The sequence below is a fragment of the Lepidochelys kempii genome, chromosome 1 (genome assembly GCF_965140285.1).
Source record: "Lepidochelys kempii isolate rLepKem1 chromosome 1, rLepKem1.hap1, whole genome shotgun sequence".
Classification (NCBI taxonomy): domain Eukaryota; kingdom Metazoa; phylum Chordata; order Testudines; family Cheloniidae; genus Lepidochelys; species Lepidochelys kempii.
Window position 1 is genome coordinate 256,835,146 of NC_136380.1, and position 140,807 is coordinate 256,975,952.

General features: G+C 48.8%; 4 protein-coding genes across 13 annotated transcripts; all 4 read left to right on the plus strand.

Annotated features, from left to right (window-relative positions):
• The first annotated feature begins 16,356 nt into the window (after nt 1–16,356).
• Nucleotides 16,357–35,591, plus strand: HMGXB4 (HMG-box containing 4). Of its 5 annotated transcripts, none has more exons than XM_073324805.1 (11): nt 16,357–16,584; nt 22,592–22,697; nt 23,376–23,524; nt 24,717–24,795; nt 26,087–27,078; nt 28,507–28,588; nt 29,124–29,188; nt 29,500–29,605; nt 30,142–30,311; nt 31,048–31,170; nt 35,017–35,591. In XM_073324805.1, the coding sequence occupies exons 2-11, from the start codon at nt 22,667–22,669 to the stop codon at nt 35,059–35,061; spliced, it is 1,842 nt and encodes a 613-aa protein (XP_073180906.1). In that variant the 5' UTR covers nt 16,357–16,584; nt 22,592–22,666; the 3' UTR covers nt 35,062–35,591. The 5 variants fall into 5 exon arrangements, with proteins under 5 accessions (XP_073180906.1, XP_073180922.1, XP_073180886.1 ...); XM_073324785.2 differs by lacking the exon at nt 35,017–35,591 and adding an exon at nt 31,889–32,908 and having other exon boundaries at nt 16,503–16,584; XM_073324821.1 differs by lacking the exon at nt 22,592–22,697 and having other exon boundaries at nt 16,480–16,584.
• Nucleotides 35,592–40,273: 4,682 nt separating this feature from the next.
• On the plus strand, nt 40,274–69,821 carry TOM1 (target of myb1 membrane trafficking protein). Of its 3 annotated transcripts, none has more exons than XM_073324878.1 (16): nt 40,274–40,394; nt 53,492–53,576; nt 55,068–55,146; nt 55,915–56,064; nt 56,406–56,540; nt 56,908–57,054; nt 58,081–58,197; nt 58,754–58,887; nt 59,733–59,766; nt 60,411–60,519; nt 60,958–61,078; nt 65,266–65,341; nt 65,725–65,787; nt 67,629–67,688; nt 68,497–68,536; nt 68,616–69,821. In XM_073324878.1, exons 1-16 carry the CDS (start codon nt 40,343–40,345, stop codon nt 68,753–68,755), a joined length of 1,542 nt encoding a protein of 513 aa, XP_073180979.1. In that variant the 5' UTR covers nt 40,274–40,342; the 3' UTR covers nt 68,756–69,821. The 3 variants fall into 3 exon arrangements, with proteins under 3 accessions (XP_073180979.1, XP_073180989.1, XP_073180998.1); XM_073324897.2 differs by lacking the exon at nt 40,274–40,394 and adding an exon at nt 40,750–40,886; XM_073324888.1 differs by lacking the exon at nt 65,725–65,787.
• A 27,373-nt stretch (nt 69,822–97,194) lies between these two features.
• HMOX1 (heme oxygenase 1) lies at nt 97,195–104,568 on the plus strand. 3 transcript variants are annotated; one of them, XM_073324834.1, is made up of 5 exons: nt 97,197–97,386; nt 97,719–97,839; nt 100,357–100,848; nt 101,520–101,628; nt 103,864–104,568. In XM_073324834.1, exons 1-5 carry the CDS (start codon nt 97,355–97,357, stop codon nt 103,998–104,000), a joined length of 891 nt encoding a protein of 296 aa, XP_073180935.1. In that variant the 5' UTR covers nt 97,197–97,354; the 3' UTR covers nt 104,001–104,568. The 3 variants fall into 3 exon arrangements, with proteins under 3 accessions (XP_073180944.1, XP_073180935.1, XP_073180953.1); XM_073324843.2 differs by lacking the exon at nt 97,719–97,839 and having other exon boundaries at nt 97,195–97,386; XM_073324852.2 differs by lacking the exons at nt 97,197–97,386; nt 97,719–97,839 and adding an exon at nt 97,856–99,665.
• A 5,725-nt stretch (nt 104,569–110,293) lies between these two features.
• MCM5 (minichromosome maintenance complex component 5) lies at nt 110,294–127,031 on the plus strand. Of its 2 annotated transcripts, XM_073330168.1 has the most exons (17): nt 110,294–110,377; nt 110,681–110,868; nt 112,337–112,463; nt 112,630–112,758; nt 114,038–114,210; nt 116,419–116,574; nt 117,137–117,303; nt 118,077–118,248; nt 118,452–118,563; nt 119,452–119,595; nt 120,013–120,078; nt 121,120–121,296; nt 121,819–121,931; nt 122,451–122,579; nt 123,747–123,889; nt 124,599–124,726; nt 126,610–127,031. In XM_073330168.1, exons 2-17 carry the CDS (start codon nt 110,702–110,704, stop codon nt 126,709–126,711), a joined length of 2,205 nt encoding a protein of 734 aa, XP_073186269.1. In that variant the 5' UTR covers nt 110,294–110,377; nt 110,681–110,701; the 3' UTR covers nt 126,712–127,031. The 2 variants fall into 2 exon arrangements, with proteins under 2 accessions (XP_073186269.1, XP_073186279.1); XM_073330178.1 differs by lacking the exon at nt 120,013–120,078.
• The last annotated feature ends 13,776 nt before the right edge of the window (nt 127,032–140,807 follow it).

Below are 140,807 nucleotides of genomic sequence, written 5' to 3' on the forward strand. Positions count from 1 at the left end.
GTGACATCCATCCATGTTTCTCCCCCACTCCCCCCATAAGTGTTCTGAAAAAACTCATTTAAATCACTCCCTCTTTTCAGAACCAAAATGTTAAGCTAGTTGGCACAGACCATCACCATTTATTGCCTCTATTCAAACAACATTGCATAACCCTCTTTTAGAAAAATCACATGATCCCATTAGGATACACATCTGAGCATACAAATCATGAGGAGAAACAGCATGACAGTAGGAACTGCTGCGGTAGAAAGATGAGGCCACAAAGGGATTTACAGCCTGACACTTTAGATACCCATCCAAAATTTAGAACCTCAAAATCCCTGCTCAGCTGTCGCCTAATTCCATAGGCACCTAAAGACCATAGGACTCAGATTCTAAAAGTTATTTAGGTGCCTAAGTCCCACTGATTGCAATGTGAGTTAGGTGCCTAAATACTGTTGAGGATCTGGACTTAGATGCCTAAGTCCCCTAGGTGCCTGAAATTCTACTGCTGGGCATGCACACAGCTGCCTAAGTCCTGACACCCAGCTTATGCCTAAACCCAAATGGCATCATCAAACTAGGCCTTGCCCCACCTATCTTTCCCACGGGGCCCTGTCTGGTTGGCATTCTCAGGGTACATCTACCAGATCAGGCCTTGCCCAAGACACCAGAGAAGGAGGAGGTGGTGGTGGTGATAGTGGTGGGACTGAGAGCCATGCACCTCAGAATAGCCCCATGGTTAGGGCATTCACCTAGAAGGTGGGAGATTTGGGTTCAAATACTTGTTCCATATTGGGAGGGGGGATTTAAACCTGGGTCTTTCATCTGCTATGTGAGCGCTCTAACAACTGGGCTAAAAGATGGCACCTCCCTCCCCCTGCCTTTCCTCTTGTTAGAAACCAGCTGAGAATCCTAAGCAGATGGAGGCACCTCCCTCCAGCTTGGACTTTGGTGCCTATGTCCCTTTGAGACGTGGGGCTTAGGTCATGCCTCTCTTCTTGGCATTTCCTGTTGGCTATCTTACAGGACTCCTTGCTCACCATGCTGGCTTTTGTGGATCCTATTCTTAAGTGCCTCTCTTCATGCAATTTATAGGCAGCCTGGACATCACACTTGGGGCTGTGGACTTAATTAGGAGGGTGCCTACAAGTAAGGCATTGCAGTGTTGAGACTATGTCCCTTTTATGGATCTGGCCCTCAGCACCTCTCAGAAAATACTCAGCACTGGCAGAATCGGACCATTGTATTGGAGAAATTGTGAAAGATCACAGAGGCAAAGGGAAAAGCCAACTGCAGCAAAATTTCTCACTATTTTGACTGCTTCCTTACCTGAATCCCAGCATCAGTTGATCAAGGACTTTTGGGTGATGTTGCCTTCTTGATTTAGACTGAGAATATATCACTTGTTTCCTTGGGACTCTCATGACAATGAGATGCATATTGCCTAAAGTTAACCCACTGAAATGTAACATTTTGGGAAGCGAGTGAATAATTTCTACTGTTGATGCAAGAAATGCACAGATCCATAACAATGTCAAATGCAACATTAAAGACAGCATAAAGAGCTCTGCAGACATTTTATTGGTTCCCTCTGCCTTGCCTGCAAATTAAAAACCTCATTTCTTTTCTGAGCCAGTTTGGTTTTTCTATTCAGCAAACAAATAATTTCTCTCCCCTCTTCCTAAATTCCAAAAGAACTTGTATTAGACATGAAGCTGAACCAAAACCTCTGATCTCTGGATCTGTCTCCAGATCCCAACAGCTTTTGTTGTTGCTGCTGCTGTTTTGTTTGTATTTTGGACAATGCCACTCTTCTCTATGCCCACTAGAATAGAGATTAGTTAATGTAACGGAGTTCACTCACCTCTGTGGCACATCCTGCTGGCTGTCCTGGGGATTAGCTCGGCTCACTAGTGCGCCCACCTCTGGTGGTGCCTCGCCATCCTCACTCCTGCTCTAGGACCCACATCTCTCCAAAGACTGTGGCATCCTCTTCAGTGACACAGCCCTCCAGCTGTGCCACACACTGTGCTCCCCCCTTCTGGGGGCCCGCAGTCCACTGTTCAGCTACTTCCCTTAGTGGCTACTGCAGCAAATTGTCTGGCCATTTCCTCATGGCCCTAGCATCATCTTTACCCTTGCTTTAGGGCCTCAGCCCTGCAAACCCCAGCAACCAACCAGGAGCAGTCTCTCGCTCCCACAGTCCCTGCTTGTAGCACTGCTCTGTCCAGGGTGCTGGCAGTTCTCTCAGCCTTCCAGAGACACAATCCTTCCTCCCTGGGCCCCCAGCAGAGCACTGCCCTCCTCTGCTCTGCAGCTCCCTTTTTATATGGGCCTGCTTGGTCCTGATTGGCTGCTCCCTTCAGCCCTTCCCTGATTGGCTGCCTCTCTGCAGCCACCCTAAGGCTCTATTAACCCCTTAGAGGCTAGTGTGGGGCAGGGCCCCCATCACAGTTAACTTCTACCATACAGTCCTTAGGGAGCAAACTAATATCTTACATTTCTGTAGGTCCTACAAGAAATAAAATTATTTAAAAATTTCTCAGCAATAGGATTTAGGATATGAAGGTCATTTGCCATGAGGCCATAACAACCTTAGTTAGGTTAGATTTTGGGAGCAAATTGACTTGATAGCACCCTCTTTAATTTCACCAGCATTAGTAAGGTAGCAATTCCAGTTTGAATCCCAAGCCAGGAGTTGGTTAGAGGACAGATGCATCAAAAGAAGAAGAGAGGGAGAGAGAGAGAGAGAATGGGGTGAAGAAAGCCTCCTGAATATCACGTTGATTACAAAATGAAACTGTTTGTCTGATTACAAAATGAAACTGTTTGTCTGATGAACTGGGTGGAGCAGTAAGAGATTGATGAATTTTTTCTTCCTGCTCAGGAAGGCTATAGGTCATCAGGAGGGCAGCTGGGGAGGAGTGAGTCAGAGGCAAGTTGTCTGGGTGACACTGGGAGGAGTGTGGTGGTAGTAGAAGTTGGGAGTTCTATATGGCACCACCGAGCCTTAGCAACCGAAGCACTTACAGACAGGTATCCCAAGCACTCCATGGCCACATAAGGGGATTATAACACAAGACTCCCCGGCTGGATGACAGAATGCCAGAGTCCAGTAAATCTCCCTACAATTATCAGGATTCAAGAAGAGTACTAACCACTAAACAGCTCTCCTCTATAACACTATAGCTAAGCTTAGAAAGTTTAGATTTTTTTTATTGGTAAATGTCGATTTCAGCATATACACACAAACTGATGAAAAAATATTTCCATTGATAATCATCCAGATTTGCAGATAGGCAAATTAAGAAAAATGCTGCTTAAGAATTTATAAGAGTTTGATTTAAAGATAATGGCTTTGTATATTTTGACATGTGATGTTGACAATTTGTGTTTTAACCGTCATAAAGCTTTAACTTTTTGAATCTCAATGTCTGATTTCATTAAATAAATATTATCTGATCCCACTGTTATTGGATCCCACTATAATTTCACCCAATTCTGTAAATGTAAATCAATGAAAATCATTTTTAAAATTATGCTTAAAACCCATTTTGTTGCACGGCTGTGAAAATTTAAATCGATAAACATAGAAAAAATGCTTAAAAACAAACATCAATATTATGTCAAAACTATACCAAATAAATATTGATTTCTGCCAAGCCTACGTCTAAGAGAGACAAGGAGGGTGAGGTAATATCTTTTGTTGGACCAACTTCTGTTGGTGAGGGAGACACGATTTTGAGCTTCCACAGACCTGAAGAAGAGCTCTGTGTAAGCTCAAAAGCTTGTCTCTCTCACCAAACAAAAGTTGGTCCAATAAAAGATAGTACCTTGTCTCAGGCACCTTGTCTCTCTAATATCCTGGAACCAACATGACTTCAGCAACACTGCGTAAGCCTACCTATAGCTCGTTACAAGTCCAAACTGGTAGAAACTGGGCATTGAAAGAAAGAGACACTCCAAAACATGTGTGTGCTCCCTTTGGGTCCAGGTTCCACAGTATATCCAGAACCCAACACCCCACACTTATCTCAACCCCCTTCCCTTTTGCTTCTTCCCTCTGTTCTAGATTTGGTGTGAATCTGTAGCTGGCAAAAGGTACCAGCCTGACAGCCCATGAGAGAAGGTGGGTGGGTCCTCTATTTATCCCCACAACTGTCTATTTAAGGTACTTATATGGCTCCCATTACTGTAGTATCTGAGTGTCATGCCTGCATGCCAAGGAGGCCTGAAGATTATAATTTAAACCCTCCTCAGGGTCCTCATCACCCTAGTGACATCAGTAGAGTAGAGGTTAGTCTGAGGATGTCAGACATACTTATCGTTTCTGAATTTGGCCCAGTGGGTAACGATTAACTTCAGCGGAGGTGCCTCAGGTCATATTAGCCTTCACAGATATTTCAGTAAGTCACCCTCTTTCTCCCTCACCACAGCTTGCAGCCCACACCTGAGCTAACTGCCACTTCCCTGCTAATATCATCTCTAAGACATTATTTGAGCTGATGAAAGTAATAGCATGGCTCACCTCCCCTGTGTCTGGTGCAGTGTTGCCTCAGGCTGGGTGGAATCACACACCACTGTATGACAACAGGAAGTCTCTCCTCCAGGAGTCCGCTTTATTATCATACAAAGCATACCCCAGTACATTTACTGATTGTCCCTCCCTCTGTGTCTTGTCCTTTGAAGGCTTGCAGATTCCTCTATTATCCACTAAACTACTTCACAAGCCAAGTCCCACAAATACCCAGGCAGTCATTGTCCCTTTCCCGGGTTCTTGCCCGACAAGCCCTCTTGCCTTGGATCCCAGGCTTCACATTTCCCCTTCTGTCAGAACTCACCATCAGAGCCCTCGTCCCAGGGACCCATATAGTCTTTCCCTTCTCCCCTCTGCCCTTCCTCTCTAGATGCACATACCCACCTCCACTCCAGGCCCTTCCTTTCCTAGGATCTTCCCCTAGCTCTCTTTCAGTATGGAATCACGGCCCCAGCCAGCTACTGCTCTCACCAGAACCCCTCCTGTACAGAGCATTGGGAGGTATTATATCCTCCTTCTCCACAACGGACCTTGCTCATTCCCAGCTAGGTGCTCCCTCTGGGTACTACAACTGCCCAGGATGTCTGGTCTTAAGGGGCTCAAGATCCCGTAACAGTTGTCCTGGACCACATCTGCCTTTACAGGGCCAGCACACAGCATTACAGGGATATTGTTAAAATTTTTAGGCTTCAAACTTGATGCAAAGTTAAGATTTAGAATCCAAAGGTCACACATGAGTCAGTGGCTGAGCTAGGAATAGAACCTAAATTCCCTGACTCTCTGAGATTCTATCTAAGGAATCCTTATGGTCCCCATCTCTGTAGTATCTGAGTGCTCACACATTACGGTGGATCTCTCTTCCGGCTAGCATATGTACAGTGTTTCTCCTAAAAGACTCCACCTGTGGGTGTGGATCTTCTACTGAATCAATGGACATGGTCTGCACCATAGGCGCCGACTTTTGCTGGCGCCAGTGGGTGCTCAACCCTCCCCTACCCCGACTCCACCCCTGCCCCACCCCCATTCCAACCCCTTCCCCAAATCCCCACCCTGGCCCCACCTCTTCACCACCTCCACCCCGGAGCGTGCCACGTTCCTGCTCCTCTTCTTCCCCCCCCTCCCCAAACTTGTTATGCCACAAAACAGCTGTTTTGTAGCAGCAAGCGCTGGGAGGAGAAGCGCGGACATGGCGCGCTCAGGGGAGGAGGCGGAGACGGAGGTGAGGTGAGCTGGGGCGGGGCAGGGAGCTTTGTTGCCGGTGGGTGCTTTCCCCTGTGGGGGCTCCAGCCCCGGAACACCCACAGAGTCGGCGCCTATGGTCTGCACACACAGAGGACCTGCAGCACAAATCAAGGGTTCTTTCACTGATGACTGTCTGATTATATATTCAGCAGTTCAACAACAGAGTAGGTGGTTCTTTGGGGTCAAATTTGGATGAGCCACAGACATGGCTTGATTCTTGGTGTGATCTCGAGCAAGTCACTTGACTTCCTTGTGGCTCAGGCATCTAGTGAGAATAAACGTTTAAAAAGCAGGGAACTCACTGAAAACTAATCCATGTGCAGGGTCATAGGGCCAGAGTCCATCACCCTTACTATTCTCAATGAGTAGTGCCTTACTCCATGAGTAGACCTATCAATTTCAATGTGAGGAAGGGTGGCAAAATCTAGTCCATAGAGCTTGCAAAAGGCTCTTATGTCATCTAGGCCATTCCCCTGCCACTTTGGGATTGTTCCATGTACCATTGTTACATTGAAAGCTGCTAAGGACTGCCAGCAGGCATATCTTGGATCCAAGACAATCACAGACCTAATTACAGTCAATGGGTGTGCCTGGCACTCTTTCAGACTCAATGGAAGGCACAATTAAGCCCCTTTATGTACAAGAGACAGTTACAAACAATGGAGGGACTACCCAGGGCAAATCAGAGCTAAACTGTGTGGGATTAGGGGTTTCCCTGATTACAAACACAGAGTCTGGGACACTGGTTTTGTAGCTTGTGTGTGTTAGATGAAGAAAGCCAGCAGAAGCAGATGTAAGTGTGGCTCTGACAGCAAGCAGAGGGCAGGGCTTATCGGGCAGAGAGCTCCCTGGAGTGGCAGACATGGGGATTTCTGAGCAAGGAAACAGCCTGTTGTTCGTTTCTACTGTGATCAGGGAAACAGGACTTTGTGTACAGTTTTTGTAAACTAACAAGATTACATTGAAGAATATACACATATTGATTTCTCCTCTTAATGGAGACAACCTGCAAGACCCTGAATACTGGCTAACTGCTTGGGCCAAAGAGGCAGATTTCCTAGTGTTTAGTCCAATGTCCATTTAAATGTCTCAAGTGGTGGGGGCTTCTATCGCTTTGCTTGGGAGACTGTGAGTCTATAGGCTTGTCTACACTGGCAAGTTTTGTCACCAAAAACTGCCCTTTGGCGACAAAACAGCAATAGCATACACACTGCAATGGGACTTTTCTTGAAAAAAAAAGCCCAGGTTTGGCAACAAAAAACTTCCACCCCTGCGAGAGACGTTTGTCTTTTCCCCTCCCTTTATTGTTGACAAACAACCAATGTAGGCACCATGCCTTTTTTTCCGATTTTACTGGACTCCAGAAAGTGTCCCACAATTCCCATGCTGCTGCTCTGGTCAGCGGTTTGAATTCTGCTGCCCTTCAGCCAAGCTGCCCCTCCCCGTTGCAAGCCCGGGAATTTTAAATCTTATTTCCTGCTTGCTGGCTTCCCAGATGAGCTTCCCAGGTGGCTTCCCAGATGAGCATGGCTGGCTATCGCACCAAACGCGCTCCCACTTGGACCACCACTAAGCTGTTGGATCTGATCAATATATGGGGAGAGGAGTCTGTTCAGTCACAGCTGCGAGTTACCCATAGAAATTGGGGCACTTATGGGCACATTTCTCGAGGCTTGTGCAAAAAGGGCTATGATCGGGACACGCAGCAGTACAGAGTGAAGATAAAGGAGCTGAGGCAGGCGTACCAGAAGGCACGGGAGGCGAACCATCGCTCCGGTGGTGCACCTAAGACCTGCCGCTTCTATAAGGAGCTGAATGCTATTCTCGGTGGTGACTCCACCTCCATTGCCGATAGCCCCGTGGATACTTCAGAGGCAGCAGAAAGAGGGGGCAACCTGGAGGCTGAAATTCTGGATGAAGAAGTGGAGCTAGAAGAGGATGTGGAGCTCCCAGCAGGGTCGCCTGGTGGAGCAGGCAGCCAGGAGCTTTTCTCCACTCCAGAAGTGCTCTGTGGGGAGTAGGAAGCAGATGAGATGCCGAGTAAGCTGCTGTGGCTTGTGTAGGGAATTGAAAAGTAGAAGGCAGATAGTGTTTTCTGTGAGCTGGACATTGCCTTGTGTAGCTAATCTGCATGGCCAAGCAGGGTGTCGATGGACATCAAGACCTGCAGGGAATCCTCCAGAGAGAGGCTCTGGAAAATTTCCAAGAGATACTTCTTAATCCCCTGCTGCAGATTCCAAGGGATGGCAGCCTTGTTAGTTCCCCCATTTTGGAAAATGTACCATGCCATTTGGCAATCACTGGAGCTGGGACCAAAGCAGCACATAGCTGAGCTGAATGTAGACCAGGGTGAAAGCTGCAGGCATGCAGTAGTTGTGCCCTGGTTTCCCTGCTCACCAGCAGCAGTGAGATGTCAGCAAGCAGGCTGGCCGCCTGTGAAAAAGTGTGTGATAATTTTAGAATGAGTTCCCTGCAAAGCCGCCCTGCAAGCCGTGACCATTTTGTCCATATGCATGACCATCTTCCCCCCACTCCCGACACTCACCATGATTGGGGTGCTCACGGAGCTGTGTGCCTGCCTAGAGTCAGTGAGAAAGTGATTGCTACTAGGTGCAAAAGGCCCTTGTTACTGAAATGTTTCAATCGTTTTCTGGAATGCAACAATCCCTCTTCTGTGCATAGTCCACAGCAGCTGAAACCTTGAGGAACATACCACGCACCCCTGCCGACCAGCTTCGGCAGATACGGAAGAAGCCGAGATGCAGCAAAGAAGACATGTTCAGGGAGGTGCTGCAGCACAATGAGAGACACATCAGGGAATGCAAAGAGTGCTGGGAAGCCAATGCAGCATTTGCTAGGCAAGCGACAGAGCGGATGATAAAAGTGATGGAGGATCAGACAGGGATGCTCAAGTCTTTGATACAGCTACAGACTGAGCATTTCCGTGGTCGACCTCCACTGCAGCACATGCATATGTACAATTCTTTGCCAACCTCCCCCCTCCATGCCCACACGTTCCTTTTCACTTCACAGCTCTCCTGAGTTTCCCCATCCCTCCGCCCCCGCTCACAGCTTGCACAACGATAGCTGGAGTGACACACTGTTGTGAGGTTTTACCCTTTTTAACAATAAATAAATGCAAAGGTATTTAATGACAGGTTTCAGAGTGGTAGCCGTGTTAGTCTGTATTCGCAAAAAGAAAAGGAGGACTTGTAGCACCTTAGAGACTAACCAATTTATTTGAGCATAAGCTTTCGTGAGCTACAGCTCACTTCATCGGATGCATACTGTGGAAAATACAGAAGATGTTCTTATACATACAAACCATGAAAAAATGGGTGTTTACCACTACAAAAGGTTTTCTCTCCCCCCACCCCACTCTCCTGCTGGTAATAGCTTATCTAAAGTGATCACTCTCCTTACAATGTGTATGATAATCAAGGTGGGCCATTTCCAGCACAAATCCAGGATTTCTCCCCCCCCCTTTTTCACACACACAAACCCACTCTCCTGTTTGTAATAGCTTTTCTAAAGTCATCACTCTCCTTACAGTGTGTATGATAATCAAGGTGGGCCATTTCCAGCACAAATCCAGAGTTTAACAAGAACATCTGAGGAAGGGGGGTGGGGGGTAGGAAAAAACAAGGGGAAATAGGTTACCTTGCATAATGACTTAGCCACTCCCAGTCTCTATTCAAGCCTAAGTTAATTGTATCCAATTTGCAAATGAATTCCAATTCAACAGTCTCTCGCTGGAGTCTGGTTTTGAAGTTTTTCTGTTGTAATATCACAACTTTCATGTCTGTAATTGCGTGACCAGAGAGATTGAAGTGTTCTCCGACTGGTTTATGAATGTTATAATTTTTGACATCTGATTTGTGTCCATTTATTCTTTTACGTAGAGACTGTCCAGTTTGACCAATGTACATGGCAGAGGGGCATTGCTGGCACATGATGGCATATATCACATTGGTAGATGTGCAGGTGAACGAGCCTCTGATAGTGTGGCTGATGTTATTAGGCCCTGTGATGGTGTCCCCTGAATAGATATGTGGGCACAGTTGGCAACGGGTTCAGCGTTTTTATTCTGTGTTCTACAAAAGTGTATAGCGATCCATTCACTCTCGGGAACAGGCTTCTGAAACATTTTGATGTATGGGTCTTGGGCCCCAAAACTGTACATGGATGCACCAGGGAAGCAACTCCAAAGCAGACATGTGTTATTGCCCCTCATTATCAAAGTGGCCCCTCAAAGCCTCTCTGATGTTAATAGCAGCACTCTGGGCTCCTCTGACAGCCCTAGCATCTGGCTATTCAAACTGTGCAGCCAAGCGCTCTGCCTCAGTGCTCCATACCTGAGCAAACATTTCACCCTTAGATTCACACAGATTATGCAAGTGCAGCACACGGCTATGACCATAAGAATATTATCCTCGGTAAGGTCTAGCCTGCCATTGAGACACCTCCAGCGACCTTTCAAACGGCCAAAGGCACATTCGACTACCATGCGGCACCTGCTCAGCCTGTTGTTAAAATGCTCCTTGCTGCTGTCCAGGTGCCCTGTGTAAGGTTTCATGAGCCAGGGCTGTAAGGGGTAAGCCAGGTCTCCCAGGATTACTATGGGCATTTCCACATCCCCCACTGTGATTCTGTGGTCTGGAAAAAAAGTCCCCGCCTGCAGCTTTCTGTACAGGTCACTGTTCCTGAAGATGCATGCATCACGCACCTTTCCATACAAGCCTGCACTGATGTCCATGCCTCTGGTGATCCACAAGCGCCTGCAACACCATGGAGAAGTATCCCTTCCTATCGATGTATTCAAAGGCAAGATGGTCTGGAGCTAAAATTGGAACGTGTGTGCCATCAATCGCCCCGCCACAGTTAGGGAAACCCATGTCTGCAAAGCTATCCACTATGTCATGCACATTTCCCAAAGTCATGGTCCTCCGCAGCCGGATGCAATTTATTGCCCTGCACCCTTGGAGTAATACAGCCCCAACAGTGGACTTCCCTACTCCAAACTGATTTGCAAGTGACTGGTAGCAGTCTGGATTCTCCAGCTTCCACACAGTGATTGCAATACGCTTCTCTACCGAAAGGGCAGCTCTCAATCTGGTGTCCTTGTGCCTCAGGTCGGGGGACAGCTCAGCACATAGCTCCAGGAAGGTTGCTTTACGCATCCTAAAGTTCTGTACCCACTGGTCTTCATCCCACACCTGCATGACAATGTGATCCCACCAATCAGTACTTGTTTCCCTAGCCCGAAAGCTACGGTCTACCGTATGCAGCTGCTCTGTGAATGCACAAAGCACTGATAAGTAGCTGCTGTCCATATCCCACTCAGGTGCCTGTGATTCCTCCTCTGTCAGTAACTCTGTGAGTAACTGTGCTGCCATGCGTGATGTCCTCACAACAGTTAACAGCACATAGGATGGATCCCGCATGTCTCTCCTTTCTCACTGCAGATGCTGGCACGCACTACAAAAGAATGACAGTTGGAAAAACGGCGCGAAAGGAAGCCAGAAACCATTGGAGAGCTGGGACACAAAGCGGTGCATGACGGGACATTTTGCATGTCCCAGGATGCACCACGCTCCGTTTCTGCATTCCCACAATACCTAGCCACAGATGGTGTCGCCAGGCACACCCACAGTCCATTGCTCTCACTGTCGACAATGGTGCCCCGAATGTGGACATGATCTGTCGGCAGAGGAAGCAAATCTAGACACGCTTTGGCAACTTTGCTTTTGTCGATTTTTCCTTGTCAACATTAGTTTCATCGACAAAACTTGCCAGAGTAGACAAGCCCTTAGTCTGGACTCAGCCCTTGCCTTTCCCACATGTCAATTCCTTTGTCTTTTCAGATACTATCAGCAGTCTTTCTTCTTGGGCAGGAGGGCAATGGAGAAGAGCCCTGTTTGCCTTACTTCCCAGCTTTAAATAAGATTTACATAAGGCAGTAATCTTTTGTTTCTCCGTCTTGACCTCCCTCTCCTTTTAGTGGCAAATTACTAGAAGTCCAAGATAGTGTTTAGTACCAGGTGACAGGACCATCTGACCTAGTAGTGTCACAGCTACAGCCCAAGAAGCCTCTCAGGAAGGAGAGAGATTAGTATCTTCAAAGTCTTATTGTTTCTTCCCAATGGCCCACCAAAGCTGATGGCCTGTTGTCTGGTGGGTGTCTCCCAAATGCACACACAGTTGTAATTGTTACATAGTCAATATTCCTAACTTTAGATGCAGAAATGATACATGCATACAAACTGGATAATCACATTCAGTAAATCATAACCTTTCCAATGATACTTTACAAGTCCCATCTTGCATAAAATATATCTCAGTTATGCCATATCCATATCATAAGCATATTTCCATAAAGGCTATGGGATGTAACGTCACAGAGTGCTAGGCGGGTTCTGGGTGTATGGGGTGAGGCTTGGCAGGGCTGTCTGGGTATGGAAGGTCCAGATGCACAGGGTTTGGGAGGATGGGGAAGCAGCTCCCCATACAGTGACCCCTCCCCTCAAAAGCTGAGGTGTGATGGGGCAGGAAGCAGGGGAGGATGTTGAACTTCCTGCAGCTGGGGGAGGTTTCTGGGGGTGGGTCTGACACAGCCCCCGCCACTCCTTGCAGGGAAAGAGGAAGTCCCGTCTTTTCCTGCCTTGAGCCCAGCTGGGACTAGCAGCTGATCCCAGCTCAGGGTAGGACCCACTGCCTGGGGTGTCCCCAGCCCTGGGGTGATTTACCTGCTCCGGATGCCTGAAACAATGTACCTGCACTGGTAGGGAGTGGTGTGTGACTGCTCTTGCGGTTTCCCTTTGCTTCCTTGTCAGAAAGTCATTTTTCTGTGGGGAAGCAAAGAAATCTGCAGGGGACATGAATTCTGTGCACATGCAGTGGTGCAGAATTCCCCCAGTAGTAGCCCTTGGAGAGAAAGCACAACCCAGGTGCTGACCTTTAGGCAGACTGGTTTTCTGAGGAGTTCACAGTGCATGGCAGGAGCTGTGCAGCCTTAAAACCTCCAGTCAGAAGGGAGTGGGACAAGTGTCCCTGCCCAGAGACAGGTGAGGCTGGAATTCTGAGGCATGACTGGGCACTCCTGGAGAGGAACAGAGAGGGAGAATACAGGTGCAGTAACCCTGAAACTGTGACAAAGGCAAAATCTTACGAAGGAATCATAAGCATCTGCTCAAGACACCTAACAGCTTGGACCCTGTAATTGACCATGAGGTTGAACAGTCTGTTGCAGACAAGGATTTGACTAGAGACATTTTGCAATACAGCAGATTGGGAAGATTGCTGAAATGACCTACGATACTGATCAAGACATGGTAGGGTTGTGTTTAAGCAACCTGAAGAGTTGTCAGTTATTGTATTTGCTATAGTAAGTTCTATAGCTTAATATATTGGCATTTTAGTTCAGTATGGAAATTTTAAAAGGGGAATCTAAAAATAGTGGAGAAGTGCTATAGAGTAAGTCCTTGAGGAAGTGTAGAGATGCCACAAATTCCTGTAAACTCTAGATGCAGTCTTTGGCTTCCGATGACACTTCCTGCTGGGGCAGAAATAAAGAACCGCAGGACAGGGCAGTTGCAGACTGCAGTTACACAGGGTAGTAATACATAGTTCTGTTCATAATAAAGCATTTACCTTGACACAGGTTTGCTCATTGGTAAAATACTACCCTGGACCAACTCATCCCCGGGGTGGCTACAAGGGTGGCAATGGGTGCTGGAATTCATCCCCAATGAGAAAGACACTACACTGGTCATGAACGGATGGACAGGAACACCACTGAAGCTGCTTTCACCACATTAGGAGATGTCAATGAGCAAAATCTAAAAAGGTCTTCACCCCTCTCTGTGGTAGGGGTTGGAGGGACTGCAGCATTTTTAGAGAGAGGCCTTCACTTACAGTGGGCTCAGGTCACAATATTCCTGTGTATGAGAACATCTGAATTAATACAGATTAAGGCCCCGATTCTGCAACCACTTCAGTGGGACCACTCAGGTTCAGATGAGGAAAAGTATGTACATGCTTTCCTTCTGATGGAATTCTGTGCCACTGCACAATGCTACAGCTCACTTCATCGGATGCATACTATGGAAAGTGTAGAAGATTTTTTTATACATACAAAGCATGAAAAAATACCTCCCCCCACACCACTCTCCTGCTAGTAATAGCTTATCTAAAGTGATCACTCTCCTTACAATGTGTATGATAATCAAGTTGGGCCATTTCCAGCACAAATCCAGGTTTTCTCTTCCCCACCCCCCCACACACAAACCCACTCTCCTGTTGGTAATAGCTTATCTAAAGTGACCACTCTCCTTACAATGTGTATGATAATCAAGGTGGGCCATTTCCAGCACAAATCCAGGATTTAACAAGAACGTCTGGGGGGGGTAGGAAAAAACAAGGGGAAATAGGTTACCTTGCATAATGACTTAGCCACTCCCAGTCTCTATTCAAGCCTAAGTTAATTGTATCCAATTTGCAAATGAATTCCAATTCAGCAGTCTCTCGCTGGAGTCTGGATTTGAAGTTTTTTTGTTGTAATATTGCAACTTTCCTGTCTGTAATCGCGTGACCAGAGAGATTGAAGTGTTCTCCGACTGGTTTATGAATGTTATAATTCTTGACATCTGATTTGTGTCCATTTATTCTTTTACATAGAGACTGTCCAGTTTGACCAATGTACATGGATACTTTGTGTGTATAAAAAGATCTTCTACACTTCCACAGTATGCATCCGATGAAGTGAGCTGTAGCTCACGAAAGCTTATGCTCAGATAAATTGGTTAGTCGCTAAGGTGCCACAAGTACTCCTTTTCTTTTTGTGAATACAGACTAACAAGGCTGTTACTCTGAAACCTCCTACTATGTGTTTGAATAGTGTAATACAGTAAGACCCCTGATCTCTAGACACTATCGTAATACAAATAAATAATAACGTGCTTAGATTAGAACCTAAAAGGGTGACTAATACAGTGCTGGTCTGTAAATACAGGTACATCCAGCATGTCTATATAGGATATAGCCTCTTTAATCTCAAGGTTTGCTGGGAATTGTAGTCTCTGGACAGAGCACATGATCAAGAAGGTCTCTGAGTAAGTATCATCATGTGACTGCCTGCTGGCAGCTATATAAAGGAAGGCTGCAGGACTGCTTAGAGAAAATGAGGGTGGAGGTAAGAATTAGAGGAAATTGCTATATGAGGCTCTGGTAGGAGAGCCTGGGAGGGTATGCTTTTCCTGCTAGGACAAGTGTCCTGAGTAGGAGATGACTAGTATCATGCACTCATGCAGAGGTTTTGAATGTGAAGCTTGGCCAAGTGTTTGTAGCTTTCTAAGGGGCAAATGAGTATTGATGGGATCCTGGAGGAGCTGTATGTGGGACCTCCTCTCTGCTGTGATTAGAACCATTTTTAAGTAGTGCTGGCTTCTGATCAACATCCTAAGGCAGCGTTAATGTAGCAGGAGCCCCGCCTGGCCAGCAACTAATATGCACTGCACAAAGGAACAACTCTGTGGACACTCACCTGCCTCAAAAGAGGGATGGGTGGAGGCCTTGCAGTCTTGAGTTTGGAGAAAAGGAGGGAATAACAGCAAACAGAGCTGAGGTGGTGCATGTAGACTGGGTGATGGACCGGGACGGGGGGAATGTGTGCGTGTGTGTGAGAGAGAGATGTAAGTAGGTTATGGACCAGGACCCAGGGCTGGGAGAGGTGTGTACACCAGAGAATGGACCAGATAATATTGCGGGGGGGCAGTGTGTGTATGCTAGGTGATGGACCAGGAGCTGTTGGTGGCAGAGTGTGTGTGTACACTAGGTGATGGACCAGGAGCTGTTGGTGGCAGAGTGTGTGTGTACACTAGGTGATGGACCAGGAGCTGGCGGGGGGGGCAGCATGTACACTAGCTAATGAACCAGGAGATATGTGGAGGGGAAGAGTGTGTGTACACTAGGTCAGTGGCTCTCAACCAAAGGTCCGGGGCCCACTGGCAAGCCCTGAGCAGGTTTCAGGGGGTCCACCAAGCAGGGCCAACATTAGACTTACTGTGGCCCAGAGCAGAAAGCCAAAGCCCCACTGCGTGGGGCTGAAGCCTGGGGCTCCAAGCCCCACCACCCAGGTCTGAAGCCGAAGCACCTTCGCTTCACAGGGCCCACTGTGGCGTGGGGCCCCAGGCAATTGCCTTGCTTGCTACCTCCCAATGCTGGCCCTGCCTTTTGTATGCAGAAAAACAGCTGTGGCCCAGCTGGGCCCTAAAGTTTCTATAGCACGGGGGGCTCAGAAAGAAAAAGGTTGAGAAGCCCTGCTCTCGACGATGGACCAGGAGCTGATGGCGGGGGGGGGGGGGGGTGAGTACATCAGGTGAAGCACCAGCCCTGGGCAGGAGAGGGGGGGTTGACACAAGGCGAGGGCCCAGCTGCGCTCCACCCTCTCTCTCTTCGACTGAGCCCGAGGCCTCCAGCCGCGGACCCAGCGCCTGGCGATCGATCGGCTCGGCGTTCCGCTACCGGCCGAGCGCCCTGCCTGCCTCCTGCGTCGGAGGCGCTCGGCGCTCGGCTGGTTCTCCCTGGGCGCCGGGTGGGTGCCTCTTTTCCCATTCGAAGATGGCGGCCGCAGGCAGCGGCGGAGGCGAGGCGGGAAGCGGCGGACCAGAGTGAAGCCTCCGCGGAGCCCCCTCTCCCCTGAGCGGGGCCGCCGCGCGGCAGGCTGCTCCCGCCTCCGGCCTGGGCCGCCGCCGCCGCCGCGGGGGACCCCGGGGCCTGCTCTAGGGGCAGAGCCGCGGGCTGGAGCGAGGCTGGAGCCCGCCGGGGTGAGAGGAGACGCGGGCAGGGGGCGGTGAAGCGGCCGGGCTGGTTCAAATGGAGGAGGCGGGAAAGCGGGCGGGGCGCGCGCGCGAAGCCCCGGAGGGGAGGGCGGGGCGCCGCGCTGGGGGCAAGTGCGAGGGTTGCCGGCAGGGGGCGCGCGCGCGCGCGCGGGCTGGGTGGCCGTGCGCCCCACCGAAATGCAGGGGGCACTGGCTGGGCGGATGGCTGCGCTGATAGCCCCGGGTCTCTGCACCGGGCCACTGAAACCGTGCTAATGGCAGTAATCCTGCAAGGCCATCGGCGCCCTGGAGCACCCACCGCTGCTGGGCCAGCCACAGGGGCGCAGCACGCACACAGCTGCCCGGGAAGGGAGAGACGGTCCCGGGCCCTGCCTAAGGCAGGGTGGTGCCCCGGAGGCTTCTGTTGTCCTCGTTGTTCCTTACACCGTTACCCTCCTTCCCCGTGGGCTGCTGTGAGTTCATTGCGTTGTCTGAGTGAGGGCCTGGTGCTGCAGCCCTTAGGTCCTCGGTCACACAGGTGGGCTTCAGTTGGACTCTTCGCATGGGAAAGGTTTGGAGAATGGGGACCCAAGGCCCCCGTCCTGCTAACGCACCTTCAGCACTACGTGTGCGTGTCCCATCAAAGTGCATAGGACTGCTTGTACATAAAGTTAAGCACGTGCTTTGCAGGGTCAGGGGCTTAGTTTGTGAGCCCTTCTGGGCAGGGACCTTGTCTTCTAAGCTCTACTCTTGTCTCTTCCTTTCTCTAATGGGACTAATAAGGTATGTGCATAACCGTACACAAATCTGTTTCCTCTTGGTGTTCCCCTCATCTTTCCCATCACACCCCACCGACTCTGTTGTCTCTTGACGAGCTGTATCTATGTTAGGTGCTGATCCTATAAACATTTACCATCAAGTATAATGCCTACTATCATGAGTGGTCCCATTGAAGTCAGTGGGACAGATCACAGAAATAAACATGGTGCCTTGTAGTGTTTGCAAGATGTAGCCCTTAACCTTGTAAGCTCATTGTGCGGAAAGGATCTTTTTTATTTTTCTGTAAAGGGCTGTGCTGTGGTGTTCAATAAATTCTTTGTGTGAAATGCCAAGAATATAGCAGTAGGGATATATTACCCACCACCTGACCAGGATGGTGATAGTGACTGTGAAATGCTCAGAGAGATTAGAGAGGCTATTAAAATAAAAAATTCAATAATAATGGGGGATTTCAACCATCCCCATATTGACTGGGTACATGTCACCTCAGGATGGGATGCAGAGATAAAGTTTCTTGACACCTTAAATGACTGCTTCTTGGAGCAGTCCTGGAACCCACAAGGGGAGAAGAAATTCTTGATTTAGTCCTAAGCGGAGCACAGGATCTGGTCCAAGAGGTGTATATAGCTGGACCGCTTGGTAATAGGGACCATGATATAATTAAATTTAACATCCCTGTGGTGGGGAAAACACCACAGCAGCCCAACACTAGCATTTAATTTCAGAAAGGGGGACTACTCAAAAATGAGGAAGTGAGTGAAACAGATTAAAAGGTACTGCGCAAAAAGTGAAATCCCTGCAAGCTGCATGGAAACTTTTTAAAGACACCATAATAGAGGCTCAACTTAAATGTATACCCAACATTAAAAAGTAAGAGAACCAAAAAAGTGCCACTGTGGCTAAACAAAGTAAAAGAAGCAGTGAGAGGCTGTTAGGGTTCCTTCCCCACTCTGAACTCTAGGGTACAGATGTGGGGATCTGCATGAAAGACCCCCTAAGCTTATTTTTACCAGCTTAGGTTAAAATCTTCCCCAAGATACAAACTTTACCTTGTCCATGAACAGTATGCTGCCACCACCAAGCGTTTTAAACAAAGAACAGGGAAAGATACCACTTGGAGACGTCTTCCCCCAAAATATCCCCCCAAGTCCTACACACCCCCTTTCCTGGGGAGGCTTGAGAATAATATCCTAACCAATTTGTTACAAAATCATCAAAGACCCAAACCCCTGGATTTTGGAACAATGGAAAAATCAGTCAGGTTCTTAAAAGAAGGATTTTATTAAAAATAAAGGTAAAAATCATTTCTGTAAAATCAGGCTGAAAAATATTTTACAGGGTATTCAGATTCAAAACACAGAGGATCCCCCTCTGGGCAAAACCTTAAAGATACAGAAAACAGGAATAAACCTTCCTCTTAACACAGGGAAAATTTACATAAAACAAAAGATAAACTAATCCGCCTTGCCTGGCTTACCTATACTGGTTGCAATATTGGAGACTTGGATTGGGATGGGTTAGAGAAGATGGATTTCTGTCTGGCCTCTCTCAGTCCCAAGAGAGAACAGCCAGGCAAACAAAGAGTACAAAAAAGCCTTTCCCCGCCCCCCTCCCCAAGATTTGAAAGTATCTTGTCCCCCTATTGGTCCTTTGGGTCAGGTGCCAGCCAAGTTAGCTGAGCTTCTTAACCCTTTACAAGTAACAGGATGTTGCCTCTGGCCAGGTGGGATTTTATAGCACTGTATACAGAAAGGTGGTTACCCTTCCCTTTATATTTATGACAGAATCAAAAAGGCATCCTTTAAAAAGTGGAAGTTAAATCCTAGTGAGGAAAATAGAAAGGAGCATAAACTCTGGCTAGCTGTTCTTCAAATTCTTTTTTGGTCTACTTAATTATATTTTTACACTTCATTTGCCAAAGACAAAAAATAACAGAAAAAAAACATTTTTAAGTACATCAGAAGCAGGAAGCCTGCTAAAAAATCAGTGGGGCTGCTGGGCGATCGAGGTGCTAAAGGAGTACTCAAGGACGATAAGGCCATTGCGGAGAAACAAAATTAATTCTTTGCATTGGTCTTCACAGCTGAGGATGTGAGGGAGATTCCCAAACCCGAGCCATTTTTTTTAGGTGACAAATCTGAGGAACTGTCCCTGAGTGAGGTGTCATCAGAGGAGGTTTTGAAACAAATTGATAAACTAAACAGTAATAAGTCACCTGGACCAGATGGCATTCACTCAAGAGTTCTAAAGGTATTCAAATGTGAAATTGCAAGACTACTAACTGTAATCTGTAACCTATCATTTAAATCAGCTTCTGTACCAAATGACTGGAGGATAGCTAATGTGACGCCAGTTTTTAAAAAGGCTCCAGAGGTGATCCCAGCAATTACAGGCCGGTAAACCTGACTTCAGTACCGGGCAAATTGGTTGAAACTATTGTAAAGAACAAAATTGTCAGACACATAGATGAACATAATTTGTTGGGGGAAGAGTCAACATGTTTTTTGTAAAGGGAAATCATGCCTCACCAATGTAATAGAATTCTTTGAGGGGGTCAACAAGCATGTGGACAAGGGAAATCCAGTGGATATAGTGTACTTAGATTTTCAGAAATCCTTTGACAAGGTCCCTCACCAATGGCTCTTAAGCTAAGTAAGATGTCATGGGATAAGAGGGAAGGTCCTCTCATGGATTGGCAACTGGTTAAAAGATAGAAAACGAAGGGTAGGAATAAATGGTCGGTTTTCAGAATGGAGAGAAGTAAATAGTGGTGTCCCCCAGGGGTCTGCACTGGGACCAATCCTATTCAACATATTCATAAATGATCCAGAAAAAGGGGTAAACAGTGAGGTGGCAAAATTTGCAGATGATACAAAACTGTCAAGATAGTTAAGTCCCAGGCAGACTGCGAAGAACTACAAAAGGATCTCTTAAAACTAGGTGAGTGGGCAACAAAATGGCAGATGAAATTTAGTGTTGATAAATGCAAAATAATGCACATTGGAAAACATAATCCCAACTATATGTATAAAATGATGGGGTCTGATTTAGCTGTTACCACTCAAGAAAGAGATCTTGGAGTCATTGTGGACAGTTCTCTGAAAACATCCACTCAATGTGCAGCAGCAGTCAAAAAAGTCAACAGAATATTGGGCATCATTAAGAAAGGGATAGATAATAAGATGAAAAAATATCATATTGCCTCTATATAAATCCATGGTATGCCCACATCTTGAATACTGCGTGCAGATCTGGTCACTCCCCTCTTTCAAAAGATACATTGGAATTGGAAAAGGTACAGAAAAGGGCAACAGAAATTATTAGGGGTATGGAATGACTTCTGTATGAGGAGAGATTAATAAGACTGAGACTATTCAGATTGGAAAAGAGACAACTAAGGAGGCATATGATTGAGGTCTATAAAATCATGACTGGTGTGAAGAAAGTAAATAAGGATGTGTTATTTACTCCTTATAACACAAGAACTAGAGGTCACCAAATGAAATTAATAGGCTGTAGGTTTAAAACAAACAAAAAGGAAGTATTTCTTCACACAATGCACAGTCAACCTGTGGAACTCTTGCCAGAGGATGTTGTGAAGACCAAGACTATAACAGGGTTCAAGAAAGAACTAGATAAATTCATGGAGGATAGGTCCATCAATGGCTGTTAGCCAGGATGGGCAGGGATGGTGTCCCTAGTCTCCAGGAGCTGTTAGCCAGATCTGGGAATGAGCGACAGGGAAAGGATCACTTGATGATTGCCTGTTCTGTTCATTCGCTCTGGGGCATCTGGCATTGGCCACTCTTGGAAGACAGGATACTGGGCTAGCTGGACCTTTGGTCTGACACGGTATGGCAGTTCTTTAGTTCTTATGCCATGTCTGCCAATGGCATTGTACACATTTTTGTAATATTGAGGGTTTTTAAAATTTCTGTGGTGGATGATTTTCTTAAAATATTTAAATGAATGCTGATTAACCTCTACCCCATGTGAATTGTAACAAAAATGTTTCCTACTTAGTTGGGGTGGTAGTGGTGGGTGTAGAGTGGTGGTAGGTTTGTTTTTTGTTTGGAAACCAGTAAAGCATGAATACATATTTATATTATAGTGTCAACACTTGTTTCTAAAGGCTGTAGGTATATGGAGAGCTTTACAAAACACACACAAGACAAGTTCCCTACCCCAAAGAGTTTAAACTCTTAACGCCAGTATGGTGTCATGTTTGTGTCTCAGCCAGTCAGAAAACCGGCTGCTTGGTCTCTTACTCACAGATGAAAAAAAAGTAACTTCAGCCAGGTGAGAACTGGATAATCCCTGGAAGGATAACCTGGTTTTAAAAGTTGCACTTCTACCAAGAAGCTGGTCTCTGACTGAAGAACACAAGTTGTTTTCTGTGAGATAATCTGAATTCAGCTATTCCACAATGACAAAAGGTGCAACCTCTTACCTGCACCAGGATCCCTAATAGAATGACTCAGTCAGGAGAGACATGGAACTTCCTGAGCTGCCAGAGGCTGGGAGTGCTGCAGAATCCCTAGGAAAAGGGAGTGCTTTTTCCTTCTACTTCCTCTCCTATCTCCCAAATTGGGCATCAGAATTGCTAAACTAGCCGGATGGGGGAATACAAGAATTTCAGAAAAGATGCACACCTCTACCCCAAAATCTCCAATTAATGTAGTAGATCTAAGGTCATTGAACATTGCACAGGACTGGTATCCAGCTGGGGTCCTCTCTCTCTCCACCCCAAATTCTTCATCCAAGATTCAGGGGTTTAGCATTTGTCTCTTTAAAGACCCCACCCTTTGCTACAATGCTGACAAGAAGGGGTCATAACACCAACTCTATTTTTAATTGTTTGTGTCAACATGGAAGCTAAAACAAGCCATTTGGTCACTCGTTTTACATTTTATTGAAATAAATGACATGATGTTACCAATTTGAGGTTTCATGAGGAAGAGGGGATCCTTGTTATCTCCCTGTAAAATCAAGCAACCCCTCCAAACTTTTAACATGTGAATCAGCTAAAGCAAACTACCCTGAAGTTTGATCTTTTTCTACCAATCTTCCCATCCCTTAGGTGTGAGCAAGAGCAGACAAGGAGGCACACTTCCTTGCTTTCCCTCTGCCACTTTCTTCCTGCGAGTCTCCATTCAGTTCCCCGTGGGAAGTTCCCTTTTCTCCATTATGATTCCACTTTATGGGAGGGTTATTCTCATTCTCTGTTTCTTAGACCTTGTCCTGTAGACGGGAACGGGGGAAGGAGCCCAGACGTGGCAACACATTCTCAGGCTCCTGCAGGACCACCATGGCTTATGATGACTCCAAGAAAAAAGAAGGTATGACTGCTTCATAATCTGTGAGGGTGTTCAAAAAGGGTACCCTCTACAGCCCCTGCAAGCCCATGGAGTTGAGAGAGTGGGAAAGGAAGCCGGTCTCCTGCATGGCAGTACAGAATGCAAAGCCCTAGGGCATCAGGCTGGGTTTCTGCAGCATTCCAAGTCTCTCGTGGCGTCAGGAAGTGAGATACTGGGACTAGAAAATGGGTTTCACAGGTGGCATTTCAGACTTCTGACACCTTCATTACTGAACTCTGCCCTTGCAGCATTTATTGTCCCTGTCAACTCCATAGAACAGGAATGGGGATAGAATTTAAATCTCCTTCACAGCAACATAGTAATCTCTAGACCCTGGTTTTAGTCTCAGCAGCATCCTGAGTTCCTTCTGTCTCTGGGGAGAAAGAAACCAAGACTAGGAATTGAACCTTGATCTCTTGTGGGGTACTGTACAGCACTGAGCCTTTTCCCTGCAGTTGGGGCAGCACAGCACACAAATTCCTAGTCCCCAGTATTCTTTTTTTTTTTTTGCTTGGTTGGTTGTTTTTTTTTTGTACATCAGTCTGCTTCAACTTTGGCCTCTGTGATTGTGTTGCATTTTGTGCAGAATGAATTTGCTTTCATTGTTCCTTAATTGGGTATCTTCATCCTTCCCTTTCTCACCACACTCACAAATGCTAGAGTGCTTAGAGGGTGACCGAAGCATTGACGACGTGGGGCTGGCAGCAGGTAGAACCCAGCGAGAGAAAAAACGCTCTTACAAGGATCTGCTGCGGGAAGAGGAGGAAATAGCAGCTCAGGTCAGAAAGACCTCAAAGAAAAGGTTGAAGGTGAGAAAATGCACTTAAAACAGCGGTTCTCAAACTTTAGCAACCCGAGGACCCCCATTTTGATTTAAAATTTTTCACAGACCCCCAAACCTCACCCAGGCCCTGCCCCCACTTCACCTCTTCCCGCCTCCACTCCACCCCTGCCCCTCCTCTTCCCCGTCTCTTTCCGCCCCTGAGTGCGCCCCGTCCCTGCTCCTCCCCCTTCCTCCCAGCGCCTCCTGCAGGAGGCGCTGGGAGGAGAGGGAGGAGTTGATCAGCATGGCTTGCGGACCCCAGTTTGAGAAACGTTGACTTAAAATCTTCTGCTGGGATTGGGGTGGGTGAATTTGCTATTTTCCTTTTGTAAAAATGGCCAGTGACGGACTATGGAAAGCAGAGGGAGTGCTTCACATCACTCATTGGCAGCACACACTCCTTCAAAAAGTGGTATTGATTAATTCTGAGAAGTAGTCAGGCCCAGTTATTATCTGTGATTTGTGGCCTCAGGATGGATGAGTGGGGAGTTCCTACCCCAGCCCTGAGAGGCGTGGGAGAGCAGGAATTGTAAATTTTCGTATAAAAAACAAAATTCTAGACCTTATGGTTGCATAGATAATTTACAGAATATGAACAGAATATAAAGTGATGCACTGTTGTCCTCTTGATTCTGCAGGCAGCCTGAAATGGTAGCTCTGAGAGGTATGAACTGCCCTATTCATCACCTGGAGGTGTTAATACTGAAACCTGATAGTAACCACTTTGAGCTGAAATTTCTGCTGCCTATTGTCAGTCCAGAGGTGACTAGTTTAAGATTGGGAGGGTTAAGACCTTTGCAAGTGTGGAAAAAATTGTTTTCTACTCTTTTTTTTTAATTTTCCACCACTCAAATGGAATTCCCAAACTTCATTTTAAAACTTCAGAATGGTCAATACACAGAGAATGTATTTCAGTGGTGGGCAATCTGTGGCCCTTCCCACAGCTCCCATTGGCTGGGAATGGCAAACCACGGCCACTGGGAGCTGCAGGCGGCATTGCCTGCAGATGGTCAATGTAAACAAACTGTCTCATGGCCCACCATCGGATTACCCTGACAGGCCGCAGGTTGCCCATTTAGTGACAAGAGTGGTTTCCAGAATTATCTGTATCAAGAGCCAGTATGAATTTGTTTTTGTTTCCTACTGGTTTTTCATCTCCTTTTCTTCTCTGATTTCAGGACAGCGACCTCTTCTTCTTGGGGACAGAATCTCATAAGAAGAAGAGGAAGCATTCCTCTGATGAGTTCTTCTACGGAGGTGAGAATAGGAAATATGTAGGATTGATGCTATGGGGCAGGAAGGCTGATCAGTAGGGCCCTACCAAATTTATTGTCCATTTTGGTCAATTTCGCGGTCATAGTATTTAAAAAATTGTAAATTTCATTATTTCAGATATTTAAATCTGAAATTTCACAGTGTTGTAACTGTAGGGGTCCTGACCCAAAGGGTAGCTGTGGGGGTCTCAAGGTTATTGTAGGAGGATTGCGGTATTGCCACCCTTGCTTCTGCGCTGCTGCTGCTGGCGGTGATGCTGCCTTCAGAGCTGGGCGCCTGGCTGGAAAAAAAAAATCCTGACATTTGAGAGTTTTATCTCCAGATCATGATGGTAGGCTCTGAGCAGATGTGGTGAGTGCTGGGAGGATGAACTGAGTAAGGTGTCACATGGAGTAGGGGGCCTGAAGTGATGGGGTGGTGATGATGGGGACTGGAGGACAGGATTAATTGCTGGGCAGGAGATGAGCAGATGTGGGGATGAGAGTTCCTGCAGCAGGGGCCAAAATCCCCTTATCCAGTACATGTGGGAGAGCGGGCAACACTAATTGTCACATGCACACACCCTGGGGATGGGCAGGCGTGCAAAAATCAAGAGACTGACCTAAAAACTCAATATAATAATTTTTTTAAATCTTGTGATTTTGGGGCCAATCTCATGATTTTTGGAGGTCCGACTCCTGATTTTTTATCTCTTGAAGTTGGCAATACTGCACATCCCTTTAGGTGGCTTTTGTGCTTGTTTTTTCTCTCTGAAAGATCAAGCTATGGATTTTCTTCGATCGTAAGCTCTTTGGGATAGGGACTTTCTTTTTGTTCTGGTTATGCAGTGTCTAGCACAATGGGGTCTGGTCCTTGACTGGGTCTCCTTGGTGCTACCATAGTACAAATAATAAATAATAACAATACTAATAATACTCAAGGTAATACTGGCTCCTCTGAATTTTCAGTCACATATATTCATGCCATGGGATGGTCAAACCAGGCTCTCTGAGTTTAATATGAATACTGAATTATCCTAACAGTTCATACTCGTAACTAAACAGAAGCCCACAGCTTCTGTTTCTCTGTAGCCTTGTTTCTTGTGACCAGCCTAGTGCCAGGCTTCCTTTGCAACAAGATTCAGAGGACTTCTCTCTAAGCCAGAAAGGTTTCCATTTAGCCCTGAGCACCAGGAATATTGTGGAACTCTGAACCCCTCTTCTTCAAGCCGACATAGGAGGAGATATGTCACATACAGTCTCCCCTCAGTTTGATTTATTTTGGTCTTTTTCAGACCTTTCACCTCTGGAGTTGCCATCAAAGAAGAAGAAAAAAGCAGTCTCAAGCCCAACCTCTTCTGACACGGCCATGGATCTTCTTAAGGCTATCACCTCACCCCTTGCCACGGGCTCCAAGCCCTCAAAAAAGACAGCTGAAAAATCATCCTTCTCTTCCTTTGCTGCCACTGGCTATTCAGAGAGCAAGAAGGAGCACCATAAGAAGAAACTGAGTGGTAGCAGTGGAGAGCTCACACTGGATGATGGTAGCTTCCACAAATCCAAAAAGATGAAGCCACTCTATGTAAACACAGAGACACTGACCCTGCGTGAGCCTGATGGCTTGAAGATGAAGCTCATCCTTTCACCTAAAGAGAAGGGGGGCAGCACAGTAGACGAGGAGTCATTCCCATACTCCTCACCACCAGCAGCAGCAAAAAAATCCTCCAAGAAATCAGGTCGAGATGAACAAGGCTCATTCCTCCTGGGTCATGAACTTCAAAGCTTCCTGAAATCTGCTCGGAAGAAGCACAAGCCACTGCCAGATGCACATCCACCTCCAATCCCCGAGGGATTTGTCCCTGACACCTCCCTGTTCTCAGAAGGTCATGGGAGTGAATATGACCTTTCAAGTATGGAGCCACCACTGGAATCAGGTTCATCATCTGGTGGGGAGTTGGAGGCCGGAGAGCTGGTGATAGATGACTCCTACCGGGAGATCAAGAAGAAGAAGAAGTCAAAGAAAAGCAAGAAAAAAAAGGACAAGGAGAAACACAAGGAGAAGAAGCACTCTAAGTCTAAGAAGAGTTCTGGACTCCCTGCCTCTGTAGCAGTAGCTGAAGTTATGGTGACACCACCGCCACCCCCTCCACCCAGCACTCCATTTGTCCTTCCTGTGCCTCCCCCCCCACCTCCTGTTTTCCACACAGATGGACAAAGTGAGAAGAAAAAGAAAAAAGAAGAGAAGGACAAGGAAAAAGCTGAGAAAGCAGAAAAGGATAAAGAAAAGGTAAAGAGCGGTAGCAGAAATTGTGATGTCTAAGACGCTGTGACATTGGGTAACACTGGATAAGACGCCCTATATTTTGGCCGCAGAATTAGCTACAGAACCATTGCCTTTGTTCCAGAAGCTGAGCTTTTGTTTAAAAAAAATATATTTCTAGTGCTCATTGTGATGAAAATAACCTTCAAAATTTGAATCAAGTATAAACTGAAACAGTAGGTCTCAGAGGCATGAGCCATCCTGTCCATGTCAAATGGTTTTTAACCCTGAAACCTAAAGAAGAAAAACTAAGTATCAACATAAATTGTTTCACTGTTGAAACATCAGTTATCCTGTGATATATACAACTATGCTTTAGGGCATAAACCATCCTCAGACTTTATCTAAAAGGAGAAGTAAGAAACTTCTTTTAACAAGTTATACCATAATTGCCCATTTTGGGGTTTCTCGCACCTTTTTCTGAAGCATCTGATTCTGGTTACTGCCAGGCAGGCTACTGGACCAGAGTGTCCACTGATCTGGTAAAATATGGCAAGGGAAAACAACTCTATGCTGAAGTTGAAGTATTTTTCCATTATCTCCTAAATGAAAGAAAAATAAGATATTAATCTTGTAGAAGGACCACATTCCCAGTTCCATCCTATGCTGAGAATCTAGGACATCAGGTGTCCATGGCTAATTTATAAAACTGCGAGTGGGGAAAACTTTTGACAGAGTATGAGTGGTGTGGCAGTAATCAGAGCAATGTCATCCTGCAGTATACTGATGGGAAAGATGACAGACTGGACATAGAGTAGCTGGATTGTGTCAAGAATTAAGCAGGAATAACCCAAGTGAACCAGCCCATAACCACTCTCGCTCAGTAAAATAGGCTCTAAAATTACATGTAGGATTTCACTGAGCACAGATTGGCAACTGCCTCTGCCACCACAGTTGCTGTACTGCTAGTGTCTTACTCCTGTAGAAATCCTAGGACTGGAATAAGAGATGGTGCTATTTGTCAGGACTGAACTGAAAGATCTATGTGACATCCTAGACCACATCTACACCACGAGCTTGGGGTTTACTTGGCGCAGCTCCGCCATGCCTCCACTGCCACTATCTGTGCTACTGAGGCCATGCTGCTATTTATACTCACACTAACTCAGTGATGGCTAGCACAAGCATGTATACTTTAACAGGGGAATTGCACCCCTCGCTCATGTGGTAGACATAGCCCTAGGAATGGAATAAGAAGTGGTGCTTCGTGTCAAAATTGAGGTGTGTCAGCAGAACTGGATGTTGATTCTGAACCAGAATAGCAGGGGTTGCCTCAGGTCAGGAATTAAATGTATTGGCAGAGATCTTGCAGGAGTAACACAGATTATCCTTAAATTTAAATAGGTCTCAGTATAATTAAAAATCTTCCTTGTTTTCTTTTCTCCTTGTGATTAGCCAAAGAAGAAGAACATGTCTGCCTACCAAGTGTTCTGTAAGGAATATCGAGTGACTATTGTGGCTGAGCATCCAGGGATAGGTAAGAGAATAACCTAGCCTCTTCTTCTGTTCATATACGTCTGTCACTGTGATAGTCCAGTCAGATTGGTTACCAGGGCGTATCCTTGTTTTGTCCCAACACCCACTATTGATGTTGGAGTGCAAAGAGTCTGCCAGGATGCTTTAAATAAGAGGCAGCAAAGTGAAAAGGAAAGGCTCCCATGATCTAATATCATGGTGTTTCAACCCAACTGTGAATTTGGATAACTTCCTTTTACTGTGAAACTGTCTCCGATAGTATGTTGTGCAGCCTCCCATATACACATGTTCCTCAGTGGAGGTGTATTTGTCCAGCATCCACCTGTTCCTTTTAGGTTGAGACTATCGGAAATAGTCTCCAAGCATGGGTAGTTCAACTGTGATACAGGCTGTTCACTAACAGCATATGCATGGGCCAGTTTCCTGAACTTTCAGTATTTATACAAACTTTCCACTGTCTTCTCTTTGTTGATTTTTATATTTGATTTTTTTATTAACCTTTCCCATTTTATTGCTACCTCCCCTTTTCCTCCTAGATTTTGGGGAGTTGAGCAAAAAACTGGCAGAAGTGTGGAAGCAGCTGCCTGAAAAGGATAAACTGGTACGTATGCCCCTGGATATATTTTTTTGTAAAATAAATTCTCTACACTAGCTGCCTGGATCCTCTCATGCTGCCAGCTTTGCTTTTGCAGTGTAGGTTCCCTGGGTGTTAAAGTATGGCAAATAAATGTGCAACCCCCTGCAGTAAGGGAATTGGGTGCTCTCAGCCCCATAATAACAAAAATGTCCAGTTTCTGCTTGTGAGACTTGCTTAGCCAGTCAACTATCCATAAAGTCACCCCATCTCTCAAATCCTGGCAGCAGGTTTGCCTAATGGTTTGAATCCTGCTTTTCTTTCCGTGTTCTGTGCAGGTTTGGAAGCAGAAAGCTCAATATCTGCAGCATAAGCAGAATAAAGCAGAGGCCACAACAGTGAAGAGGAAGGCAGCTTCATCAGAGGGTGCCCCAAAAGTGAAAGGTAATAGCCACACCCCATTTGCTCTAGTCCTTGGGGAAAGGGGAGAGTACGACCTGTGCATTAGGGTATAGAGAGAGTGCCTTCTGCTCTTTCCCTCCTCCTTCCCCGTGACTTTGGTGTGTGATTATTCTCTAACTCAAAAATGATCCCTATAGAGAACTGAGGAATGGTGTTAATAGGTTTCAAAAGGGCATTCTGACCAGCCATAAGCTATAAATATGGTACCATTCATACAGCACATTGATGATGGAGTATGTAAAGCAAGAAGGAACAGGAGAGAAGTTTTTGTAGGTGCTAGAGGCTGGAGTTAACAAAAACAAAGGGTATGGTTAGTTTAGCATCTGTTTAATGAGAGAATCTCCCACCACTTCTATATTAATATTAGTTATTAATACAGCGTCAAGAAGTGGGGTTGGTGCTTTGCATAAGTATGAGAGAGACCCCAGCTCCAAAGAGCTTACAATCCAAACAGACTTATCAGTAAAGGAATAAGAAAGAGGAGATGATAAGATTTTTTTTCCCCCATCTATTTTAAGCTTCCCCAGCAGGTATGCTTTCACCTCATAAGAAGTCCCCTTCCAGCACTGTGGTGTTATCCTCCTCACCAGCCAAAGCCCCTGATACAGATCCCATTGATGTAGCTGCACATCTACAGTTGCTGGGTGAATCTCTGAGTCTCATTGGACACCGACTGCAAGAGACAGAGGTGGGTACAGAGCCAGTACCAAATCAGGGAATCTCATTTGTAATCCCAACATAACGTGTGTAACCTGGACTCTAAACTGCATTAGGTTTAATGGGTAACAGTATAGTCTCACTCCCACTGTCCTGCATGCTTTATCACAAATAAAACGTATTTGAACTGCTTTTCCCCAGTGTCCCAACTGGGATTTTTGTACAGGGGAGTAGCTCCTGCCTCTGTAAAGGTGAAAACCTCTTCCTTCACAGAAGGATGTGGAAAAGTAATTCCCCGCTCCAAAAATTATGTTACCTTAGGGCAAGCCTAGCTACAGTCTTAGCTCCTTGAGCCCAGAGAGGCAATATTCTTCACTATGCTTCCTATTTCTGGGTTGGGGTTTAAGTATCTATTATCGCAATAGATGATAAAAATCATAAAAATTGTGACCCTAATAAGCTCCAGTACTCTGCCTTTAATTTACTCCAGTACTCTGCCTTTGTTTTCTGTTGTTTCCCACCCTTTTCCTGTATTTGTACATTGCCTATTGAGATCCTGTTGTAAACTATTTGGGTCAGTGATATATATGTATGAAGTATATCACATGGCTTTGTTATGATACAAACAATAGATAGAGAAGTGGGATTGGTGGATAAGACCAAGAGAGAGCTTGTGGTATCTTTGAGAGAATAGATTTTTATGGTGATGGGATTGCAGTCTCCACTACTTATACCCATTCAATTCCTTTCTCCTTCCTTATTTCCAGGGGATGGTGGCTGTATCAGGAAGTTTGTCAGTACTTCTAGATTCTATTATCTGTGCCCTGGGCCCTTTAGCATGCCTGACCACACAACTACCTGAGCTGAATGGCTGCCCTAAGCAAGTTCTGGTGAGTTCCTTGTTGTTCTTATTTCGGTGCTAGACCTATTTGTCTCCATGGAAAGAGAGCTGGAGTCCTGACTAGCATGTCTTTGTGACACTGGTGAGTCTCTACTGCTACACAGGTGGATAAATAGTTCTGCTAGTGCACTGTTACTATCAGGGCTTTGGAGAGGAGCCCGCGGAGCAGCTCCGGAGCAGTGGAGCTGCAGGTTTTTGCCTGGAGCTGGAGCGGAGCCGGAGCACAGCTCCAAAGCCCTGGTTACTTTGGGAAGGATTTATGTGTGGGGAATTCACTGATAATATGTGCTGTAGGATATTGTGCATTAGATTTTCAGTGAAAGATACAGAGATGCTAACAGTTCAAGGGAACTTAACGTAACCTTTATTCCATTTATTGCAGTACTTGCAGCTCCTGTTTCTCAATGACTGAAACAGTAAATCTGGAGCAAATAAAACAACTGTGCATGCCAGACATCTTAATAAGCTCCAAGTTTGCATAAGAATTAAAAGGCCCTCTCCAGCTGGTATATATAGATACACACATTCAGTTTTTCTGTAATTGTGTAAATATCATTCCAGTGACCCGCAGTTAACTCTTAAGACCAGAATTCCCTATGTGGAGGGTGGGCACCTCAAAATATGTGAGTAAACTCCCCCAGGCAAGGGAGGCATGTGGTCTGTTACTTACAGCTTTTGGGTTCAGAGATACATATTCTCTCCTCCAGTCCTAAACAACACTTCAAAGTGAGCCCTCGTTTGGCAGCGGGCAACTTGCAGCACCAGTGCAGCATGGTGGCAAATGCAAAATTAGAACGTGAAAGCAGAGAGAGGGACAGAAGTCACAGCACCAAGCAGGGGAGAAGACCAAGGCAGAGAAAAAGAGAGAAAGGGAAGGAACTGGAATCAAAAAGAGAAAACATACCCAGTAAAGTACACAGAAAATACTAGATGAAAAGCAAATCTGCCAAGGAAGAGAAAAAATATATTTGGGAAGAAAATGGAAGATAAGGCAAATTGTCCAGGGCATGATGTGAATGATCTTGGTTGGGAGGGTGGCCCAGACACTGACTCATCACAGGAAGGGGTCTCTAACAAAAAAAATAAAAAGGTGTGGCAGCTTCTGCTGTAAACTCCCACAGTGGCCATGGGCACATTGCCTAGTATGTCAATCAGGTGCTGCCAGCTCAAGCCATGGCTATATAACCGTTGGACAATGCAACCTCTTGCCAAAAGCGTTCTGAGCACTGGCACTCCCTCTCCACATCATTGATGGGGCTGGAAACTGGAACCTCTTTTTAGTTCTGTTAAGAACGAGGGAGCTGTAGGTAGGTTAAGGCACTAATCTTTCACTTCTGGAGATGTGAGCTCAGACCTGGTCACAAGTGCAATTAGTCTGGTAGTTCCAAGCTAGTTTCCTATCTAGACATTTGTCCACATCAGTAAACGTGCTTTCGCCACAGTAAGCTAGAGTTGGCAGGGTTTGTGTGTCGTGTAAGGTGCTGTTTATCTCTTCAGCCAGTAGGTGGCATTGCTAAATTTAGAACCGATCAAGAGACTGCCAAGATTCCAGCCCCTCGTTCTTCAAGCATTAACAGGAATGTGTATCGAAGATATTGCTACCTGAAATTTATCAGCCAAAACTTTTTCAGCAAAGGGTGCAGATTCGGCAACACTAAAACATTCTGCAAATTTACTGAATGATTCCTTTTTTAAAAAACCAGAAAGCGGCAAAATGTTTCATTTTGACATTTTCAAAACTAAATGCTTTGATTTTTCAGTTAGAAATGACTTTTTTCCAAGTATCCTTCAAGTTTATATTTTAAAAAATCCCAAACACTAAAAAATGATTGACATTGAAATGAAGCATTTTGTTTTGGATTGAATGAAATATTTCGTTTGACCGAAAATGACATTTTTTCTATTTGCTGAAAATTCTGAAAAAGCTTGTTTAGAGTCCATCCCAAATGACAGGTTTCAGAGTAGCAGCCATGTTAGTCTGTATCCGCAAAAAGAAAAGGAGTACTTGTGGCACCTTAGAGATGAACAAATTTATTTGAGCATAAGCTTTCGTGAGCTACAGCTCACTTCATCAGATGCATGCAGTGGAAAATACAGTGGGGAGATTTTATATACACAGAGAACATGAAACAATGGGTGTTACCATACACACTGTAAGGAGAGTGATCAGGTAAGGTGAGCTATTACCAGCAGGAGAGGAAAAAAACCTTTTGTAGTGGTGGGCCATAATCAAAGTGGGCCATTTCCAGCAGTTGACAAGAACATCTGAGGAACAGCCGGGGGGAGGGGGAATAAACATGGGGAAATAGTTTTACTTTGTGTAATGACACATCCACTCCCAGTCTTTATTCAAGCCTAATTTAATGGTGTCCAGTTTGCAAATTAATTCCAATTCAGCAGTCTCTCGTTGGAGTCTGATTTTGAAGTTTTTTTGTTGAAGAATTGCCACTCTTAGGTCTGTAATCAAGTGACCAGAGAGATTGAAGTATTCTCCGACTCGTTGTTGAATGTTATAATTCTTGACGTCTGATTTGTGTCCATTTATTCTTTTACGTAGAGACTGTCCGGTTTGGCCAATGTACATGGCAGAGGGGCATTGCTGCCACATGATGGCATATATCACATTGGTAGATGTGCAGGTGAACGAGCCTCTGATAGTGTGGCTGATGTGATTAGGCCCTATGATGGTGTCCCCCTGAATAGATATGTGGACACGGTTGGCAACGGGCTTTGCTGGGAGTGGATGTGTCATTATACAAAGTAAAACTATTTCCCCATGTTTATTCCACCCCCCCCCCCCCCACTGTTCCTCACACGTACTTGTCAGCTGCTGGAAATGGCACACCTTGATTATCACTACAAAAGATTTTTTTCGCCCCTGCTGGTAATAGCTCACCTTACCTGATCACTCTCGTTACAGTGTGTATGGTAACACCCATTGTTTCATGTTCTTTGTGTATATAAAATCTCCCCACTGTATATTCCACTGCATGCATCCGATGTAGTGAGGGGTAGCTCACGAAAGCTTATGCTCAAATAAATTTGTTAGTCTCTAAGGTGCCACAAGTCCTCCTTTTCTTCATCCCAAATGAGTTTCTTTTCCTTTTTTTTTTTTTTTTCCGGAATTGCCAGAGAACTGAAAAATCCATTATTCGCACAGCTCTAGTCTGAGGCTTCTTTTGGGTAGCCAGCCACACCTCTGGAATTACTGGTGTGCTGCAGTCATAGACACTACAGGTGAAGTCACTGGAACATGTTTACTGAGATGCTGAGGACCACAACAATGTCCTTTAGGCTGCCAACAGCATTTGCAAAGAAAATCCAGGAGCTAAGACAAACTTTCTTTCACTCTCACCTTATTTCTGAAATATTTTCCTTTTTTCAACTTTCATATTCCAAATTCTAGCAGAGTTTTTCATGAGTTTGTGTAGGCAGGGCATTTCTCCTGGATTCCCCTATTCCATCACCCTGGGTTGGGTCCTTCCTCACTGAGCTTCCCTCTGGTGGATGTGGGCTGGGTATGGATTGCTTCCCAATGCATCTACACTGCTCTTAGCACTGGCCAGGTGGGATGAGGAAGCACTATAACGCACTGTGAGTGTTTCCCTTACCTCCAGGTGCCCCACTGTGCTCTCAGTGCCTGAGACTGTCTTTCAGCTAGGTCTCCTTGTATTTCCAAAACGCCGAAGGTTAGCTAACAGTACTGGTAACTTCCAAGAGAATGACAAGATGAGGATCTCCACATCCCACAGCTCTGTTACACTGAAGCATTGTTTCTGTAGGATTTAGAATCACAACTGATTCTTTTAAAAAATGTTAAATGTTCTCTTTCCAGTCAAATACACTAGACAACATCGCCTACATCATGCCTGGACTCTGACAGGAAAGGACCCTGGGATGAACCTGCTTCCACGTTACCGACTTGTGTACATAGGCGCTATACCGGCACTCTCTAAGGGCTCCGTGTGTAGGGTTTTAAAGTTTTATATCTGTATAGTATATACATAGGATTGTAACTATTTTACTTTTATTAATTTTATGAAAAGTTGTGACATAAGCTGAGCAAATCCTTTCCTGTTGGTGGGAGAGACCTACTCAATGTATTCTCCAGTCAGAAGGTTTTTGCGTGGTTGGAGTTCATAAAACTTTTGATACATCAGCCTTAAATTTAAAGAAGCCTTTTTGGGGAATTGGCCTGAGCACAGACTGTCTGTTAATGGACAAGTGCACAGGCTTGTTCATTTTGGACCAAGCAATACTGCTGGACTCATCACCAGACCTGTTTCTAACTTTATTGAAATGCACTGCTTTGGGGGAGGACTGGATGGCTGTCAGAAGAAAGAGGCTTTGACCTCTAGGTCATTTCTTCCAACTCCCAGGTCATTAGTGTTACTGTCTGCTGACTGGCTGGTAGCTTGTGTTAAAATAATTGTGGAGATGGTGAAGAATCTGTACTCTTCTAGTGGACTTGTACCTACATCATCATCAACACTAGATGCCAACCTCAGAAAAGGGCCAAAGATTGAATGGACTGAGGAGAATGAACCACCCTCTTAATTCCTTCAGATCAGGGCTGTACCACCCTGATGGGGATGAGAGGGCAATAGGTGGGAGAAACTTGCACTGCCTCTGCCCATCTGTACCTGTTTTGTGGGAAGAGGACTTTGTTTCTAAGAGTGTTGATCCTATTTCACCAGCAGTATTGAAAAAGAGTTATGGAATCCTGGTGCTGCTGGATTATCTAGAGACAGTGCTTAATGTTAAAGATCGAAGAGATTCTTGCTGAGTGGAACATGGGTTGGGTGGCCAGATCCCACCTGAGCGCCTTCTCCTCTAAAGTGAGCTGCGGGAAAGCATTTGATTCTCACATAGGTGTGCGTGTGTATGTGTGGTGTATTTAACTTTTGCCAATATCTGTAATAGATTTTAATTTATCCTGTATATTTCTGTATATATATATATGTGTGTGTGTGTGTGTGTGTATATATATATATATATATATATATATAAAATTTAAAAACAAAATAGCTTTCCCTCCACCAATCGTTTGTGGAAAATATGAATCAGCTGTGCTCACCCCCCACCCTACAGGAATTAGCTGCTCCTGTTGTAGCAGGCATAGACTGTGCAAGAGGGAATAGCAACAACAGGATGTTAAGCCCTTGTGAAGAACAGTGTGTCCAGGGATGTTGGGTGGAAGCTGAAATGGAGACCTGTTTATTCTGGCCCCAGCCTCCCCATCCCTTATAATTTATAGGTTTTAAAGTAGCAGAAGGAGGACACTTTTGCTTCTGTTTTGAATTCTGGATTCTCTTTTCCGTGGCAGTTGGAAGTGAGCTGTATCTCAATATGGCTGAGCTCTAAATCTGTCACGATTAAGCAAATCCTTGGATGTGTAGAGGGAAGCTTCCACCCAATCCCCTCTACTGTGTATTTCCCCAGCTGCACGTACATGGTAAATGCTGTCTTGTAGGGCTTCCTCTCTTCCCAGTTCAGTGCTGCTTTGTTGATCAGTCAGTAGGGCTGGACTGGTGGGTGAAACAGAAGGCTCTTATAGAGCATATAGAAGATCTGGGCCTAGGCCTCAGACCTAGGCATACACATCTCAAAAATATGTGGCTAATCCCAAGCGGCATTTGAGGGAGGTAGGGGTGAGCAGAGAGATATTAGTGGGCTTCTGAACCCTCACCAAACCCTCTATTCTAAGAAATGGCATAAAACACCTGACTGTGTTTCTAGCTCTCCACAATGGAGAGCACTGTAGTGAGTGATAGATACTCAGATCTCTATCTAAGGAGCATAAGGGGATCAATCAACTATAGCTTTGCCATCTATATAACAAACTCTTGAAGAGTTTTAAAAAGAACCAACCACACACACAAACCCTAATGTATTGTATTTTTATTTAAAATTTGTAAACATTTGTATAATCTGTATCTTGTGGTATTTGGTATTAGAGGGGAAACTTTGGACTGAGACCTGTTTTTATATTTTTGTTATTTTTCTTGCCATTTGGTCCAGATTGCATTACAGTTGTATAAAGAAACTTTTGTACTGTACTTACATATAATTTTTTTAACATTTGGAGTTTGTGTCATTATTTTGTATTTATATCTGCATCTTCTCCCCAACAACACTGGCTACTAGTGTTTAGTATTACTAAATAGTGCATAGTAGTCTGTTTTATTAGCCTCTCCTGTTCTATGGACACTGTGTTCCAACACCTCATTTCTAATAGCACAATCTGCTTGATACATCTCTTGAAAATTACTGATAATTTAGACCCCCTACTCCATACTTCTTAGCGGCATCAATGAGAGACATGCCTGAGAGCTGTCATCTAGCATTGCAAATGTCCCACTACTGAGCCATGTTCCTGCCCCTGTGACCTTCCCTGCAGCTCAATTCATGTGTTGCAAGCAAAATAGTACTGGCGGTTCAGGATCAGTATGGTAAACCACTAGTTACAGGAATAGTAGGATCACATCTTGTCATTATATTCTTTAAAAATTCTGTTTTCGGGAGCTGAGAAACTCATGGACCAGTTGCAGCCTCAGAACTCGTATGTTGGGATGTCTCAACCCATGATGATACAGAATATGACACTTCACCAACGCAAACTGTATTTTGTATTTCAACACAAGTTGACAAGAGATAAATTTTAAAATACATAACCACCTACCCTCACACATTTCAACATTCCAGGAAAACCACATTAAAAGAACTATTTAATATGTTGGCGGGAAAAGACTTATGTACTGAAGGTGGTTGTCAGTTCCTCCTACCATCATGCATAAAACAGAAACAAACAGTAAAACTAAAAGATGAAGCACTTAGAACTGTTCTGCGTATGTTAAGTGCTGCAGGCTATGTTCTAGTTCACCACTCGCACTCACAACACAGCAAATGTAAACTTTGGAGCTGGGGTTGGCCAATTTAAAAGACCGCTCAGGTAGAAAGAGGGGTCCTAAACTCCCCAGCACAAGTCCCATAGCAAAGGAAGCAGTTTCGTCCATCACTCTTCAGCAGCCTCCACCCATGTCACCAGAGCCCACAGAAGTAATAAGCCTGGCTTGATTCAGAGGCAGTAGAATCCAAACTACTAGGTCTGTTTTAAAAATAGATATGACACATACACAGGGTGCTATTGTGAGTTCATAATCTGCATGGATTAATAAATCAGTACATTCAGGCTTTTGGAGTAACATACTATGTTAAAACAATAAATTGCATTTGATTACTGTCGCTCCAAAAAGGTGTTTTGATTCTAAGACATTTTATGGATGGTATTTGCTCCAAAAATACTTATTGGTGACTTTCAAATGGTTCCCTTCTATGGAATAATTACTACAGAGACATATTCTTTAGTATCCAGTACCCTTGTTGTCAGGAATAACAAATGAGGCTGGTATTTTGATTGGCACATCTATTAAAGTCTTGTTTTTTGGTTGAGTACCACCAGTGTGCTGGACTTAGTAGGAAGACTAGGCCCTCTTGCCTGAAATTTTCCATTTTAGGTCATTAGGGTGAATCAATTCCTGTTAGGGAATTCCCACTCTTTCCCCTTGTTCCCACACTGATACCCCCTAGAAGCAACATCACCCTTAGATCTGTGTATCCAGACAGAAATTGCACTGGTTTAATTTAAATCAGTTCAGTTAAACTGGTGCATCTGTTGTATGTGAACTCTCTTGTATAGGTTTCAGTTATATTGGTTTAGCATGCATTTGTAAATTTATTGACAAGCCAAAATGCAATACACCAGGTTTAATCTGATAGTGTCCACACACAAAGTTGCACCAGTTTCACTGACTCAGTATAAAATTAGCCCTGTAGATAAACAAATATAAGTTTTAGGTAGATCAGGCCTTTGTGTGATTGTGGAGTCTCTGAAGTCCCAAGACTTAGGAAAAGTAAACACAATTTCAAAATATTTAACTGTACCACTTAAAAATCTTTCCTGAAAGCCTCTAGTTGTAGGTTGGTGCAGGTTAACCCTTCAGCATGCTGACAGAACTCTTCAGTCTAATTTCCTCTACCAGCACACCTTTCATCTGCAGATTTCAAAAATATTAGGCAAATATGGGTATGATTCCATTTGGTAAATAGGAAAACCCAGGGGGCAGACTTGAAGTGATCTGACCAAGATTAAATGGGCAGTCAGTGTCAAAGCTCACACTAGCACTCCTGACTCCCATACTGCTCTAACCACCAGACCACATTTCCCACTGCCTGAAGTGAGGACAATTTCTGAGATGAAAAACAATCAGCATATCAGGTCAGGATGTAGGTGACTATTTTTGTTCACTCATGAGAGCACCTGCTTCGGCAGGGGGTGGACAGCACTGAGGTACCCCAGGCAGAGGAGACAGGCAGCTGTGAATTTAATAGGCATGTCGCAGGGCTATGATAAAAGCCCTTGCAATTTACTTTGGCAGGATCCAGAATTCTTTGGGGGCATTGTAATGTGATAACATGACCTTGGGTTCATTGTTGCCCCATGTTATGCCTTACCTTGAAAATAAGCGCGAGCCCTTGCCTGGCTGCAGTAACGTGGGGGAGGAGCAAGTGCATCCCTTGCATAGGAGACTGCTGCTCTGCTCTAATCCATGTGCCACACAGCGCTGGGGACAGAGGCCTAGTCTAGTCCTTCGGATGTGGGGAAAGAATGGGGGAGTGAGGTCTTTGTGGGTGCGGGTGAAGGATCAGGTCTGGGGGGTAGGTGGCGCTCAGGTCTGAGGGCAAAGAAAGGACAGGTCTTGTGGGTTGGTCAGTAGAGGGCTGGGGGGCAGAGGGGCTGCTGGGGGGATGGGAGAAGGAAGGAGCGGGGCGCAGCGCGGTCCTTCACCTTCCCAGTGGATATTTCACAGGCCCCTTGTGACCCTGCAGCACGATGACATGTTCTGTGACATCACACTGTGAGGTCACGGGCATGGCTGTGTGACGTCACTGTGGTGGCGAGCGCTACAGGCCCTCCCCTTCACTCAGCGACTCCCAGCGCTCTCCCCCGCGGCCACGCCCTCGAAGAACAGAAGGCCGCTTGCTTTCGTCACGCGTGGGCGGGGCTACGAGACACACCCCGTCCTGAGCCGAGGGGGGGAGGTCACGTGACGGGCGCCCGCGCTGTCAGCTGATTACTGGGCTGTGCTGCGGCGGCGGCGATGGAGTTTCTCCTGGGCAGCCCCTTCAGCTCCCCCGTGGGGCAGCGCATCGGTGAGTCCCTCAGCCCCCCCTTACCCCACGTCCCGGCCGCTCGGACTCCGCCGCCAACTCAGCCCCCTCCTCTGGGAAGCAGCGACAGCAGCTGGGTGCTGGGTAGGCGCGAGCGGCTGGGCGAGTCCTACGGCCTCAAGGCGGGATTGACACGGTTCTGGCCAATAAGGAGGCGAGGCTCATTTGTTTGACTGGCACCAGCGGCCAATAGGGAGCGGGCGGGGAGGCGGGCCCTGGGGGGGCTCCCCTTCCAGCCAATCCCCGTGCGCGGGGGTCTCGGAATTTTTCTTATTTAAAGGGCCCCGGTGGCGAGAGCCACGTCTCCTGCGAGGGGGCGGGGCTGGGAGCGGGTGTCCGGCCTCACAGCTCTCTGAGGCCGCCTATTGGCCGGGGCGGCGGCGGCGGCGGCGACCCTCCAGGAACAAACCTGGCGCCTCCCGCTGCTGGGCGCGCCCGAGAAGCAGCTCACCGGAGCCGGGCGCCCTCGCCTCGGTAGGGGTGGTAGGTGCCTGTAGAGGAAGGGAACCGCAGGAACAGCCCATAGGCGCTCGCTGTCGGGAGGGGAGCTGTAATATCTGCTCCCTGCCCTTGGAGCCGCCCAGCCCGACCGGTGCAATTATTGGGGCCCCAGCTAGTTTTGGGGGGAAGGACACATGCCCGTGGCAGCTTCACAGCCAGCCCTACAGGGCAAGGGTTGTGCATGCGTCTCTAAGTTTATGGCACTGTAATACATTGTAAGGAGAGTGATCACTGTAGATAAGCTGTTGCCAGCAGGAGAGTGGGGTGGGGGGAGGTATTTTTTCATGCTTTGTGTGTATAAAAAGATCTACACTTTCCACAGTATGCATCCGATGAAGTGAGCTGTAGCTCACGAAAGCTCATGCTCAAATAAATTGGTTAGTCTCTAAGGTGCCACAAGTCCTCCTGTTCTTTTTGCGAATACAGACTAACACGGCTGCTACTCTGAAACCTGTAATAACTGTATGCACCTGGCCCTGCCATAGGCTAATTCCTTACTTGGCTCCTCACACCCTCCATCTTCTCGTGGCGTTATCCTTCTCGCCCCTGCCACAGGCCACAAGACCCGTGATCAGTCTTGATAGAAATCTGTGGGAAGCTTTGGCAAAATCTGTGGAATTTCTAACAGGGAAGTCTTGTTTGTATTTGCTAATCTGTTTAACTGAGCTCTCTTAATTAGGGCATCTTCCCTAGCTGAAGAATAGGCTCGTTCAGTGTAAACATGTTATGTTTTAGTACTATATTGATTTCTACTCATTGAGTTAGTTATTAGTCGGAGTTTTTTTAGGATTGGGGCCTTTTCTATAGCACCAGGTATTTCCCCATGCTTTACAGATACGGCAGGGAATGTGTCTTCATCTATCAAGTTTTTAGAAAGGCAGGATATCTTAGACGTACATCACCTCTAAGAACTTGAGAATAAATAGCGTCCAATCCAAGACCTTGCAAATCTTGGAAGAACAGCATTCCTCTTAGTCTGTGGCTGAGTTTAACGAAAGGAAGAGAGGAAACTAATATAAAGATGAAAAAAACTAAGGGTAGAACAAGAAATTGGAAAATTGTTTTAGAGAGAAAGTGCAAGAAAGGACTGGAGCAACAAAGCAGGGAGGGATACACAGTAAGTTTTTTTTTTTTTTTTTTAAGTGTTTAACAAAGTTTTCTTTAAAAATATGTATAAAGACTGCCTGCTTGTGTCGTGTAATATTTTTTCAATTTTTCAGGGAAATCTTGTGTCCCTGGGAACTAGGCCTATCCTTGGTTTCTGGTCCTTTCCTTGTTTGCCTGTCAGTTCCACAGTGTTTTGTTTCAGACTTTTCAACCTTCTGCAGACTTTCTTTGACAGCCTGAAGGAAGTTACTCACTAATTGAACCCGTGATACTGATGACAGGCTGTTTAAGCACGTTTGCCACAGGAATCCCTGTGGCTATGCCACCACCACCAAGCCTCTGTCATGTCAGAGACCTACATTCCTCTCACCCATGGGTAGCAGCCGTGTTAGTCTATATTTGCAAAAAGAAAAGGAGTCCTTGTGGCACCTTAGAGACTAACAAATTTATTTGAGCATAAGCTTTCGTGAGCTACAGCTCACTTCATCGGATGCATAAAGTGGAAAATACAGTGAGGAGATTTATATACACACAGACCATGAAAAAATGGGTGTTTATCATACACATTGTAAGGAGAGTGATCACTTAAGATGAGCTATTACCAGCAGGAGAGTGGGGTGGGGGGAGAGAAAACCTTTTGAAGTGATAATCAAGGTAGGCCATTTCCAGCACGTTTCCAGGAGTTAACAAGAAGGTCTGAGGCACAGTGGGGGGGAGGAATAAACAAGGGGAAATAGTTTTACTTTGTATAATGACTCAACCACTCCCAGTCTCTATTCAAGTCTCTATCCTGTGGGGAGGCATAGAGGAGTGTAGTATTTAAGGAAGATGATAAATAGGAATAGCTAATTTTAGAGGTGGGGTGGGGTGGCAAAGGCCAGGGAGATATGAGGCCGTCCGTTGTGATGTACAGAGGTGAACAAAATATAATACACCAGAAACACCCTCTAAACACCCACCATTGAAAGGAAAGAAGTGAAACCAATGCAGCATCCCCTCCCCACCTCCTAGAGGTCCCTCCATCCCAGCTCCATGGACTTGGGGCTTGCAGTTTCAGGGGGTGAGAGAGAAGAGAATCGGAGAGCAGCCGTTCTCTTCAGCATGCCCCCCCTCAGAACCACACAGGTACCTGAAAGCTAATGCTGCTGTGATAAGCATTAACACCGCTTCAGGGCCTGCACCCCTTGGAAGAGCCCAGCACAGAACAGGTATTTGCAGTACAGCTTAGGAAACCGTGCTGCCTGATGGAAGGGGAGCAGGGGAAGAAGTGTAAAGGCCCAACTGCCCACGGGTTTGGAGCAGCATGTCTCTGTGGATCCTCAGCCTGGACATGGTTTTGAACCACACTCCCTCCCCTCTCTCTAAAGTGGAAACCCCTCCCTTTGAGGGAAGAATGTAGATAGAGTTTGAATTGTGGAGACTTTCCTGAGCTTGTATCTCCTCCCATAGGTTTCTTCACAGGAGGGGAAAGCATAGATCTTGATAGGGAGATTTTGTACAGGATTCTGAGTTGGACAGGAAGCCAGGGAGAACTTGGCTGGAGGGTGCATTGTCTCTGATGTCACTTTCTGCTGGATCTCCATGGTCATGATCCCATGAAATGCTGAGCACTCTCCACTCGAACTGAAGTCAGTGGGAGTTGAGTGCTCAGCCCTTTGCAAAACTTTTTAAAACTAGACTGAACAAAGCACTACAGGGAATGTTGGCAAAAGGCATAAGGATGAATTGGAGGAGGCTCTGGAGGGGATTATAGACTCTGACTTGTTACTGGAGAGCCTTTCAGAATATAGATGAAGAGAGGAGTTTCTGGGTGGTGGCTGACTTGTGAGGGGTTCTTCAATGCTGAAGAGAGGGAGGAAGGAGACAGAGGTCTTGGAGGCTGATTGATCTCTTCTGTCTCTAGCTTCTCCAGTACTCTGACTTGTTTGCCACATGACATCTTGCTGCCACAGGAATGGTTGTATGAGATCACAAATCCAGAACCGTGCTCTCCCCAGCAGGATTGGGAAGGAAGAGGAGAGAGACTGACAAATTAATAAAGTCCCTAGGTCCAATTCAGTCTTGGAATGAGCAGATGCACCTCCACTGTACTACTTATGCCAGGTCTGGAATTGACTCCCATCTTTAGAACACAAATAGCTTTGATAACTTAGTCACAATAAGCAGGAAAATTTTAAAGAGCAGGCGGGGAAAAAAAAGTGAGATTCAGTTCTTTGCTCATATATGCCTGGGCATTGGAGCTGCTGTTTGAGGGAAAAGAGGAGATGATTTGGGTTTGAAGCATGCCAGAATTCCCAGCAGCCTGGATTAACCTGACCAGCCCATAGAGCAATATGGTTCCACAAGGTTCAGTGGTTCCTCAACATCTGGAGCTAGATTAACTGCCAAAATTAAATGGCTCTGAAGTTTCTATGGGGCGGACGTGCAGTCAGCTTGGAATGTGCTATTGCCAATCAGATTCCAGCTCTTGGGAATGCCATAGGATATTCTCTGATGACCTCTGCAATTTGGAATGTTGAGTGGCCAATCGTATTCACAAAAAGAACAGGAGTACTTGTGGCACCTTAGAGACTAACAAATTTATTTGAGCATGAGCTTTCGTGAGCTACAGCTCACTTCATCGGATGCATGCAGTGGAAAATAAAGTGGGGAGATTTGTATACAGAGAGAACATGAAATAATGGGTGTTACCATACACACTGTAAGGAGAGTGATCAGGTAAGGTGAGCTATTACCAGCAGGAGAGCAGGGGGGGGAAATCTTTTTGTAGTGATAATCAAGGTGGGCCATTTCCAGCAGTTGACAAGAACGTCTGAGGAACAGTGGGGGGAATAAACATGGGCAATAGTTTTACTTTGTATAATGACCCATCCACTCCCAGTCTTTATTCAAGCCTAATTTAATGGTGTCCAGTTTGCAAATTAATTCCAGTTCAGCAGTCTCTCTTTGGAGTCTGTTTTTGAAGTTCTTTTGTGGAAGAATTGCCACTTTTAGGTCTGTAATCGAGTGACCAAAGAAATTGAAGTGTTCTCCGACTGGTTTCTGAATGTTCTAATTCTTGACATCTGATTTGCGTCCATTTATTCTTTTACGTAGAGACTGTCCAGTTTGGCCAATGTACATGGCAGAGGGGCATTGCTGGCACATGATGGCATATCTCACATTGGTAGATGTGCAGGTGAATGAGCCTCTAATTTTGTGGCTGATGTGATTAGGCCTTATGATGGTGTCCCCTGAATAGATATGTGGACACAGTTGGCAACGGGCTTTGTTGCAAGGATAGGTTCCTGGGTTAGTGGTTCTGTTGTGTGGTGTGTGGTTGCCTATAAATCTCCCCACTGTATTTTCCACTGAATGCATCCTGTGAAGTGAGCTGTAGCTCACGGAAGCTTATGCTCAAATAAATGTGTTAGTCTCTAAGGTGCCACAAGTACTCCTTTTCTGTTTGCGAATACAGACTAACACGGCTGCTACTCTGAAACCAATCGTATTCAGGCTCTTGTGCCTCCTGCCTTAGGAATCTATCGCTGTTCTGTGCAGTACTCGGGCTCGCAGGCATCAGATTTCATGAGGTGCAGACAGCTCATGTACTAATTACAGCTCATGAAACAGGGCCCTGCTTTTTGATCCTTCATGTGAGCAATAACAGACTTTGTTTTCCGCCAAAGCTCCAACAAAGCAGTAAAGTCCAGGATTTCCTGTCTCGGAGAAAACTCCGTCGTCTCGTATTGAGCTCAGATAGTCCGTTATTGCATAGGAGCCAGAAGGATTATAAGGGAAATAACTCCAGCTGTCTCAAAGAGCAGCCTGGATGTGCAATGCTGAGAACAGGTGTTTTAAAATGGTCCATCATGAGATAATAGAAGTTAGAGGCAGAAAAGGCCTGTTAGATCATAGAATCATAGAATATCAGGGTTGGAAGGGACCCCAGAAGGTCATCTAGTCCAACCCCCTGCTCAAAGCAGGACCAATTCCCAGTTAAATCATCCCAGCCAGGGCTTTGTCAAGCCTGACCTTAAAAACCTCTAAGGAAGGAGATTCTACCATCTCCCTAGGTAACTCATTCCAGTGTTTCACCACCCTTTTAGTGAAAAAGTTTTTCCTAATATCCAATCTAAACCTCCCCCACTGCAACTTGAGACCATTACTCCTCGTTCTGTCATCTGCTACCATTGAGAACAGTCTAGAGCCATCCTCTTTGGAACCCCCTTTCAGGTAGTTGAAAGCAGCTATCAAATCCCCCCTCATTCTTCTCTTCTGCAGGCTAAACAATCCCAGCTCACTCAGCCTCTCCTCATAAGTCATGTGTTCCAGTCCCCTAATCATTTTTGTTGCCCTTCGCTGGACTCTCTCCAATTTATCCACATCCTTCTTGAAGTGTGGGGCCCAAAACTGGACACAGTACTCCAGATGAGGCCTCACCAATGTCGAATAGAGGGGAACGATCACGTCCCTCGATCTGCTCGCTATGCCCCTACTTATACATCCCAAAATGCCATTGGCCTTCTTGGCAACAAGGGCACACTGCTGACTCATATCCAGCTTCTCGTCCACTGTCACCCCTAGGTCCTTTTCCGCAGAACTGCTGCCTAGCCATTCGGTCCCTAGTCTGTAGCTGTGCATTGGGTTCTTCCGTTCTGAGTGCAGGACCCTGCACTTATCCTTATTGAACCTCATCAGATTCCTTTTGGCCCAATCTTCCAATTGGTCTAGGTCCTTCTGTATCCTATCCCTCCCCTCCAGCGTATCTACCACTCCTCCCAGTTTAGTATCCTCCGCAAATTTGCTGAGAGTGCAATCCACACCATCCTCCAGATCATTTATGAAGATATTGAATAAAACCGGCCCCAGGACCGACCCTTGGGGCACTCCACTTGATACCGGCTGCCAACTAGACATGGAGCCATTGATCACTACCCGTTGAGCCCGACAATCTAGCCAGCTTTCTACTCACCTTATAGTGCATTCATCCAGCCCATACTTCCTTAACTTGGTGACAAGAATACTATGGGAGACCGTGTCAAAAGCTTTGCTAAAGTCAAAAAACAATACATCCACTGCTTTCCCTTCATCCACAGAACCAGTAATCTCATCATAAAAGGCGATTAGATTAGTCAGGCATGACCTTCCCTTGGTGAATCCATGCTGGCTGTTCCTGATCACTTTCCTCTCATGCAAGTGCTTCAGGATTGATTCTTTGAGGACCTGCTCCATGATTTTTCCAGGGACTGAGGTGAGGCTGACTGGCCTGTAGTTCCCAGGATCTTCCTTCTTCCCTTTTTTAAAGATTGGCACTACATTAGCCTTTTTCCAGTCATCCGGGACTTCCCCGGTTCACCACGAGTTTTCAAAGATAATGGCCAGTGGCTCTGCAATCACAGCCGCCAATTCCTTCAGCACTCTTGGATGCAACTCGTCCGGCCCCATGGACTTGTGCACGTCCAGCTTTTCTAAATAGTCCCTAACCACCTCTATCTCCACAGAGGGCTGGCCATCTCTTCTGCATTTTGTGATGCCCAGCGCAGCAGTCTGGGAGCTGACCTTGTTAGTGAAAACAGAGGCAAAAAAAGCATTGAGTACATTAGCTTTTTCCACATCCTCTGTCACTAGGTTGCCTCCCTCATTCAGTAAGGGGCCCACACATTCCTTGGCTTTCTTCTTGTTGCCAACATACCTGAAGAAACCCTTCTTGTTACTCTTGACATCTCTGGCTAGCTGCAGCTCCAGGTGCGATTTGGCCCTCCTGATAACATTCCTACATGCCCGAGCAATATTTTTATACTCTTCCCTGGTCATATGTCCAACCTTCCACTTCTTGTAAGCTTCTTTTTTATGTTTAAGATCCGCTAGGATTTCACCATTAAGCCAAGCTGGTCGCCTGCCATATTTACTATTCTTTCGACTCATCGGGATGGTTTGTCCCTGTAACCTCAACAGGGATTCCTTGAAATACAGCCAGCTCTCCTGGACTCCTTTCCCCTTCAAGTTAGTCCCCCAGGGGATCCTGGCCATCCGTTCCCTGAGGGAGTCGAAGTCTGCTTTCCTGAAGTCCAGGGTCCGTATCCTGCTGCTTACCTTTCTTCCCTGCGTCAGGATCCTGAACTCAACCAACTCATGGTCACTGCCTCCCAGATTCCCATCCACTTTTGCTTCCCCCACTAATTCTACCCGGTTTGTGAGCAGCAGGTCAAGAAAAGCGCCCCCCCTAGTTGGCTCCTCTAGCACTTGTGCCAGGAAATTGTCCCCTACGCTTTCCAAAAACTTCCTGGATTGTCTATGCACCGCTGTATTGCTCTCCCAGCAGATATCAGGAAAATTAAAGTCACCCATGAGAATCAGGGCATGCGATCTAGTAGCTTCCGTGAGCTGCCGGAAGAAAGCCTCATCCACCTCATCCCCCTGGTCCGGTGGTGTATAGCAGACTCCCACCACTACATCACTCTTGTTGCACACACTTCTAAACTTAATCCAGAGACACTCAGGTTTTTCTGCAGTTTTGTACCGGAGCTCTGAGCAGTCATACTGCTCCCTTACATACAGTGCTACTCCCCCACCTTTTCTGCCCTGCCTGTCCTTCCTGAACAGTTTATAACCATCCATGACAGTACTCCAGTCATGTGAGTTATCCCACCAAGTCTCTGTTATTCCGATCACGTCATAGTTCCTTGACATCACCAGGACCTCCAGTTCTCCCTGCTTGTTTCCAAGGCTTTGTGCATTTGTATATAAGCACTTGAGATAACCTGTTGATCGCCCCTCATTCCCAGTATGAGGCAGGAGCCCTCCCCTCACAGACATTCCTGCCTGTGCTTCCTCCCGGTATCCCGCTTTCCCACTTACCTCAGGGCTTTGGTCTCCTTCCCCCGGTGAACCTAGTTTAAAGCCCTCCTCACTAGGTTAGCCAGCCTGCTGGCAAAGATGCTCTTCCCTCTCTTCGTAAGATGGAGCCCGTCTCTACCCAGCACTCCTCCTTCATGGAACACCATCCCATGGTCAAAGAAACCAAAGCCTTCTCTCCGACACCACCTGCGTAGCCATTCGTTGACTTCCACGATTCGACGCTCCCTACCTAGGCCTTTTCCTTCCACGGGGAGGATGGACGAGAACACCACTTGCGCCTCCAACTCCTTTATCCTTCTTCCTAGAGCCACATAGTCCACAGTGATCCGCTCAAGGTCATTCTTGGCAGTATCATTGGTGCCCACGTGGAGAAGCAGGAAGGGGTAGTGATCCGAGGGCTTGATGAGTCTCGGCAGTCTCTCCGTCACATCGCGAATCTTAGCCCCTGGCAAGCAGCAGACTTCTCGGTTTTCCCGGTCAGGGCGGCAGATAGATGACTCAGTCCCCCGGAGGAGAGAGTCCCCGACCACCACCACCCGCCTTCTCCTCTTGGGAGTGGTGGTCGTGGAACCCCCAACCTCAGGACAGCGCATCTCATGCCTTCCAACCAGCGGAGCCTCCTTCTGCTTTCTCGCCCCAGACATATCATCTGGTCCACTCTCCGCAACGGTACCTGTGGAGAGAACATGAAAGCGGTTAGTTACCTGTGTCTGTGTTACTGGAACCCGGACATTCCGCTTACCTCTTCTGGAGGTCACATGTTGCCAAGCTTCTTCACTGGCCTCTTGGCTCCTCTGTGCAACCTGCTCTATATCTGTAGAGCTTTGTGCCCCTAGAAGCCTATCCTGAGTTTCGTCCAGGAAATCCTCAGTTTCCCGTATGCAACGCAGGGTTGTTATCTGTTGCTCCAGACCTTCAATCTTCTCTTCCAATATGGAGACCAGCTTGCACTTTGTACAGACAAAGTCGCTTCTGTCCTGTGGAAGAAAGACAAAAGAAGATCTAAAAGAAGATCAGCTAGTCCAGCCCCTACACTGTTTAGGGTTGTTCCTGGTGCTTTGTTTTTGGATCTGTTTCACAATCATACTCATATCTTTCCATGCACCCAAATTAGGGTTGGCAACTGACTCCATCCCCCACTCCTTCTGTCACTTGGTCTCCTACACCTAGGGTGACCAGATGTCCTGATTTTATAGGGACAGTCCAGATTTTTGGTCTTTTTCTTATATAGGCTCCTATTGCCCCTCCCCCACCCCCATCCTGATTTTTCACATTGCCTGTCTGGTCATCCTACCCACGCCCTCACTCACTCACTTTCTCATTTTCACTGGGCTGGGGCAGGGGGTTGGGGTGCGGGAGTGGGTGAGGGCTCCGGCTGGGGCTGCGGGTTCCAGGTTGGGGCCAGAAATGAGCGGTTCAGGGTGTGGGAGGGGGCTCTGGGCTGGGGCAGGGGGTTGGGGTGTGGGCTGTGGGCTGGGGCCAGAGATGAGGGATTTGGGTGCAGTAGGGGGCTGGGGGTGGAGCCTAGGGGTTCGGAGTGTAGAAGGGGGCTCTGGGCTGAGGCAGGGGGTTGGGGTATGGGAGGAGGTACGGGCTCTGGGCTGGGGCTGCGGGTTCCAGGGTGGGGCCAGAAATGAGGGGTTCAGGGTGCGGGAGGGGGCTCCAGGCTAGGGCACAGGGTTGGAGTGCAGGGGTGTGGGGGTGGGCTCCATGATGGAGTTTGGATGCTGGATGGGGCTCCAAGCTGTGGCAGGGGGTTGGGGTATGGGAGGGGGTGCAAGGATTGGGCTCCCGGTGATGTTTACCTTGGGGGGCTCCCCAGAGTGGCGACATGTCCCTTGCCTCCTAGGCGGAGGGGCCGGGCGGCTTTGCATGATGCACGCTGCCTCTGCCCGCAGGCGCCATCTCCACTGCTCCTATTGGCCATGGTTCCTGGCCAATAGGAGTTGCAGAACCGGCACTCAGGGCAGGGGCAGTGTGCGGAGCCTCCCTGGTCACCCCTGCACCTAGGAGCTGAGGGACATGTTGCCAGGATGCGCACGGAACCAGGTAAGGAGCCTGCCAGCCCCGCCAACTGGATTTTTAACTGACTGGAACCGGCAGGTTCCCTTTTCAACCGGATGTTCCAGTCAAAAACTGGACACTTGGCAACCCTAACCTAAATACTGCTCTCTACTCTGATTTTTTTTTTTTTTTTTGAGTGTGCATTGCATTTTTAGCAGGTGCACCACCTGTCATTGGCCACAGCCAGATAGGATGGCTGAATCAGTGAACCCTGGTGCATTCTTTTGTGGCCATTTGTGTACATATATGTCACCTATTTGGAATCCTCTCTTTCTGGTAGGTGAACAGCCAGCCAGAGGAGTGTATGCAGCTTGTTTGCATTCCTTTCTGAAACGTAAATACCCTCCCAGACCTTGAAAGGATCTCTTTGCATGGGGGTGATACAGCTCACTGTGTGAAATCAGGCCTAGGAAAGTGGGGGGAGGGTGCCTGCAGAGGCTATTCAGGGTTGAGGGACTCTTGCATCCAAAGGAAGCCAGGATGGTTGTGAGCAGCTTTCTTTCCACCCCCACCCTCCAGTTTCTCTTGTTGCTGAAGATTGTCCAGCAGCCCCATCCATTGCTGCCTCTTCTCCTGTGCACAAGTGAGGTGGCTCCCTTTCTCCATCCACGTGTGATTGGGTTTTTTTGTGAGGTGGGAGAATGGTGTGCTTGTGTACACGCCCTTTTCAGTAGAGTGTGCATGGTGTTACTTGTGCCCTTCGATGCAGGTGGACTGGTAACAGACAGTGTGGCAGAGTATGCAGCTGTCTTGGATTTTGTGCTGAGGTTTATAATGGGCAGGATGTACCCACCGGAGTACTGGGGAAGGGGGGAAAGGGGATATCTCAAAGACCAGCATTTTAAAACTTATTTATTGAGGTAAAAAGGGTCACCTGATCTGCCCGGAGCCTTCAGGGTACAGCAGTGGGGCAGGAGGAATCCACGAGCCAGACCTTTCCAGTGCTGCATTAAAGGGAGCAGATTGCTGGGCAATTGCCTGCCTAGATTTCTAATCTCTGAGGGATGCATAGCCATATACACAATGAAGGTAGCCATGGGCTGCATTGCAGAGTGTGTTCCCACTCCTGCATTAGTGGCATCATATCCAGAAATGCAGGGATTTTATTTTATTTCTTTATCTAGGAGTAGCAAAGACCTTCTCTAATCCTACCCCCCGCTGTCTTGTCCCTGCCCCCTTTCCAGTGCCAGCAGGGAGGGATGCATTGTAAGGGACTACAGTCTTCATCAAGACCATTAACTGTTGCTCTGATGATAGTAGAATGGTTGGGTCAGAAATGGGGAGGGAAGACAGATCTGCAGAGGTTCTGTTTCTGAAGGGGAGGGAGAGGGGCATCCACATGACTCGAAGGGCCCGATATTCCAGAGAGCTCACAATGCTGAGTGCTCAGCACTTTTGAATATCTGGCCTTTAATTAGGTGCCTAAATGGGGCTGAGCTCTTTTGAAAAACCAGGCCCAGCTTGTGGCTGCTGCACACTTGAAACTCTGTCCCTGAGCTCTTCTGAAACTCTGGCCCCGTGTGATCAGTGAGCAGTTTAGAAAATGGGATGGGGGGTTGGGAAAGATCCTCTCTGGTCCCTAGCACTTCTGTGTGTGCGGCATGCCGATCAGTTGTATTGTATTTACTTGTCTTCCCATGCCCATCCCTCAATTTCTCTATATATAGAGTCCCAGCTGCCTGTCTGCCTGGTTAGTGTTATTTTCCCCCTGCAAGCTGGCAGGATTCCTAGCCTATCCAGTCCTCTAACCAGTGGGTGCAGGGTGGGACTGAGGCTTGGCTGATTACAGGGTGGAGGCACTGGTAACTCTGAGTAATAGCAGCTTGTTGCTCAGGATTCAGCCATGAATAACATCATGGCAAATTCAGGAACTCCTAATTAAAGGAGACACAGTCAGAGTGGGACTGACATTGCCCCAACTTGGTGCTGGAACCCACTTCCCTTCATGCTCCTCACATTCTAAAGGGCCAGATGTTTTGGTTTCATGGGAAGAGAAACTTAAAAACTAAGCAGCTTTTTGTTTTTGTAGGGCCTACATAAAAACAAGGGGCGTGATTCTGCTCTCACTTAAAGCAAGAGTTAAACCAGAGAAATTGAGAGAAGGATCTGGCCCGGTGTGGTGTTGCTCCCCTTGCTGGCTGTGCAGCATTGTTCCCATTACAGTGTCACTGTATTTTGGAGTTCACTGGCCACGCCTTCCCATCTGAGCCTCTTCCCCTAAGTCTGCACCTAGTGTGAAGCTCAGTGAGGTAGTGAACAAAGTGGATGGGCAATGCTGACTTGGAGCAAAAACATTACTAACCAGTAAAGCTATTTGCAATAGTGCCACCTACTGGGCAGCAGGCTCCCCTCACCAGGCTGGGTTGGGATTTTACAGGGATATTCTGGCCACATTCCTTTTGGTTAAGATTCCTGGAGGGGCATCTTTTTGGCAGCCTGGCTCCCACCACCATGTGAGAGCAGCCTTTCATTCCTAGGTGTCCGCACTCCTCACATTTGACTACTGAGCAATAGTCAGAGGCAAACCAGGGCCATTCTTAGCCTTGTCCTGTTTTTCCTTTCCCCAGAGAAAGCTACCGATGGATCCCTGCAGAGCGAGAACTGGGCCCTCAACATGGAGATTTGTGACATCATTAACGAGACGGAGGAAGGGTAAGGGAGCTGGCCCCACTAAGCGGTGTGCACGTACGTGCTGCAACCCCAGAGTCTGCTGTGTATGCATCTCCAAAAACGCACACAGCCTGGACAGTCAGATCTCCTGGCAGCATGGGTTGGTGGGATTAAAAAGCTGGGTCACTGGACACTCCCAGGGTAAGGGCTTTGGTAGAGGGAGTTAGAGGGGCAGCCTAGCTAATGTCAGCTGCCAAAGGCCTCATTCATTATGCCCCAGAATTCCAGCATGGGGAGCAGTTTATCAAATGGGCCATCAGGTTCCCCACTTACACCCGATTCAAGCAAGTTCTCATCCCCTCTGAGGAAGCAAAGTTTAAAATTCTTTTATTCTGTTGTATTCCTTCTTTATAGCTTGCTGTTTCTCTCCCTGGGAGTTGTGCTCTCAGGTATTTTCATACACAGTAAGTCAGATCTATGCAAGGGGGTGGGAGGTCCAAGGTCCCCTCTCCCTGAGCAGCCCTAAGACAAGACATTCAGAAATCCAGGGAATGCCAGGCATGTTAACTCGGGACCCTATAAATAACCCTCAGTGGGTTTGCTGGTGAGCTCCAAAGGGGCCATTCCCTCTGGCTGCAGAGACGTCAAGAACAGTATGTAACGGGAATGATGCTACATGAAATCCAAAACGGGGGCTTCGCTGCTCCCTCTGTCCCGCCCACAGCAGCGTGGGATTGGAGCGAGAGCTCCTAGGATGGCCCAGTCTCCACTTACAAAGCTTTTTATTCTCTGAATCACCCATCTTTGTTAGCGCATCTCAGCAGCAACCTGTAGTATCTCTTCTGTTGCAGTCTTGGTGTCCTCACTGCACACACACTCCTAGCTCTCTCCTTGTCCCTCAGGCCTAGCCTGCAGTCCTCTTGCTGGTCCAGCTCTGGGCCCCAGACAGCTCAGCCAATGCACCTCAGTCCTGACCTGCAGCACCCCCTGTTACTCCCATCCCATCCCCCATAAAATGCACTTTATTCTGACCCTTCGGCACCACCTGCTATTACAGGCTTGACCACTGCCACTGTGTCTTCCCTGCATTGCAGCTGGAAGTTCATTCCATCGGTGGTGCTTTTCCTAAGGTTTCAGGATAACATCTCTGCGTAGAAGTGGAATTTCCCCCTTCTGGCACAGGATTTTGCTCTGTCCCAGCTGGTGAATCCAGGAATGTCGTGTTCCTAGCGCAGCTCCTTTTGTCTGCTCTTTCTCGCTCTCTCTGCCTCGCTCTGCACGTGGTGGATTGTCAATGGTGTCAGCACAGGTGCCCGTGGCTCCAGGAAATGTAACTTGCTAGTGTTAACGACTGCTCCCGAGGCAGAGCCACCACGGGGAGCCAGCTCACTCATTGTTGCTTTGGGCCACCGCAAAAGCCTGGGGGCAAATCGTTGGCTGATTGCAACCCTCACTGCAAGTCCCTGGAAGCTGGCAGACATATTGTTTTGTGTCTCTTCAGCCAGTGCAGCCCCCTGTGTAATCTTTCTCCAGGCCCAAAGATGCCTTCCGAGCCATAAAGAAGCGGATCGTAGGAAATAAGAACTTCCATGAGGTCATGCTGGCTTTGACAGTGAGTGGTGTGATCCCTTTCTCAGCTCCATGAACCCTGCTGTTAGGCTAGGTCCTTGGGTTGCTCTACCATTGGCCCTTGCCATCTCCAGGGGTTACCACAGTACAGCTCAATTGGTCACTGTTGGAACCAAATAAGACAGGGAGGTTATGGAGTTGTCTGTGGGAGTGGTATTCACAGTCTGGGAGTGGGGACAAGGGGCCTTGGACTAAAGTGTGGGATGGCACTGTAAAGGGAGTCTGGGATCTGGAGTCAAGAGGATGGTGCAGCGGGGACGCTTGCATCTTGGGAGCTGCAGAGTGAGTGACACCATGTGATTCCTGCTGTCTGAGTAGGGAAGGCCGGGGTTCCTGTAGGAGCCAGGGCTCCCCACGCCCGGGCATGTGGCAAATCTGGCAGGCTTTACTTCAAGTGCAATGAGGGATACCATCATGTGGGGTTTTCCTTTTAGAGCCCTGTGTACCAGCTGATCATGAAATGGCTCAGGTAAAGCCACTCCCCACCCTTCAGCTAGGAAGCTGAGCTAGCCAGCAGTTATGAGGATCCCACCAAGGTGAAGGGTCCCTCCCTCCACCCCCTCCTTCCTCCCACTTCTCACATCTCTACCGTGTGGACATTCCATCTCCAGATACCTGGAGGATGTGTGATGGAAGCGTTAACGCCTCCCCTCAAACTGAAAGGCGGGGACTCCATTCCTGCCGGTTAGAGGAGCGAGGCAAACTGGTTGGGATGGAGGGGCCTGTAACTAACGCCCCTGTGACTCTGCAGGTTCTGGAGACATGCGTTAAAAACTGTGGCCACCGCTTCCACGTTCTCGTGGCCAGCCAAGATTTTGTGGAAAGCGTCCTGGTGAGAATCATCCTCCCTAAGAACAACCCACCCACCATAGTGCATGACAAGGTGCTGACTCTCATACAGGTGAGTGAGGGACGAAAGGAGTCGGCAAGTCTGATTGCCGGGCAGGGCCCCTCTCTCTCCTGCCTCCAAGCACTTGGCAAGATGCTGGTCAGTAGGGGAGCAAGGAACCAGGGTATCCCACAATGCTGTGCTGAATAACAACTTCTAGGCCACCGGGCCTCACCCCCACAGCTCTTCCAGTTCCTGGAGCCGAGAATGGGATGTGGATCTCTGGCTCAGCAGTGCCAAGCACTGATCTCCAGAGCATGGGCCCTGACCTGGGTTATGTTGCCCTTAGGTGCTTGTGTGGAAGGGTGCATGCTTTAACTGCTCATGGTATGCACGTCTGCTTCTCTCCCCAGTCCTGGGCAGATGCGTTCCGCAGCTTACCAGACCTGACAGGCGTTGTAGCTGTCTACGAAGACCTGAGGAGGAAAGGCCTGGAGTTCCCCATGACTGACCTCGACATGCTGTCGCCCATCCACACACCGCAGAGGGTAAGGGGGGATCTCTGACGGGAGGAGATATGGCTGCTGCCATATGGGGGCTCTGGGGCTGGGGCATGGGACTGTGACTGCAGCCAGCCCACAGAGCTCACCTTAGGAGTAAGGATCTCTGATTGCAGTCTACATGTGGGGCCCTGTGTGGGTGGAAAGGGGCTGTGCCCAGAGCGCAGAAGCCATGGGAGTGGGGTGGTGAGGGGCACACAGGGGTCCTAGAAGATATGGTAAGGAGAAACAGGCAGAGCTGTTGGAAACAGACAGTGAGTTTGTATAAACATTCCTCTCTAGCAGCTGTGTCCTCTCACCTGTGAGCTGTCTGGTTCCTCTCTCTTGTGCTGTGCTTGTTCTTCTCTCTCTCTAGACTGTGTATAGCTCTGACTCTCCGTCTGAACAGAACTCGCCTGCTGGCGACTCCCCTCAGGGAGTAGACTCCATCCTGCATCCTGTCTCCTTGCCGGGGGGGCCGGGTGCCTCCAGCGATGCCCCCATCACACCCACACCAGAGCAGGTAAGCAGAACACAGGCCCAGTGCTGCTGCTGCTGCCGCCTCCCCTCACTTTGAAGCTCTTGGTCACAACACAGCTGCCCCTGGGCTCCCCCTTCCTCCGGACGGTGCTGCCACTCTAGAACGCCCTAGGGACTCAGTCACGCCAAGCTGCGATGTCACCAACACGGAGCAGTGACATCCCAAAGGAATCCGCCCAGGATGAGCTTAAAAAGGAGATGGCATCTCCTGATGCACAGCCACACAGGTGAGGAGTGGTGCGGGGACACAGATTTTACAGGAACAGGCTCCTGGCTTCCATTTCCTCAACGTCTCATCATGGCGACAGTTTGCTCAGCCAGTGCCTCATTTTCATCTCTCTTTGCCCCACTCCCAGCTGATTTTTCTCCACGTGTATGAATGACTCTCCTGGCTGTCAGCTCTGCCCGGGGAGGAAGTGTCCGGAAGCCAGTGATTCCACTCTTTTCCCTGTCCATGATCCTCCACGCTGCCATTGACTGAACATGACATCAGATTCTCACCTCCCTTCCCCTAGAAGGATGGAATTATCCAGCTTCTAGCAGACTTAGTGCCCTTGCACTAATGGGAGGTGAATTAACTGCTCTCCAAGGCTTATTAGCCACTTCTGTCACTCAGCGCAGGCTCACGCTCGGACTGAGGTTAATTTTGTTCACCTGCACTGTTCGTTTTGCAAGTGAGACTCTCTGAATGGTTGCAAAGGGGGACCTGGGTCACAACAGCAGCTTGTACCAGTGCATAAAATGCAGGAACTCAGCCTGGAGATTGAGGCCTGGCAGCAGAAGTTATTGGTGGTGGCCTGGGTTCTATCTCCAGCAAATGGAGCCCCGTGAGATGGTAACTAGAGGGCCTAGAAAATTCCCAGCTGGTAGAGCTCCTGAGACTGTAACCAAGGAGTCAGAGTCATGTCTGCCGCAGTAGCAGTTCTTTTAGCCCTTAACCCTGTAGCCTTCCTTAGCCCAGGCTGTGGGCAGTCAGATCCTGGTCAGCACTTTCCTCTTGCCTTTGCAGATTGGGAAGCTGCGCAGCGAGCTGGAAGTGGTGAACGGGAATGTGAAGGTGATGTCCGAGATGCTGACAGAGCTGATGCCCGGACAGGCTGAGCCCTCTGACCTTGAACTCCTTCAGGTAAGGAATCTCCAGCAGACGTCTGAGGCGGAGAGAGAAATACGAAGAGCTCGGCTAAGTGCTGGCTCAGTGAACTGAGTGGTGTTCACGCCCTGCAGGGAGAGAAATTGCACTTAGCTGCTAGGGGGCTGGGCATGTTATGGAGAGAATTATTTAGGGTGGGCTTTCACAGAGTATAATGAGGAGTGACAGGATGAAATTTAGAAAGGGGAAAATTTAGTCTGAACTGCAAGGAAAAGCTGCCCACCAGTGAGAGCTGTTAGGCCACGGAATAGTCTCCCAAGGTGGTTGACTGTCTATTTCTGCCTGGGAAATAGGGCATTTCTACTTAACCAGGGGCCCAGTCTTTAGCTTTCCTGAGCTGGGAGACCCAACCAGGCCAGTAACCGTAAGAGCCCCTCATGCTAGTATCCATGGGCTTGGCTTTTACCTTCTCGCTGGCAGAGACCCAATAGTCTTCGACTATTAAACCCAGAGCCCCCAATGCTGTGAACTCTCAGGCTACCCCTGTGTCCTTGGCCTGACCATTGCTGTTCCTTCTTCTCACCATGGGCAGGAACTTAACCGGACGTGTAAAGCGATGCAGCAGCGCGTGCTGGAGCTGATCCCCCGTATCCTCCACGAACAGCTAACGGAGGAGCTGCTCATCGTCAACGACAACCTCAACAACGTGTTCCTGCGCTACGAACGGTACCCCAAAGCCTCGTGCCCCCATCCTCTCCCTCCCTGCCTCTCACACAGCAGCCCAGCTCTTTCCCAAGGAACAAGCCACGGGCTCGTTCTCCCATGGCAGCTCCCATTCTGCCCCATGTACTGTCTGTGTCTTTCCGTGAATGTAACTGGCAAGGCCTATCAACCCGGGTCCGCCGTCTTCCCTCGACTCAAGAAAACACATGGTTGTCTCCACTCCAACTCGTGTTGGTTCATCTCTGTCCCTTCATGATGCTGGCCTTTGTGTAATTATTGATGGGACATAAAGAGATCTCTGCAGCACAGCCCTGAAGGGGCAGATGGGAGGAGGGATCTGCCTTTGGGCTGCACAGGAGAGCTTCAGAGCAGGCCCCCAAGCCGCGAGGCTGCTGAGTAGAACAGAGAGGGTAGATACCCAGACCTCTAGCATGGGCAGAGGCATCGGCCACTCTCCTACATTCCACCTGCCCCTCCTGTAATACTAGTAGGAGATTTGAATGAATCCTGGGAGGAAGCAAGGGGATTTCCCCCTCTCCCATCGAAAAGGAAAAGCTACTCCTGGGTCACTTGGGGTGGGAATACTTCCAGGGGGGCATTAGACCCTTTCCTGTGCCATCCGCCAGGACATGCCCCCTTTGGATTTCCTCCAGTATCTGTTACCTTGGGTCAGACTCAGGTCCCAAACAGGGGTCTCTCCTTCCTCCAGGTGTGAAGGGGCAGGCCGAGCCAGCCCTTGGAGTGAGGGGTTAAGCCAGAAGGATCAGGGTGAATAATTACTTGAAATGCTTGGAAGCCATGAAAGCTCTTGCGATAGAAAGTCGTCTCATTTCACCTCTTCCTTGCAGGTTTGAGCGGCTCCGGGCTGGCCAGCCCATTAAGGTAACTCTGAGCTCCCTTCCCGTGCAAGGTTCTGGGCATCTTGCAGATAAGAATGTACCAAAGCCTGGTTTGCATCCTCCATGCCCTGCTGTTTTTGGGTTGGGTGGAGGGAGAATCGCTGTGCCTTTCTCACAGGCTGTAAGCACTGCTCTGAAACCCAGCTGGTCTGCTGCACTGTCACGTGGGAAAATGTTTCATTCCCAATCCCAAAGTCTCGTCTAGGGCTGGCAGCAATGTGGGTGTCCAGCTTGGTCTCTCAACCTGGGGGTTGTGACCCCTAGACCGACGGCAGACAGGTGTCGGGGTAGCAACCACCACGCTTGTCTTGTATTGCTCAGCGATGGGCAGGTCCCTGCGTGGAAAAGGATCAGAGGCACCAGAATCAGCACTGCTGTGGCCTCTGAGCTAGCACCTGACCTGCTGGCATCCAGGAGAGATGGGAGGATGGTGACCTAGGGAGAATTTGCTTTGACACCATTCACAGCCCACTCCCTGCAAGGAGAAGGGGGCAGACCCTGTGGCCTAGGTCTCTTGCTGAGGAGGGCCTCCGTCTCAGATGCACGTGGTGAGGGGAACGGGCAGGGATCAGTGAGGGCTAAGCCCAGGCTTCAGGAGTAGAAAATAACTCTCCTCTCTCCCCAAAGGTCCCAATTGAGGTGGAAAACAGTTGGATCAACAAGGGGCCCAGTGCTCCTCTGATAGACAAGCCGCCCGAAGCTGCCAACAGCCTCTCCTCTCAGCTGGCTGGCATAAGTAAGTAACCAAGCAGTGGCCTCTACTGGGTGTGGAGCTCCCCAGGGAGGGGCACAGGGGCGTCAATTGGCTAATGTTTGTAGAGTGCTCTGGGGACAGGAGGCATGAGGGAAATCAGATGCATTGTTTGTAATTATTAGGGTGTGACTTAACCTGTCTTGAAGAGACATCACCCAGGAATCAGTGCAGAAAGCTGGTGAACCTGGTGCTCTTGATGGGCCCTTGTCTGAACTGCAAATGCATCCATTGAATAGCCGTAGAGATGGATTTTCCCCTGCAGCCAGTGCCCAGAAGGAGAGGAAGGGGGCCCCGAAGCAGAAGTTGAACATTTTTTAATTAGCATCAAGCTTTCAGACTAGCTCCACAAGCCTCCACGCTCTGTCTCATGGTGTGTCCCTTGTGCTGTGGATGTACCTTGCTCCCCTCTTGCCCCCGCAGATCTGGGCTCCGGCAGCGTCAGTGCGGGGCTGCAGTCCCTAGACAGCTCTGGCAAACTGGAGGAAGAGTTTGACATGTTCGCCTTGACACGGGGCAGCTCGCTGGCTGAGCAGCGCAAAGAGTGAGTGGCGGCTCCTGTTTTCTGCTCCCCTTCGTGTTCTCTGAGCGTGTTTGATTGCAGGGTACAGGGAGGAAAAGGATCACCTGTGTTGGGAGACCTGAGTTCCCAGCTGCTAATCGTTCCTGAGAGTCCTGAGGCTGAGGAGGGAGCCAGCGCTTTCCATGTACTATTGTGGGGCAGGGTTTCTGCTCTCATTGCTTTGCTCTTAGCTGTTTCCCCTAAGGCCTTTGTTATGCCCTGTCAGGGATGGGAGAAGGAATGTCTGTATGTCACTTGCCTGTTGGTCACAGAGGGGGTGGCTGGGCTGGGCAATAAGGGATGGATACATAGGACTGGAGTGATTGTGCCTCCTTGGCGCTGTCTGAATTTTTGTGTAACACAATACCCCAGGTGGGCTGGCAGCAACGGGGATTGAACTTGGGACCTCTAGATCTCAAACCATGAGCACTTAGCGGGTGGCAGTGTGACCTAGTAGATAAAGTATTGGACTAGGACTCAGGAGACTTGGTTTTTATTCCTAGCTCTGCCACTGGCCTGCTGGGTGACCTTGGGTAAGTCAATTCCCCTTTCTGTGCCTCAGTTTCCCCATCTGTAAAAGAGGAGGAGATGATGGCACTGCCCTCCTTTGTCAAGTGCTTTGAGATCCGCTGATGAAAAGCGCTGTGTAAGCACTATTGCGGCTTCAGCTAAAGAGCCCAGCTTCTGTAGCTCAGCCTCTGCCCTTGGACTAGCCACTAGAGAGCCACGGTCTTTGGTTAATCTTGGTTCTGGTGCCTGTGCTTCAAGTTTAAAACCATGAGCTCCCAGGCCCTAACCCACAAGAGCGCGTCGTGCTATCCTCTGTTCCTTACAGCAGACCGAGGGAGTCTTTAGGATTGATCCTTCCCCTGCCCAGTCTGCCTCTCACACTGCTTCTGGGAATTGAAGCTGCAGCAAAATAACTTACAGCTTTAACTGATTCATTCTTCGCAGCTTTAGCCAAGTGAGACGGAGTTTATTAACCCCTTGAGTGGAGCTGGTTGATATAGGAGCGTTGCTGATGAGGAGCAGGGCTCTGGATTAGGAATACAAATCACCCCACTAGGTGGGCCAATGCTCTGTGAAATCTCGCCCTGGCCTGCTGTACGGGTTTAGATCCTTGATCCATCTAGCCTGCTGTCCTGTTTCCAGGGAGTCCAACCGTGAAACATTCTGGTTCATTTCTGGTTCATGTTCATCGATATTTCCTAACTCTCTGGTTCAGGAGTGGCAGAAGCACCCTAAAAGTGGGAGGCCACAGGTGCCCGAACCATGGCCCCGCGTCCATGCCACCCTCAAGGCCCTGCCCCTTCTTCCCGAGGCCCCACCCTTGCACTTCCTTTTCCCTCCAAGACCCTGCCCCACCTCGTTCCACTCGCCCCCTGTCGCTCGTCCTTACAGCTGGTAAAAAGCAGGGGGGCCCCTGCCCACCGCCCCCATTCTGGCACCCCTGCTCCAGTTTGCCTCTGGTTCAGGCACTAACTTAGAATGATGGTTCAGTAACTGGTTCAACCACGCTGAATCTGTTTGAACTGGTTCAAATACATTCCTGCGGATTAAGGTCACGCACTCTTATGTTGCCGTTGTAACTCCTAGCAAAAGAATACAGTGATACATATTTCTTTCACTGTAGAAAAACGATTTTTTTTTAAACAAGTTCTTTGCACGCACTAGTACAACATGGTCCAGAACTCTGTCATATTTCACCGCTGAGGTGACAAACTGAATGTCAGCCCAGAAAATGCCCTATCTTGCCCTATCTTACTACACTGCCTTGTGTAGCAAGAACAAGCAGGAGGAAGGAGGAGGCAGAGAGGGGAGGGAGGTGTTTTGGGGGTTGTAGTTCCCTTCTGTGGGAAGTCCTCTACCTGGGCACAACAGCCAAGAGAACTACCCATCCCAGAACCTCTCTCTTGGCTCATCTCCTCCTCTGGCTTCCTGGGAAGTGTAGTCTCTCCCCCTCTCTTTAAGAGTGCAGCCAAGACAGACCCTTTCTCAGTACCCTTCTCCCCCGAAAATGCTCCCTCATTGTCTGATTATTGAACCTGTTGTTTTGAACCAGTTACCGGGTTTTGGTTTTTTTGGTTTCAATTCCAATTCGGGCTCAATGTGACTGAGAGGTTTTCAGGTCATAGTTTATTGTGGTTCACTCAAAGCACTTCTCTGAACCGATTTTCGGGTGCGGTTCAACTCCCTGCCTGTTTCTGCCGGTGGCCAGTGCTGACTGGACCAAAGGCCAAACACTGACTGCCTCTTCTGCTAAGCCAGTTCCACCTGCAGAGCTTGCCAAGTGGACGTGAAAATGTGCAGTTGTGTGACAGAAAGCCTGGTTCCCGGGTCGATCCAGGCAACATTTTGGCTTGGTAACTAGCTCTCTCTGCTGCCGCTGGAACACATGTTGTTGAGGGGGTTGTGCTTGAATACAGACACCGATGAAAACTCGTCTGGGTCCCAGGATGGACGTACCTGGCACAGCACTTAGCACTGAATGGTTTAATAGCTGTCACTTTTACCAAACGGTGGTTGGGCTATAACCTGAAAGCAACCATGTGAGGACGAGGGTGCACAGGCTGTGCGCGTGATATGCTGCGGGCAGAGTGCTTTCAACGGGCCATCTGCAGAGAGCTGGGGTGCAGTGGAGCTGCATGGACAGAGGCAGGATGGGGAAGGAGCATCGTAGCCAACAGCACCTGATTTTGTAATGAAACCTGATCTCCTGGCATGTGCTCAGTGCGCTCCCTTCCCCCACCGTGCTGGACGGCCGTCTAGGGGCTGGGCAGGAATGGAAGTGTATCCTCGCCAGCATAACCCGATCCTCCAGGGACAGGGACCTGTGATCGTTCCAAAAACGAGGCATCTTCTATTTATTTCTCGCCACCCCCTTCAGCCGGCTCTCGCCGCCCTTGCGCTTGCTCTCCTGCCAGCCAGCCTCTGCACTTGCTGACTCAGGCTTCCTGTGCCACCAGCCCTGCGTCTCCCTCTCTCTGTGCTGAGCTGCTCCCCCGCTGCTGTCGGACCAGGGCGCCTCTGCAGGAGATCCCAGCAGTGGGGCCGGGGCATCCCCCTGGCCCCGTGACTCATGAGTACCTGGGCTCAGCAGTTCTGGAAGCACCTCAAGCCCTTCTTGCCCTTCTTTCTCATCAGCGGCATGGTGGCAGTGCTCTACTTCATCCTCAACGCCATCGTCCACAGCGGGCCCTTCACCGACAAGAACTTCTTTGAAAAGTTTGAGCGCAAGTGGCCCAAGCCCTTGCCCTCCAATGAGAGCAGCTAGATGACGGGAGCTCCCCAGCTCACAGGCCTCCAGCGCTGGGACGTCATCCAAGGTGGCTTCGTTCTCCTGGAATAGGAGCTAGTCTCTCTGGCCTGCACTGGTCCGATGAGGACTGCAAGCAAATTGAGAGGGAGTGACGTAGAGGAGGAGGCAGATAGGTGGTGTGTGTCTGAAAGAGAGAGAGAGAGATCTTGGGTGAGATGTGTTTGTGTGTGGCAAGGTCGTTGTATTTGCACACTCATGGGTGTTAAGGCCAGAAGAGACCATTCTGCTCGTCGGGTCTGACCTCATGTGTTACACAGTCCGTGGAATCTCAGCCGCTAGTGGGTTCATGACTGTCAGTGAGGGTGTGATGGGTGGGGTCTGTTTGGGCGACGTGTTTGCATGGGGAGGGGTGAGGTGGGTGAAGTGTGCTTGTGTTGGTGCGGGTTTTTGTTTCGCTCTGGGCCCTTGTACAGCCATTGTAACCCACTGGTCGGTGTGTATTGTGTTCCCCTCTCTGCCCAGTCCAGAGAAGATGTCCGTCTGTTCCAGATCTCAGGCTGGCTCTCCAGCTCTCGCTTTTAGCTCTGGAGGTCCCTGGTTTCATCCTTGGTGTTGGCCAAGATGGTGGCCCAGCCATCGTACAATAATGTCCCAGTACCTTCTTGTGGTACCTCACAATCTTGCTGCAGTGTTTGGGTTGGACCTTACTGTAGTGTTTCTAACAAGCCAGTGTTTGCACGCATCTGAGATCTCCTAAATCTCTCAGGGAGATCTTCAGGGTCGCAGCAAGCAAGCTGTAGTGTGGTCAACAGCCCTGAATATTTATATGTATGAATTCCGCTAGGAGCTTGCCCCCTTGTGTATTCCTGCCACTTCTATGCGTTCACTTTAGCCTGCTGCTCTCTTTCAGGGTAAAGTATGAAGACCCCCAAGCAAACAAAGGGCTGGCTGGAGCCCTAGATGCCCGGCAGCAGAGCACAGGAGCGGTAAGTGGCCGTGGGGCTTTCCACACCCCACCAGTAATGGGCCCATCCTTCCTGCCCAACGGCAGTGCCAGTCAACGAGGTCCATTAGGGTAGAGCCTCCCAATGTATTTCATGCAAGCCAATCCTTAACCAGTGTGATGGTGGTAATTTCCAGTCGTCGCTAAACCTGGGCCTGGATTGGATTTGGTCCCGGAGTGGTGTGAGGCTCCCTATCCCCTTCTCCAAGCCCCCGAGCAGAGGTGGACTCCTTCTTTGTCCTGTAGACTCCTGCTCCCCACCCTCCTGGAGTTCTGGATGGTCAGGGATTGACTTGCTCTGCTCCCATCCTCTCCTCAACCTCCCACTTCGAAAGCAGCCCTCAGTGCAGCCTCTCTCTTAAGCAGATGGAACCTAGAGCTTCCATTGATGGAGCCCCACTAACTAACTGGATGGTGCAGCAAGGAATGGTGAGGAGGCGCATAGCCGGTGGAGAGCAAAGAGAGCCGGTGCTGCTGGGCTAGGGTTTGAAACTGGTACAGCGTCTGGGCACACACTGCAGGCAATGGGAGAATGGCTGGGCAATGAGGAGCCCGGCCAAACCCCAACATTCCTGAAGGGCACCCTGGACTGGGCAGGTAGTAGAGACTAAGAGGAAAGAAGCCAGAGGCTGTGGCTCCTCACCTGGTGTAGTCATGCCCTAGGAGAAATCTGTAGGGATTGAACCCAGGACCAAAAGCATAAGCATCTATCGCTTTAGCGAAAGGGCCGGGTCTGGATAGGTGCGCCAGTCTGGTGTTCCGTCGCTGTCAGCCTAAGCAAGGGCATCATGATGAGTGCTGGGATTTGAACGGCTGCTGACCTCTGATTCTCAGGACTGGGGAGAGTGCAGTGCACATTACCCCAGTGTGGCGTGTTGTCCCTCTCTGGTAGCTGGACTGTGTAAATCGGTTTGAGGCTGCTACTGCCTCGAAGCTACTGAGCCTGGTCCTTCAGCTCAAGCAGCAGGGCCTGTGCTTTTAGACCCAGAGGTCTCAGGTTCAGTCCCTGGGGCAGCAATACACTCACAGGGCTTCTCCTTTCAGGCTGAGGCTTCAGGCTTCCTAGCAGCGCCCAGCCCAGAGAAACCTCTGGTCTGGGAAGTCCCCACACGCTGTCCAGTTAGCTTGTAAAAATCTCTACTCTCTATAGCCTTGGGGATCCCGCTCAGGACAGATTGAAACCTCCATAATCGCAGCCTGCCCCCCACCAACCATGGTAACTACCTGAGGGCTTCTCCTCCCAGAGGAGCTTCATCTTGACACCAGGGAGGCTGTGGCAGTATCTGTCCAGAGGCAAGGGACTGGTTTGGAGGAACCTGCTCTTGGGAGGAGAGGGTTGCCGCTGAGCTTGGCTTTGCTGTTCCTTGTGGAGGGTTCCATGAATTTGGGAGACGAAGGGACAACAGCCTCCAAATGACCACCTCCTATTTCTGCTCGGGGAACCCGCAGCTGCTGCTTCTCTCTCAGCTGGTCCTGGGGCATGGTCTTGGGATAAGGATCTGAGGCTTTGGGCTCCTCTCCCCTTCCACAGTGGAATTGACCAATGGTGAAAGCACATCTGAAAGAGGCGCTTCCATGGGGGAGCCAGCAGTCACGTATCTCCACCTTAACTGTAGAGGAGTTTTCCCTCCTGTATGCATTTCCACAGCTTCCCCTTTGGCATCTCCAGCAACCTTCCCCTGCCCCTTCATTCCACAGTGAGCCACAGTTACACCTGGGCCTTCCTTCTTGCCAGGCTCACCTCTTCCTCAAATCTGACCCCACAGCGGTGATGTGAAGCCAAACCTGTGGCAGCCCCCTTGTCTGCAGTGTGGTGGGCTGTGATGTCACATGCTGTGGAACGGCAAATCTCATGCTCTTTGGGTCAGAATTGGCAGTGATAGCAAGGGGAATCCAGAAAAGTACCGCTGTGGACGTAGCTTCCTGTCTGAGCAACCTGGCTGAGTTTGAGCCAGTGCTGCCCTTCCAGACCGCGCTGTGCTGGAGAGGGGAATGAGCCCTGTAAAGGGAATAGGCCAGTGTCAGTACCCCAGCACCAGTCTCAAACCTCCAGCTCCCTCAGAAAGGCCCATGTGCTAGAAGATACGTCTGTGGGTAGGGAGAAGGCATAAAATGACACTGTTGGCTGGAAGAGCTGTGGTGGGATTGGCCAGTGCAACAAGGGGCTGGGCTCAGTGAACCTTGTGAGAGGGGGAGAGTTTCTGCCAGGATGGGTTTGAGAAATGTCCTCTCTTTCTCTGCTTCATTCCTCTCTCTTCCTTCAACTCCAGATCCCTGTCCCCCAGGCTGGCTTCATGGAGGATATCGAGCAGTGGCTTTCCACTGATGTGGTAAGTGAGGGGCAGAACGGGGTGGTTCCTTTGGCATTTCACTTACTGCTCAGGGCTGGCAATGAACTGTCTCTCCCCCTCGGCCCCAGGAGAGGCTCAAAATTCCCTGGATGTTGGCGATGACCGTCCAAGGCTCTTGCAGGTGGCAGTGCGGAACAGGTCGATGTGGGCAGGGGTTTCCCTCATGCTCCCTTCCTCAGAACACACCCCACTGACCTTCCCATGCTCCTTCATTCCACACTGCCATCCTCCTCCCCACCTCTCCGGATGGCCACTATGCCCAACCACCTCCTAGAGCCTGATCCTGCAACACTGAGGCGCGTGCTTAGCTCGACGTGTGTGCGTCGTCCCGGTGAAGTCAGCCAGGGTCTTGGAGCAGGACCTCCTGACTGAGGGGAGAGGGTGGGTAACAGGACCGGGAAAGGCTGTGCAGCGTGCCCCCAGTGCACTGCTGGGAGGGGGCAGCTGAGAGACAGCAGGGCGACCCAGGTGACCAAGGCTCTCCTGGCTGTGTGGTGAGCAAGGGGATTGGTGGGGTCTCTCATGTGGCGTGGAAGCAGAGGGTGTCTGTCTGCAGCCACAAGGCTGGCAAAAGGCTTCCAGGGAAATCTGATCTGGGTGAAGAGTTTTCTTGCCCTCCTGCCAGCTCTGTCAGCTGTTCCTGCTGGGGGTTGGGTAGAGAAACCTCCCCCTTTCCTGTCAGTAGGGGTGAGGATTGCAGTCCCATCTGCCTAGGTGGATCGGAGCGCTGTGTCCACCTGGGGTGCTCAGGCCTGCTTCCCAACATGTCTGTCTTCTCCTTTCCCAGGGGGAAAAGACGGAAGAGGCAAAGGGCGTCACCAGCGAAGGTAAGAGCCGCCGGCCCCTCCTTCCTCCTGAGCCCTTCTCAGAGCCCTCCTCGGCACTAACTCTCTCTTCCTGCCCCAGAGTTCGACAAGTTCCTGGAAGAGCGAGCAAAGGTGGCGGACCAACTGCCCGCACTCCCCAGCCCCCGAGCAGGGCCACCTGCCGCCTCCAGTCCGCACCGGAAGCAGGAGAAGGAAGACGACACTATGTTTGCCTTATGAACCCTATGGACTGGTGTGCTGTGGAGCAAGAGGACACACGCTGTGGTGCTCCATCCCTGCCAGGGGCCGGGAGAGGAAGGGCCCTGCGCCCCCATTGCTCTCCTCTCACTCCTCCCCTCCACTTACCAATCTTAGGCTGCTTTGGGGTTAAGTTAATTATTGCTGTGTTTTGGGGACATCATGGAGTAGGCCCACGAAGAGCGCTGGTGAAGCTGCTGGAGATGTTGCCAGACGAGTCTGGGGGCCCTGGGGTATCTTATTGTGATGGGGGCAAGCGGAGGGCTCTCCCCACCCTTCTTTCCAGTGAAATCACTGTAACCCCTCCTGAGAACTGGCAGCCGGGAGGTGTCCGCATCTGGGGTCTTTCCTGCATCTCCCACGTCTAGCTGGGGCGCTCTGTTCTAGGCTGCTCTCCAGATTGGGTCCCCTCCCTACCTCCCTGCTGCTCTCAGGGCTGAGCTTTGCCCATCCCCTGCTGCAGTGGGACGCGCAGGGGTGGGGCGATTGCAGTGATGGGGAGAGCACTGACAGCAGGGAGGCCTCTAGTATTTGTTTCCCTGTCGCACAAGCACATATATGCAACACCCCCCTTGTGCCCCCAGAACCCTACTCGGGGGCCGTGTGATTTTGTCACCCGTAGTCCAGGTACCGAATCTCATGGCTGGAGATGGGGAAGGGGCTGCAAACGGTACCAAATCCGAGGGTGGAGGGGTGCGTGCAGTCCCACTCTGGAAAGGGGGGCAAAGGGGCAGATGTGCCTTCAGCAAACGCTTTGAGGTGAATTGCTTTGATTCTTGGATCTCCTTTAGTCTCCGTCCCCCCGCCCCGGACTTAACTCCCCCCATGACGTCCAGCTAAGCCTCCCCTTGTTCCCGCTGTGGAATGGGGGGGGGTGAGAGGAGAGTGTCTCTGAGAGAAAGAAGAGAACACTTTAAACAAACAGTGCATGCTGCCCTATGCAGACATGGCAGGGGAGGAGCGTGCAAGGCCTGGGGCTAATGCTGATTATTCCTGTAACCTTGGAGACTTGCCTTTTGTATCGCACATTAAACAAGCAACGTCCTGACCCTCTTGGAGAGTGTGTGCTGCCGCCCTTGTGGGCAGAGGAACCTGGGGAGCCAGACTGCTGAGAGCAGGAGCGGACACCGGCTCGGGGTAGGAGGGGAGCGGGGGGACCATGACTGCTGAGAGCGGGCACCCTCTGAACCTTCATATTGTGATCACCCTGATCAATGTCCTGAACCTGTGGGAAGCGTCAGCAGGAGCTAACCCCTCCTGTCTCCAGCAGGTAGCTGCTGCTGGATCTGCTCTTTGTTCATTTAAAGATTTCCACTAAATAAAAGCTCTGCCGAAGCGGTGGGGAGGGGAGTTCCCTCTCCAGCCATGCACTGCAAGCTGCTAGACGACTGGCTCGCTTGGAAGCAGCGCAGGGATGGGGGTCACTTAAAGGGCAACTGAATAAACTGGACACTTTCCTTTTGCCCCGCTCTGTAGGAAAGGGTTAGATCAGTGGAAGGTGTTTGAACCTGAAAGCCTTTCTCCACTAACCTGGAGTCTCAACTGAACACCTCAGAGGCAGAGAGAAGGAGAGTACAAGAGCTGGGAGTCGAGCTGGTATGTGCTTGTATGTACCTGTGCTGGAACAAGTTGGGTGGCAGTTCAAGCTACCCTCCCCCTTTGCAGAGCAGCTGGGCTTAGGGTTTATTACCTGGCCTCTCCAGCTTTCCAAGATGATGGGAGCATCTCAGCTGGGTTGTCCGTTAAGCCTATGAAGCAGGATATCTCATTCCAGTGCCCGCAGCTGCAATGGTGACCTGTGTGTGATTCTGGAGGAAGGAGGAGTAAAGGACCATGGGTGGGAACTCTCCATCCAGCTGCTGTAGAGTGGGTTTAGACAGGAAGGTTCAAGTTGTGCAGCAGATCCAGCCTCCTATTCTCTCTGAATGCACTTTCATCTCTGACAAGTTGCCATCCCTTTGAGCACAGGTAGGTCCAGCAGAGAGTGGGAAGGAACTGCCAATCACCCTCTGTCCCAGTTCTACCTGATGATGTCTTCATTTAGTGCCTTACTGATGTCTGGAAGCAAGGAGGAAGTTTATTTGTCATTGCTAACTCCCTCTGGTTGTAATGATTTTGGGTGTCCCAGTCAAGTCCCTGATTGGGACAGGCGTCCACATCACAAAAATGTACATGACGTACCTAGGGCATTGTAGAGGTTAATCAGGTACGGTTTGTAAAGTATTCTGTTGGAGTTGAAAAGGGATATGTATGTGCTTTGTGTCTCCATTATGCTTATTATTGGAGGGCTTATGGGTGCCTATTGCATTGCAGGAAGAGCTGGTCAACGTCCCCCCAAGACTAAAGGCCTGCACCTCAACTGAGGCAAAGGAGCCACAGAGCCCAGAGAGTAACTGATTCCAGAGGAATCAAATGCAAAAACAAGGATGGGAGTGTGCAGGTCACAGGGTCAGAACCAGGGATCCCACGGGGGACACCAAGCAGAGCATTCTGTGCCCGCGGCTCGTCAAAGGAATCCAAGGAGCCAGTGGACACCACCAAGAGGAACTCACCCCAGATATGTGAACCATCAAGGGAGCAGAAACAGGCCCCTCAGTCGCAGAGCACTACCTCCATCAAACTTCCTCCTCCTGGTCTGATGGATGGCTGTCTTGGCTGTTGCCAGGAGCAGGCTGAGGAAGAGCTCTTGCGACTTTGTGGGGCCATGGCTGGCATATGCAAACCAAGGAGCTGCGGGGAACAGTGCAGGAGGAGGCTCTGGGGGAGATGGAAAAGAGGTGGCAGCAGGTTTGCAGGTAGTGAATGTTGAAGATAAGGCAGTTTAACAGCAGATTTCTATTAGGACCCCATTTTCACATGTTCTTGGTTTGCTCAAGCGTTCTCCCTTGAGGACTGAACCAAGGCTTGAGAGGCAACAGAACTAAAACGAGGGGGGATGCTGTTTCTTGCAGAGATTAAGTTGTTAGAAGAGCTCTCATTCTAGTCTCTGTTGTAGCCCCTTTTATGACAGCTCAGCCACCACCCAAGAGCCTCAAAGCCCACTTAACCATGAATATTGCCCTCCCTCCCCATGCAACCCCTGGTGTAGGAGCAGGAAAAGGAGGCAGGGGTGTGGCTGGAGTACTCCGCACTCTGCTATTCTGGGCTGATAGAGCAATCTGTGGGGTTGCTCTAACATACACTGAGGATGTCACAAAATCAGGGCAACGGCACCTGTATTTTCCCATTGTGGTCCAGACAGGACACCCATTATCATGCTTCCAGTTCTCCACCTGTTGCCTCTCTTGGGAGGAGGCCTGCATTTCCCTCCCTTCTGACCAGGTGTTTCCAGGCTGCACACGTTCCTGCCTTCACTATGTTCTTCCCAGCAGAGACAGGCTGCCCATGGATACCTGCTTGCTTTTCCTTTAGAGATGGTTAACAGGTGTAATTGCCACAGTTATGTTACCCACGCAGCACTTCCTACGCAAGCCTACTTTAAGATAAAGTAAAAAGCACTACAGCAAAAATATTAAAAACAATAAAAGAACCTGCATGCATGCTAATAAGCTTACCAGCAATCACACGGACTCTGGCAGCAGCAGGCCTTCAACACCCCCAGCTGGGGGGTTTCCTTTGTGATTGCAAGTTCATCATAGCAACAGCTCAGAGCAAGCACCTAATCTTATGGGGCCTCAGCCCTTCCCTAAGGATTAGGACCCTCCATAGACCAGGGGTCCTGTCTGCCCAATCAGGAAGAAGGCCCTGAGCCAGTTTAAAACCAAGCTATTTGTCCAAACCCCTTTCTGTGTCTGTTGGTCCCTGGAGAATTCAGTTTGAGCTAGTGTATGCATCTGTCTCCGGGGAGAGTGGCTTCAAAGAGCTGACAACAGATGCATACACTAGCATCCCTGCCCCTAGAGAAGGTACGTACAATGCCACAATAACACATACACAATTGCATTTTTAACATAATGGACTTCAAAGGTATTAACCCTAATTCTATAAGGTTTATCTTAATTCCATAAGGTTTGTCCAGAATATTACAGGATATGGTCGGTCTGTCAGAAGGGGCTGGGCCCAGAATTCCAGAGGCACAGAGGTGGCGTAAAGCTGCTTTCTCCAACCACCAAGCTGTACTTCCGGAGAGATGCAGCTCAGAATCTGGAACGGAGCATCTGCAGGCTCTTGCTGCCCCCATCCAGGGCTGCCTGATTGAAGAAGGCAGTATAATGGAAAGGCAGCTGTACCCTGGCCAGAAAAGATCAAAGATCAGCACTCTATCTGAGCTCCCTATCTAGAATAGCCAGAGCCTGCAAGATAGAAGGCCAGAATAAAAGAACTTGGATGCCCTGGGAGATGGTCCCTCAAGCTGAAGACCCAGAATACTATAGTACAATTGGTCCTCATACAGGGCTCTGTGTCTCCTTACTGTCCTGCTCACCAGCTGGTTGGGTTAAGAAGAGTTTCTTCTTCAGAATAATGACAGGTTTCAGAGTAGCAGCCGTGTTAGTCTGTATTCGCAAAAAGAAAAGGAGTACTTGTGGCACCTTAGAGACTAACCAATTGATTTGAGCATAAGCTTTCGTGAGCTACAGCTCACTTCAATCCGATGAAGTGAGCTGTAGCTCACGAAAGCTTATGCTCAAATCAATTGGTTAGTCTCTAAGGTGCCACAAGTCCACCTTTTCTTTCTTCAGAATACGTTTTGTTGTGAACTTAGAGCTTTTGAAAGGTGCCAGGCTATCAGATGACTGGGAACGCTGAGTGGAGTCCAAACACTAAAGCAACACAAGGCCTGGCCCCCTCAATTGAGGGAGGGGCCACGGAGCCCAGGCATCAACTGTTAGCCCTGGAGAGTTAAGATGTTTTATTTGTCCAAAGAATATATGCCATCCTGGCAGAAGAAGTGCAAGGTTCACACTACCCTACTACTGTGCCTTAAGTCTGAGCTGGAGGGCCCACCTTTGGCCTGTTTGTTCCTTGGTCTGTCTGTTGAGACTACCACAATTATAAAACTCGAGCAGCAATGTTTATGAAAACACCTGTCCACTGGGCTGATGCTATCATTTCTAATTTAACAAAGCCCAACAGATGGTAATAACGTATAAGCACTGCAAAGCTGGAGTCTATTGGACGCAATGACCTACAAGTGAAAGGTTCTGCATCATGTTACCAACACCCTGAGTCAGGCAAGTCCCTCAAAGTCTTGGTTCTGTCTAAACGATGTTCTGTTTAGGCTCAAAAATTAAACCAACAGCAGAGATCAGTGTTGGTTTAATTTGTGACTTAAAGAATGAACGGGCAGTAGATTTGATTGGGGGTTTTGGGGTTTTTTTCCCCGTACAGTATGGAATAACTTGTGTAAGTCTCGTTGTGTTCACCAAAGTAAAAGGTAAACAGAGGAAATGCTCCTAAGCTAGTGTGAAATGTTGCTTTACTATCAGCTGATCCAGAAGTACCTCTGAATTCAGATGGAATTGTACAAGGTCTGTTTTTCTTTTCAGATTCCTCCCCAAAATTGTGAAGTTACCCATGAAACAACTTAAAATGCATTATTTCAACATTATGGCTATAAAAAAGACAAACTTAGACCACATTTAAATTAATTAAAAATGAACTTTATACACTTGCATTTTCGAATATTGAGCTTTTTTTTTTTTTTTTAAGTAACTTGATTATTTTGTAAAACAAGGTGACCACTAGAGGTCAGGTCAGCAGCAAGCTACTGTGCTCAGGACATGCTGTCTAAAATCAGACTGAAAATCTTTCAGGGTTTTGGTTGCCAAAGACCTAGTTAGTGGTTACCGAGCTGTGCAACCTTATGAAAACTCAGTACAGAATGTTACTATATTCTGTGTATTCACTCCTACCATAAACTCTTACAAAGATTCCTAGGGTGACTACTATAGAATTTACTTACGCTGATCTTTTGACCAAATTATGCTGTCTGGGCATATTTAGCCAGGCTGCAAATGGCCATAACATATTTACACCAGATCTGAATTTGGCCTGTGTCTGTAGAGAGTTACTCTATAAAGCACATACTATTCTGCATTATGTTCACAAGAATTTTACTCTCATTTGTATGTGTGTGGCTGTTAAAATATCAAAATCACACCCCTAGAAGCATGAAAAATTAGGGCCATTTTGTATCTGATGATAAAATCCAAAGAGTTTTAGGCTTTTTTTCAAGGACTTTTAACTAAAATACATCCTAATTCCCCAGTGATTGCACTGTAGTCTTGAGAATGTATTCAAAGGTAACCCCTTCCATGCATGCTCCTATCTCAATTTAGTATGGCTTTCAGGTGATTTGCCATCCGAATATTTCCCTAAAAGTGCTTTGTGATGGGGTGTGCTTGCCCTGCACTGGACAAGGAGGGCTTAACCCCATACTTTGGGCAGAGGAAGCCACGCCCCCTTCCCCTGCTGGGCATGCTCTAACTGGAGTGACAGTATAAAAGGGAGCAACCCAGCTCAGTCAGGGCTGACTACCACTGAAGAGGGAGGATGGCTGCTGCAGGCTCTTGCCTGGGAGCGGCTGGAGTCCGAGTCTGCAGAGGCGAAGCCCGCTGAAATCTGGACAGATACTCAGCTACCTGTAGATGCCCAGGAGACGTCGGAACTGTCTGCAGTTTCACAGGCTGGAGACACAGAGACCATGTTGTTGGAAGACAGGGCAGGAAGTAGCCCAGAGGGACTAGCCATTGACCCAGTTGTAGGACGAGGAACTAAGTCAGTGTATTTTCGTTGGATCCCTGCTGACCTAGGGTTAAGTATGCTCACTGCTGACTGGGACCTGGTGGAGTAGGGAGAGCCTGGGTCTCCCTACTCTGCCCACCACATGCCATGTGGTGGCCCATCCCCCACTAGCCATTGGGATACTCAGCCCTGTGAGGGAAGGTAGCTGTATTGAATCTGGCCACTAGGCTGCATAGCCCTGCGAGGGAGGGCTGCTGTATTTACTCTGGCCCCTAAGCCATACAGCCCTGAGGGTAAGGGTGGTTACACTCAGCCGTGGGGCTATAATGCCCCTCTCCCTGCCCCAAAGGGGGATGGGGTATATTTCTCTGTAACATGCTTATTTTAGAAAAATAAGGGAAATTATTTTCTGATGTGAAATTAAAATTAGTTCTGATTTCCTTTAGGTGATTCCTCCAAGGCAGTGTCCTGTGTTAAATACTTGATACCTTGTAAAAGGCTGACACTTTACTGGTGAACTCTTTTACACCTTGTTGGCTTATATACTGTACAGTGGCCAACTTTACTCCTGAGGGCATTCTGTGCCAAAAAAAATTAAATTCTGCACACAATATTTTAAAATTCTCCAAATTTTATTTGACAAATGTGGAGGCTCCAGCATGGCATTGAGGAACACAGGTAACTGTGCAGCTCCCCGCACAGACTCAGTGGTGAGGCTGCACCCAACTGTGGCACAGTGCAAGGACTGGGCCTGCCCTGGAAACACCCCAGGACCCTGCCCCTCCATGCCAGGTGCACCAGGTGTGGGCAGGCAGGCTCTGCAAGGCAGGATCTAAGTGTGGAGGGGCTTATTGTGGGGGGATCCAGGTGTGAGTTGAGAGGGTTCTGTGTGGGGCAAGCTGGGTGCAGGCAGCTCAGTGGGGGATCTGGATGCATAGGGGCTTGTTGTGGGGTTCTGGGTGCCATGATAATGGGACTCTGCACGGAGGTCCAGGTGAAGGTGATTGGGGCTCAGCAGAAGGGGGGCCTATGTGTAGGGAGGATAGAGCTTGGCAGGTGGGGTCTGGATGTGGGGGGGCTTAGTGGGGGGTCCAGATGCTGGGGGAGTGGGGCTCGGTTGGGTGGGGATCTGGGTGTGGGTGGCTTGTTGGGGTGGTGCAGAGTGAGGCTTGATGGGAGGGTCTGGGTATGAGGGGGTCTGGATGCATGGGAGTTGGGCAGATGGGGGAGCAGCTCCCTGTACAGCAAACTTTTGGCCCGAGGGCCACATCGTGGTGCGAAACTGTATGGAGGGCCAGGCAGGGAAGGCTGTGACCCCCCGAAACAGCCTGGCCCCTTCCCCCTATCTGCCTCCTGACAGGCTCCCCAGGACCCCACCCCCTAACCAACCCCCCCCCCGTTCCCTGTCCCCGGACTGCCCTGACCCCTATCCGCCCCCTCCGACAGGCCCCCTGGGACTCCCATGCCCTATCCAACCCCCCTGCCCCCCCATTCCCCGACCCCTGACTGCTCTGCCCCATCCAACCGCTCCCTGTCCCCTGACTGCCCCCCAGGACCCCTTACCCAACTCCCCCTGCCACCATGTGTGCATGCTGCCGCCACCCCCTTACCATGCCGCTCAGAGCAGCAAAAACTCACTGCCCATGCGGCGGCGTAACTGAGAGGGAGGGGGGACAGCAGGGGAGGGGCTGGGGGCTAGCCTCCCCGTCCAGGAGCTCAAGGGTTGGGCAGGATGGTCCTGCGGGATGTTGTTTGCCCACCTTGTGCTGTACAGGGATCCCTCTGCCTGCAGCTGAGGTGCAGGAACCCTGGGGTGGGGGGATGGGGGGAGGTTTGCAGAGCTTCCTGCAGCTGGGGGAGAAATCTGGGGGTGGGTCTGACCCCGGATGCCGTGCAGGGGAAGAGGAAGCCTTGTCCTCTCCATCCCATTCCAGACTAGCAGCTGAGTCTGGCGCAGGATAAGAGCCACCAGCAGGGTTTTCCCCAGCCCCGCCTCCTGCCCCACAGTGGTTTACCTCTCTGCCGGCTGCCCTGGGCATCTGAAACATACTGTTGAGGAGGGTCACATGACCGCTCTTGTGGCTTCCCTTTGCTTCAGAAAGTCATTTTTCTTCAGGAGCAAAGAAATTTGCAGGGGACATAAATTCTGCACATGTGCAGTGGTGCAGAATTCCCCCAGGAGTAAAGTTCAACTTGTATACATTAACAACTGAACTTTAATTCCTTCTAGACTATTTATATTGCAAGTTTGTGCCATGTGTCATTTGAAAGGGAATTTACCTTGTGTTTTCAATAGTCTTCGATTTAACCTGTGACCCAAGGTATTAACCTCTGTGGGAGCAAACAGACCCAGGCTGCTTGTTGCTTTAGTAAAAATTGTATTAAGTTAGAAGGATAAACTAAACTAGCAGAATTGTTCACTTTTCATATTTTACTTGCTTCCACTGACTATATCCATTTCTTAGCTGGGGAGCTCCAGTGCTATTAGATCCAAGTGATATATATATCACAAGATCCAAGTGATAGTACAAGGCAGAAGAGAAGAGAATTTTTATTTCTGTAGTACTCCTTGCCAACTTGCAGAGTGCACCAGTGGGCAGAGTCCTTTCTGGGAGAATATCCAGCTAACAGACCCTTTTCCAGTGTCTGGGGATCCCCTGGTCTCGGCCTTGTATCCTGCAGCAGGTGCTACGCGGTGCTGTTCCCGGAAGCACTGGTGGCTGCCTTGCTATGGTAACAGGCAACAAGGCTAGGAGAAAAGCTGTATATTCCTATCAGCCAAGGGAAATGGAGATGTACATCTCCACCTGCCAAGGCACAAGTGTGGGACATAATGTGTGACAAAGGCCCAGAACATGGGACACAAAAATATTGTCATGAACCTGCTGGCTCCTCACTGGGTACAACACAACATCCAGCCAGGTGGCATAATCCCACCCTCCAACAGTGATGGCTCATCACCCTAAACAAGTGAGGCCCAGCCCAATCAAAGAATTCAGAAGCTAACTCCCCAAAGCTACGTGTGTGTGTGGGCTCAAATCATGGGCCATGGAATAGTGCCTTAGGAAGCTGTCTTGTCACCATGACAATTTACCAGACCCTGGAATCTGTTTGAGTGTTGCTGTGGTAAGCACGGCTTGGTGAGGCTGGGACAGGATTGCAGCAGTTAAGGCCAGTTCTGACAGCAGGGCTGAAGGGTGCTCCCTGCACATCTGAGGGGGCCCAAGGCATAAGTTGCACAAGAGGCTGCAGTCATCCTGGCCCAGCAGAGCAGAGACCCCCGCAAGCCAGGACTGCAAGGAGGAGGACCTATATTGAGACTGTGATATGTGCCTGACCTGCCAAAAAGTCACCAGCTCCTTGGGTTGCCAACTTTCTGATCCCTGAAAACTAAACACCCCTTGCCCTACCCCTTCCCCTGAGGCTCTGCCCCACCTGTTTCTCTTTCTTCCCCCTCCTCCCCCATTGCTCAATCACTCCCCCATCCCCAGGGATTCCCCTACTGCCTGCAGAGCCGGGATGAGAGGAGCTGACGCGGAGCCTGCCTGCCCAGTCAGCACATGGCAGGGGGCAGTCCCCAGAGCAAGGGGCCGGTGTGACCAAACTGGGGCACAACAGAGCAAGGGGCCGGGGCAGAAGGGGGGTTGGGGTGGGGAAATTAGAGCACAGCTGGGTGAGGTCTGTCCCTGGAGCGAGGGGCTGGGGAAATCGGGGTGGGTGGGGCAGACAGGTTACACTCTCCTTCTCCATCCCCCAGATGGGGCCAGTACCTCTGAGTTCTCTCTGTCAGGCTGTGGGGTGGGAAGAGAAGCAGCTTCTAAGCAGAACCACTCCAGCAGCTGCTGCTCCTCCCACCCCTTAGTGGCAGAAGCCAGTTAGTGCAGGTCACTGGACTTTTCGGTCTGGTCAGCTGTGCTGACCAGATGCTGCCAGTTTCCCTTTTTGTCCGGAAACTGAACACCTGGCAACCCTAACAGCTGCTACTGCCCCCAAACCAGAGGTCAGAGGGTACTTGCTCCAGGAGGGAGCCAGAGGCTGCAGGAGAGCAAGCCAGAAGCAGCAGCCTAGGAGCTGGTTGTGGAGGGAAGGCCAGCAGCTGGGACTGAAATGCTCAGAGCCAAGCTGGGAAGCAGCCTGGGGCTGGCAAGGGGACTAGCAGTTAGGGTTGCCAACTTTCTAATCGCACAAAACCGAGCACCCTAGCCCCGCCCCTTCCCTGAGGCCCTGCCATGCCCCGCCCCTTCTCTGAGGCCCTGCCCCAGCTCACTACATTCCCCTTCCCTCGGTGGCTCGCTCTCCCTCGCCCTCACTCACTTTCACTGGGCTGGGGCAGGGGGTTGGGGTGCAGGAGGGGGTGAGGGCTCTAACTGGGGGTGTGGGCTCTGGGATGGGGCCAGAAATGAGGGATTCAGAGTGTGGGAGGGGGCTGCAGGTTGAGGCAGGGGGTTGGGATGTAGGATGGGGTGAGGGCTCCAGCTGGTGGTGCGGATTCGGGTGGGGCTAGGGATGAGGGGTTTGGGGTGCAGGAGGGGGCTTCAGGCTGGGGGGTGGGGCCAATGGATTTGGAGTGCAGGAGGGGACTGTGGGTTGAGGCAGGGGGTTGGGGTGGGGGGGGGTGAGGGCTCCAGCTAGGGGTGCGGGCTCTGGGGTGGGGCCATGGATGAGAGGTGTGGGGTGCAGGAAGGGGCTCTGGGTTGACGGGGGAGCGGGCTTACCTCAGGCGACTCCTGGTCATTGGGAGTGCGGAGCCCGTGCTTGGGGCGGGGCAGTGTGCAGAGCCCCGTGCCCTCCCACCCCTTCCCCGCCTTGGAGCCAGACCTTGCTGGCCACTTCTGGGGCTCAGCGCAGAGACAGGCTAGTCCCTTACCTGCTCTGCCTTAGACCCGCAGCACCACGACTGGACTTTTAATGGCCCGGTTGACAGTGATGACCAGAGCCACCAGGATCCCTTTTTGACTGGACATTCCGGGTCAAAAACCAGATGCCTGGCAACCTTACTAGCAGTAGTCATGACAGGTAGCTGTCTACAAACAAGGAGCTGTGTGGAGATGAGCCTGAAGGAGACTACAGGTGCTGGACAAAAGGACTAGAATCTGGCCAGTGGATTTGCAGGCCAGTGCATGAGTGCTGTCGAAAGACAGGTAAACTGGGGCAAGAATCCCTGGCACTCTATGTGAGGAGCCCTATCTTCATAGCCTTGGACTTGACTGACCCTAGGAGCTATGGGGGGCACCTGCTGTGTGTGGTGTCTTACCCCATTTTGTTTGCAACTTAAAAGCAGTTTCCAGAGGGATAGCCGCCTTCGTCTGTATCAGCATAAACAACGAGGAGTCCTTATGGCACCTTAGAGACTAAAACATTTATTTGGGTATAGTCACCTACTACAGGACAGGCCCGCCAAAGAAAGTAACAGAACGCCACAAGCCATCACATACAGCCCCCCCAACTAGAACCTCTCCAGTGCATCATCAAGGATCTACTACCTATCCCCACACTCTCTCAGTCCGCATATCTATTCAAGGGACACCATCATAGGACCTAACCATATCAGCCACATCATCAGGAGCTTGTTCACCTGCACATCTACCAATGTGATATATGGCATCATGTGGCAGCAATGCCCCTCTGCCATGTACATTGGCCAAACTGGACAGTCTCTATACAAAAGAATAAATGGACACAAATCAGACATCAAGAATTGTAACATTCAAAAACCAGTAGGCAAGCACCTCAATCTCCCTGGATATTCAATAACAGACTTAAAAGTGGCCATTCTTCAACAAAAAACCAGACCTCAACGAGAAACCGCAGAACTGGACATCATCAAATTAGGCCTGAATAAAGACGGGAGTGGCTGGGTCACTACAAAAATAATTTTTCCTCAGTTGATACTCACACATTCTTGTCAACTGTTGGGAATGGGCCACATCCACCCTAATTGAATTGGCCTCGTTCGCACTGGCTTCCCCACTTGGTAAAGCAATTCCCATCTTTTCATGTTCTGTGCATTTATACCTGCCTACTGTATGTTCCACTCCGTGCATCTGATGAAGTGGGTTTTAGCCCACGAAAGCTTATGCCCAAATAAATTTGTTAGTCTCTGAGGTGCCACAAGGACTACTAGTTGTTTTTAAAGCAGTTGTACCTAGGGTACCTACCTTGTTTCTGGGAGCCCTAGTAAAGCAACCCTTTATCTTTCCTCTGACCCCTACAGCCCAAAGGGTCTCATGCTTTGAGTGCCTATGGGACTTGCTCCAAGCAGACATGCACACTACCAAGCCTCTAGGGGGCAGGTGTATCACAGCACTTGCTGTGAATCTCTGCATTGGGTTATTTACAATATTACCCATGAAGGAAACAGAAGCTGCTATGGTTTCAGTTCCTTTAATGTCAATGATTCTATCCATAGCCTCAGCTCAAGGATGGTTTATTTCCGATGTAAATAACTTCCTCAAATAAGTGATGGGGGTACCAAATCTTTGTGGAGTGTAGGGGACTTTGGGATTAAAATGAGGGATATTGGAGAGCTATGTGCAGAGAGGTTCATATGAACGGCAGTGGCCTAGCTGTAAAAGGAGGAAGGCAGAATGGGAAAATTTTGAGGGGAGAGGCAGAGAGGGAAAGCAAAAATATTATAACAGGAAGGGAGGAAAAGACACAGAAAAGGAAGAGTGAGAAAATATACCGAAAAGGGGAGAGGATTGTAACTGCACTGAGGCTTGGGGCAGGAAGATTCAAGGGGCACACGGGCCAATCGACCACATGGGGGTACTCTAACAAAAAAAAGGGGGGGGGGGCGGAAGCCCCTATTGTAACTGGGAGGAAAGACAGGTCCATCCACTAAGTGCTCACAGACTGTAGGAATGGATGGAGGATTGGATGATCTACCCAAATAACGTATCGCTCTCCACCAAAAATAAATTCCAATAGTCCCTCGCTATTCCTGATAAAAGAACAACACAAAAATTCTATCGTGACCACCTTTCTCAGGAGGCACTAGTGTTAGAAGGCTTATTCCTTCACCCTCTTACTTCCCTGGTCCTTTTCGCATGAACAGAGAGCAACAGTACCTGAAGTCTGAAGGTGAAAACAATTCAATGTTTATTGGGGTGAACTTCCAGCAAGCAATTATTTTAATTTCCTTCCTCAATGTACGCACTAGCTCCTGACCAAACCCTGTGAAGGTTAAGTATTTGGTCTCTTTGGATTGAAAAAGGTAAGCCTATGATTGCAATTATTTGCGTAACCTATGAAAAGGGGATATGCCTCAGCCTAAATCCCAGTGGACTTTTGATAACCTGCATGTCTTTGGTTTTTGTTGGGTTTTCTGTGTGTGTTTTTTCACCTTTTCCAAGTCAGTCCCTTTTTGGTTGTAGGCTCTTCATTCAGCAGATGCCTGAATCACAGCTTGAGACTGTCTGCTGAAATAGAATTCTGGGTTAAGCGACTGGTCTGAGCTACTGGGGAAGAGCACTTGTTGCTTAGCCACGTATTCCCCTGCTGAAGCTTCACCAATGATGGCTGAAATGTTCTGAGGAAAAGCTAATCTGTGTGCCATGTCAGGTTGGAATGATGTGCCGAGAATAGTATCAGCCCCATGAGGCAGTCTCCACAGACCACAGGCTGACATCTGTAGACATTGCTTGTGAGTGGAGGTTGGTAGGAGGAAGACTTTGAAGGTACTACAAAGGACCTTTGGACTTTGAGGGTACTTAAAAAAAACAAAACCCCCAAAACCATAGCCTGTCCACTAGACACCTGGGTATTATACTGCTCTGACTTAGGAAATCTGGGGTAGGGAGCAAGGGGTTGTATAGGCCCTGCATTCCCATCCCAGCACTTCCTCTTTTCCGTCTGTCCTTTGCCTTACAAAATCTTGTAAACAGGGGGCAACTTCTGATTCTGCTTCTCTCTGCAAGCATCTGATTGGATTCACTTCCTTTTTCTGACCCCTAGGTTATTCAGAGTCACAGAGCCAGAAAAGAGAGGGAGCAGGTGATCTGTTTATTTCAGTCAAAAAGTTCTTCCTACACTGGTGTCTTTGGGAGAAATTCCTCTTCTGCTCCACTTATGAAGGGTTGCTCTTTCCGTGTCTCTTCTTTTTCTCCAGCTCTTAAAGTTCCTTCTGTCTCTGCTTGCCAGTCCAGCTCGGTATGGCCTGATTTTTAGAAGTGCTGAGCCTTCACAAATCCCGTGGAAATCAACAGGAGCTGCTGGTGCTCAGCACCTTTGAAAATCAGGCTGTTAGTATCTAGAGGTCTGGAAGGCCGTGTTAATGCTCGTCACAGCTAAAGAAATTCTCTCTCACTTTGGGGGTGGAGCTCCTGCTTTTGTGTAGGGATCCATCAGGCCTATTCAATAGTAAGAGGTGCATAACCTCACTCTGCCTTTGGTTCTTTCCAGTAGGCACAGAATTGCGTATTATTTCAGATACAGAGATTTCTCTTCGTTGTAAATTCAAGTTAGAGATTCTACCCTTGAGCTCTCCACACCCTCCAGCTTTTCCAACACTGGATATTCCTGGTGCTGTTTTTTGGACATCCTGTTCTGAGAGTATGAAAGACCCACTTTCAAGACTAGGTGGTCATGCTCCTTGCTTTTTGCCCTTATTCCAACTAGAATTTTGTCCAGCATGGAGGGTTTGGGGACAAATTCTTTGAATGACCACAAGTTCTTTTGCCGGGTGGTACAGACATTGGGGTAAATTCTGATGACTTCTCACAGCTGGCCTATTATTGGAGACTTTCAGCGCCTCCCTGGGAGAGGGGAAGGTGCTAGCATCTCTTGCAGGACCTTAACAATTCTCCTGTTTGATAAAATCGCTCTTGACATACATTGATAATTGGTGAGGCTGCCCATCTTGACTCTCCTCCGTCCCCCCACCCGGACTGGGAAGAAGGAAAATTATTGAGAAAATTGTTGGGAAGCAATTCTGGCTATATTAAGAGTTTTAAGAGTTCTGGGACCAAAGTCAATCCAGTTTTAGGCTTGGGGTATGGTATGGAGACTCCACTGGTAGATAACCTTCTGATGGCAGGGCTTTCCCAGTGAATGATCCTTGACTCTGCAACTCATTTCCGAGCCTTGGTCTGAAAGAACCCAGATTTGCATCTCCAAGACCTGTGTGTTTTCCCAAGCTATCCCTGCAGGGAAGCTTTGATTGGGGTATGAGGTGACTTGAGGGGGAGGATACTGTTTGGTAGTGTGTTGGGGTGAGCTCCTTTTCTTGGGTACTAGCCACATGGGATAACTATCTCTGTTTATAGCCCTGTCAATCCCGGGATATTAGAGAGACAAGGTGGGTGAGGTAATATATTTTATTGGACTGACTTCTGTTGGTGACAGAAACATGCTTTCAAACAGCACAGAGCTCTTCTTCAGGTCAAGATTGTAAAGACTGTGAGGCAGCTAGCAGTGATTCTCAAACTTTTGTACTGGTGACCCCTTCCACACAGTAAGCCTCTGAATGTGACCCCTCCCTCCCTTATAAATTAAAAACACTTTTTATATATTTAACACCACTATAAATGCTGGAGGCAAAGCAGTGTTTGGGGTGGAGGCTGACAGCTCGCAACCCCCCTGTAATAATCTCCCGATCCCCATTTTGAGAACCCCTGAGCTAGAGTTTGAGAGAGGCACTCTGCAACTCCCAGCCTTTATGTACAAGGGAACAAGGGGAATAAAGTGCTATTTCAATTCAACAGGATTTGAGCATCTGACTCCCTTGGGTCCCTATGACAATCCCAGTCCAAGTAAATGAAGCCAGGGCCTTTCTAAGAGCAGCAGCTCCAGCTCTCTCACACATTCCAGAGGCTCTGATTCCAAGGACCGCTTTTGCTTCTAGAACCCCCTGTCACCTTTACTTCAAGTTTGTGAGTATACATACCCTGGTAGCACTGTCTTTCCAAGACCTCTGCCTCCAGCTCCAACTGGTATAGAACAGTATGTATTGTGCACTGATGAGGGTCAAGGGAGAGGAGTCGGTTAGTCACAGCTTAGGCTGCACTCTTGCCATTCCAGTAGTATCATAATGGAACCCCTTATTAGGTTAGTCAGTCCATCCCCTGCTAGTGCAGGGCCGTTCCCTACAGAGCATTTTCTAGTGCTTGATCCAGACTAGCTTTACAAGTCCCAAGCAAGAGGGCTTCCCTTAGGATACTATTCCACAGCCTCATTGACACTCTCAATGCCCAGGATTTTCCCCCCATATTGGTCTCAGTTTTCCTTTTCTTAATCTTCTCCTATTGTTCATAGTCTAGCTTCCACCCTAAATAAGAATTTAAATAATTCATTGGAATTAACAACCATCAAGTAATTGTAGGCTATTGTCATGTACTCCCCTTAGTCATTGGTTAGATGAGCTAGTCCTATTTATGTCTATTATTCTTTCCACCTGAGTCACTGCCTCCAGTCCCCAGTTAGCTTTGGTACGTTTCTCTGAACTCTCTTCAATTTAGAGAGACAAGATTGGGGAGGTACTATCTTTTATTGGGCCAACTTCTGATTGGGAGAGAGACAAGCTTTTGAGCCACACAGAGCTCTTCTTCGGGGCTGGGAAAGGTACTCCCAGCATCACAGCAAAGTGCAAGGTAGAACAGATAGTTTAGCGTTAAGTAGTTAGCACATGTCATAAGGGACCATTTAAGGTAGAGTGGCCCATTAACACCTCTGCAGTCATAGGACAAAAAAGGGGGTTAGTAGGTTACAGATTATTGTAATAAGCCACACATCCACTGTTTGTTCAGTCCATGATTTTTAGTGTCTAGCAGAGTTATAAATTTACACTTATTTTACGCTCACCTTTTCAAAGTGTTGTGCAGGTTTCCTTTGAGGATGAGGACTGCTGGTCAGATATAGAGAGATTGCTTTGTGGAAAGCGTTCACCCACAAGTGATAGGATGGTTTTGTCTTTTATCATCTTTCTGCATGAGTTCATTTGAAAGCTTAGTAATTGTCTTATCACCCACATATTTGTTATTGGGGCATTTGATGCACTGGCTGAGATACACCAAATGTTGTGATAGGCATGTGTAGAACCCATGGATCTTGAAAGGTGTGTTGTGCTGGGTGTTGATCATTGTAGCAGTGGCAGGTTTTGTATCTGTTGTTCTGGCAGGGTCTGGTGCTGCTTTGAGTTAGTGTGTCTTGGTCTGTGGGGAGCTTGAATCTGATGATGAGCTTCAAGAGGTTGGAGGGTTGTTTGAAGGCTAAAAGTGAGGGTTATGGGGTTGTAGTTTCAGAATGGGGTCCCCATTGAGTATGGGTTGTAGTTGTTTAATGATACCCTGTGTGGATTCCAGTGTAGGATAGTATCTGACAACCAGGGGTGTTTGGTCAGAGGGGATTTTATTTCTGTATTGAAGCAGGATCTCTCAGGGTATTTGGGTGGCCCGTTCTATGATGCAATCTACTTCTCTGGTGGACTGTCCTTGTTTGAAGGTAGTTTTATTGTTAAAGTGCATATCCCGGACTTTCTCCTCAAAGCATGTTCTGTGGTATGTAAGTGCCTAGCTGTATATAACCAATTTCTTGGTGTGTTGGGGGTGGTTATGGGATCTATAAAGGTAGGTGTAGTGATCTGTGGGTTTCTTGTATATGGTTGTCTGTCGGGTTCCATTGTTGAAGCTGATTGTGGTGTCCAGGAAGTTGATGCTAGTGTGGGAGTTGTTGAGAGTATAGTAGACAGTGATCATCGTGTGATGCTGGAGAACATGGTGAGAGTCTCGCCATCCAGAGAATGGAAGCAACTAACTCTATCTTAGATTTATCTATAGCACCAATAAGTGCAGTATCTAAGCGCTGCTGTCCCTGGAACTTTTAGGCCTTAAACTCTGTTTAACAGTGAGACACTCCCTAGTAAGTCTTTTGTGGGACTTTGGGGCAAATTCAAAGATCTCCATGAGATCCTCCACTGGCTGCTCACTGAATAATATGGTATGTTCCTGATGGCTTTCTGCCTTTCTAGTCTGTGGTAATATTACTTAATAATTAGTATTTATATCGTATTTTTAATCAACAAAGCACTTTACAGATATGAACTCAGCCTGGCAAAATTACTCCTGTCTGCTTGTCCAAGGGCAAGTATTTTTAATACACAAGTAAAATAACATTTCTGGCCTCTACCACACACTTCCTCAGTAGCCTTATGCAAGTCACTTAATCTTGTTGTGCCTCAGTTCCCATCTCTAAAATAAGACTTCCTTTTCCTCCAGGGCACAGACTGTATTTACTATGTATTTATACAGCACTGAACCCAGTAATAATAATTCCACATGCTTATCAACCATAAATCTCAAAGCATTTTACAAACAAGGGTGGTATAGTTCTCATTTCTCAGATGGGGAAACGAGGCACGGGAGTGGTGAAGTGATTTGCCAAAAGTCACCCAGCAGGCCAGTAGTAGAGCCAGGAATAGAACCAAAGCCCCCAGAGGGCTTGTCCAGCTCTATCTACTAGGCAGCACTGCCTCAGCAGGGCTCTGTTCTTGGATGGGACCTTTAGGAGCTACTATAAATCAAATAATAATTATGGTTTGTTATCCTCAGTGATCATGGCAAAGAATTGATGAGTAGCTATTGTGCCTGCCCTGGCAAATTTTGAAAAGGGGCATTAACTAATCCACTGCATCTGCTTGTTCAATAATCCTAGCATGTAAGACCTATTTTCTTGTGGTTGTTACTCTTGCTTCCTGGACTGTCACTGCCTGTTAGACATTCTGGACTTCAGCGTGTCAGAGTCCGTGTGAAGCGGTGGAAACAGCTGTAAGCATGGCTGAGAGCTCTGTTTGTTCAGAATAGCACCAGCTTCAGTCATCACTGGGATTCACAGTCTTTTACCATCCAGTTTTTAGTTCTCAGCTATTTTGAGTTTACGAATTACACCCATATGTCGTACAGCTACAGTAAGGCCTGTATCTAGAAGAGTCCTAGACCACTGTGATATCCAAGGTAACTCAACCAGCTACCACCATTGTTCTGCAGCTAATTTGTATTCAACGGTTTCATTGGTTGAATGAGGGAGGCCGCACAGACAGTGGATTATTTGGCCCAACAGCCACATATGTGGGCCCAACTGCCATCTGCACAAATCAGCACAAATCTCCCAGCACACCCCACTGACACCGATCAATCCACACAACACCACAACAAGCACACACAATAACTCCAAACACATACACAACCCCTCACTGCAGCACGCACACCTCATTCGCCACCCGCACAAGTCCACACAACTCTCCCAGCCAGCTCAACACAAACCAAACACAAATCAACACAACCCCTCACCACAACACAACGAGCATACGCAATAACCCCAAACTGAAGTCTAGAATGTCTGCTGAGTCAGTGTGAAGCAAAGGAAACAGCTACAAGCATGGCTGAGAGCTCTTTTTGTTCAGGATGTCACTAGGTTCAGTCAGAGCTGGGATTTGCAGTCTGTTACTGTTCAGGTTTCAGAGTAACAGCCGTGTTAGTCTGTATTCGCAAAAAGAAAAGGAGGACTTGTGGCACCTTAGAGACTAACCAATTTATTAGAGCATAAGCTTTCGTGAGCTACAGCTCACTTCTTCAGATGCATATCGTGGAAACTGCAGCAGGCTTTATATATACACAGAGAATATGAAACAATACCTATTCCCACCCCACTGTCCTGCTGGTAATAGCTTATCTAAAGTGATTTCCAGCACAAATCCAGGTTTTCTCACCCTCCACCCCCCCACACAAATTCACTCTCCTGCTGGTGATAGCCCATCCAAAGTGATAACTCTTTACACAATGTGCATGACAATTAAGCTGGGCTATTTCCTGCATAAATCCAGGTTCTCACATCCCCCCCACCCCCATACACACACAAACTCACTCTCCTGCTGGTAATAGCTCATCCAAACTGACCACTCTTCAAGTTAAAATCCAAGTTAAACCAGAACATCTGGGGGGGGGGGGGGGTAGGAAAAAACAAGAGGAAACAGGCTACCTTGCATAATGACTTAGCCACTCCAAGTCTCTATTTAAGCCTAAATTAATAGTATCCAATTTGCAAATGAATTCCAATTCAGCAGTTTCTCGCTGGAGTCTGGATTTGAAGTTTTTTTGTTTTAAGATAGCGACCTTCATGTCTGTGATCGCGTGACCAGAGAGATTGAAGTGTTCTCCGACTGGTTTATGAATGTTATAATTCTTGACATCTGATTTGTGTCCATTTATTCTTTTACGTAGAGACTGTCCAGTTTGACCAATGTACATGGCAGAGGGGCATTGCTGGCACATGATGGCATATATCACATTGGTGGATGTGCAGGTGAACGAGCCTCTGATAGTGTGGCTGATGTTATTAGGCCCTGTGATGGTGTCCCCTGAATAGATATGTGGGCACAGTTGGCAACGGGCTTTGTTGCAAGGATAAGTTCCTGGGTTAGTGGTTCTGTTGTGTGGTATGTGGTTGTTGGTGAGTATTTGCTTCAGGTTGCGGGGCTGTCTGTAGGCAAGGACTGGCCTGTCTCCCAAGATTTGTGAGAGTGTTGGGTCATCCTTTAGGATAGGTTGTAGATCCTTAATAATGCGTTGGAGGGGTTTTAGTTGGGGGCTGAAGGTGACGGCTAGTGGCGTTCTGTTATTTTCTTTGTTAGGCCTGTCCTGTAGTAGGTAACTTCTGGGAACTCTTCTGGCTCTATCAATCTGTTTCTTTACTTCTGCAGGTGGGTATTGTAGTTGTAAGAAAGCTTGACAGAGATCTTGTAGGTGTTTGTCTCTGTCTGAGGGGTTGGAGCAAATGCGGTTGTATCGCAGAGCTTGGCTGTAGACGATGGATCGTGTGGTGTGGTCAGGGTGAAAGCTGGAGGCATGCAGGTAGGAATAGCGGTCAGTAGGTTTCCGGTATAGGGTGGTGTTTATGTGACCATTGTTTATTAGCACTGTAGTGTCCAGGAAGTGGATCTCTTGTGTGGACTGGACCAGGCTGAGGTTGGTGGTGGGATGGAAATTGTTGAAATCATGGTGGAATTCCTCAAGGGCTTCTTTTCCATGGGTCCAGATGATGAAGATGTCATCAATATAGCGCAAGTAGAGTAGGGGCTTTAGGGGACGAGAGCTGAGGAAGCGTTGTTCTAAATCAGCCATAAAAATGTTGGCATATTGTGGGGCCATGCGGGTACCCATAGCAGTGCCGCTGATCTGAAGGTATACATTGTCCCCAAATGTGAAGTAGTTATGGGTAAGGACAAAGTCACAAAGTTCAGCCACCAGGTTAGCCGTGACATTATCGGGGATAGTGTTCTTGACGGCTTGTAGTCCATCTTTGTGTGGAATGTTGGTGTAGAGGGCTTCTACATCCATAGTGGCCAGGATGGTGTTATCAGGAAGATCACCGATGGATTGTAGTTTCCTCAGGAAGTCAGTGGTGTCTCGAAGGTAGCTGGGAGTGCTGGTAGCGTAGGGCCTGAGGAGGGAGTCTACATAGCCAGACAATCCTGCTGTCAGGGTGCCAATGCCTGAGATGATGGGGCGCCCAGGATTTCCAGGTTTATGGATCTTGGGTAGTAGATAGAATATCCCAGGTCGGGGTTCCAGGGGTGTGTCTGTGCGGATTTGATCTTGTGCTTTTTCAGGAAGTTTCTTGAGCAAATGCTGTAGTTGCTTTTGGTAACTCTCAGTGGGAGTTTTTCAGTTTTTAAGTGCTCAGTCATTTTTGGCTTTTTTACACACATGACTTTACGAATTACTCCTGTGCACCATGACAGGCTTTCAGCTACTACTGTACGTCAACATAATAAAATTAATCTTTTGGTGTATTGTGGTCTGACACCGCAGGCACTTAAGAATGAGTAACTTCACTCATGTGCGGAGCTCCATTGAGTTTTTACACTGAAGATGCAACACCATGAATTCTGCTACTTTGAGGCAATGCAGTAATTTGCAGCTTGTTCTGGTGTAAAATAGAGTTGTAAAGAGCAATGGTTCTCAACCATGGGTCTGGGGCCACCTGGGGGGCCGCGAGCAGGTTTCAGGGGGTCCACCAAGCAGGGCCGGCATTAGACTCACTGGGGCTCAGGGCAGAAACCCACCACTTGAGGCTGAAGCCTAAGTAGTGTAGCTTCATAGGGGTGCCTGTGGCATGGGGCCTCGGGCAATTGCCCTGGTTGCTACCCCTAATGCTGGCCCTGGCTTTTATATGCAGACAAACAGCTGTTGTGACACAGGTGGGCCATAGAATTTTTATAGCATGTTAGGCGGGGGGGGGCTCAGAAAGAAAAAGCTTGAGCACCCCTGATCAAGAGGGTGGGGAAGGCAGGTGGTGATAGATTTGTTTTTAAATGTTTCTTCTAAAAGCTCATTTATATTTTATGTGGTGCTCTTTTGGTGGGGAGGAAATTTCTGATTTGCCTCTTTTCACAATCTCCTGCCATTTGTGAAGGTGAACAAAGTAGTATTTTATTTAGCTGGTCTTCCCCCCTGAACTGCTGGTAACTTGGGGAGCTGTGTGTCGGTCAGAAAATCCATCTGTTTTGTGAACTCTGACCACAGGAACAGCAAATGCCCAAAATGCACATAGCCCAGGAGCCAAGTTGTCTGGATTATGCTAACTAACCCTTTCAAGGGACTCCAAAATCATGTGTTTGGCTCCTCATTTTGCTGAGTCACTGTAGTGTTTGTTTGCCTCTCCAGAGTGCTGTGTCAAATTTCAGTCCAGAGGCTTTTTTTTGCTGAGTCACGGCAGTCAGAGGCCCATGTGAGGCTGTGTATTAATCAAGCAGTTTCCTGTTCTCTGGCCTGAGATTGCAGCTGCTTCAGCTGGCAACACTCCCATTTTGGAAACAATCAGACCTCAGAATTATCTGGAAATACAGCTAAGCCTTAAATCCAGGGAGCCCCTAATTACTGCTTCAGGGGGAAGGGAAGATGAGTGATAGATACCCTTCGAGCAGGAAGAAAATGGGAGCTTTGGTAAAGTGGAACTTGAAATCTAATTCCTGCAGGTTCCCCTACTCTGAGAAAGATACACAACTCACCAGACAGATTTACCAGTTTGTGTATGGGGTATTCAAATGCTGCTGTTCATGCTTAGGCCCCAGTCTTGCAAACACACACACCTTTCACTTTAGACACATGAGTAGTCTTGTTGATTCAAAGGGACAACACAGTTAAATGCTAAGGGTTTGCGCTGCGGGATCGGATCATTATCTTATTTTCTGCGGGTTGACTATGTGAGTTTCTGCTTGCTCTCTTTCCCCCCCTCGGCCAGGTGTATTTGTGACGGTATAGGGGACTGGAGGTCATGCACAGCCCAAGTAGTTGATCAGCACAGTGCGCATGCTGCACAGTTTATCAGTAATGTGCACTCCCACTCAGGGGTGAAAGTAAGCCTGGGGACTTACTGGTACGGGGCTGGGCTGGGGCTGGCTCTGGCCCCCGGAAGGGGCAGGGTCTCAGGCAGAAGGGGCGGGCCTGGGACCCTGTACCGGCAAGTGCCTCCTTCCCCCTCCCCGGGGTAACAGCAGCAGCCGGGGCCTCTGGCAGCGGTTTAAAGGGCCCTGGGCGGTAGTGGTGGCCGGAGCCCTGGGCCCTTTAAATCGTCCCCGGAGCCCCGCCGCCGCTTCCCCAGGGCTCCAGCAGGCTCCAGGGGCAATTTAAAGGGCCTAGGGTGGCAGCGGCGGCGGGGCTCCAGGGACGATTTAAAGGGCCCAGGGCTCGGCCGCAGCTACCGCCCCGGGTCCTTTAAATCGCCGCCCCAGCCCCGCCGCGCTACCCCAGGGCTCCGACAGCAGGGCTCTGGCAGGAATTTAAAAGGCCGGGGGCTCCAGCTGCTGCTGGGAGCCGCAGGCCCTTTAAATTGCTCCTGGGGAAGCCGATCCACCCCAGTACGGCGCACCAGCTCTTGCCAGTATGCCGTACCGGGGCGTACTAGCTTACTTTCACCTCTGCCCCCACTCCAGTACGTGCTCCGAAGAGCCTGTCAGTGCTGTACGTGCCCTAAGGACTTTAATTGTACTATGTGCTCCCATCAAACTCTCACCAGAATTTGTTGATACTTTGGGCTCCCATTGTGTGCGCTACCAATATCCTAAAGAGGTCATTGCTTTCTATATTATAGGAGGCATAAGAGCATATGCCCTGGGGAGTTTTTCTGTTATCCACTCTTGTCACAGCCCCTGGCATGTGTACATATCACGTGTGTGCTCAGCACACCTGCCAGTGCTCTGAGCTCTTGAACATTAGGAACAAGTACCTGTACTGTGCACTTCTGTCATGCTTGGAGCATTAGTCATGGGAATTCACCTTTACCTTGTTCTTCTGTCACCTTTGGAATGTTTGTCTTAGGAGTTCATCTGTGCTATGTTCTCCATCATCCTTCAAGCAAGTTGTCCTAGGAATTCATCTACACTATGTGCTGTCATCTTGTTTGGAGCATTTGTCCTTGGAATTCCTCTGTACTGTGTGAATCCGTTACTCTTGAAGTATATAACCTAAGAATTCAGCCACAGTGTGTGCGCACCCCTCACCTTAGAGGTATGCTTCTGTAGGAACTGAGCTGTACTGCATGTGCACCCCTCACCTTAGCAGGGTGCATCACAGGAATTCAGACATACTGTGGGCACATGCCCGTCTCCGCCCAGCCCTTTTTCTTCAGTACTGTGCATTCTGACTTCTGACCTGTGATTTCAGACTTTACATTTGATCTAGGCTTGTCAGACTGCCTACACCTGCACCATACCTGTACTGATCGTAGGTTTGACCATCCTGCCCTTGGTAAACGTCAGTGAATCCACGTGAATAAAATTATCTCACCCTGGTAATTGCCAGCTAAGGTGTGGGGTGGCTATAACCCTGGTCTCCAGATGGGTCACGTTCCTATTTTGCTGGGGAAGGTTTTAGGCTCCATAAAGCTCCTGTCATCTCCATTAAATCTTTTAAACTGAATATTAACTGCTTTCTGATACACTACAGGCTACCACCAGGCTGCATTCTGCTGTGTCACGGCCTGGCAAACACTACTAATCCCTTGTTTACATGGCAACAGTAACTTTTCCTGAGGACCGTGTTCTCTTCTGAGCCCAGCCTCCGGCATTACTCACTGCTGCCCCAGCAGGGACAGCACATCTCACAGAGAAGTGAAACTTTTTAGGATGTGTGATTTCACGTGCTCTAACTGGAAACATAACTTCTACTTGCAGAATTTGCTGTCAATCCTATACAAGGCCAAATGCTCCTTAAGTTCTCCTTCTCCATCCCATTTACTGGTCAGTAATTCTTTATCAACTGCTAAACCATCTGACTTCTTGGTGTAATTTGCTCATCCACTAGGATTCATAGATTTTTAAGATCAAAAGCAATCATTGTGAGCATCTAGTCTGACTTTCTACCAGGCCATAGAATTTTACCAAGTGATCCCTGTATCAACCACAATAACTCACAAATGGAGCAAAAGCATCTCTCTTAGAAAGAGACTCCATCCCGATGGAAAGATTTCAAATGACGGAGAATCCACTACGTCTCTTGCTACGTTGTTCCAATGGTCAATTAATCCTTAGTGTTTAAAAAAGTGCACCTCATTTCCTGTTTGTATTTTTCAAGCTTCAGTGTCCGGGCATTGGAATTGCTTCCTCCTGTGCCCCTGCCCTTTTTGGATGTTGAACTCAGAATAGGAAGAGAGGAGCCATTCTCAAATCTGTGCCAACTCACTGGCATGCTCAACCCCCTTGTCCACTTCCACAACATGTCATGTTGGCAGCATGGCAGAGGTGACCAAACCTCTCTCCCAACAGCAGTGGAGCTCAGCGATGTCCAAGTCCTGCCACTGCAAAGACTGGGCCTACGTAATTTTCAGATAGTTCCCCAAATATCCTGATTGTTCCCTCCCTGTTGTACATCATCTCTTTAGATATCCACAAGCATGTAACATAAGCATGTAACTTCTGGGGTGGAGGTGCTCCTGGAAGGAAGGGGCTCTTTCATCACAAACAAACCTCCCCCTCCGCCAGAGCTAGAGGTCTGATTTCTTGCATCCTCTATCTCTTATCAGGACTCTTTGAAGACACCTGAAAGTTCCACATGACCCTGAGGACAATGTGAGAGAGAAATGGTCATTTTAAGGACACCACCTTTCCATCCTCCACGAGGTGGATCTCTGAAGAAGGATCCTGTATATGCAGACCTGCATAGTAGCGGTCGCCCTTCAGGACCCCTATGTCACAAGCATATTTTAGGCCTCATGATGTCAAGTCTTGATATGAGGATGCAACATGATTTCACAACTCAGATGTGAGACAGTTATTTTATCCTGCAGGATAAATGCAGAAGAATAGCAGCACCCCAAGTGTAATGACATGTACGGTGTGAGGGAGGAAGGGAACTAGAGACTATGCAGAAATGTTCTTGAGTGTTCCCATTGCTTTAAGAGAAAAAGGGAAGGCAGGGAGCCCAGATGAGTCAGCTGCAGAAGTGCTGTGTAATCTTTCCTGAACACTCAGCCTCCTAACTGCAAATGTCTGACTGAGGCGAAAACAACAAATCCTGCCAGCTGGCTTCTATATCCTAGTACTGGCACGGTCCCCAGTCAGTGTTATAAGGTGTGGCCAAAGGTCTGGGGTGAGAGGCTCACACCACAGTGCCCTCACCAGGACCTGGGTCCCTTTTTTAACTGTACCCTGCCCTGTTTTCTGGTTGAAGGAGAATGTTCTGTTTGCCAAAAAGAAAGCCAATCGATGCATTTTCCACATCCAGCTCCACACTAGCAGGCTGAGCTTCTAACCCACCTAAAGCCTGACGAGAACTCCATTTTGGCCCCATGAGTTCCTAATTATTCACCAGTTACAACCGCAAAGGGGCAGGTGCCAGCAACTACTGCCAGGAAACCAGTCTCTAGACAATCCGGTTCTCTTTTGCCCCTAGACCCAGGTTTGTATTTCAAGGTCTCTGCAGACCTCCACCAGAATTTCCCCTAACCCAGGTATAGTTCACCATCCTTCAGGTCCAGGGATGTGCACAATAAACGGTGGGGCACAGAGCTCCTCCGGCCCCGTGGCCGCGCTGGGGAGAGCAAGCGAGCAACAGAACATGCCCCTCCAAAGGCAGTCACATTTTTATTCTTGCGCATGCCCTTGTTTGGGTCTTTAGCATGTACCTTCTCTGTGCCATGTACCAAGCAGTTACTGTGTGGGAACTTAGTACCCTTGAAGCTGCCAACCATCATTTCCATTCACTCCTCCTCAAAGTCTGAGCTCCATGTTATCTGAAAGGGAGGACATGTACAGATAGACTCTGAGGGCTTGTCTACACGGGGAGTTATTCTGAATAGCTAGTCTTGATTTATTGCAGAATATGAGCATCCACACAGGGAATTAGAGTGCCTTATTCTGAATTAGTTAATCCACTTACAAAAATGGATTAAACTAATTCGGAAAAAGTCACCCTTATTCTGGAATCAGTCTCCACACAGGGAGTTGATCAGGACTAGAGATTGCACTTTAAATTCACACCCTGCTTTAATCTGAATTAATTTCCCAGTGTGAACCCCTTAAGCATTAGTGAATCGTCCCAAGCATTCACACTGGAGCGTCTTAGTTCTCGGTGCTACCAGCTGGGCAGAAAAAGGGTTAATAAGCCTGGGCAAACTGCCCAGCATTCTGTAAGGAGACATCTTTCAACATCCTGTTTTTGAGCTTCATTGTCAAGAGAGGTCAGGAGACTCCTCCCTTCCCTGGAGGAAAGTGTGTATGTTGCAACAATTACACCAGGGTCAGCTGTTTGGTTGCTCACGTGATCTGAGCCAAGTATAAAGCAGGATGCAGAAGGGCTGCTTAATTCCAAAGCTTCCCAGAGCCCTGAGAGAAGAGAGGACAAAGGGGGACAGGAGAGAAGAAGACAACAGAAGAGTGAAAAAGCGAAGGAAGAAAAGAAAAGAGAAATGGAAGGTTCCAAGACACACAGCTCTGAAAGGTGACAGTGGGGCTAGAATCCAAGGGAAATTATCATAGAAAGGAATGGCATTTCTCCCCACCTCACTCTTTGGGTTGGGATTCGGATTGCTGCTCTCCACCTCTACTCTACTGGGAATGGGAGGATCCTTTTCCCTTTCTCCTCCTTTCTACTTACAATCTCTTCCCCCTCTCCTGGCAGAATTTGGGATGCTGATGGTCCTTCTCTTTCCACTCCCACCCTGGGATGCTTTTTCTCCCCACCCCACTTGTTGGGAAAGAGCTAGCTTTTGTTTTGGAGGGGGTGGTGAGATGTTTCTGACACTGATGGGCTTTTTCCTAACGTTTTCCCAGCATGCCTGGAGACTTATCAGAAGCCCTGAAGGAAGCCACCAAAGAGGTGCATGAGCAGGCAGAGAGCACAGAGTTCATGAAGAATTTCCAGAGGGGGCAGGTGTCACTCCAGGAGTTTAAGGTAACCCTGCAGCGCTGCTGGAGTGGATGGGGAAAACTGGGCTCTAGGGAACCTCTCGTGTCTAATTCAGAACAGCCAAGCCAGGGCTCCTGAACGGGAAAATCTTTGGGTCATGACAACGTGGCATCATTGTGTCACTCATCACGCCAGCATCTGGCCCCAAGTAACTTCAGGGCTCTCTCAATGTCTTGCAAACTCCTGTTGCAGAATGTGACACAGAGCTGTGTATTTCTGGGTGGGTACCGAAGCTACGCTTAGTGGGGGTGTGCCTTGCTTTGCTGAGGCTACAAGAAAGGGCTGAAGAAATTGATTTGTGAGGAAAGATTAAAGCAATTAAATGCCCATGTGTTTGATTATAGTCAAATGATGATTGATGGAGATATAATTGTGTACAAGCATATGAAGGGTTTAAAGCCACCAAGGAGGGTGACAAATTATTTAGAATGATCGAAGTGGGTATACATGGAAGTAACAGCAGGAAAGAGACAAGGAAAATTCAGTCTTGATATTGGAAGTCATTTCCTAAAAGTGAGGTCTGCCAGGCTGTAGAATAGTCTCTGGTCCTGAAGGTTCCTAGTTGTTTCCTCTGTAATATTAGAATTATAACTTGGTTTTGCACTGGACCTGAGGACACGACCATACAGTTAATGGATTTGAGCAAACAGTGTCATTCACAAATATGCAAGAGCTAATCATTGCTCCAGTTGAGTGAATGAATGAATAAATGCTAATTACCTTATGGAGCCCTTTTTGCTCAGCTTGAGCAGGACCAGTTATACATAACTCTGCAATTTCTATGATCATACAATATCTAGGCGTAAGTTAACCCTGGAGAGATAATGGGGTTCCCAACAGCTGAATCACATAATAAACAAAGCCATAAGGAAAAACAGGAAAGCCAAGTGAGCTAGAAATTCCGGAGAGCCTTGAGGATGTGACACATGGATTGTCATGCCACAGGTGTTGATTTGATCTAGCATGACTCAATCATCCACCAATTTCTGAAAGTAACTACAGTGCCAAACTCCTGCAAATGGGGATGTGGCATTACCTAGGCAATGAACTTCAAAGGGGGGTAACAGTAACACTTTCCACCCCCGCCCCCCACAAGTCATTCCTCAGAGACCAAGGGATTCAGGTCAGTTTCTGAGAGGATAGTGATCTGTTGTCAGGGAGAGTCAGAAGTAACTATGGGCTCCAAAAGGTAATGCCGACTGGCTGCGATTTTCAAAATCAACTGGGGGATTTAGCCACACAACTTCCACTAAAGCCTCTAGTTAGCTTTGAAAATATCAACTATTCTAGTTAAGTTTTCTTAACTTGCCATGCAATTTTCCTCTATTTTGTAACCAAGCTTCCTTTGGCTGTTACCAGACATTTCCAAGGATTTGGCTAATGGGGTCAGTGTTTAAAATCCTTTTTATTTCTGTTGCTAACTTCCCTGTAATATACAGATCTCTTCTGAAACATGACTATGTAGAAATAGCTGCTGACTGTAGTGGGAAATGTAGGAGTGATTACTTTTTGCTGCTGTCAGCCCTGTAGAAACAACACAGATCAGGGAGAGTGAACTGGTTTCTTTTCTGGTTTTTGTATCCACAGCAGAATTTTTAACCAAGCCTGAGCCATCTGTATCACATTGCCTTCAGATTCTGCCCTTAGTTACCCCTGAGCACCCTGACTGAAAAGACAATGGGACTGTACATGTGTTAACGAAAGCAACATTTGAGCAGCAGGATCTTCTGGTGATGATGTACAAGAAGGAAAGAGCCCAGTTTAACTGTCAAGCCCCAGTTTGAAGGGCTGGCAGTTAGAAAAAGCATCTTGTAAGAGGAGAAAATGTGAATTGGCAATAGAGACACAACAAATACACAACCTCCCAATGATCTTTTCACAAAGTCCCTTTTCAGAGATGGAATGTGCTTCCTGTCCTCTTTTATGCCAGGAGTGACCTTGGCTGCCACGGTGGGTGGGTGTTTTTTGAGGATTACTAGCTGAATGTCTCTGAAAAGATGTTCCTATCTGGTCTCCTTGAGGCAACCAAAGTGAAAGGAAAGTAGCCACCCTATTTACTGACCTTAATGAAGGGATAGGGGCTGCGGTTCCAACATCTGTGGTGTCTGAGCAGAGGTCTGCCCTTTAGATGAACAGATCATAAAGTAAAAAGGTTGTGTAACAGTCTGTCAGGGCCTAGGAAAGGGATAAGTTCCCCAATCTCTTGAGACAGTCAGAACTGAACAGTGCACTGGAGAATGTACCTTTTGGAAATCATCCCTGTATGGGGAGCGGTGTATGGGGGAATAGACTAGATGTGACCTAATAGGATTCTTCACACTCTAATTTCTATGATCCCAAGGTCTGTCTTGGTGAAGGTGAAGTTGGGGATATGGTACGACCCAATAACCAGTGACACATACACAGTGTATATATGCAGATATGTTGTATTAACGTGAAGTGCACATGAAGCTGGAAGGCGAGAGACCCTGTCGCTGACTTATTCCTTCCCTTTTACTGCAGATGGTTATGGCTTCTCTGTACTACATCTACTCTGCTCTGGAGGAGGAGATTGAGCGTAACAAGGATCACCCAGCCTATATCCCCGTTTACTTCCCAGCTGAACTGCACCGTAAGACTGCCCTTCAGGAAGACTTGGAGTATTTCTACGGCCCACTATGGAGGGAAGAGATCTCATGTCCCGAGTCCACTCAGAAATATGTGAATAGGCTCCACTATGTGGGCCAGCATGAACCAGAGCTCCTGGTGGCCCATGCCTACACTCGGTACTTGGGAGACCTATCTGGTGGGCAGGTGTTAAAAAAGATTGCCCAGAAAGCTCTCCACCTACCCAGTACTGGAGAAGGACTGGAATTCTTCACCTTTGAAGGGGTGTCCAATGCCACAAAGTTCAAGCAGCTGTACCGCTCCCGGATGAACTCCATCGAGATGGACCCAGCCACCAAGAAGAGAATCTTGGAGGAAGCCAAGAGGGCATTCTTGCTGAATATACAGGTGAGGAACTAGCCCACATTCCCCACTGCCTCTCCCACCTAAGGTACAGCTGCTATCTCCACATAGGCGAGGTGGCATTTGTACTGATGAACTGAAGGGAAGCTGCGGGCTGGCAGGAGTAGTGAGAGCTGTACTGAACTTGTCCTGTGTGAAAGTTGCTTTTATGAGCCTCCTAAGAGACTGGATACTAGAAAACTTTTTTTCCTTTGGGCAATGGATCCTCTCCAGGATTTGAATGCAGGCTCTTCCTTTGCTGCTCTTGTTCGAACATGAGTGTTTATTTGGGGGCAGGAATCAGAGTCCACATATCCCTTTATCCTAGTATTTCCACATATCCCCTCCCTCCCCTACAACTCTTCTATGAGAACACACACTCTGCTTCCCCTCTGATCTGGAGGATGAGCATTGGAGCACAGCTTCCTATTGAATTGCCCTGGGAAAGCATTTCACACACTTCATACTATTAAACAAGCAAGGAGTATAGAGGAGTTCAAGAGAGACCCTTAGGTAGACTCCTTTCTGGAGAAGGAAGGACACACAGGATCAGTGGCTGGGCCAGATGTCTTTCTCTAGTTCCCAAAATCTCTTATGCAGTAAGAAGGGGCTCAGGGAGGAGAGAAGACAGCATTTCAGGTAATGCGGTAACTGTGTGTGTGTTTCTTGTTCTCAAGGTGTTTGAGGAACTGCAGAAATTCGTGTCCCAGTGCCATGAGAACAGTCACCCTGCACAACAGAAGCCGGAGCTTCGCACAAGAGGCACAAGTGAAGCACATGAGCAAGGTAAGAACCTTCCTAAAGTCAATTTTTAGTTTCCTTTGGGGTTTTTTCTTCCCTTTACCTTTTCTTGCTGAGTGGTAAGAAAGAGGAGTTGGCGCCAGCTGTCCTTGTGTCTCTATTTCCACTCCACTAGTGTTGGCTAGTGTAGCAGACGATTGTGTGAGGAAACTGCTGCTGAGAGCCTCAAAGGAGGCCGGAAGCATGTGGAGTCTTGTGAGCTCTGCAGAAATAAAAATTCGCCACTTTTCTACAGTGCTTTTCCCCAGTAGGTCTCAAAGTGCTATCATCGTCCCCCTTTCACACATGGCAAAACTGACTGTTTGGAAGGGTTACAATGAATGGGCCTGATTCTTCTGGTCCTCTCACTGGTTTTACACCAGTGTAACTCTATTGGCTTCACTGGAGTTACGCCGGCCCAACTGAGACTGCTTGCATGAGCAAAAGCTGCAGGACTGGGCGCAGGGTAGCATGGTAAGGGTTGATGCGACAGCCCTGACTGAGGAGGCACTCCCATTATAAGCCCCTTGACATGAAGACCTACCCAGACTCCTGTCTTTTGGACTGAAACTTTTTGTGCTTGTTGTTAGTGCATATTTATGGAAAGCAAGAGAAAATTCTCTTTTTCTCCTGAGTGTTGGGAAAGTGCTGCTGTGTGGTCCCTGCAGCATTTCCTTACTATGAAATATAGCAAAGTCAGAACTACTGGTATCACCCCGGGGCTTGAGATCTTGCAGCTGCAGTATCCGAGGGCGACTACTTTCCCACTCCTCCATATTCTAGTCTAACTTTAGAGCTGAAATGGCTCCATCTACTGACAAGATGCTGTCATTGCAAGAATGACATGCTGAGGTTCAAAGCGATCTCCAGCCATTACAAACCAGGCTGTTATTGTGGGGTCAGAGTAACTATTCCGTAGCAAAGATTGCTTCCAGACTTCTACTGGAGAAAGTGACTTATCTGAGAGGATGTGGTTAAAATAAGAAAGTTCTTGTAACCTAAGAATTTTGAAACTAGCAAACAACGCTTTCATATGGTATTCAGTTGGGTCGCCTTAATTTCAGCATAAGGAACATTACTCTCAATTTCACCCTTGTATGTAGGTCTCTCTACACATTCAAGGATGGGATAATTTTCACAGAAATGGCATGAAACATTTTTAATGCATCTTTTGTCATTCTGGAATTTTATCCCCCTCTTCACGATTGAGCGTGGCACTCTCAAAAGCACTCAGCGTTGGCCTTTTGAAAATCCCACCCTAAAGGTTTTTTTATGTCAAGTGCTTACCTGCATTCTGCAACTGCCAGGAGTTGGAGGGGCCTATAGGGGAGTATTGAACCAGGGTGAGGAGCTCAGGGATACAAAGAGGCAGCCAGGAAAAGAGGGAGGCTCCCATTACTCTCATGCAGGCTCTTTTGACCACTGGCAGAGCTGCTAAGATCTGACAGAGAGGAGCCCTGCTTCAGCAAACCTTCTATAGTCCAATGTATATTCTGCCCTCATGCAGACCCCAGAAGGAAGAGAATGGACTGGGGCAGGGTACAGAGGGAGCAAGGGTTGGGTTGTGAGTCCGAGCCAAGACTGGGCCATGAAGTCAGGCTGGAGCCAGGGAATGAAGAGTGGCTGGGGAACACAAGGCTGGAGACTGTCTGAAAGGCTCAGGCACTGGGCTTTCCAGGAAGCAAAGCCAAGGAGGAGATGAAATAATCTTAGGTGCTCCAGAAAAATCTTTTCACTGAGAAAGCTTTAACCAACACTCAGGCTTTCTCTACACAGCGCACTGAGCTGCTCCTAGGAAGCAGAAGGAGCCTGGCATTGTACTAAATTTGAGATTTACAAAAAGCAAAAGGAACCAAAACACATTAAGTTACAGCAGTGAGAGGCTACCCTGCACATCTGGCATGGAGGAAACCAATTGAGTGCACTTGCAGGGCAGTGAGGGTTATTAGACTGTACTACATGCCTGGGAGGGATGTGAAGATTTACACCACAAACCCTGCCCTTCTGAACTGGTTGAAGGTACTTGACTACTGACCTTGAGTCTCACTAGCCCACCCACTTGTGGTGTACATCTGGTGTACCCCTCCACCATTATCCTGTGCAGTTGCTCACTTTGGCCGCAGTTTAGCGTGCTAGGGGATAACATCAGTGCATCTTTGGAGATTGATATAAAACTAACATAGAAACAAACCCTTCCTAGCCTGATTCCTGCTCTTAAAAATTTGATTTCTGTTGATTTAGGACCAGCTCCTGTGAAAGAAGGTGAAAAGACATCGATGAAGCACACAGACATGCTGCCTAGCACTCCACTGGCACGGTGGATTCTTGTCCTCAGCTTCCTAGTGACAACGGTTGCTGTGGGCTTGTTTGCCATGTGAACAGAAGGGCCCTGCCCTCCTGCCGCTCCCTCCCCAAACTAACACACCTAATGCCGTCCATCCAGCCCTCAACCCGGACACTCTGATCTTGGCTGTGCCACTAACGCTTTTCCAGTGGATTCAGAGCACTCTGAAGCCTTCGTGTGAATTCTCTCTGATCTGCGCTGAGAGCATTTCTGAACCCGCAGACTGAACTCAACCAAAAAGCTGAGGCAGAATCAGAAAGGTCCTGAAAGGCCCTGCTGGGACCTGGCACTGCTTCAAACAGTTCCTGCAAAGAGCCCCAGATGTAAAGCACAGGCCTGGTAGCTTCCCTGCTGCTTGGGAAAAAGCCTTACTGGTGCTTTGTTCACTCCGTGTTTTGTACAGCTGGCTGATGCAGCAGCGATTGCTTCTGTGGAGTGATGAGGCTCCACTTGGATTGTAGACTGTTTTTATATGACACTATTAGCCCATTATAGCATATTTTCCCAATCATGACTTCAGATCAGTTGTTGAAAATACAGTGTTGTCCTTGTGTCCTGTCTGTATAATTTATAGACTAACAATAAACCTCAAAGTAAGAAGACTCTGCTGTGTGTTTCCTGGGGTTAGTGCCTTTTCTGGTCTGGGGGAGGAAGGAGGTACCTTTCACTTGTTGTTAATGCTTTGGGAGGGGCTGGCTGCATGGCTGCACGCTCAGAAAACTGACATGATGAGGCACAGAATGGGGAGTTAGCAGATCGGGGCTCTGTTCCCAGCTCTGACACCAATTCATTGTGTGACCTTAGGAAAGTCTCTTAACCTGTCTGTGCCATGGAGATAACTACACTTACCCATCTGCATGAAGCACTTTGAGATCTATGGATGAAAAGCTCTCTGGAAGAGCGAGGTCTGTTAATTATAAAATGTCTCTGACATTAAAGGAAATAGTTGGTGAGCCAAAGCCCCTCCACGTTTCCTGGGCCTGAGCCTCAGCTGGTGTCAATTGGCGCAGCTCAACTGACTTCATTAGAGCTGTGCTGACTTTCACCATTCATGAGGGCCTGGCCCATCATGAATCCATTCACAGTTCCTGGCTGAGAACTTCACCTTGGATTAGAAAAATCAGTATATTTTAAAACCAAGAAGTTAAATTCCTGATGATAACACCAGACTGGCTTTTAATTATACAGAGCAGAGCTAAAAGAGACTGCAAGCATCTAATTGCACAACACAGCATAGCTAACAACCAAGGCAACACCAGCTATTAGTCACCAGATCTGACACATGCAGTGAGGTGATAAAGACAGCACCATAACCAGTATCGCTACAGCAACAATTATGCAAAGGATTCTCTTTTCCCCTTCCCCTTTCACTGACTGAAACCTGGCTAGCAGCTATTACAGTTGCAGGCTATATCACTTCACATTGTGATCTTATTATAAACAAGCACTTGCAGAAGATGCTGTCTTTCAGGTGGGACATAAAACAGAGGTGTTGACAACCTTTGGTCATCCCTTTTCCACTGCAGGTCCCCTCCTTCTTCCTACCTGACAGTCCTACTGTCTATCTGCTGTTGCCAGCTCTGGTTCCCTCTCTGATCATGTGGTAGTGTACCCCTAGGTGACCTGTCTGCTAATTGCCAGATCCTGGTCAAATAGCAGTTAGAAGGCAGGTCTTGTGGGGAATAAAAATTGTGGAGGGCCTCCTGAGAAAGAGGGACCAGCTTCAAACTAAAGTTTCAATCTACCCCACCTCTCAAAACCCTACTGGATACATTTACCAAGCCTGGGAAAACACCAATTATTTGAAATTGGCTCATTTTTAAGGTTTGAAAAGTAGGAATGTTAATCTTTTGATAGCTGACCAAATTCCAATATTTATTCATTCACACTTGTTTCATGTTCCACTGATCAGGTTTCTGTAAGTATAAAATAATTATAATTGCACCATTAATTCAAAAATGTTAAACAGAACATGCACACAAATGTGCACAAATCTCAAACAACATACTCTACCCCAACATCTTTCCCATTTCCAACTCATCCTTCTGTCCAAGGACAAGCATGGGGAAACAGGTAAGTCTTTGATTTTGCCCATAAAGTCACCAAATCTGAGTTCAGATAGACACGGAGAAGGCCGTGCTATAAGCCCCTTCTATTAGTGTCAGGGGAGGGCTTGTGTCTCAAAAGATCACAGCCACTGTGGTATTGCACCAAGAGAGGTAATCCTTCCGGTAAGCTTGAACCCAAATCATTTAAGGTGTTGATTTTGACCTTTTAAAGGCCTAAACTTTATCCATGAAGATCAGATGAGCAATTTACATTCTGCCCCTCTAAAATCCCTCTGCAATTCCATTTACTCCACACATTCAGTCCTGTGCTATTAAAAAATTGCCTCCTTCCACCCAAGCAATGTCTTCACTTCAGTGATGGGCAAATTCATTTGGAAACCATTTTGCAGTGAATTTTTAACGAAAAATGTCTATCTCGATGTCAATCATAATTTAGTTGTGTACATGACTCATTGTCACTTACACAAGTGATGGGATAAAAGACTTTTAAAAGATTGTTGTCCTAAGCCAGAGCTGAATCAAATAGTTTTAATTATGTAACTTAACACCTTACATTGAATAAGTGCTATACAAACTGTGACTAATTAATCCTCACAATAACCTTGCTAAGTAGGTCTGTATTACCCCTTTTATAGACCTAAGGCGGCAAGGTTGCCAACCCTCCAGGGTTGCCCTGGAGTCTCCAGGCATTAAAGAATAATCTTTAATTAAAGATTATGTCATGTGATGAAACCTCCAGGAATATGTCCAACAAAAACTGGCAACCCTAATAAGGCCTGATCCAAAATCCAGTGAAGTAAATGGAAAGATTGCCACTGATTTAATGGGGTTTGGATTAGGTCCATAGTGGGGATACGTGACTTGATTAAGGTTCCATAATGAGTCAATATCAGAGCCACTTTTAGGGTTGCTAACTTTCTAATCGCACAAAACCAAACACCCTTGCCCTGCCCTGCCCCTGCTCACTCCATTCCTCCTCCCTCCGTTGCTCACTCTGCCCCATCCTCAGTTGTTCATTTTCACTGGGCTGGAGCAGGAGGTTGGAGTATGGGCTCCAGCGGGGGGTGCGGGCTCCAGGGTGGAGCCAAAATGAGGGGTTCAGGGTGTGGGAGGGGGCTTTCCGCTGGGGCAGGGGCGAGGGAGGGGGTGAGGGCTCTGGCTGGAGGTGCATGCTCTGGGATGGTGCCAGAGATGAGGCATTTGGGGTCCAGGAGGGGGCTTGGGGCTGAGACAAAGGAGTTTGGAGTGCAGGAGAGGGTTCGCAGTGGGGGGCTCCAGGCAGCACTTACCTCAGGTGGCTCCTGGGAAGCGGCTGGCATGTCTCTCCAGCTCCTAGGCAGAGGCATGGCCAGGCAGCTCTGAGCACTGCCCCTGCCCACAGGCGCTGCTCCCACAGCTCCCATTGGCTGTGGTTCCCAGCCAATGGGAGCTGTGGAGCTTGTGCTCGGGGCAGGGGCAGTGTGTGGAGTGCCGCCACTAGGCCTAGGAGCCGAAGGGACATGCCAGCCACTTCCCAGGACCTGCATGGAGCTGGGTAGGGAACCTTCAGCCTCACGCCAACCAGACTTTTACCTGCCCTGTCAGCAGTGCTGACCAAAGCGCCAGGGTCCCTTTTCCGCTGGGTATTCCGATAAAAAAATGAACATCTGGCAGCCCTAGCCACTTTGAAGTCAGGAGTTCCTGGTTTCCAGTCTAATATTTAATCCATTAGACCAGTGGTCTCCAAACTTTTTTGATCGCGTACCCCCAGGAAAAAAAAAATTGATGCAGGCGTGCCGCCGAAGAAAAAAGAAGGGAGGAGCTGCTATGTAGAAGAGCTGCCGCAGGCACTCGCCTCCTGCCGCCGCAGAACCAAAAGTAGAAGAGCTGCCGGTGGCGTGCCGGCGGCGCTCCTCCTGCCGCACACCCCCAGGGATGGTCTTGCGCAGCCCACTTTGGAGACCACTGCATTAGACCGTGCTACTTTATGCAACTCTTAACTTGTCTAATATAATCAAGTTGGCGAAAGTCGTGAGAGATATTAGAGAAAATAAACTATGAGTATAACTTGGGTGTTGACCTGTAGGGCACACTATGAGGTCGATCTATATAGCCAAAGTTCTGGGGGGAGAGAGTCACGATAATGAGGACTGATGTTTGGGGAGAAGAGGCTATTGGTTGGATTTGATTTATTGCAGCTGGAATTTTTTTTGTCTTGGCAGTAAGATGTGGAGGTGGTCTGTTTTATATGACTGTATTCTAATTTTTGGCAAAGAGCTAGAGCTCTGGATAGGCACTTTTAAAATATATTCTAATTTGAAATACATAGGTGCTGAAATATTATGGGGAAGAGTTCCATAGAAATACCTATTAATTAATTACTTATGCAGAGTGTATGTGTTGGAGGATATTATTAGAGTTCTACTTTCTTTTCTAACTTTTTAAAAGTGAATTAAATTCTGGTGAAAGGCCCCAGACCAATGGCCTTAGAGATGACTGTAAATTGACAGAAGAGATTACAGCACAGACACCAGACCTACATTTATCATAGAGTCACAACAAAGCCAGCTGATCTGGAAGGAGTACTAGAACAGTCAATACAGACACAGACTAAGAAGTACAGCAAGAGCCTAACAACCAAGCAAATAGGGTGCATGTGTATGAAAATAAGAAAACACAGGAAAACTTACTGTAGAGGGTCATCTCCCATCCATATATTATTCATGGTACAAGAACTCATGCACAATGTACTATTTAGGGTTGCTAATTTTGGTTGGGCATATTCTGGGAGGTTTCATCACATGATATGTTCTTTAATTAAAGATTAATCTTTAATTCCTGGAGACTTCAGAACAATCCTGAGGGCTGGCAACCCTAGTACTGCTCTCTGCATGAGAGCTTGTAAATTTGTAATATAACCAGATGCTTTTCAACAGCAGCCTTCTTGGAAGTATCTTCTGCTCCCTGGAGACCCTTAAGGTGATCTGCTGCCAGGGGTCTTAGCAGAGCTCAGCAGAAAAAGGCGACACTGCTCTGGGGCCAGAACACACTTTTATTTTTTAAACTGAATGCAAAAAAAGAAAAATTACTTTAAAAGCTAGCACTATGTTACAGTAGCACTGGTGCCGGGCAGGATGGTTTCTCTTGGTGCAGTATAGACCAGGGGATGGTTATCAAGGAGCCAGCCTGCTGGGGTGCTGGAACAATTTTTATAGTGGGGGTGCTGATGATGGAACCAAGTATTTGGTGTATGGTATTACTACTTCAAGCCAGGGGTTGCAGCAGCACCTCTAGTTCCAGCACCACTGCTAGGCTGGATCACTATACTTCTGGCAGCTGGCAGGAGCGGACAGGCCACATCAGAGCAGTATGAACCAGAAAATAGGGACTGAGAGGCCACTTAGTGTTACTACAGCATTTGGCAGTATCGGTGTGGTATGGACCAGGGGATACTTATTGAGGGGCCAGCTTGTGTGACTATGGCACTGGGGCCCAGCACAACAGGCCATATCAGTGCACTATAGACCAGGGAACAGTTATTGAGCGGCCAATTTACATTATTGCAGCACTGGGGCCCAGCAGAATGACCCATATTGGAGCAGTGTAGACTAGGGGATAGTTATCTAGGGGCCAGATTGTATTACTGTGGCACTGGATCCCAGCAGGATGGGCTGTATTGGTGTAGTATGGACCAGAGGCAATTTACCGAGGGGCAACTCTGTGTTACTAAGGCCCTGGGGCCCAGCAGGACGCGCCATATCGGCACAGTAGGGACCAGGGGACTGGGCCCCGGTCACTGCAGCTGTTTACAGGCCTGATCTGCGCTGGCTGCGCCCTGTGGCTGCCCTTTGATTCCCTCAGGCCCAGGCCCCCCTGGAGCGATGGGCGGCTGCCCAGCGGCCCCGACCCGAGAGGGCTGATAGCTCCGCCCGCCCACCCGCGTCGCGTCGCGTCGCAAAGACAGAGCCACGTGCAGGGGTATGAGCACCCACCTCGCTGCCCCGCGCCCGGCCCAGAGCGGCTCTGCCCGGCCGCCATCTTACCCCCTCCCCTCCACTTCCCTCCAGTCGGGTTTTCGCGCCAAACGGCGCCTGACCACACGGGAGGGCGGGAAGGGGGCGGGGCTTCAGCGCCTCCTCCAATCCTCTTCCGTCTCCATGGCGACTCCCCGCTCGCTTCCGGTTCGGGCTGGACGAGGCGGAACGGCGCCGGGCCAATCACCGGCGTCAAGCTCCAGACTGGCCAATAGGGGCGCGCGTCTCCTACCCGGGTAGAACGTGTCTTCATCCCGCTCCCCTCCGCCCCCTAGTTTTGCCGCGAAAACCGGCTGGTCGGCGCGTGTCCGCTGCTGGGGCGATACGAGGTGACTGAGCCGGGCTGGGGGCCGATGCGGGGGAGCGGCGCGGCGCGGCGGCCCTGGCGGGGCGGCCCTGGCGGGAGACTGGGGGGGCGAATCAGGAGATCGTGGGGGGCGGTGAGGGTCGGATGGGGGAGGCCCCCGCGGGCTAGGCCGTGGGGGGGGTCGGATGCGGGATTCCCCCCGCCCGCCCGGCAGTCGGATGGGGAGTGGGGGGTAGATGGGGGTTATTGCGGGGGGGTGTCAGACCGGAGCGCTCTCTGGGGAGGGAGCTGGGCTAATTTATCCCCTTCTCCGCGGCTTGCTCAGGGCGGCGGCGCAGTCTTCGCCATGTCCGGTTTTGATGATCCCGGCATTTACTACAGCGACAGCTTTGGGGGCGACCCGGTGGCAGATGAGGGCCAGGTCCGGAAATCCCAGCTGCAGAGGCGGTTCAAGGAGTTCCTGAGGCAGTACCGGGTGGGCACGGACCGGTCTGGCTTCACCTTCAAATACAGGTGCTGCTGCTGAGGCAGAGAGGGAATTCCTCCAGCCAGCTCTGCCTTTAGCTGTCCACCTTCTCTCCTCCCTTTGGAGGGACAGCTGGTCACTTTCCTTCTAGTTTCAGAGTAGCAGCCGGGTTAGTCTGTATTTGCAAAAAGAACAGGAGGACTTGTGGCAGCTTAGAGACTAACCAATTTATTTGAGCACAAGCTTTCGTGAGCTACAGCTCACTACGTGCCTTCGGTGAAGTGAGCTGTAGCTCACGAAAGTTTATGCTCAAATAAATTGGTTAGTCTCTAAGGTGCCACAAGTCCTCCTGTTCTTTTTCCTTCTAGTGTGTGTCCAATCTAAATAATCGTTAGCGTTTACATACTGCTTTCACCTGTAGCTCCCAAACAGCTTTTTGCTGGATGGTCAGTGTCATCATGGCTGTTTGTGCAGGTGGGAAAACTCAGGAACCAAGATGTGTAGTGATTTTCCTGGGATCACACAGCAGGCCAGTGACAGAGCAGGGAATGAAACCTGGTTCTCTACACTCCCTATCCAGTGCCCCATTCCCTGGATTATGCTGCCCTCCATGGGCTGCGCTGCAAAGTTTGGCTCTAGATCTGAATTTCAAGTTCCCAGTTTCATGTTTCAGGGTGTTTAAATCTGGGGTTTAGTTTGGGGTTTCTCTTGATTGTAAATCAGTAATGGGTTTTTATCCTATGTGTTTTGAGGTCTGTGAGGATCCCTCTGTGAATTAAATGTATTTCTACTTCATGTCAGGTTTCAGAGTAACAGCCGTGTTAGTCTGTATTCGCAAAAAGAAAAGGAGTACTTGTGGCACCTTAGAGACTAACCAATTTATTTGAGCATGAGCTTCATGTATTTTTAAACTGCAAGGTCTGTGATTCCTTTGTGTAAAGAACAGGTGCTGAATTATCTGCAGGATGCAGGGAAATAAACAATGGGCACAGATCACCCAAGAGACTGAGAAATAACCAACTATCCATCTTTTATTTCCCTTCATCCTGATTTTTAAGGTGAACATCAACAACTGTTATGACATAATTTGGGTGTGATGGACCTTATCATTGGCACTTGAAGCATGTGAACAGCCTATGTAACTCCGATAGCACATTGGCATTAAACATTATGTGTACCATTGGGGCCAGAACTGGGCCAGGTCTGGTTCCATTTGAACACAATTTTAGAAAGGGGATTTGAATGCCCTGGGAAAAATCTGCCCAGCAGTCTCCATTTCCACTGTATCCCTTATGGATCTCTTGTCACTTTCCCGGATCACGTTCCTTTCCAAAGAACCTACAAAACCTGTCCATTCTGCTTCCAACTTAGCCAGGTCATTCTGAACAATGTATAGGGTGGTCACTGGGTCCCTTCTGTGGTTGTTCCTTGCCCCTAGGCTTGCTGACTACATGCATTTGCTAAGATTTGCATGATGTTTTCTGCTCTTCAAGTCTTACTCTTGTTCTCTTGCAGGGATGAGCTCAAACGGCATTATAACCTGGGCCAGTACTGGATCGAGGTGGAGATGGAGGACCTGGCCAGCTTTGATGAGGACCTGGCAGACTACCTGTACAAGCAGCCTGCAGAGCACCTGCAACTGGTAAGTATGGGGGATACCATGGAAAGGAGGACATGGAGGACTACTGTAAGAGTAGTCTTAGAACTGGCATACTGCCAGCTAATCATGGGCAGTCAGGTAACCACAATAGCCCCAAGGATTCTTCTTGGTGTGAATGGCAACTTGAGCTGTGTTGTTGCCTCCCCAGCTGGAGGAAGCAGCAAAGGAAGTAGCAGATGAGGTCACCCGTCCTCGCCCAGCAGGGGAGGAGACACTTCAAGACATCCAGGTCATGCTGAGGTCAGATGCCAATGCAGCCAATATCCGTAGTCTGAAGGTGAGCTGAATCCACTCATAGTATGGAGCAGTGGGGACAGGAATTGTCCACTGGTGGATTTGACTGTGGCGAGAGCTGCTAGAACCAGATGACTTGCTCAAGGCTTAGTTGGGGGGACTGGGTTGGATAAATGGTTTGGGTTTTGACCCATCTCTGATCTGTTTATCAGGATGACACTGTACGAGACAACGCGTATTTGACTTACTGTGCTTGATGGGACTCGTTAGTCTTAGGGCTGCTTTACACACAATTGTTGTAACACTTGAACATTGATTTGAGCCGGTATAGTTAAAGCAGTGCATCCCCTTAGTGTGGCTACATTAATGCCGGTATAAAGGTGCTTATATTGCTATAGCTAATCCCATAAATTTAGGAGAATAAGCTATACTGGTACAAGGCACCTTTATGCAGGTATATCCATGTCCATGCTAGAGGTGTACCAACGTAACTACTTCAGTAAAATATCCCCTTCCCCCGAGTTGAAGTACTTAAATTGATACCAAATGTGTGTATACCAGGTCTTTATAGCTCTGGTTACTGTTTTGGTGGCAAAGTGTCAGTGGATGGGTATTCTGATCTGTCTGTTCATTAGGTGGTGAGAATTATTTCTGCATCTCTGAGGGTCTTTCTGGGGAACACTGCTTTCTTCACCACAAACTTCTCTCTGATCAATACAATGCAAAATGCTGCAGGAAGAGACATAGCTATCGAATAATGAAGTTTCTTGTTAAAAACAACACAGCCCCTTCCCTGTGGCTGTGCAGTGCCATCTGCTTTGTCTGCATGTGGGGAATGGCTGCTTCCCTGAGATGCACACCGCAGCTTTGAGCCCTAATGCATTACAGGAGAAGGGCTTGGAAAGGGCGCAGGCCCTTGTGGGGAGGGAGAGCGAGGAGGGGTTCAGCAGAGCACTGTTAAGATGACACTCATAGCACATACTAAAATCCACTATTTCATTTGCAAATGGAACCAAGGAGAATAACCGACCTGGTAGGCTATTGTATGGATCCAAACTACTGACCTAAAATATTCTGTGGGGGAGGTGTGTGTTGTGAGGATGGTCATGGTCATTCCATACACTCCTCCTCGATTGCCTATATGGGCAGCTTTCCCCATGTTTCCCACGAAGCATCATACCCATGATCCTGGCTGCTTTGTGCTTGAAGGCTGCTGCATTTCTCCCCTCCCTTCTCTTCCACCTGCCCTCTCTACCATGTTGGGGTTTCCCTTCTTCCTGTGTGAGATGTTTTCTTACCACCCCCAACCTCTCCTTCCTCAGTCTGACCAGATGTCCCATCTGGTGAAGATCCCCGGGATCATAATTGCTGCAACTGCTGTGAGAGCTAAAGCCACCAAGATCGCCATCCAGTGCCGCACCTGCCGTAACACCATCAGCAACATTACCGTGCGCCCCGGCCTGGAGGGTTACGCCCTGCCCAGGAAGTGTAATACGTAAGCAATGGGAGTCCTTTCAGGAATCCTGGGTAGCGTGGGGGAGACCAAATTCCTACTCTGTCTTCCTGGGAGTCCCCCTGGCTGTGGATGCTGCATGAGTAGGTCTCACCTAGTGCTCTGTGCTGGGATCTCGGGGATGGTCATCCCTAAGTCGGTGGTGACTAAGTCAGTTGAGCTGTGAGTTGAAGGCTTTGCCAGGTCTGCATGTGTTGGGGGTTAGGGTGGTTAAGGCCAAATGTTAGCTACCAAAGTAGCACAACCATACTGAAGTGCGGTCTCTGCCCACCCCCGAGCTTAAATTAAAGGGAGCAGTCACACATACGCTTCCCTCCCTCAGCAACTCGCCTTCCCCAAAAGTCCTCTCACTGCCTTCGCAGAATCACAAAAGTCCTTAAGTACCTCCTGAATACCAATGGGCTGCTCACCTGGCCTGAGCTTTAAAAATAGATGGTCCTTGTCTCCAAGAGCTTCCAGTCGAAAAAGACTGGCTTTTTACTGATACTTCTAATTGCTCAGTCACCAGACAACACATACCATTCGTGTGTGTGTTTGTGTGTAAAGATAAATGAAATGCCCTGCTAGGTCATCTGATCCATGTAATTAATTAATTACCCTCCCCTGTCCCCAGTGAGTGCATTGTTCCTTACAGTAAGTCAGATTGTGATACACTTTCTCACACTGAGGCTATGACTACACTACAGTTTGTCGGCAGAACTTATGTTGCTCAGGGATATGAATAAATCGCCCCCTGGGCAACGTAAGTTACACTGACATAAGCTCTGGTGTAGACAGCACTATATTGGCAGGAGAGCTTCTCCCACTGACGTAACTTCTGCTGCTCACGGAGGTGGTTTTATTATGCCGACGGGAGAACTCTCTCCTGTTGGCATAGAGCGCCTTTACCAGATGCGCTGCCACGCTGTACGTGTAGACATGCCTTGAGTAATACCTTACTCCACAGTATCCCCGTTGACTTCAGTAGGGCTATTTTGGTGTAACGTAGCATTCAGCATGAATAAGCAGATCATGAAATGGCGCTATGCACTTAGGATGGGATTCCCAAAGCCACTGTTCCAAGGGATTTGGATGCCCAATTTCCATTATAAATGAACAGGAGCCATGTGTGCCAATCTCTAGGCAGATGTCAAACCCACGAAAAAAATGCCGAAATTGGGCTTGTTTTTGGCTTAATTGGCCTGTGAGTTGCTTGTTGCTTCTTTTTTTGATTGGCTCCTGGCAAGCAGGGGCAAGAGAGGGATAGAGTTAGGGGCGCACAGCCAGTCCACCACAGTCCCAGACTGCAGGCCAGGGGGATCTAGTCACATAGTGTTCGGGTTCTTAGGGATAGGCTTGGTTTGGCCTTGTTTTGAAATGGGATTAACTTGATTTTTGGATTATTGTGAAAATCGGGGTGCTTATTTACCGTATGAAAGTTGGCAACTATGTCTCTAGGTACCTTTGGAAATGTCAGCTTTGGTTGAAAATGACTTCCACGTCCCGTGGGGGACCATAGACCATGCTAACAAATCTCAGTGTCAGGATGTTTCCCTGCTATTTAGCCTACAGTTTTCCTTTTATAGTTTATCCCACTAACCTTAACTAAACCTCCTTAGACAACTGTAAATGGCTCTTCTCTTCCTTTGTGTTATAAACTCGTAGGCTTTTGTCCGCACTTAGTTGTTACTTACCAAGCTAAGCATATTTAAACCTCTCAAATCTTTCCACTTCAATCCATCATTTTTCCCTTAATCTATTTTCTTTTTTCTGAGCTTTCCATTTTACCTCCCTTTGTCTGTCTAGCTCTGTGGGGGCAGGGACTGGCTCTTGCTGTCTGTCTGAACAGCACCCAGTCCAATGAAGCCCTGATCTCAGTTGGTGCCTCTAGCATTATTCTTGTACAAATAGCCTCCACCAGTTTGTCATGGTCTTGTCAGAATTCAGCATCGCAGTCTAAGATGAGGTAGCTTTTCACTTACCAAATCTGCCCACTTTGGGAGCTTCTCTGGGGAGACTTTTCTGGGGGGAAGCTTGTGTGTCACTAGGCAATGCTAAATAAAGGCAAAACTCAGCCTGTGTGTTTACAGGGCACTATTCTCCATGGCATCACTGGATGCAAATAGAGCTTCCTGATGATCTCTCCTGACTCCTAATGCCACTAACTAGCTTTCTAATGATCCGTTTCTTTAACGTTCCCCCTTTGCTTAGGGAACAGGCTGGCCGCCCGAAGTGCCCCCTGGATCCATACTTCATCATGCCGGACAAGTGCAAGTGTGTGGACTTCCAGACCCTGAAGCTCCAGGAGTCTCCAGATGCTGTACCACATGGGGAAATGCCCCGGCACATGCAGCTATACTGCGACAGGTAATACCAGTTTCCCTTGCTGCCTGTCCTGAGGGTTGTTTCAAGGAGAGTCAGTGGTAGATCCAGCCATTTGCTGGATGAGGTGTTTATCTGGGTTTGGATGTATGTGGGGGGTGCTGTCTTCTCCCCAGCTTTTTGCTGGGGGGAAGGATTGGTTGTGAATGGATATAAACAGGGTTTTGGAATCTTAGGTATGTAAATATGGATCAACTAACTCGCAACAATTCCATGAGGCTTAATAGTTTGCAAAGTGCTTTGAGATCCTTGGATCCTGTGTGCAAAGTTGCTCAGGTACCATCATGAAAGAAGAGGTAAACTGGAGCAGAAGAGGTTTTTCTTTTTTTTGTTGGGCTTGAGGTGAAGATGGTGACTTTTGGTGTGTGGTTCCTTTATCTTGAGCAGCAGCTTCCCTGGTTCTCCAGTGCCAGGAATCTAAACCTCTTGTCTAAGTTTGGATGGGAAGGAGAGGAAGAGATGAAGGGGGTTTTCCCATCTTCAGTAGCCTTCCATCCCATCCCTTTCTTATACAGAACTAACACTCCTCTCCCCTTCCTCCTCTCAGGTATCTGTGTGACAAAGTTGTCCCTGGAAACAGAGTTACCATCATGGGCATCTATTCCATCAAGAAATCTGGCCAGACCAAGAGCAAAGGCCGGGACAATGTGGGAGTGGGGATCCGAAGCTCTTATATCCGTGTGGTGGGGATCCAGGTGGACACCGATGGCTCAGGTAAGACCTTACTTTGGTTTCCTCTCTGGCTCAGGTTATAACATGGAGTTAGAAAATCCTCCATTCTGAACAGCTGTTACCCGTGACCTCCAGCTAGTGATGCCATGGGTGAGAACTGCCTTTCTGTAGCAGCACACGTCCATCAATACCACTCACGTAGCAACGGTCTCAGACCGGTCCAGAGGGGATATAGCATTAGTCCCAGGTTCCCTGTGTATATGCACTACTGCTTTCTTACACAGCTCTGCACTGCTTGTGCTCGGTAAAATTAAACAGGAAACCTCATCGGCTTTAAAAATCCAGCTCATGTTTCAAAAGCACGCTCGGTTTTTGTTCTGCTCCTGATTCTCCACCCACCCCCAAAGCATCAGGCATAGCTTCCTCCTCCAGATCCTCATTTTCCTCCCCCTAGCATAAGTCAGGCCTCTTGATCCTTCTCCCCACATCCAGCAGTGATCCACGTCACTCTCCTCTTTGACTGTTGCTTGGTTGACATCAGCTGAACCAACTTTAAGTGTTACTTCTTTATTGCGGAACAAAACAAATGCTTCTACTCAGGGCTGCACTCTCAGGTTTCAGTAGCAAACTCCAGTCCCTGCTGTGTATGGTTAACTCCGCTCTCCTTTCCGTGTGAACTCGTAACAGTGTTACTAAAGTAATTCCCAGACCTGCAGGTGGATTCTGGAGAAAACTCTGGTGGCCAGCCAGGCTTGATCTAGGTTCATCTCTGCTGACAGATTCATTCACAGTTTACTTCCCTCCACCCTTTCTAGGCCGCAGTTTTGCTAGCTCTGTGACTCCACAGGAAGAGGAGGAATTTCGCCATCTCACTTCCATGCCCAATGTCTATGAGACTATCGCCAAGAGCATTGCGCCCTCTATCTACGGCAGCACTGACATCAAGAAAGCCATCTCCTGCCTGCTGTTCGGAGGCTCCCGCAAGAGGTCAGGGAAATGAATCCAACTGGGCACAGTGGGAAGGGAGCAGGGGCAGAGATGCAACACAAGTCGTCGTCTTCTGGGATCAATCCTTCTGGGATCCTTTTTCTGTTTCCTAGAAGCAGAAAGTTGCATGTCAGTGATGTTTTTGCTTGTGCATTGTCTAACCAGAACAGCCCTCACCTCCCCCCTCCTGCCTTTCTCTGCAGGCTTCCGGATGGGTTAACCCGCAGAGGGGACATTAACCTGCTGATGCTGGGAGACCCTGGCACAGCCAAGTCCCAGCTCCTGAAATTTGTAGAGAAGTGTTCACCCATTGGGGTAAGTGTCCTACGTAACCTGGGTTACTACTTTACCATCAGGCAGAGACTTTGTATCAGGGCGAGTCAGTTTCTTTTTGCTTCATGTATCCTTGAGAATTGGAGCCAGTAGATGATTCCATTGATGGTTCATGGGGCAGAACAGAAGCCAGAGTGTGCTCTGCAGGGCTGATGAGCTCGTGGGCCTGTTGATCACAGTCAACAACAGAAAAGTAGGCATAAGGAGTGGGCAAATAATGGGTCGGAACCAGAGAGCACTTCTCACAGGGTCACTTTCTCAACCTAGCCATGATTTATTGGAATATTTAACTGGGCATATTTTCCCCAGCCTGTCCAAGCTGGCTGAGCTGCATATAACAAACTGAACTAATGGGGAAGTTGGAAGATAAAGTGAAATAATTCTGATTGACTGCACCTGTCAGACACAGAGGTCCAAACTGAGACTGAGTGTGGAATTTTATTTCCATCCACGTTTTTCTGCTGTCTTCATCGACACTTGCATCCAGGCACCCTTCTTCCTCTCGAGTGAAACAAACATAACTCTGCAGCCCACTGAAGTGATCAAATAAGTTACTCTCTGTATCTAATAGCTGCATCATCTGTCTAGGAGCCCTCTAATGCTTTGTAACTACTTAGCCCAAACCCTGGCTAAATAAAGTCCCCTTACTCTGTACCTTGAAGGCTGTCAAGGCTGGATCTTAGTGTGTGCATGCTGAGGAGGTACTTTCCAGGGCTCAATCTCATCTCGCAGCTGCTGGGCTGGCCTGTAGCTATTCTGTGGCTGAGGTCACAGCCCTGCGCTGGGTTTATTTCATTCCGGGGCCGAGTGAGGCAGACTCGGGGTTCTCCTGGTGCCTGACCTGTTGTCCTCTTCCTGTCCTTCCCTCAGGTGTACACCTCGGGGAAAGGCAGTAGTGCAGCCGGCTTGACAGCCTCTGTGATCCGAGACCCCTCTACACGGAGCTTCTTCATGGAGGGAGGAGCCATGGTCCTGGCGGATGGGGGCGTGGTCTGCATTGATGAATTTGACAAGGTACAAACATAGCACGCAGAGGGACAGGCCGTGCAATGTTCTCTAAGGGTGGTGGGAAGGGAGGAGCCATGGGGGGGGAACTGCCGCCTTCCCTCGCCTGCAGGGAAATGTATGTGCTGCTACAGGAAGGGCAGGGAGTTCCCCTGGAGGGTGATGTTTTGTGCTGCAGTGTGGAAGGGCAGGGGTTGTTTGCGGTGGATGGAGACCTGTGCCTTATGTGGGAGGGCAGGAAAAGGAGCTGGCATCAGGAGGCAATTGCAAGAGAAATCTCAGTTTGTGTGCATTAAAAATACGTGAAACGTGAGTGTGCTGGAGGAGGAAACCGTGCTGGCTACATGAGGCTGTCCTGCGAGCCCAGGCCTCAGAAAGGGATATTCAGGTATAAATTTTATTTTTCTCTCTCCACCCATTAACAAGATGCGGGAGGACGACCGAGTGGCCATCCACGAGGCTATGGAACAGCAGACCATCTCCATTGCCAAGGTGAGGTGCCAGCAAACGGCACTGGCCTCAGCCTGTATCTAGCCCTCTGTGAAACTGCAGAGCTGCTGCTGAGACTGGGGGAATGTGGGGAGAGAAGAGGAGGGGTAGCTGTAGGGATAGGCCCCTGAATCCAGCTCAGGGCTTCTTGCGGAGCAGAGTAACCAGCTCTCATGGACCCAGGGGCCTTTGCCAGAAGGTGGCTGAGCCTCAAGGGTTGCCCTGGGTTCCCTGCGAATCACTGCTTTGACAGATTGTATGGGGTTTGGAGCTACCGACTGCTCTGGTCTGGGAGCAGCAGGCTCTGCTCTGGGGCAATGTCCCTGTCCGAGAGAGCCTAAAGGAAATCATTCTCCGGTTCAGCATGAGTGGAACCAAACTCCCTGTCTTCCCTCCCAGCCACCCTTTCTGCTGGCAACTCTGCCATGCCCCTTGCCACTCAGACTCATGCCTCGGTGTAACTCCTGACTCCTCCCTCTTTCTCCTGCTGCTCTAAACTTGTGACTTCTCCTATCGCCAGATCAAACTACTTCCCTGCACTGCATCTCCACGAGGCACCTGTTCCTCTCCATTGCCATCATTAAACTTGTGATGGGACAACTCTCTCGAGCACATCCGGGGTGTGCCCCGTGGCCTCTTCGCCTGTCTATACAGCACCTCTCATGCTGTTGGCATTATGTATTACATGTGGCTTCCACCGATGGGGGACTTTTAGGGAGGTCTTCCTCAAATGAGGCTCATGTGGCTGTGCTGTCCAAATCCCTATGGTTATCCTGCCAGCCTCCACCTCCCCCAGCAGGGACCCTTCCTTGGCCAACTGGATTCCGCTTATGGGCCCTTATTTAAATGCTGGTATGTGTGAGGTTTCCTCAGTGCTCTGAGAACCAGAGATAGAAGAAATGGTTAAATAGCTTTCCCTACCCCCTGCCATCCCGGGATGCGTCCGTGTGATCCTGACAATGTACATTGCATTAGGAGCCAACAACATGGTTATTGTGTTGATGTGGGGCTTGACCTCCACTCCCCCTTCTATTTCTCATGCAGGCTGGTATCACAACCACTCTGAACTCCCGCTGCTCAGTCCTGGCTGCTGCCAACTCTGTCTTCGGGCGCTGGGATGAAACCAAAGGCGAGGAGAACATAGACTTCATGCCGACAATCCTGTCCCGATTTGACATGATCTTCATAGTTAAAGATGAGCACAATGAGGAGCGAGACGTGGTGAGGGCAGGCGGTGGGCTTGGTGTTGCGACTTGCCTGGGGTGGATAAGACACATGCAGGAGGATTAGCTGGGAGCAATGTTGGGGCAGAGGATTTGTGGAAGGGGACAGTGGAGGAAAGTGTCTGCCCAGCTCACCTCCCAAGTGTGTCCGGTGCCAAGTGGGTTATTTGATTTGAAGTACCTTGCAATGGACCTGCTACCTGTTGCCCTTCTTTAGCAGGTCTGAGTACAGCTCAACCACTTTGGGCCTAGGGAAAGGAAAGTAAATTTGGCAGGGACTGGAAGACAGAATTAAAGTTGTCTCCTGTGGTCCCAAACTCTGTGCACTTAAGCACTGTTGGGTCAGAACTTTAGAACAAAGCGCAAGGCCCATCTGTTCTCCTGACTTGCCCCAGATTAGAAGCGTGGAGTTGGCTTGTTCTCTTTTGCCCTGGTACCAGCAATGGGCAGAATTTCTGTCTGTAGCATTTGAAGGGTGGAAGGAATTCTGCTATCCACCTCTTCTCTGCACTGTTTCCAGACTCTGGCCAAACACGTGATGTCGTTACATGTGAGTGCCCTGACGCAGACCCAGGCAGTGGAGGGTGAGATTGAGCTGAACAAGCTGAAGAAGCTGATCTCCTACTGTCGAACGTAAGTCTGCAGCGACTCTCGGGTGACATGACGACTGGGCTGGGCAGCAGAACCATGGGCAGGCTGCAAAGCTTGCTGGGCACGTCCTGCTTGGTGCCATGCTGATGTGTTCTCTGCCACTCTCAAACTCCTGCTGGGACTTATAGTTACGCTCAGCAATTCTGGACCTGCTGCTGGGCCGGTCGCCTCTTTGAAGTGGCTTCACTTAGATGGGCCCAGTGTCAGACCTTTAATTCCTTAGTGGGGGCCATCAGCACTCCTTCTTCTCTACAGTCAGCCCCCAGCATCTTGGGTTATTTCCACCCCTGGCTCTAAGGAGGGGCATGGTCACCTCTGAGGTTCTGTTTGAGATGCCAGCTGGGTAAATTCTCACCAGGGCCTGGATTTTCACAAAATCTGGCCTGGATTGTGGTGGCAGGGGAAGAGGCTCCACCACTGCACTGCATAGGTAGGGGGGTGCCACTATGTCTTTTCCCAAGTACCGTCTGGTTCATGGCGCTTCCCGTTCCCTTCTCACAGGAAGTGCGGCCCACGCCTTTCGGCAGAGGCTGCAGAGAAGCTGAAGAACCGCTATGTCCTGATGCGCAGCGGGGCCCGCCAGCATGAGCGGGAGAGTGACCGCCGGTCCAGTATCCCCATCACCGTCCGGTGAGAGCACGCGCCTGGCCGGGTGCAGGGAGGGACACAAAGGGGGTGGGAACCCTAGATGCTTGGAGTAATCCTACAAAGGGAATATGGCCAACGCTGCACAAGCCCCCTGAAAATGGAATAGGCTCCGGGTGAGCCCAGGCCTGCACTGAGCTGGACCCTGTTAAAGCCACCAGAGCGAAGTACATGCTCTAAGGCTCTTCTGTAAGTGCTTCACTCCTAAAGATGGCTGCTCCCCTCTTCTCCATCTCTCCCTCTGCCCCCCCAACTGTCCTTACCGTCGCTGCCTTCTGCTGGCGTGGGGACCACGAGGCTCCGGTGCAGGCTCTCACTCACGTGGGGTAGCATCGCACAGACCTGCGACTTCCATTGTTGAGAGCTTCACTGGAGGCAGCACCACTTAAGGGAAGGTGGCTAGGGCGGACTAATGACCTACAGATACCAGAGCGTCTCCAGGCTGCACCTGGGTCTCACTTGTGGTGGGAGTGGAAAAGGAGAAGACTGCTCCTTCTGGCCAGAATTTCCCCTTCCCACCCATTTCCCTTCTCCCCCATTTTTAATGGAGAACGGTGGCCTGAGCTAGCAGAGTGTCTGCTTAGTGGGAACTGTGCACCACTATCTAGTGGATGGGGAGAGCCCTGCCTTGGGTTGGGTGTTTCCCTTGGGTGGGAGTGGGAGTCATTGGGGCAAGACGTGGGATTCCTAGATCCCGAGGCTAGAAGGGACCATTGTGTTGCTCTAGTCTGCCCTCCTGTATAATGCAGGCCAGAGAACTTCCCCCAAAATAATTCCTAGAGCAGATCTTTTAGACAAACAGCCAGTCTTGATTTAAAAATTGCCAGTATGGAGAATCCACCACAGCGCTTGGTAAATCGTCCCATGGGCAAATTGCTCTCACTTAAAAATTTACACCTTAATTCCAGTCTGTGTCCAAGCGCCCCACTCCCGTTAGATAGGATGGGAGTGTTCTGCTTTGCACAGGTGGGGGTGTCTGGGATGTGTTGACCCTTCCCCAGCTGCTAAACGACTGTTTTACTCAGTGCTTTGGGATGTATGCAGCAGGCGGTGTGTGGAACGGAGGAATTTCCTAACCGAGGCGGGAAAGGGTTCTGGGGGAGTGGAGGCCCATGGTGACTTTGTTAGAAAGGGCTTCCCTGTGGTTCCCAGGCAGCTGGAGGCCATTGTGCGGATTGCAGAGTCCCTCTGCAAGATGAAGCTTCAGCCTTTTGCCACCGAGGGAGACGTTGAAGAGGCCTTGCGGCTTTTCCAGGTGTCCACTCTTGATGCAGCCATGTCGGGCAGCTTGTCAGGTGAGGCCCTGAGCGATCTGTGTTTCCCCTCTTCCCCCCCCGGAAACCTCTTGCAGTGTAAATCATCTTTTTTGAGCCCACTCCCTTCTGATCAGTGGGTGGAGAATAAACCCCACCTCTCTTGGGGGGGAGGGCGGGGGCGCACCACAAGGCAACCTAACCTGGTGCTTCTGGGTGGCTGTGGTGGTGACTCCCCTGGGCAGGCCAATGCACAGGGCTGCAGGTGCCCCTCATTCATTCTGTGGCAGGTGTCGTCCTGTCACTGTAGTCCAGGCAGAGGGTTAGTGTAGTGCCTAATGCTCCCATCTAAATGGGGGCGGGGGGGGAGCATGAACTCTCCCAAACCCCAGAGGAGGTGCTGAGTCTGGGTGTTTCCTGGTTCAGACCAGCAAGCCCAGGAGCTATGGGGGTGTGAGGGCTGGATGCCCAGCTCCCCCATATTTCCATGGGGAGCGATGGGAAGTAGCCCTTCGACCATACTGTTCCTTTCGGAGACAGAGGCTTACCCAGGGGATTTGCAGCGTGGTGTGGTTGTCAGAAGTTGAGATGAGGAGGATTCAGTCTGGATGTTTTGCTATTCGGTCACCTTTTTGGCTTGCCAAGGGTTGTCCAGTCTCTCTTGCTTTTGTGGGGAGGGGGCAGCTCGTGCGGCATGAGCGAGGCCTTCGGAGGAGCAGGGGTCTCTAATCCAGCGTCGTCTCCTCCCTAGGAGTGGAGGGCTTCACGACGCAGGAGGACCAGGAGATGCTGTCCCGCATTGAAAAACAGCTGAAGCGCCGCTTTGCCATTGGCTCCCAAGTGTCAGAGCACAGCATCGTCCAGGACTTCACCAAACAGGTGAGCCTAATGGGTGTAGCCCGTCCCTGGTGGGGACAGTCTGAAGGGCTGTGATACCAAGACCCTACAAGACAGCTATGGCCATGAGGACTCTTTCCTGAAATGTGGCCAGGCTCCTGCTGCTGCTTGTGTACCTTCCCAGTCAGCTGGGTGCCAGGGAGTGGTGTGAAACCAGGGAGTGGTGTGAAACCAGGGAGGTGGGTGACTGTCTACGGCAGGGGTCGGCAACCTATGGCACGCGTGCCAAAGACGGCACGTGAGCAGATTTTTAATGGCACGCTGCTGCCTGCTGGGTCCCAACCGCCGGTCCTGCTCGGCCCGCTGTCGAACCCAGGCCGGGACCCCAGCCGGCAGCAGTGTGCCATTAAAAATCCTGCCCGCCCCAGCCTGCTCTTTTCCCCCCGTCCCCCATGGGGGCAGGGTAAAGAAACTTGGTCCTGCTGGCTGCTGCTGCAGGGCAGGCAAGCTCCCCCCTCTCCTGCCTCTTCCCCCAGCGTGCTGGGTTCCTGCCCCTCCTCTGCTCCCTCCCTGCCACTGAGTCGGATGGCCCTTGCAAGGGAGGGGGAGAAGCAGAGCCGCAGCGCGCTTGTCGCTCCGGGGAGGAGGTGGAGAAGAGGTGGGGACGGGGCCTTGGGGAAGGGGGGGTGGGATCAGGGCATATCCCCTCAAGCCCCCTGCCGTGAGCCGCTCTGGGCAGGGAGCTGGGAGCACCCCCCCAGCCCTCTGCCCTGACTCCTGCACCCCCCATATTTCCACCCCCACCCTGAGCACCAAACGGGAGCTCCTGCGCGCGCGCGCACACACACGCGCGCACACACACTCTACCTGCACCCTCGCACCAAATGGGAGCTCCCCAGGTAAGCGCTCCACACCCAAACCTCCTGCCCCAACCCTGAGCCCCCTCCCTCATTCTAGCTCCTAGCCAGACTCTGCACCCCAACCCCCAGCCTGCTCCTTCACCCCCAGCCCTGAGCTCAGTGCACTCCCACCCTCAGCTCAGTGCAGAGAGAGAGGAAGAGAATGGGCTAGAACCAGGGAGAAGGTAGGTACCCACTTTATATGGGCAGGGCCGGGATCCCAGACCGGCAGCAGGCTGAGCGGGGCCGGCAGCTGGGACCCTGGCTGGCAGGAGCTGACAGATGGAACCCCAGCCCGGCAGTGGGCTGAATGGCAGCGGGATGAGCCACTCAGCCTGCTGCTGGTCTGGAGTCCCGGCCACTGGCCCCGCTCAGCCCGCTGCCGGTCTGGGGTTCTGACTGCTGGCCCCTTGCCAGCCGGGGTCCTGGCCACAGGCCTGGCTCAGCCTGCTGCTGGCCTAGGTGAACGGAACCCCAGGCCGGCAACTGGCTGAGAGGGCCGGCGGTGTAAGATCAGCATTTTAATTTAATTTTAAATGAAGCTTCTTAAACTTTTTGAAAACCCTGTTTACTTTACATACGACAATAGTTTATATATTCTATAACTAGACTTAGAGAGAGAGAGCTTCTAAAAACGTTAAAATGTATTATTGGCACGGGAAACCTTAAATTAAAGTGAATAAATGAAGACTCGGCACCCCGCTTCTGAAAGGCTGCCGACCCCTGGCCTAGGGAATGCTGTAGGGGTTCTCCATCCTGTGCAGCCCAACTGCCGTTCCAGCTCCTTCCACTGTTTCCACTGATATTGGAACAGTCAGAATGCCAATCGATGACGCAGAGAAGAGTTCATCCTGTATTACAAGCCCCTTCTCTATGTAAACGTCTGTCAGTCTGGAATGACTTCAGTGTTTGTTTCTCACTGGGCTACGGTGAACTTTCCTGGGTGGGCTGCAGCACCCACAGCTCATGGCTGTACTGTGAAAGGCTCATATGGGATTGTCATTCTCCTGCTCCGCTTTCTTCCAGAAATACCCCGAGCACGCCATCTACAAGGTGCTGCAGCTCATGATGCGGCGTGGTGAGATCCAACACCGCATGCAGCGCAAAGTCCTCTACCGCATCAAGTAATCTCGCTTCCTCACCCTCTTGCCGGTGGCCAAAACCATCCCGGGGAAACCAGGGCCAGCTGCTGCGGATGAGGATGCTCCTGAGTTCCAGCAAGATCTTAATGAAGAAGGCCCTGTAGTGCTGGCCTCTCCTGTGCATGGAAGAAGCCTCCAACTAGGCACCTAAATGGGAGGGCACCTCCGGTTTTAATCAGATTGATGGCAGGAAAGGCTGCTTGTCTTGTATCGCAGCTGCTCTGGGGAACATCATGATGACATTTTAATAAAACATTACAAAGCTTTTAGTTGCAATAAAACTTCAAATAAAAGATAACGTTGGTACCAATGGCTCTTGTGGCGCTTTGAAGAGAGCGGAGGGATGAGTTTCGTGACTATGTGGGATTCTCCATTGCCTTGTGATCTGTTCTGCTTTGCTCATGGCTATGCTGGGACTTCCATTTGCATTCCCTGGTAGCTGAGCCATTGGACACGTTTCCTCCCTCAAAATGGGCCTTCAGCCCTGTTGATTGAGGTCACACACACAAATGTAACTGCAAGGAGTGGCTTTCCAAGAGAGTTGATCTTTCCCATGAAACATAAATCTCATTAGTGCAGAGGCACATTATGCAGCCTGCAATGTTGGGTCGAGACATGCTGGCAGCCCATCAGTAACTGACTAACCACCGGATCCTGTTGTTTCTCCCATTTCCCAACAGCAAAGAAGGAAATCTGTTGCTTCATACAAGAGGTGGCTTGTTAAGCCCTTCTTTCAGTGTCTAAATGTATGTAGCTGTGCTGGGAGGATTAGCTCAGGTACAGAGGCAACTGGCTTAGATTTCTGCTGCAGCCCCTGCCTATGTATTGAGGATCACCTCCTATCATTACATATGGTGGCAGTCTTGATTCCACACACACAACACAATGGGTTTATCCTGCACATAGGGTCTTTCAGTATAGTTCTGTCCTAAGACAGTGTGGTAATTCTGCATCTGACACAAATGGAGTGATAGGTCTCCAAGCAATCACTTGCTTCCAGGGCCAGCATAAATAGGGGTGAGAATCTTGCGTGCAAGACTTAAAGTCCTTGAGGAAGAGTTAGACTTCTAGCATTTTCAGAATAGAGACACCTTAGCAAGAAGGTTGTACCATAACCTAGAAAGCAACTTTCAGGCACCCACACAATACATACTCATGGCCAGTAGAGGCCACTAAAGACCCAAGAAGCCCCTACGGTCATGCTGCAACCCCAGGACAGCTCTGGGCCATAACTGAAATGGAGAGGTGGAGCACTGTATTTATGGAAAAAAGAGTAAATCCTCTTCAGTTGGAGGGTTGCTAGTCATAAACTCTTGGCATGTGATTGGTCACATGGCACCTTTTGGCTAGGGAAAGGTTCTCTAGTTATTCCTTTTTTTGGTCGTGAAATTCTAGCTTAGTTATATTTATTATGCTTCCTAAGAGGCAGCGAAGATAGAGGAAAGGCCTGAGTTACTGTGTTTGGATCTGGATTCTACCCACAGTCAGGAGAGTTTGGATCCAGGATTTTGGTTCAATTAGGAGCTAATCTTGATCTGATCCAGATCCAAACTTCCCCAGCATGCAGGGCTGTTCTGGGTGTGTCTCTAGCTCAGTTTCCTCCCCTCAGTCTCCTCTTTATCAGCCATGTCAACAGGACCATCCCATCCAGGCAGTCTCAGCTCCTTCCTACCACCATCACCATGTGCTATCTCCACAGCACTCCGCATCCCACCAATGAGGCGGGACTGGAAACAAGCACTGGGAATGGAGCCCGTCTCTCCCTTACAGCAACATAAAGCACTGCCTATTGAACAAGAGTGTAGTGGGCTTTATGTTGCCATAAGGGAGAGAAACTTAAAAGGCTCCCAAACTTTTTCCACAGATAACATATTAGCAGGTTGTCATCACATGGCCCGTTTCCCTTCCCCCATAGTCACCCAGCCTACCTCCTCTCCTGTGTGCAATCGTAATACCTCTGTGGCCATGACAGCCATTCTTCCACACAGAAAAGGATTTTTAACTGCCTTGGGTGGTGGTCCATTTTGAAACATACATCTCCCTGTCTGCTCTGGTCTTTGTTTCATCTCCCCTCACATCTGTTCTGTGCCTCTGAGAGGCAAACCAGGAGGAAAGCTGGCAGCAGGTGCACATCAAGTGGCCCACTGACCATGGTTTTAATAATGGTCACTGCCCCGAGCTATCTCTCAGGTATTTCTTTGGTTCACCTTGAAAGCGGTTTCCCTGCTTTGCCAGCCAAAGGCCTATGAAGCCCTGAGACCATGCCAAGAGGGATTTCAGTCTGATGGGGTTCAAGCTGTGGCCTCTGACCTGGTGTAGGTGCCAACCGGGTACGGATCATCCAAAGGCAAATCATAACTACAGGCGAGTTCTTGTATATTTTGTGGCATGAACAAGTCCAGTTGCAGGGTGTGGCAGGAACCTGCCCAGCCAGCTCTGCTGTAATGTCTGTCCTGGAGAGGGATGATAACTAGCAGCTTGTAATGAAGGTGTGAGGCGTGGCTCCTGGGTGCAGGTCCTGAACACAAACTTCCACCTGTGCCTGGCTCTGCCAGAGGGGGTTGGAGAATGCGCCCCATTCGCTCAGCTGGTGGAACTGCTACCTTTGTGCCTCACCAGGCTCCCTGGTAGGAGGGTCTGCTGCCACAAAGGGCAAGCATGTGTCTGGCTACATCCCAGGGTCACCCTAGAGTCTAGCCACCAGCTGGCTGGTACAGCTGTTCCCTTGCAGTGAGGCAAGGAAGGTCAAAAGGCAGAGTGGCACCTGCACCAGTGTGGCTGCCGGAGGCTGAGGAGCAGCACCCTGGGGCCCAAGGGTTGGAACAAAGGAAAAGGTGGGGGGGGAGGGCTGAGAAAGTGGCCCAAATAGGGACTGACTCCATACTGGGCATGGCATGCTCCGCTCTCCCGCAGGAATAGGCTGAAGCGCTCAGCTTGAGTGGAGACGCAGTGTCCAATTACACATGCGGTGCCTTGCTGACATTTCCCAAATGGCAGCCTCCTACCCTGGTGCTCCGGAGGGGAAAGAGGTGTGGTTAATTGGCTTGACATTCACAAGCGGAGGGAGGTGTAATTGATACAATTAAGAGCCTGCCGGCCTCCCTGTCTGAGTGTACAAGAGGCCAAAGGCAGGGTCAGAGTGACTGAACCCTTCCTGAGAGCCAGCAACGGTAGATGTGGTCACGTCCTGGTTAATGGGCGTGAACGAACTGCAAAGCTACTGCTGCAGCTAAGACCAAGCGCCACGAATCTTCAAAGTGGGCTGTGGCAGTGGTAAGGGCTCCATAGTGGGCTCCGTCAGCTTGCAGGCTGAAGTGCTCCTCGCCTCTGGCATTCAGGGTTGAGACGTTGAGCTCCCAGGTAGCAATTCAGTATGCCCTCAGCCTAGAAGTAAGGGGTGGAGGTGTGCTCCTGGGCTTCCCATAGGGCAGTGCTATATGCTAACCGCATCCATTTAACCCACTGGAGGCCAACCAGTAACACTCAAAGCCAGCAAGAGGCAGGCATGGGGCGCACCCTGGAGCCCAATGGTGTTGTGAGAAGCAGGGAGTGACAGGGCCCAGGTGTTCAGGGGCAGAGTAGGACTCCTCTGGCCGATAGTGCTGTTGCCATGATGACCAGCAGCAGCTGTGTGAGCTCTTTTTGCTCTGCTTATTGATAGCCTTTGCTTTCTAAGGGGCTCCTCTTGGATTTGACAGCTGGACCCAGCAGGGACATGACTGGATGTGAGGGTGGGAAGAGGAATACAGGAAGGAGACAGGTTAGGGACCTCTGGTGTGGAGAGGACATGGGGCAGTGCAGCTGGGGCAAAGGCTCCACCAGGTTTAGCTGGCCAGTACAGCAATGCCATCCACTCCAAGGCAGCCAGGCGCCTGTTGACACCACAGGCCACGTGCTCCTCAGGGGGCTGTCCCGGGGAGGCAGTCTGCTGGCCATCGAAGCACACGCAGGCCTCATGCTGAGCCATTCATGCTCCTCTCCCTACTCCCATTTCCCAAGGGTGCCCTGCCCTGGAGTCAAGACCAGCTTGAGTTTTCTTATTTGTTTTTGTGTAAGGGCTCTGATAGCCGAGTGCTGGCGGTGACATGTTACGCAAAAGGAAACGTAAGAGAGGATGCAGGGGTGCTCATTGCAAACCATTTGACCTGACGCGGAGCTGACAGCATGTAGAAACCACAGCGCTCTTCCCAAGGGCTCCCGTAGTTCTAGGGGCTGCTTGGAACAAGCAGGGGTTAAAGCCAGGGACAGTACAGAGCCCCTTCCCTAGAAGCATGAGACCTCCTCTGTAGCCGAGCTGCGACTGCTAGCAGCAAATATCTTCAATGGCTGGTGATGGGACACTAGATGAGGAGAGCTCTGAGTTCTACAGAGAATTCTCTCCCAGGTGTCTGTCTGGTGGGTCTTGGCCACATGCCCAGGGTCTAACTGATCACCATATTTGGGGTCAGGAAGGAATTTTCCCCTGGGTCAGATTGACAGAGACCCTGGGGTTTTTCACCTTCCTCTGCAGCGTGTGGCACAGGTCACTTGCAGGTTTAAACTAGTGTAAATGGTGGTTTCTCTGTAACTTGAAGTCTTTAACCATGATTTGAGGACTCCAGTAACTCAGCCAGAGGTTAGGAGTCCATTACAGGAGTGGGTGGGTGAGGTTCTGAGTCCTGCAATGTGCAGGAGGTCAGAATTGATGATCATGATGGTCCCTTCTGGCCTATGAGTCTATAAGCAGAGCTATACCTCCCCTCCCTTTCCCCAGTTTGGGCGAGTGCTGTTCTCCCTGGGGCCCCGATCCTCTCTGGTTGATAAAGTGAGTGCTCCTCAGGCAGGGGAATTGGAAGTGGGAGCAAGAGGAGATGGTGCCTGGGTGGGATGGCCCTGGGATTCCTCACTTCCTTTCAGGGTGAGCACTGAATAGCACCTGAAGCTGGAAGAAAGGGAGATGTCCCAGCCAGGAGTCCACCTATCTGCCTCATCCAAAGTCAGTGGCTTCAGTGGGCTTTGGTTCAAGCCCAAGGAAGAGCTGTCCCTGTGCTCACTGAAGGGAGAGGGAAAGGAAACCTACTTATGCCAGCTGCTTTCCCATCTACAGCAGGGTGGTGGTGGGGAGAGAAACATATTTCACCGCCAAACAACATTGTTAAAGAGTTCTGGGTGAAAGAGTATGCTCCCACCTACTGCACTTTCGTGACAAAAACTCTACTTTAATAACACCTTAAGCCTTAGAACGTCTGGAAATGAATGGATCCCATCAGCTCCTCACTGCGATATAATCCTCACTCACGCCCTTCCTTCCCACCTGACTCACCCTGCCCACACACCCTTCCTTTGCCACTTGGTTTGTGCTATAATCGCAAAGTGCCACTGGATTTCTCCTGTTGACTTTATATATTGTTTACTGAATGTGCAGTTCAGATTGTGAAAGGGGCACAGTCCCAGGGTACAGCAAGCTAGGGCAGCCTGCGACGGGCTCTCTCTTTGCGTGATACGTTGGAGGAGCAGAAGAGTATTCCTGTGACTGGGGTGGAATGATTGATGGCTTTGGGGGTTATGAAATGTGTTGATTACAGGGTGCTGGGTTATGTAAGAGTGACTAGTATTCTCTAGCTACTACTGGATGGAGTTTTGTTGCAATAAGGAGTGCTGGGGTGTACATTACTGTTACTTTGTCTTGCAAATGAAATTCTGTAGTTAGTCATTTGTTTTTTTGAACATTGCACTTCTTTGGTAAATTTTGGGGGGCAAAATTAAGACTGGGTGGGAAATATCAGATGGGTGGGATGAGATTTATTACAGTAGTGCTGTATAGCTATTAAGAGATGGATTGTCCAGTGGTTAGAGCACTAACCTAACACTTGGGAGATCTTGCTCCCTGGTCCACCAGAGATTTCCTGGGGGACCTTGGGCAGGTCACATAGCCTGTCTGTGCCTCAGTTCCCCATCTGTAAAATGGGGCTAATAATACTTCCCTACCTCACATGAATGTTAACATTTGTGAACAGCTCAGCTACTAGGATAATGGGGACCAGATAAGTAGCTATATAGGAAGATGATCCCTACCCTAAAGACTTTAAAATCTAAGGTCAATTCAAAAGTGCTCGTGGTTTTGGGTGCCTCCAGTTTTAGGTACAAAGCTTGACATTGTAAAGAGGCTTGATTTTTAGAGCATGGGGGTGACTCATGGCTGGGACACGTCTCTTTCATCAGCCCTGGAATTCCAGGCTGCTGTGGTTTGCAGCATTGCGACAGTTCTGGAGTTCTGAGATGGCCCCGGAATGCTGTAATAGGGCCATATAGCCGCACCCAATTCATGTTGTACCTAGAGGAAAATGGTTGGCTCCTTTAGGATAATTCTGCAACAAGAGTAGGACTGCCAAAGCCAGAGAGAGCAAACAGTCACCTGAGAGCTATCGTGCGGCCTCGGATTGCCCCCTTTACAAGTTTGTGCTCAGACAGGAGCACCCAAATTTTGTCATAGTGAGGGCCAGGGTGCCAACTTGCTGAGGATTGACCTGATTTGTTTAAAACGAAGCCGGTGCCTATATATATAGGTTGGACATTAGGAAAAACTTCCAACTGTCAGGGTGGTTAAGCACCGGAATAAATTACGTAGGGAGATTGTGGAATCTCCATCACTGGAGATTTTTAAGAGCAGGTTGGACAAACACCTGTCAGGGATGGTCTAGATAATACTTAGTCCTGCCATGAGTGCAGGGGACTGGACTAGACCTCTTGAGGTCCCTTCCAGTCCTATGATTCTATATTTCATACCGAGGAGTGCTCCCTGGATACTACAGGTGCCAGCATGCAGATTTGTACCAGACTGTTTGGCTCCCCATGGGGCACTGAATGCAAAGACCGGTCATCTCTGTGAGCCACACTGGGTGGCAGTAGCCAGTAGCCTCACTTCAGGCTGTTGTGACTAGGGGAAACTCGCTGGCCTGGACTCTCCACACGCTTACCCTTCAGTCAGGAGTCTCCCCACTGAAACACGCCAGCGGAGCTACACTGCTGTAAAACCAGCATAGCTGAGAAGAGTGGCTGAGTCATGTCTGCATCACTTAGCTGCTTCCCATCACCAGGCCCTGCACGAGATGTGGCGATGTGGTGACGTGACCTCTGCAGGAGACTTAAGTGTCATTTAATTAAAATAAATAAATAAACTGTGGAGTCATGCGAGCTGTTGCTACAGGCGGTGAGACAAACAATGGAAAAGAGGAAATGCTGGTTCTGATGCTTCCAGAAGCAGCGTGATCCAGTGGGTCAGTCATTGGACAAGGACTTGGGAGAGATGGGTTCTGTTCCCAGCTCTGCTGCTTGGTGACCTTAGGCTAGTTACTTCACATTGATCTGCCTCTGTTTCCCCTCCTGCTGTTTGCCGTTGTCTTCGTTGTCTATATAGATTGTAACATCTTCACAGCAGGGACTGCCTCTTGCTCACTGTGTGTCTGCACAATGCCTGGCACAGGGAGGCTCTGATCTCAGTTGGGGGTCTAGGTGCTACGGTAATAGAAACAATAAATAACAGCAGCACATGTAGGGGTCCGCTCCAGTTCTCAGTGTAACCAGCAGTGGGAGATCGGGCAGTCTCATCACAGTGGGACTCTGGGAAGCCGAGAAACTTTCATTCATTCCTCTGTGAAGTGCCAGCAATGAGAAATTGGAAGAGAGAGATCTGTGGGGACTGCAAACCATGGGGATTTAAGAGTAAAAAGTCATTCTGGTTTGTGGCCAAAAATACAGCCAGGCCCTCAGTGGCATTATACTGTGGCTCTAATAGAAGGAGCTGTTCATATTAGCCTTTTGGTTAACCATGGGACAGTTGTAGAGTTGCAGATATATCCTTGGTGCCAGAGCTGACTAACTGAAAGCCAAGAACAGAAACCTGCTCTGGTGTTGAAAACAAAGTTGGTAACTAACTCCCACAACTGCCTCCCTGTGATCCCCTAATTCCAGGTCTATTTCCCTCATAATTCCAGATCTCGCTCAACTCCACAAACACAGACCCCTCTCCCTCTCCCTCCTCTGTTGTCCAGGTCTCTTCCTCCCCAGTGCTCCTATCAGTTCTCATTGTGTTCCCATCCTTTGTGATCTTGTTCCAGATCTCTTCCAACAAACTCCGTTATTCCCTCTTTACCTGTTTTTCCCCCACACACACTCCACCCCCGTGTTCGCCTTGTGCCAGGTTCCTATTAACTTGCCTTGTGTCAGGTCCCCTCCCACACACCTTTCTGAGTTGGGCTGTTGGCCTCTGGCTGCCTTACAGAATTCCCAGCACAGCCCATGGCTTCTATGTTCAGGCCTGCTGGGTTTGCTCAGGGGCAGGACAATGAAATGGAATGCTCTGTATCGATTTTTACAGCTGGTTATTAGGAAGTCCCTCATGGGCCAAGGGACACATGTCCGAAACTGCCCCGTCCAGCCTTGTGCTCCCCCTTGGCCCACTCCCCCTCCAGCTCCAGTTCAGCATGGCCACCCCCTCGCCGCTTCCTATTCCTGGTTTTCGTCTCTGCTTCTTCATTTTTAACACATTCTGCTTTCTCTTTTCCCTCATTCTTTCCCTTTGCCTGGCCTGGTTTCTTTCCTTTGCTACCTGCCCCAGTGGTAGAAATGCAGAACCTCCCCCACCACCCCATTTTATATTGGCCTCCCATCTATTATGTCCTCGAAATTCTACCCACCTACACAAATCCCCCCAGTCTTCCTGACCAGGACCGTGGAACTAGCAAAGCAGGAACTGTCCTAACCTCATCCAGTCCCCCGCGGGACAGACAGAGCCTGTTGTGAGTGGACCCTATCACTGCATCCCACATGCTTCCAAACCAACTAAGCCTGGGCAACATCTGGTCGTTGTTTCTAGCTCTGGGACTATAGGACATCCTTCCTTAGGCTATGGTGCACTGCTGGCCATCTGCCCTAACCCTGAAACTGGTATCTGAGACCTCTTAAGCCCCCCCAGTCACATATATATAATCCCCCAGAGCTCCGCCAAGGCTGTAGTCACTCTGGGCTTCTAATTTAACCCCTTCAGGGAAAAAGTGGCAGGAAAGCAAGGGACACAGGTTTAGCAAAGGAATTTCTTAACCACAGAGACTTTACTCTTAAAGCACTTGAGAGTTACAGATCTTTGAAAATGGCATAAGTCCTGGGATGCCCCCTTCCCTGGTCTGAGCTGACTCCTTCCGTGAGTCCAAGGTCCGTTAGTGTTTCAGGCTGGGAAGAGGCCATCCTGCCCTCTTGTTCCTGCAAGCCCTTCAATTCTGTGTTGATGGTTGGGCTCCCTTGCTCAGAGCAGCACCCCACTAATAAATTGAGTCTCTGTCTCATTGCCATGTGCTCAGATGGAGAACTCCAGCTGCTTTCTTCCCTTGTGGGTCCTCTGTGTAGAAAGCCCATTGTTCCATGGGCCAGCAGCTGAGAGATAAGCAAATCCGAGAGCTCCAGATTTCTGTCTTGGTGGCTTCTCCATGAGAATTCTTCAGCAAGGCGTCAAGCACCATTCCCGGGCAGGGCTGCTGTCAATAGGCTTGCCTTGAGCAAATTCAGATGCGTTCAAAATGTAATACAAAATGGAGCTCATCATCTGATACGGACATAACCCACTCTATCACAGGGACCAGAAGCCACCCTTTCACACAAGATTCAGGGCATGCTAGCTGTGAGAGTTTTAACTGGCTATTTGTGGATGTCTCCCTAGAGGGGACATGATCAATAAACCTGATGGTTATTTACTTTGATACCAGTTCATCCTATGGTAATCCTAAACTCTCAAAATTCAAGGAGACACATTAGCCCTACTCTGTTTCTTGAGGATCTCCTAATATCTGTGAATCGCATTTGCTCTGTAGAAAAAATGGGGCTATCCAGAGCTAGTGATGTATGTTAGTTCATGCGCGCTCACCACCTGTGGGCCCACAGATCTTGTATATATCAGCTCCCTGTATTGTGAGTGTGCCCCGCTGGCCTCTGCTGGATGGAATCTATCAGCTTTGACAATGCGCCTAGAAAGCACTTAGGACAGTGCTGTCCTTACCATAAACAGAGGATCATAACAATGATGTTCAGAATATCATTAAGGCTGAAAAGTTAAACACCACAAGGCAGGATAGTAAACATTTACACTTCTTAGCTCAACCAGGGCTGGTTCATCTCGTGGACTTGCAATACCTACCCGTTTCCCTGTATATCCTGTTACATTTGTGCCTGACATACTGTAGGTACAATTATTTTGTTTATTAATAATAATTTATTTGTATTATTTGCACCACAAAGCCCCGACTGAAATTGGGACCCATTGGGGTAGGCACTGGACACAGCAAGGCACCGTGCCAGTCCTGGAGAGCTCACAATTCAAATAGACAAGACTGACAAAGGATGGGTGGGGAAACTGAGGCACAAAGGACACAAATTGCCAAGGGTTACCCAGCAGGCAGGGCTGGATTCAGCCATTACTGGGTCTTAGGTATGATGAGCAGGGATTGTGGGGGAGAGGTGATCAGGCCACATTTGAGCGAGTGGCATTGCAACCTGGCACATGGGGTTGCAAGACCACTTGGGTTTGGCCCAGCCAACCCTCCGTCATGACGGAGGGGCAGCCAAGCAAAATATCAGTGAGTAGCATTGTGCCCTGGTGCATAGGGTCACAGCACTGCTTGGGTTGGTCAATCCTCAAATCTGGGCCCTAGGCACATGCCTAATTTGGGTCTGCATTCATCTGGCCCTGCCAACAGATCAGTGGCACAGCTGGGAATAGAGCTCAGGTCTCTTGATTCCCAGGCCAGTGCCCTGTATGGCAGCGTTCACGTTGCTATGGAAACAATAATGCTGGCTTTGCCTTAGAATCATAGAATCATAGAATCATAGAATATCAGGGTTGGAAGGGACCCCAGAAGGTCATCTAGTCCAACCCCCTGCTCAAAGCAGGACCAATTCCCAGTTAAATCATCCCAGCCAGGGCTTTGTCAAGCCTGACCTTAAAAACCTCTAAGGAAGGAGATTCTACCACCTCCCTAGGTAACGCATTCCAGTGTTTCACCACCCTCTTAGTGAAAAAGTTTTTCCTAATATCCAATCTAAACCTCCCCCACTGCAACTTGAGACCATTACTCCTCGTTCTGTCATCTGCTACCATTGAGAACAGTCTAGAGCCATCCTCTTTGGAACCCCCTTTCAGGTAGTTGAAAGCAGCTATCAAATCCCCCCTCATTCTTCTCTTCTGCAGGCTAAACAATCCCAGCTCCCTCAGCCTCTCCTCATAACTCATGTGTTCCAGTCCCCTAATCATTTTTGTTGCCCTTCACTGGACTCTCTCCAATTTATCCACATCCTTCTTGAAGTGTGGGGCCCAAAACTGGACACAGTACTCCAGATGAGGCCTCACCAATGTCGAATAGAGGGGAATGATCACGTCCCTCGATCTGCTCGCTATGCCCCTACTTATACATCCCAAAATGCCATTGGCCTTCTTGGCAACAAGGGCACACTGCTGACTCATATCCAGCTTCTCGTCCACTGTCACCCCTAGGTCCTTTTCTGCAGAACTGCTGCCTAGCCATTCGGTCCCTAGTCTGTAGCTGTGCATTGGGTTCTTCCGTCCTAAGTGCAGGACCCTGCACTTATCCTTATTGAACCTCATCAGATTCCTTTTGGCCCAATCTTCCAATTGGTCTAGGTCCTTCTGTATCCTATCCCTCCCCTCCAGCGTATCTACCACTCCTCCCAGTTTAGTATCATCCGCAAATTTGCTGAGAGTGCAATCCACACCATCCTCCAGATCATTTATGAAGATATTGAATAAAACCGGCCCCAGGACCGACCCTTGGGGCACTCCACTTGATACCGGCTGCCAAGTAGACATGGAGCCATTGATCACTACCCGTTGAGCCCGACAATCTAGCCAGCTTTCTACCCACCTTATAGTGCATTCATCCAGCCCATACTTCCTTAACTTGCTGACAAGAATACTATGGGAGACCGTGTCAAAAGCTTTGCTAAAGTCAAGAAACAATACATCCACTGCTTTCCCTTCATCCACAGAACCAGTAATCTCATCATAAAAGGCGATTAGATTAGTCAGGCATGACCTTCCCTTGGTGAATCCATGCTGGCTGTTCCTGATCACTTTCCTCTCATGCAAGTGCTTCAGGATTGATTCTTTGAGGACCTGCTCCATGATTTTTCCAGGGACTGAGGTGAGGCTGACTGGCCTGTAGTTCCCAGGATCTTCCTTCTTCCCTTTTTTAAAGATTGGCACTACATTAGCCTTTTTCCAGTCATCCGGGACTTCCCCGGTTCGCCACGAGTTTTCAAAGATAATGGCCAGTGGCTCTGCAATCACAGCCGCCAATTCCTTCAGCACTCTCGGATGCAACTCGTCCGGCCCCATGGACTTGTGCACGTCCAGCTTTTCTAAATAGTCCCTAACCGCCTCTATCTCCACAGAGGGCTGGCCATCTCTTCCGCATTTTGTGATGCCCAGCGCAGCAGTCTGGGAGCTGACCTTGTTAGTGAAAACAGAGGCAAAAAAAGCATTGAGTACATTAGCTTTTTCCACATCCTCTGTCACTAGGTTGCCTCCCTCATTCAGTAAGGGGCCCACACATTCCTTGGCTTTCTTCTTGTTGCCAACATACCTGAAGAAACCCTTCTTGTTACTCTTGACATCTCTGGCTAGCTGCAGCTCCAGGTGCGATTTGGCCCTCCTGATAACATTTCTACATGCCCGAGCAATATTTTTATACTCTTCCCTGGTCATATGTCCAACCTTCCACTTCTTGTAAGCTTCTTTTTTATGTTTAAGATCCGCTAGGATTTCACCATTTTCACCAATCATCACCATTTCGCCTTACTTCTGTGCATTTCATTTCTAGAGTCAGACAATTAAAACGTGGCTCCACAGCAATGCGACCGCGGCCACACTGCACCCGCGGCAACATACCGTACTGCATTCGGGTACCAGAACAACAGCATACACCTCAACGTCAGTGTTACATGCGTGCAGCCTGCTGCTGCCCCAGGCTCGGGTGGCACTGCCCCTTATCCACAGAGTCCGTGGCCATCGAGTCTCATTGCGTGATTCTTGCATCTAGCCCAACAATCTGAATGGGGGAGGGGGTGTAAATTCATCACCATCATAATACAATTCTATTTGTATTGCAATCCCACCCTTGCAAAAGTGCCCAGGGTGCTGATCAGCCATCATAAAAACAATTTCTCCTTCATTAATAAAAGAAGACCCCCAACAAAATTACAGACAAGGCAGGTAAACAAAACCAGCCACAACAAAACAATTCAACAACAGCAACTGTGGCAGTCATTTAACAACACCTCTGAAAAACAAATGTGAGGTCAGTCTCATACAGAGCTTTATAGACCAATAAGGCTCATTTATACCGAGTCCACCATTGAACAGGCAGCCAATATAAAGAAAGCAACGGGGACTGAATGTGATCATGATAGCTGCAACACATCAGCAACCAAGCTGCTGCATTCTGAAGGAGCTGCAAGGGGCAGAGCAGCACACAGGGAATTCCAATAATTGAGCCCGTAGGTCACAAGGGGAGGCATTGCCCTCACCATGTGCAAATTCTCAACCTTCATGCTGCACTAGTTTTTCTTTTTCATTTAATTGCCCAGTTTGATTTTCAAAGGGGTGGAGGGAAAAACAAAACAAAAAAATTGATTGAGTTTTTTCCCCCTCTAAGGAGACAAAAAAAAAAAGAAAAGAAAAACTTATCTTCAGGCTGAGAATGAACATGAGAAATTGCACCCAAAGGGGTAAACTTTTCCTGATAAACACCATAAAATTGGGGGGTTGGATGAAAGTACATCATTAGCCAGGCCTCTTATCCAGCGTCACTAGCATGAAATTAACATGCATGGTTACCCAGAATCAGACAGGACAGACATGTCCCAGGCTTCCATGTGAGCTGGGTGCATGTGAACCATAAGCCCATTGGAAGGCAACTGCAGGGGCAGGGTAACAGCTCTTCCTCTTGCCATGTTACTTGGCTTTCTTCCTGCAGTGACTTCAGGGGTGCTGGAACAATTTGTATCAGTGGTGGGCAACCTGCAGCCCATGGGCTGCAT

Bases quoted from the DNA above. Each gene is read 5' to 3' on its own strand.
- HMOX1 (XM_073324834.1), top strand. From the start codon at position 97,355: ATGGAAGGTTCCAAGACACACAGCTCTGAAAG. The intron at 97,387-97,718 runs GTGACAGTGGGG...ACGTTTTCCCAG, and splicing joins AAGACACACAGCTCTGAAAG to CATGCCTGGAGACTTATCAG. The intron at 100,849-101,519 runs GTGAGGAACTAG...CTTGTTCTCAAG, and splicing joins CATTCTTGCTGAATATACAG to GTGTTTGAGGAACTGCAGAA.
- MCM5 (XM_073330168.1), top strand. From the start codon at position 110,702: ATGTCCGGTTTTGATGATCCCGGCATTTACTACAGCGACAGCTTTGGG. The intron at 110,869-112,336 runs GTGCTGCTGCTG...GTTCTCTTGCAG, and splicing joins GGCTTCACCTTCAAATACAG to GGATGAGCTCAAACGGCATT. The intron at 120,079-121,119 runs GTGAGGTGCCAG...TTTCTCATGCAG, and splicing joins AGACCATCTCCATTGCCAAG to GCTGGTATCACAACCACTCT.
- TOM1 (XM_073324878.1), top strand. From the start codon at position 40,343: ATGGAGTTTCTCCTGGGCAGCCCCTTCAGCTCCCCCGTGGGGCAGCGC. The intron at 61,079-65,265 runs GTGAGTGGCGGC...GCTCTCTTTCAG, and splicing joins CTGGCTGAGCAGCGCAAAGA to GGTAAAGTATGAAGACCCCC. The intron at 68,537-68,615 runs GTAAGAGCCGCC...TTCCTGCCCCAG, and splicing joins AAAGGGCGTCACCAGCGAAG to AGTTCGACAAGTTCCTGGAA.
- HMGXB4 (XM_073324805.1), top strand. From the start codon at position 22,667: ATGGCTTATGATGACTCCAAGAAAAAAGAAG. The intron at 24,796-26,086 runs GTGAGAATAGGA...GGTCTTTTTCAG, and splicing joins TGATGAGTTCTTCTACGGAG to ACCTTTCACCTCTGGAGTTG. The intron at 29,606-30,141 runs GTAATAGCCACA...ATCTATTTTAAG, and splicing joins GGGTGCCCCAAAAGTGAAAG to CTTCCCCAGCAGGTATGCTT.